This window comes from Rattus norvegicus, chromosome 3 (assembly GCF_021556685.1).
Source record: "Rattus norvegicus strain SHRSP/BbbUtx chromosome 3, alternate assembly SHRSP_T2T, whole genome shotgun sequence".
NCBI lineage: Eukaryota > Metazoa > Chordata > Mammalia > Rodentia > Muridae > Rattus > Rattus norvegicus.
Window position 1 is genome coordinate 58,251,811 of NC_141536.1, and position 144,179 is coordinate 58,395,989.

Below are 144,179 nucleotides of genomic sequence, written 5' to 3' on the forward strand. Positions count from 1 at the left end.
CCCACACACCTCCACACCCCCACACCCCTCCACACCTCTCCACACCCCCCACACCTTTCCACACCCTTCCACACCCCTGCACACCCCCACACCCCTCCACACCCCCACACCCCTCCACACCCCCACACCCCTCCACACCCCCCACACCCCTCCACACCTCTCCACACCCTTCCACACCTTTCCACACCCTTCCACACCTTTCCACACCCTTCCACACCCCTCCACACCCCCCACACCTCTCCACACCCCCCACACCCCTCCACACCCCTCCACACCTCTCCACACCCCCCACACCTTTCCACACCCTTCCACACCCCTGCACACCCCCACACCCCTCCACACCCCCACACCCCTCCACACCCCCACACCCCTCCACACCCCCCACACCCCTCCACACCTCTCCACACCCTTCCACACCTTTCCACACCCTTCCACACCTTTCCACACCCTTCCACACCCCTGCACACCCCCACACCCCTCCACACCCCCACACCCCTCCACACCCCCACACCCCTCCACACCCCCACACCCCTCCACACCCCCCACACCCCCCCACACCTCTCCACACCCCCAACACCTTTCCACACCCTCCCACACCCCCACACCTCTCCACACCCCCCACACCCCTCCACACCTCTCCACACCCCCCACACCTTTCCACACCCCTCCACACCCCCCACACCCTTCCACACCCCCCACACCTCTCCTCACCCCCAACACCCCTCCATACCCCCCACACCCCTCCACACCTCTCCACACCCCCACACCTTTCCACACCTCTCCACACCCCCACACCTCTCCACACCCCCACACCTCTTCACACACCCCACACCCCTCCATACCTCTCCACACCCCCCACACCTTTCCACACCCTTCCATACTCCCCACACCTCTCTACACCCCCACACTTTTCCACATCCCTCCACACCCCACACACCCCTCCACACCCCCCACACCTCTCCACACCCTCCACACCTCTCCATACCTCTCCACACCTCTCCACACCCCCCCACACCTTTCCACACCTCTCCACACCCTCCACACCTCTCCACACCTCTCCACACCCCTCCACACCCCTCCACACCCCTCCACACCTCTCCACACCCTCCACACCTCTCCACACCTCTCCACACCCTCCACACCCCTCCACACCCCTCCACACCCCCCACACCCCTCCACACCCCCCACACCCCTCCACACCCCCCACACCCCTCCACACCCCCCACACCTCTCCACACCCCCCACACCTCTCCACACTCCCACACCTCTCCACACCTCTCCACACCCCTCCACACCCTCCACACCCCTCCACACCTCTCCACACCCCTCCACACCTCCACACCCCTCCACACCCTCCACACCCCTCCACACCTTTCCATACCCCTCCACACCCCCCACACCTCTCCACACACCCCACACCTTTCTATACCCCTTCACACCCCCCACACCCCTCCACACCTCCCACACCCCCACCCCCACCTCTCCACACCCCCCATACCCCCACACCCCTATTCTGCCTATTCTGCACAGGGCTCTGCTCTTGCACACAGGCAGGCTTTTCTGTGAGGACAAGTGTTGCTGCCTGCGATGGTGGGCCGCCTGCTGTCGTGTTTACCTTCACTGGGGCTGCCTGGCTATTGTCGAGCCAGTTGAGATGATTCACGGGTCTGACAGATGTCTCGTACAGCTGGATGTGTCCTTGATTATCCCAAAAGTCTGGACAGCACTGTCATTCACCGTTGCCCAAATTATCTTTGTATTGACTGTGGAACCCTCTTTGACAGTGCTGTAATGGCTAATTACCCAAGATACCTTTGGTACCCACTTCATAATGGCTTAGTGAAAAAGGAAAAGACTGTAAGGAAATGAGGGGAAAAATACTAATAAAAGTAACATCCTGTTCTGTGCAAAGAACACATACTCTGCTGCGGTACAGTGTGTATATTTATTTGACATCATGCAGTTTATGCTAATGAAATCCCGGGCCACAATAGTAGAAGCACGGATTTCTCGTGAAACATGTAAGGAGGGGATAGAAGGTAGAGAACGCTGACAGTGATGAATTATGGACAATAGAAGGAGCTATTAGCTGTGAGACAATTGTATGCATAGCATACTCGAGAAAGGCATGACAAGTGGCAATTTGCCTACCTCCGGTGCTGCAGGGGTTGGAGGTGAAAGCGCACGTTCTGTTTAGCAAATGGTCTCCCCAGAAATGGAGGGAGGGAAAAGAGGAGGTGCTTAGTAAATCTGCTCCAGGGGCAAAGACGAGAGAGCCGAGGATTCATTTCTCCCATAATGCCATAAATTAGCACACTTTGACAAACATAGCTCCCTTAAAGCAGATATGTATTAGGAGGGGGATGGAGACGGGAAGAGAAGGCACAAAATCCCACTTTGACTTTTAGCGGAGATGATGAGGTCCCGGGAGGGCAGAGGAAGCAGGCTGGGGGACAACTTTCCGCACAGAGAATGCAGTGATTTGCCACATCCTGGCCAGGCTGTGTTTGAATGCCACTCCTACCTTAATTACTGGGCTAGCAATGCTAGTCTGTTCCTCTAGAATCTCCGCCTCAGTTCTTACAATGCAGGAGGAGAATCGATGGAAGGTTACTCATGAGTCTTTATGAAGCAAGGAGGTGAGGTCAGCGGCCCTGGGGGTAGAGGAGGATGATGGGTAAAGACCAGAAAGCCTGATGCCCTCTTGTTCTTGATGGACATGGGACCCACCTGAGTTTTATAGCAAATAGCTTGGAGGGATAGCTGTGACAAAGTTGGGGACATGATGCATCCCCTCTGTCCCTTTCTTTGACCCTGTACTTGTGTAGTGGTGTCAGGCCTGGTAATTCCCAAAGCACAGGAACATCAGCAGTGTGACTTGAGCACCGCGGGTACCGCATTCTGACTTACTAAATTATTTGTTTAGCTGAAGAAAAAGAGGAAGATGCTTGCCAGTTCAGTCCATTGCTTTGAACCATCTCAAATAGTTCATTGTATCCTCCCTGAGCTCTCTGGATGGTTCTTGATGGTCCCAGAGGCATTATTCTGCCCACTGATTCTCAGTAAGGACCATAGTGACAGTGCAGGAGAGAGGGGGACAGGAATTTGGGTAGAGTATCTCCTGAGCCCTGTGCTGGTACCCCGTCCCCCAGTCATATGGATGAAACATCTGTGTCCGTCATGCCAAATCTTCCCCTTGAAACTGACTTGGAGTGAAACAAGTTATTCTTCCAGAATTCTGGTTAGTTGGGGTTATTTTGTACTTAAAAAAAAAATGATGATCACATTTCAAAACATGCAGGTAATATGTTTGCATCTCTATGACATTTAGTGTGGTCCACCATCACAATACAGTTAAAGTGGGAGAAGGGTAGAGGCGCCCCAGACCCAGATATGTAGAGGTGGCAGGCCGGAAGGGGATAGAGTGTTGGGGACACTGCAAGCTGGAGCCAGGGCACAGCAAGGAGAGTGGCCACCACTGGTCGCTGTTGTGTACAAGTGAGACGTGGGGACCATATCTCTTTCAGGAAGATTTAAAAATGCAAAGTTTTAAGGATTATGAGTCCCTAAGGTCTTATGAGCTTCAGGCATGGGTATGGTTGCCGAGCGTCTGGGAGGGCGCTGGGTTGGAGGGCAACTGAGTTCTTGTGCACTGTGAACCTGATGTTTTCTAGTTTGTCAATAAATAGCAAGAACCACCCATTCCAGTAGATGCTTCTCGATGGCAGACTTGTGTTTAGTTGCACGCAGCTGTTTACCTCCATATTCTTCAGTTCCAGGTCAGCTAACACCCAATTGGCAGGACCGAGAACCTTCCATGCGGCCATTTACAGGCCTCGGCCTTGTCTTCTCTCGCTCCTTCACCTGGAGGGCTCAGTCCAGAGTTTTAAGCTCAGAGAAGACTCTTCACCTGCTCCTGACTCCTTTTCAGTACTTCCACAATTGGAGACATAGACTCATTATCTGTCTCCCTAACAGACTCTCCGTTCCACAAGGGCAGGGAACTTTCTCGGTAGCATGGGGACCGACCTCAGTATGGAATATGCGTTTGATGAGTGTCGAGTTGCAGAAATAGAGACATTTGAATGAGGTTCTTAATTTTCACTTTTTATTTTTCTGAAATAATGAAAGAATTGAAGCTTCCTTAAACATTTCCATTCAGAACAATACTAAATACTAGGAGTGAGGGACACCACTTGCAGTGGGTTGTAAGAATGGCCACAAACGATTTCCTTCCTCCTTGCACACCTTTGGATGGTCACTGTGCATGGCTTGCCCATCTGGCTTATTTTGGCCAATGTACAAGCAACAGACATGATGCGAACCTGGGAAATATTAGGATGTGTTTTGTTTTGTTGATACTCTTGGAAGCCCTGTAGCTACCATGCTGTGACCAGGCCTAGGTTAGTTACCCTCATTACTTCAGCCAATAGCCAACATCTGCAGATAAACATGGGAATGAGATCAGCCTAGGCTAAGCAGCTCCAGGTGACCTGCCATCTGGCTGCACTTGTTTGGGGGAAGCCCCAGTGAGCTCAGCAAAAGGCCTGCCCAGTTGCATTAGATCTCTTCTGCTGGCCCCTAGGATTGTGAACGAAGCTTTGGACTTTTTATGTAGTGGATACACAGCTTTACTTAGCTTTTTTTTTCAGGGCTCTGGCCCTTTTACAGTAAGGCTAGATCAGAGAAATATAAATGTGGAGCCTCCCTCTTCTCTTACTTGCCTTGTGTTATTGTCACCAGGTTCAGTAAAGAAGAGGCCTTTCAGCATTGCTGAGTACGCTATATAAGCTAGAGCAGTTACCAGAAGGAATAGAACTCTTATCTACCTCGTCCTCCTCCAGTTCCTCTCCAGGTCTCACTGATATTCCTCAGCAGATCTGAGATGGGGAAGGGAGGAGGACAAGAAAGGGGGCAGTGGGCAGACAATGTCTGCAGGTAGACTTACAGAGGGTAAAGATTACGAAGTCAGTGAAAGAGACCACTGTCTTGACCCTCATTATAGTGCCCTTGAGCCCAGGTTTCAAACCTCTGAAGGCTACAAAAGGAAGCCAGGCAATGTTGGGACCACCCAGTGTGTCATTTTAAGCAGAGAAAACACTCACATTAGATGTGTATGTTTACTTTTCCATAAGGCCTTTCTTAGCTTCTTCCTCTTCTCTTCTTCCTCTTCTTCCTTTTCTTTCTTTCTTTCATTCTTTCTTTCCTCCTCCTCCTCCTCTTCCTCCTCCTCCTCCTCCTCCTCCTCCTCCTCCTCCTCCTCCTCTTCTTCTTCTTCTTCTTCTTCTTCTTCTTCTTCTTCTTCTTCTTCTTCTTCTCCTTCTTCTTCTTCTTCTTCTTCCTTCTGCTTTTCTTCTTTAAGCAAAACTTGAGGGTAAACATTCCTTATTCCCCAAAGCTCTGCTCTTAAATTTTTTAGTATGGATGTGGGCCGAGTCTCTCTACAGTAACTGAAAAAGCAAAGGCCACAGGAACTGTGGAGCACTGAGGTAGAACAGGCTAGGCGTTAGCTGGGATGCTCTGTTTGCCAGCTCCTTGTCTCACTCTTCGCAACTGCCCCCACAAAACAGACACTCTGAGAAGTTGCTTGGCCAAGGGCACACAGTAATAGTAAGGCTCTAGGTTATGGATATTGGCTTCAAATCCGAGTTCAATGACGGTGTTGCCTCAGCAAAACTGGGGCACCTTTATTATCAGTAATAATAATTTATACTGAGCCCTCATTATATAACATGCATTTTTTTTTCATTTAAAAACAGGAGCTGACAGTTCTTGAGGGTATGCATGCTAACAATATTGTAGATACACACTCTATATAATAAGTAATTGAATCCTCATGAAACCCTTGAGGCAAGCATATTAATTATCCTCACCTTGAAAATGCCTTTAAGCAAGAAGTTGTTCTTGTTCTTGAGACTGGAAGTTCAAGGTTAAGGTGTCAGCAGAGCCTTCTCTTTCAAACTCTAGGGGAGAATCCTTCTTTGTGTTTCCTTAGCTTCTGGCGCATGTTCTGCGGCTGCCAAACTCCAGTGTGTGCTCTGGAGATCATAGATGCGGGTGTGTCCCATTTCCCTCTTCAGGATATTGCATGTAGGGCCAAGCTATCATGGCCTTACCTTGAGTACATCTGCAAAGACCCTATTTTTTCATAAGGCCTTGTTTATGGCATCCAAGTAGATAGGGGTTTCTGGAACTGGGGAGAGGAAGGGGGCTGTTTAACCCAGAACAGATGTCAAATTTTTAAAGTATGTTGTTCCGAATGGGTCAAACATAAGAGGTAGAAAATCCCTGGCTAACACTAACCCCTCAGTCCTAGAAAACAGAGCCCCAAACTCCTCACCCCACGGGCTTGAGTCATAAGCTCAACCCGGCAGTGAAACACAGAAGAGCCCACCACAGAAGAGTCAGTTTTCCTTCTCTGGGAGCCAAATTGCATGTGGGGTGAAGGAGAAAGCCCCAAAGCGAGAACAAGCCAGGAAATGGTAAGTTGTCGGGAGGCAATGCTAACCAAAGAAATTTTCTCAGTGCAGAAAGCGTGAGTGGATCTACGCAGAGATCAAAGGGGCATCAACATTAGAACCAGGGAGGCTGAGAGGAGAGTGCTTTTCTATCAGATACCGGTAGAGATGGCACAAGAAAAGCAGGTGTCCTTGATTTTGATGAAAGCCTCACTTCAAATGGCTTTAACTTTTAGGACTCAAAGTCCTGGATGCTGAGGGTCACACAAAACTCCAATGAGTCAGTGGCCTTTGGGTTTTTTGTTTGTTTGTTTGTTTTTGGTAAGCTTTATTTTTATTTTAATTTATTGTTTGTATGGTTACGTGCATGTGGGCAGATACAAGAGGCCAGAGATATTGGATCCCCCGCATCTTCACTTGCTTTCTGTTGCCGTGATAGAGACCATGATCGAAAGCAATGAGGACTTTATTTTTCAACCTACAGCTTCACAACGTGGACGATAACTGACAGACCATAACTGAGGGAAGCTAAGGCAGGAGCTAAGGGAGAAATCTGGAGGCAGAAACTGAAGCAGAGACTATGGAGGAATGCTGCTTACTGGCTTGCTCCCCATAATTTGCTCAGCCTGCTTTCTTAAACCCAGGACCACCTGACCATCTATGCCACCACATACAGTGGGCTAAGCCCTGACAGCCACATCAGTCATTAATCAAGAAGATAACCACATGGACTTGCCTGCAGGCTGGTGTGATGGAGGCATTTTCTCAGTGAAAAGTTTTTTCTTTTCATAATACTTTGGCTTATGCAAGTTGACAAAAACTAACCAGGTATGAGTCGCCTGACATGGGTGTTGGCATCCAATTCTGTTCTTTAGTAAGAACCGTGTGTGTTCTTAATCACTGAGTCACCTCTTAAGCCTCATCTCTGGGTTATAATCTAGAAAGCATAAAGGAAAAAATTTCATGGGCCACAGAGGGTAAGTCTAAAAATAAGTTTTACTGTAGATTGCCCACAGACAGACGCTTAAGAGAAAAAAGAGAAGGCAGTTTCTGTATGTCAGGGGAGGGTCCCCAAGAGAGGGATACCACTGAGGGGCATGACTTGAAGTTAATAAGGCTTATTGGATGGAAGCTTGGGGTAGGGGTGAGCTCGTTGGCCCTGTTGGTCTAGTCACAAGGTGCCTGGGATGCTTCAATGTTTCAGTTCTGTCCTTGTGTACAGTTTCTAGAAAAGGGTGCTTATTTAAAGGATAGAAAAGGTGTCAGGCCCTCCTTCCAGCATGATGGCCCTGGCTAGCACAGAGCCAAAGACATTGGGCTTGAATACTCCTGGCATCTCTGGCCTCTGTAAGAATGGAATGGCCCAGAGGGCCAAGGGACATCTGCTTTTTAGCCAAGGAAAAGTAGTTCACTTTGGGGGACCCTGCCTGACACTGCTATTCCAGTTTCTATCCCCTGTTCTCATCAGAGGTGTGTGACTGAAGACCCTGGACAAAGGCTGATATAGAGTCGAGATTCATGGAGATGTATAAAAATGGCAAGGTGTGTACAATGAGTCAGGGAGTGAAGGCAGAAGGAACGGGTCTTCAAAAATACAAGGTTCCATGCCCAAAAGAAAGAGCCTGGCCACCTGGGTGTGTTTGCCTGTCTTTCCACTCTAACACCAGATGCTAATTATCGAGTCTGTTTCAGGAGCATAGCAGATGCTGCTGTGTCAGGGGAGCCAGAAAAGGTTGTAAGGTAGCTTAACATGGAGTTCTCCTATCCGGAGGGAAGATCTCGGGCTTGGCTGCCACCCTCTATTCCCAGTGCCATGGGCAAAATGCTGAGGCCCAGAAAGAAGGCATGGTCTGCTCTTTGCTGAGGGTAGAGAGAGCACCTTTTTGGGGACTGTGGTCCATGTGGATTTCTTTAGATCACCTCTAGAAGATACCAGAGTGGCAGGAGAACAGGAATCAAGAGGCAGGCAACTGTGTGGTCTTGTGGTCAACTTAACACTGTTGGAATTCCCCCTGAAAATATGATTCAAGTATTTGTCTAACAGCACAATCGAGGGCACTGTGGGAGCTGTGCTAATGAATAGTCTGCTTTCCTTGGTGTGTGTGTGTGTGTGTGTGTGTGTTTCTGAGTGTGTGTGCATGTGTGTGTGTGCACACATGCCCATGAGAGTGTGTATGTGTTCATACACATGCCCATGAGTGTGTGTGCATGTGTGTGCAAACACATGCCCATGAGTGTGTGTGTTTATGAGTGTGTGTGCATGTATGTGCACACACATGTCCATGAGTGTGTGTGTTTCTGAGTGTGTGCACACATGCCTTTGAGTGTGTGTTTATGAGTGTGTGCATGTGTGTGCATACACATGCCCATGAGTGTGTGTTTATTAGTGTGTGCATGTATGTGCACACACATGCCCATGAGTGTGTGTGTGTGTGTGTGTGTGTGTGTGTGTGTGTGTGTGTGTTTTCCCAGATAAACTTGTGTTGGCATCTTGGTGAACTTTTTTTTAGCTGAATTCTGAAATGTTCATCTTTATTCTAACTTTGTTTACTTTGCAACAAACTCCCTATTCATCTGGGGCCTAAAGTTTCATTATGATTTTAATTTAAGAACTTAAATTGGGTAGTTGGCAGAGGTAAAGTGAAATATGCATTCTCCAGTGGAGGGGAGGGAATGTCTGCTAAGACTTTAAATTTTGACAAATATATGGCGTTTATGCTCCTTCCAGCTCGATTTTACTCAGCTGTGTAATGTAGAATTTTTTAAAAAGTCATCATTTTAAAGGGCAGTTTCTTTTTTCCTTTTGGAGATTCTGGTGCGTGGGCTGGGGGTAGGGTGATGCACAAAGACTAGACAATCCCCTAGGTACGTTTGCTGATGTTGTTAATGAAGAGTTTAACATACTAACGGCACTCCTTAGTTAATGGGTCTGAAGTTCCCTCTGGATGGCTACACCACCAATGATTAAAAGTCACAGAGGTACTGTAAACTTCTCTGGGTGGTATTTTCCTCCCGATAATGTAAATGCTCTTTCCAGTTCTTGCAACATCATTTAAAAATGGATTTTGATTACTGCTCGGCTTGTAAAAAAAAGAGAATCATAAACGTGTTCATTTCCCACAATGAAGCGGGGCACAGGCAGAGAAGAGCAAAAGAATATATCACATTTTTCAGTAATCAGTCACAAAAGACCTTTAAATAACTCAACTTCCTACCATATTTTATTATCTTCTCTCTCTTTTACAGCATTATCTACCATAGATATGCAGGGAGATTTGTAAAACACTATAGCATTTAAGTCATTACATTTTATAGCTAATTTCTAATGTGGATTTGATTTTTTATGAGCAGAAAAAGAATCTAATTTGCATTAGTGACAGTAACTAGAGAAATTTAACACCTGGCCCTGGTTGTACCAGAAATTGAATATTAGGTACTTGGGTGCTAAAAACCCATTCGGTTCTTCAAGGGGGATTTTTCATTTATTTATGTGCTGCTCTCCTGTTTACCATTACAAAACTGTTCATATTATGATGGAAAGAAACACCCTGCCTGCAAACATCCTGGATCTGCATTTTTCATCCTCTGAGAGAGAAAAGAAACTATTTTGCCCATTAGCAGGGGGAGAAAAAAGGACCGGGGTGGGGGTTGAGGGTGCAGCACCAATCAATCCATAGTCTAAAAACCACCACAGCTGCCTGTGATGGAGACAGGCTTGAATCCTGTCTCCCCTCCCCCAAGCTTCCGTTTATTTTCTCTTTCCCACCTCCAGGCTCCCAAGCCCCTCTGCGCCGTTTCCCTGATAGAAGCTTGGGTGCAGTGTTTCCAAGCAAAATTAAAGCTCCGCTAAGAAGAACACATTGTTGCTACAAGAGCAATCCATATGTTTATAAAGTGTAGAAAATTAGGAACTGCAAAAGAGGCGAAGCTGGTGTTAAATGATATGGGAAGTGACACTTTACATAGCCGGTTACAATTAACACATTGATGGCATTTTGCTGGCTCCTTGCAGTGATAATGCTGTTGTCAAGTGTGTTTAGTGCATCAAATCTCCTGGAGCCTTCAGCCAGGCAGCGAGCTTTTGACAGATTGAAGGTTCCGAGATAGGCTATCATGACAGATGGAAACTGGCACGGATGTTCAGCTTTCGCCGATCACAGGGGACCTGCCCCCCTTATTCTGCAGGGCTCGGCGCTGCAACCTTCCCCCTTCTGATGAGAGCAGGGGATGGCATTGTTAAATAGTGCATCTGTGTGAGTTAGACTCCTCTGACGAAAGCATAAGGCAGGCGCGCTGTGAAGCAAAAGACAGCCTCAGCTCTAACTGCATTTTAGATAGACTAGAGGAAGACCCTGGGGAGCTGGGAGAAAACTTTGGTAAATTTCAGACAAAAAAGGGGGGAGGGGGACCACCCATTAATTTCCTCTCCCCAAAGGATGTAAAGAATACAACTCGGATGACAAGATCTCAATTAACGACTTTCATAATGTTTCCTTGCCAGCACGTTTTATGGAGCCATGCAGATGTATTTTTTTCTTCTCTTTTCATATTATACCCTTGTTATTAATCAATGGTTTCCCAAACAATCCAAGGCTCTCTATAAGGAGGTGCCCAGGGAAGTTGTGTGTATTCTATTGTTGGAAACTAATTCAGTTCCTTTAAGGTGTTCCTTTGAACCCTGGGACAGGTTTTTTTAAATTCTGGTTTTTCAAATCCAGGGCAGAAATAGGACAGATTCTCCACAGCTGGGCATAAACGGGAGAATGATATACTAATTAACCTTTCGCCCTTTCCCCACCAGTCCCCTTTAAAAGAAACACATTAGTCATTTTGTTTCAAAGGTCCAGCTCTTCCGAAGACTCTCACTTGAGCCGTAGCTGTCCTTTCTCTTTTGCTGACAAACAAACGCCTCTTTAATTTCCCTAAACTGGCTGGAGTCCTCTTCCTTTGCAGTCTTAATCTTCAATTCTGCTCTCGCCCATACAGGTTGGGAGCGGCAGCCCATTTGAGGTATGATAATCAGCTGATTAGCTGGTGGAGTCGTTTTCCCTGAGGCTCTTTTGTGTGCAAAATCCTCACACTCAATTGACATGTGGACATCATAAAGCTGATGAAATGCACTTGTAATGAACAAGAGGGAGTAGCATCTGCAGCCGTCTAAATGAAGGACCCTTTCCTCTCACCATGCTAATTCAGAAAATCTGCTCTTAACATGTACTCCCCCTGGATTCCGGAGCCAGGCACATCTCCATGAATGCATATTCAAGGAGTGAATTAGCCTCTGTGGCAAGTGAGTGCCCAGCCTGGCCGGACTGATGCTAATTTCGAGACAGATTATACAGCATCAACCATAGTAATGATCTGACAGTTCATTGGTGACGAGTTTGCAATCGGTTGCTGTCTGGATGGACACAGGTGCGCGGAGAGCCAGCAAGACCTCTCAAACAAGACCAAAGGCTTCTGTCAAACGGCTTTAGCCAAAATAGCCCGTTGAAGGAGAAAGGAGATAATGCATTGAAAAAAAGAAACACTAATGAGTCTTCATATTTAAACCTTGGCTCTGATGGCGGTCAATAGGTGTTTCCCTACTTAGTATAGGTTAGCGTGCACCCAGCAGTTCTTACATTAGGAAGAAAAAAAACCAGCGAGTTTTCCCTTTCATACCTCTTTTCAGAAAGCTTGAGTGAGTAACGCTCCGCATAGAAGTTACGTATTTTCTCCCTTCTTTTTAAAAATGAATTTCCCATGAACCAGTGTGTAGGAAGGAAATGTCCTGTGTTGAATGGGGATGGAGGGATTCATTTCCACCGCCTGCTGTGACAGTCCCTAATAGGAGGAGACAGGCTTGCCCATCTCTATTTTTGGATCACCTCGGCATTGTCTGCATTGCTTTTTCTATTAATAAATGTTAATTAATGACGGTAAGGAAGGCCTGCCATTGTATCCGAAGGCTCAAAGCCCTGCCCAGACAGTGATTTATGTTTGAGGGTTGGAAAGACGGAAGTTATTAGCACCGTTATTTTTATTTTCTTTTTCTTGGCAGAGGTGGATCTAGGAGCACAGTGATAAAGTGACTTGTGCAAGGTCACACTGCACGCCAGTCTCCGATCTCTGCCTCGAACTCATTGTTGCCCCTCTTAAGAGCTCTAGACACAAAAATACTCTGGGGAGAGTTGCTCCGACACCAGCGGTGAGGAGATTCCTTCATAAGCATTGCTAATAAATATAGCACATGCCTCAAAAGCAAATGAACAAGACAAGCTTAATAAGGAGTGTTGTTATTACAGGCAATCCCCTGAGCATCTGCACAGTTCACCCAGCGGTCCTTGTCAAGGAGTCCTGCTCCAGAGCTTCCGAAGCTACTCCTTGGCTTCTGTCTGCTTCTTTTCCACCCTCACACTGACCTTGATCAACTGCCTTTCAAGTAAACTTAATAACCGCACAGTGTGTGCTCATAGTGCGAGCATCCACTACTCTTCCTCCTGTGTGTTTGGAAACAAACTTTGGGGTGGCTGATGAGAGTTAACCAACAGCCTCGAGTGGAGTAGAAGTTTCAGAGAGGTAAGGGGGGGTAAGTTTGTACCCCCAAAGGCAATAAATGCTCTTAACATTCACTTACAGGGAAGACAGATGAACATCGCCAAGCAAACCAAACAGCACATGCCAGTGTGTGTGTGTGTGTGTGTGTGTGTGTGTGTGTGTGTGTGTGTGTGTGTTTGCACAACTCACCAATTGCTTGTCTCTAAAATCTACCTGTGATCTTGATTCAGATGCAAATGCCTTTTACCGTGGAGGGAAGAGCTTTCAAAGGAGTTTCATCTCTCAGGCTAGCTGTCAAAGCTGTATTTAACCCAGAACATCGCTGTGCAGAATGCTAATGGTACACACACTGCACCAAACCTTGTGTTCGGGCTCTGAGATCAGAGGGTTTGTGCACAAACTTCACCTCTTATTGCTTAGCTTTCTGGAACCTCATATAAGCTTTAACCTCAGTTTTCTTATCTGTAAAGAGGGTTAGCAGTATTTGCCTTCAAACATTGTTAGAAGTATTTTTAAACAAGGTAAGTCAGAGAGATAAGTGACCTGACATGCAATAAATGCCTGATAAATACCACATGGTCATGATGGGAGACTTTGCATTGTTTTCATTTTAGCTATTATTCTCATAACATATTTCAGCCCCATCCAAAGGTATGAAGAGGTGTGTGTGTGTGTGTGTGTGTGTGTGTGTGTGTGTGTGTGCATGAATCCTTTTTTTCAGGTGTTTGAAAGAACACATGTTGGCCTAGCAAGTGTGTATAATCTTACAACATTGTGACAAGGTGTTATCATCTACAAAGTTTGCATTGGAAAACTGCCCAATTAGGGTAAGAAAAATTCTCAAAGGTTTCTCATAATCTTTTAAGGAAGATTGGACAGACCAGGCTTAGGGGTTAAGATCCATATTTGAAACCCCCATGAGCTCACATTCTGGCCTTGCCATGTACCAGCCCTGTAACCACGCTACTTAGCGTCAAATGTCATCTGCAGAGTGGATATGGGTTAGTACCTAGCGCACAGGACTGTCCTTAGGGTTAGCGAAAGTTCCAAGCATGTAAACACAACACCCCAGTGATGACAAACATGTGGGACACCAAAGCTCATTTGGAGATTAATGACTGTCCCAGGGTGGCTGTTAGCAAATAATGACCTAAGGTAAGGCTGGGGGCTGGTCTCCTAATCCCTACCTGCATATGCTTCCCTCCCCCACACTCACAAGGCACCCTGCAGTGCTAGCGATGGGTGCATTGCCCTGGGCCCAATCACTGTAGTCTCGTTAAAAAGACATGCTGTGCTCTAGACCAAGGGCCAGCATATTATGGCCACATGCCAGTGGGATAGCAACATGAAAGGTGTTTCCATTCTAAATAGCTAAAAGGTTCTAAAGGATCAGGTACTTTTCAGCACATGAAAATAATACGAAATTAGAATTTTAGGCTTTATAAATAGAGTTTTCGGGGAACACAATCATGCCTGTTTGTTTACCTATCCACTATAGGTGCTTTCCTGTCTCAAGAACCAAGGTGAGTTGTTGTGACAGAGATGGCCCACCACACCTAAAATATTTACTGTCAGCCCAGTAAAGAGAAAACTGTTGGCCCTCTTGTCTAGAACCTAGAACAGTTCTTTCTGGTTTGTTACTGAGTAGAAGGATCAACAATTCAACTCAAGGTATACAAGTAAGCTTCGGAGTGGCTTGGATGAACAGAAGTCCTCTAGCGCCTGTGTTGGTTTTGCTTGCATTCTGGAGTATCTCGGCTGTACAGTCGTTAGTTCATGGATGCAGGAACCAGGCTCCCATGCCCGTCCTCTATTGCTTGTCCTGAGACCTGGGTAAGCGAGCTTTTTTTCCATGTTATTCTTTTCTTTATCGGTAAAATGGTTTGATATAAGTCTTTGCACACAAAGCATTTTGAAAAGCACATTGCACACTCCATGAGGTTCCTACGTGTGGGTCAGCCATGTTTTGGAGTCCCGTGAGTCTTTACAGACAAGGGGAAAGGTGCGTCCCTCAGAGTAAACCAGGTGTTCTCACTTTGCTCAAACATCAGCAGCTGGTAGGACAGAAGAAAGGTCTGTGTGTCTTTCTCGCCCTTGAGTCTGTCCATGTCTCTGAATCTCCACAGAACATTACAGATCCTTTTTTGAATCTGTGATGGTTTGCATATGCTTGGCCCAGGGAGTGGCACTATTAGAAGGTGTGGCCTTGTTGGAGGAAGTGTGTCACTGTGGGGTGGGCTTGGAGACCTCCTCTTAGCTCCTGGCTTCCTTCAGGTGAAGATGTAGAACTCAGCTCCTCCTGCACCAGGCCTGCCTGGATGCTGCCATGTTCCCACCTTGATGATACTGGACTGAACCTCTGAACCTGTAAGCCAGCCCCAATTAAATGCTGTCCTTTATAAAACTTGTATTGATCATGGTATCTGTTCATAGCAATAAGACCCTAACTAAGACAGAAGCCTTTACATTGAATGCAAAATTTTATATGTATGTGTGTGTGTGTGATGTATATGTATATGATGTATATGTATATGTATATATCTCACCCATATTGGGACAGACAACAATTTTTTCACCCTTATTTTTGTGGCTCTTATTATATAGACTACTTGGTTCATGGTGATGTCATAGTATCAGTGATTTAGCAAATGAGTAATGGTCGGGTTGAGAAATTTCTTAGTATTCTTTTCTCAATATATAAAATCTTTTTTTATATGGTAATCAGTTAATCTCTTAAAGGTACAGCTGAGAGAACAATTACATTGGGACTTTTGAGGCTTAGAATAAGCAGACAGATGTTCCCACTTACTAAATGTGAAAATCAAACACGAGAGGAACCTCACTAGGTCACCCATGTTGTGCAAGCATGAGGGCCTGAGTCTGGATTCCCAGCACCCCTGAAAATGCCAAGTATGGCCTGCATCTAATACCCAAGTGCTGAGGAATGCGATGGGTACAGACAGCTGGATCCCAGGGACTTCCTGGTCAGCCAGTCAATTAGTCAGCTCCAGGTTTAGCAAAAGACCCTGTCTAAAACTTAAAACAACAACAACAACAACAACAACAACAACAACAACAACAACAACAACAAGATTAAAGGCGAAGAGTAAAGAGATAGAGGCAGATATTTAATGTTGACCTTTGACATCTACACAAACACACACACACACACACACTCTGGAGCCAGAGAAGTGATAGACACATTAAGCAAGAGAGGCTGTGTGTGAGCATGTTAAGGTGCCTCTAACCCACCAGCCAGCATTTTGATATGGAGCAGGGCTCCTGACTTTAAACTTCAACCTGAAAATAAGGGGTAGCCGTCATGGCTGCTCACTAGACAACCAATAGAATCCTCATTCACTTCCCATCCGGTGATCTCCGCTTTTCCCAGTGTACTAAAAGTCCTGTTCATTGTGAACAGGGGTCTGCAGGATGCTGGTAGCGAGGTAACTGAGGCTTTCTGAATCTGACTTTGGGAAGAGTAAAGTGACTCCTTGAAAGGAACACACTCGGGAAGGGGGGCCAAGGGAGAGGAAGCTACCCGGTTAGATTTTGGACTTTAATGCTATCTAAAATGGAGAACTAGAAAGGCATTTTCTAATAGGTGACCAGGAGAACAATCCTCGGCTTGGCTTTCATTTCTTCTAACGCATTCTTAATTAGGAAGAATTCATGGGTTTATATATGTGTGTAACCACATTGGCACCAGCACTGGGTAGTCGCTAAGAGCTCAGGCCTTGGATTTGAATCTTATTTCTTAATTAAGTCTGAGATCCTGGGGTTGCTTTCAGCCTTCATTTCCTCCACTGTCCCTCCCAAGGTCATGGAGAGAATTTATCAAAATGATGGTTACTAAAGTGCCTATCAGAGGGCCTGGTAACCAGCAAGCAGTAAATTGATGTTGGTTGTTATCCCAGAGTGCTTCGGGTTTATCCGACTCCTTGAGCCTCTGCTATTTTTGCATGCTAAAAAGAGGTACTTGGACGAGTATCTGGACAAACTGGCTTTTTAAAAGGCTAGATAACTGAAAGTTTAAAACCCCTCTTCTAATACAAGTTTAATCCTCTGAAACCCAGAAACAATTTAATGGAGCTATTTGGTTAAATTAAATGCAGGGTTTTTTTTTTTATTTTTATTTTTAATCAGCTTAAATGTGCAGATTGTTACTCGAAGGTTCCTGAGAATGCCCCCTCGCCGGCTCGGGGAGCTGCAAACAAGGTCAGTATTGATGGCTCACGCTTCAGTGAGTGTATCAATTTAAAGCTTCATCAGTGATTCTCACTCATCTGCAGCCTGCATGGCTGTTGTCTGGTAAGACCCGTGACTTACGAACCCATTAAGTAACTTGTTCACTTGCGCTCTAATGAGCCTGTTGTTTCCCTGAGAAGAGCACAAACACCTGAGGACAAGACAGACCCAAGGCATAAATGAGAGCTGGCAGGTTCCAGCCCGCCCGGATTTGATTTGATACTGTGTGGCTTTCCAATCCCTCTGCCAACCCGAGAGCGGTGCCTCCCCCACCTCCGGCCCCCGCCCCCCACCTTCTCTGCTCCTCGTGAAGAGGATGAACGCCTAGAGACCAGTTCGGAAGAGGACCGCTAGGGTTCTCTTCTGGAACTCTCTGCTGGTGGCTGCTGCATCTGTGGGGGTGGGGTGGGGGTGCGGGGCGATTCATGTGTATGACCTTGTAGAAATGTTAGCCCTAGAGTCCTGGCTCTTGTCTTTCTTCCTCTGCAACCAGCAAGCACCTACACAGTGAAGATGCTACTACCCCCGTTTCTAGCTCTGGTGGGATGAATCTGCACGGGGTCCGAGAGGCAAGAGGACCCTTGAAGGAGGGTACCTTGGATATTGCTGGAGTGAGCTGAGCTGAGCTTGAATGGCCAGTTGACCTGAGCTCGCATCAAGGATTCCCTTATCAGGCAAAAGCTTAGGCAGCTCACCTGTGTTTGAACTATTACGTGGGGGAGGACTTAAAAACCTGCAGGGAAGTTTAAAATATTCCAAATGTCAGTAACTATTTCTAAAGAATGTATATTCAGCCCTTCCCTCTGTTTTATGTTAATTCGTCCCTGCCCATGCTGATTGTGTTCTCATTATTTGAGAGGAAGAAGTCCAGAGTTGGACCCTGTCCAAGGCACCCGGATTGCAGGCTGTTCATACGGCGCTGGCTGCATGTGGCGGGCTGGGGGAACCTTTCAGTGCCCACAGCCCTGGCGAGCTATGGGGGGACCTCTGCAGCAGCCTGTTCTTGGGTCGCATGCCAATGCTGGGGGTTTTTGCAGCCACGTTGTGGATGTTTGCAGGAGGCTATGGGGTAGCTGGGGAGGAAAACTGCCAGTAGCAGCCACAGGGTCAGAGGCAAGGGTCTAACTGCCTCTTGGGACTCAGGAGGTATGAGTCAGAGGGCAAGGTGTGACCTCATCGGCAGGTATGAGCTGACATTTTTTATTGGTAATCTCATTCTCAATCTCTCTCTTTTTTTCCCTTTCAAAAGCCATTGCAGATGGGCACGATGCAGAGCCACGGCTTTGCTTACAATAAAACTCAGGTGTGCAGAGAAAATGCACAGCTGAAATTTGGCCCCACAAGTGATTTCTTTTCCTAGGAACACCTGCTCTGGGTGTCAGGGAAAAAAAATTTTTTTAAGGTCTCCAATTTAAAGCTTAGTGTGATACAATAATTTGCAAATAAATTGCTCTTTTTCTGTGTTATGGTTTGGATGTATGAGTCCTCCCAAAAAACCATGTTGGAACTTAACCCCCGGTGTGACAGCGTGGGAATGAACTGGGGCTTTTCTATATTGGAGCCATGAGGGGGAATCGCACAGGGGTGGAGTCAGCAGCCCTAACAAGTGGCCATCGGGAGACTGTAAGCCCACTTACTCTTCTGTCCCTTTAATCACATCAGGACAACCTTCCTGTGGGTACAGCAACAAAGAACAGGTTTTGGAGCAGACACCTAGGACTTGTAAGACATTACACCAACTAGTCAGTAACCATGAGATCTTGGACTTTAAACTCAAAGAACTGGGAAAACAAAGGGACATTTTGTTTGTTTGTAAATAACACAGGCTCAGGTACTTCTGTTGTACCACCCAGATGAACTGCAGGAACCTACATGCCTCCACGTCCTTCCTCTTCCTGCTGAGGTGGCTTCTAGATGGGGTGGATTCAGATGACTTCAGGCCATTTAAAGAGGTAACCGGGAGGTGTCCCTCAGTCATCTACTGGCTCAGCCTTTCTGCACTCAGGACCCACTTACCTTTGCCTGGTCAATAGTCATCTTACCGGCCTTGGCAAGGAAGGTCTGTGATGTTTCCAGTCTGGTGACAGCCTGGGGCACCCTGCCTACTGATCCTGTCTCTTTGTAGTAGTTCTCCTCCAGACGACCCCCCCAAGCTTGATGGCAGCCTTCAGACCCAGGTTGGGGGTCCTTACATTGTACAGGACATCTACTTACATCCAAATTTCAGAGAAACAACAAATAATTACTCTAAGTATATTCAGACATTATATGCAATGTGATATTTTTATTTACACAGAAGTCAAACCTAACTGGATTCCCTCCGTTTTTATCCAGCTACTTTCCTTTTAGACCCAAGGACTTTCTGTAGCGGCCGTGTCTCTGCATGAGGCACAGGCTGACATCTAGGTACCTTCTGTGGTCTCACCAAGTCAACGAGGCCTTGGGAGCGGAACCATTCACCAGCTCTGCCAAGCTGCCATGGCTTCCCTGGTTGGTGCCAGGAGGCTGTAAGGGCTTCCATGGAAGCAGCGGGGGGGGGGGGGTCTTGGGCACCCACCTTCCTTCCCAAGCCCTTTCCAGACTTTTCTGCTTCTTCCTACTTCCTTCTTCTTTAAATTTACAGGCAAGAGACAGTGTCTTTTCTACTCTTCTAGTTTATGTGCTTCTTCACTGAAATCCCAGCTCATGCCTGGCTGCCACATTGAAAAGCCTATTTTCGTCGCACAAGGACGAACTCAGTGACCTGCATTCCCCAGCTTTGGTTCCACTCATGTCAAAGGCAGAAATAAAGAGATGTGGGAAACCCTCTCAAGGCAATAGCTCACACCACCGCTATCTTGTTACAAAGTCCTATTGAATGCCGGTGTTGAACATCTTGCTTCCTTTTTTCCTTACATTTGTCTGTACCAAGCCAGTTGTCCCAACAGAGAGGAGGATGCTGCTGATTAGACAGGCAATCATGAACTCGGAGGAGCAACGGGAAATCACATTAATAAATCCTTTGCAACACCTCATTATAAGATTCTGTTTGGTACTGTCTCCCACAGACACATCTACTGATCTGTGGTCCCTCCTCTTTCCCTGCTCAGAGGTTTCTTACATGGTCATCTGTTATGAAGGACCTTGTGTCCTGTAATCCTCAGGGGCTAAATTAATCTCTAGGCAATTAAAGCATCCCCTTTCCCCCAAATTAGGACATTTTTCAAAAACAGAAAGGTGCAGGAAATAAAGTAGCAGTTTCATTGTTACTTTAAGATAAGTTTCTTCAGATAGAGCCCTATGATACTGATCAACTTAAAAGACAGGGCTATTATTTGTAGCCTTTTTTTTTTTCAGTCAAAACAGCTCCTGTACATTGTCCTAGGGGCTGCATAGAGGACACCCTAAAGTAAAGAGCTAGGTAAAGGGAGAGTTGTGTTCCTTGATGGGCACAATTGAGAGGTGCAAATTGGGGAAGGATGTGAACAGGGTGCAGACCTTTTCAGCATCAGAACGACATGTGTAGAGTGAGCACTGAGGAGGGAGAGGAGGAGGAGGAAGAAGAAGAATAAGGAGAAGAGGAGGAGGAAGAGGAAGAGGAGGAAGAAGAATATGGTACAGTTTGAATGTGAAATTATTTCCCACTTCAGGGCTCTGTTGTCTATGGGAGTGACCTTTGCTCCAGATGTGGAACCCCATGGGTTAAAAGAGCTAAACAAGGCTCAAGATAAAACCTCCAGGGTGCTCTTTTGAGCTTCTAAACTGCTCATGCAACTTTCTTTTAGTTTCCTACTAGGCTTGAGGTGGGAGCTAAATAGGAGGCTGTCCAGTGCAGGGACCTCCTCCTGCAGATTGCCAAAGGCCTCAGTGTTCTCTTCTTCCAGCTGTGGGAGGCAGAGTTAGGATTAGGTACCCTCAGCCCCAGCTGGTTCTCTCCCTGGGGTATCCTGGCCTGCAGGCCTGCCTCCCTTCTGCCGATTAAAAAAAAAGACATCAAAATAAAAAAACAAACAAACCAGGCCACCATACTTCTGGTTCCCATCCATTCTGGAATCAAGAATGCTGTAAGGTTTAAACTAGACTATCTTGTAATTAACTGTATTTTAAAGGTTTGGAGGTGGGCTAAGCTCTCTGATTCAACACATTAACAGCCTCACAAGGAGGAAGAGGAATTTTAATAGAAGACAAAAAGGGAAAATGAGTTCTTTATTTGCTGGGTGAGGAACTTGGTCTCAATGTTATTGGATTATAATGGGGCCAGTTTTAATCTTGAATCCATGATTCTGGAAACACACCCCTAAAAGATAAATCAAACATTACACTTAAAAAAATAGATTACCTTCCGTGCCTGTCTGTGACTGGCTTTATAGGTGCTGGGTTTTTATATGCAGCCTTTTTGAGAGGCTCTTAGGCTCTGGCTCATCGTGCTTTAGTAGAAGATCCAGTCTGATTCATGCTTGAATTTAAGACACTCTATGGCCAAATTACATTTCCATGATGTGTTATGTTCTGCCTCCAGCACTCAAATTGGGCCACAAGGCTCCATCTCCATCTGCACTCTTGCTTGGGGTTCTTTAACGATTGTCAGAGCTTTGTCCATGCTACTTACATCAGATGGCAGGTGAAGGGACCAGCATTCCGCACAAGACACTCCACGACCAAGTTCTTAGCACAAAGGAGATTTACTTGTTCCAAAGGGCCAAAGGACAGGGAATAAGAGACAAAGAACAGGAGGTAGAGGACGAGGGAGAAGGGAGAAGAAACAAGGGAGGGGGGGTGGGGAAAGATATTTGTCCCAGAAGGACAAAGGACTGTCTCTTGATAGAGAAGAGGCAGGCTTGGTCCATAAGAAAATGGTGGTTTATTAAGGTTCAAGGGGAAACCCTGTGTTAGGATGAGGTATTCTATTTGAATTAGGTGTGCTAATTAGATGAGCCAAAGGGGGCTTTTGATTGCTGGACTTTAATTCTTTGGTAGCTGGACCTTGGTAGTCAGCCTCAGGAGGAGGAAGTGGCCAGATAAGGGAATGGATCTTGGTGGCTAGCTTTGGGAATACAATCTAACAGTCCTGAGGAAGGCTATCTTTGGGAATACAGTCTAACAGTCCTGAAGAAGGCTAGCTTTGGGAATACAGTCTAACAGTCCTGAGAAAGGCTAGCTTTGGGAATACAATCTAACAGTCCTGAGGAAGGCTAGCTTTGGGAATACAGTCTAACAGTCCTGAGGAAGGCTAGCTTTGGGAATACAATCTAACAGTCCTGAGGAAGGTAGAAGAGGAAAAGGTCCAGGTCTGCCCGAGTCCTGTTTGCCATGCTCCCACTGATTAAAGTCCCTTCAGTAGGCTTCATGCATTGGCTCCCCTGCAAGCTTCTCTGTCCCTGGGTCAGCCTCTTGGCTCTTCCAGTGGGGTGTAAGAACCTTCACAGGGACCCATTTTTCTGTATGTTGCTCCATGGCTTCCTCTGTTACGACGGCATGTGCTAAGTGTCCCTTCTCATGCCTCCTGGCTCTGAGTTGAAGGAGGGATCCACACTCACAAGCAGGGGCTGTATTTCTAGGTAAGAACGGAGTCTCCTTGCTTTGGATGCAGTGTCTACGAGTGACTTCCACTCTCATAGCACTCCAGCCAGCACTGCTAACTTCAGATTCCACTCCTGACGTCGACGTCTGGCAGTAGCCATAGAACATTAATAAGGGAAGTGTGGACGGTCTGGGTAATAGGACACTGCCGTGGGGTAATCATTTTCGAATGAATCAACGACAGCAGCAATTTGCCTGATCTAATTAGCATCACCTTTTTAGCAGGGGGAAAAGGGGCTGGCACATTCTGTGGGAGGCACCACACAACAAATTATGTAGACAAGGTGACATCCCAGGGTTGGATGCTCGGCTCTGTGGCTAAGGGCTTTCTGAAAGTCTTTTTATCCCCCCCCCCCCATGCTAGCTCCATAAATTACTTGCCTCATTTCAAAAATGAGAATTATAAGGAAGTCTTTAACTTGAAATTTAGCCCAAATGTGTTTACTTTATTTGGGGTGACTTCCTCTGAAAAAGCAAAGATGAAATTTGCTTCAGCCCAGACCGTCCAGGAGGCTACTTAGCCTGAGCGAAAAATGGACCCGCTCATTTATCTGGGGGAAATGTGGAGGACAAACAGCGTTATTCTGTTGTTTTTCCTAATGCCAAGAGGTTTTGGTTTTTGGAAGCTGGATCTATGAGTATTCTGTAAAGGGTTAGCTCGAAGGGATGGTCCAGTCCCATGCACAGGACAAGAAGCTGCATGAGGGTAAGGCAAGAGGGCTTTCAGGTGAGTGCATTGCAGGGCTTCTGGGGACTGAACTTTACAGGCAGCTCCTTCTAACAGTATCCATAGTGAACTGGACATTACTCTTCTCTATAATTTCAGACTCGTGTAAGACCCTAAGACGAGGAAGGTCTGTGATGACTACATCCCCTGGTGACCACGGCTCACTGGGTTGACTTCACACTCATGATCCTCTTGCTAAACTTCTTGAGTGCTGAGAGTACAGATGGGCGTCCCCAAGTCCAGAGTCCTTGTGGTTAGTTTTAGATGGCAAGTTCTCAGAGACCAAGGGCCGTGTCTACTTTTCCTTACTATTGGTTTAGCATTGCCTATGGGTCCTCACAGTGGCAGGTGCTCCTGTGTTAGCCAGTTGTGAGCTTGTATGGCTCTTGGGTGGTTACTTCTGCATCTGCCTGGAGGAGTCAGCTAGGGCTGTGCTCCAGAGGATACCCAAGGCAGAGCAAGAATACAGACTCAATCCTAGAGTAGAGCTCTGAGTAAGAAACAGCTGTTCTGCAGAGCAGAGACCTCTGCCCGGCTGGATTCAGAAACTAGGGCCTCTGAGAACATTTACTTTAACTTGTCTGGTCATAACAGCAGGAAAGCAGGTGGGCAGGGATGTTTTCTTTAGAGATAGTAAGGGTACTTACTGTCTTTGGTGAACTCCATACAGTCAATCAATGGTCTTTTTAACCATTAGGTGCCCATTGCAGATACAGAGATGACAGCCCAAGAGCCATACAAGCTCACAAGTGGCTAACACAGGAGCACCTGATACTATGAGGACCCGTGGGCAATACTAAGCCAATAATAAAGAAATGTAGACATGGCCTTTAGTCTCTGAGAAAACAAAGGCACCTGGAAGACTCACACATCAGGGATGCACTCTGAATGAATATTCTAATGGTAACGACTGCAGCCAATGCTGATTGGACACTAGGGAGATACGCTTCAGCTTGTGCACTGGGTCACTCCGTTCAGTCCCCAGGAGTCTGAGGAAATGCATCTCCTTCATCTCACTGAGAGACGAGGTTGACAGAGATGATTCAAAGGTACTGGTCTGCTGAGCAGGGTCTGACCCCTCATTTTCTCCTCTGAACATTAGTCTACACATGGAGGAATGGGCCAACTTGAGTAGGACTAAATCCAGATGATAGCAGAGGCAAGTAAAAAAAATATACATATACACATACATAGAAATATAAACACATATATACATATATACACACACATATATACATATACATATATACACATATGCATATCTGCATATATACATATACACACATATATACATATATACATACACATACATAAATATACCTATATACACACATATACATACATATACACATATACATTGTGAAATTGTACAAATGTATATGTGTATGTGTATATATGAATATAATATGCATATGTATATATGTGTGTGTATATATATAAATGAATAATGGCCCTGGAAGAAAGAATTCAAAATCATCACTTTATTATTACTATTATTGTTGTTGTTGTTGTTATTGTTGTTGCTATTGTATTTTAAAATTGTAGCATTTTAGAAGTTAGGAAGAATAAAAGACAAAAATTCCAGGCACAAAGTTAGTGGAAGAAAGGACCGTTAAAAACAGGAATGAATAAAAGAGCAAGAAACAGGGTGAGATTGGTGGGCTCAAAGGAGGCCACCATACAGGGTATGAGTATACAGAGAAGCCAAGTGCCCTCCCCCATCCTCCCCTCCTCCCCCAATTATAAATCTATACCATGTGGCAGAAAAAGACAGGGGGAGGGCAGAGGAAGGGGTTATCTTCCTGGGCACATAGAGGAAAGCCAAGACAGAGGAAAACAGCCTGAAGCAGAAGACTTTTCAAAGGAAGGCTTGAGCCTCCAGCAGAGATACAGGGAGTGTTATTTATACCCAGGGGTTGCAGAAGGTGTTAACATGTCCTCCTTCCAACAGGACTTGTTAAAGGCACCAAAGAAACAGCAGCCTTCCCAACTGCTGGCCCTGCTGGGTTAGCAACACTGTCTTACACTCAGTAAGCACATCCGTCTACCTTTAGGATCCAGCCCCACAGCCTGTTCCTGGAGATTTCTTTCTTTATTTGCTTTGTTCCCCTTACCCTTCTTTGGGACTCCTGTAAACACCCTGCACAATTACAAAGTTGCAGCAGCTCCCAACATTGGAACAGAGACACCCTACAATTCACCCCTGACAGCTCTGAGCCTCTTGCATATTCAATTAGGAGACAGACAACTGTAATTGTGGATAGAGCCTTACCACCCAGAGCCCAGGGAGGCCTGGGGCTGAGCTAGGCTGTACCCTGTTGACACCGGAGATACCTGAGAGATAAGGGTGACTAATTCTTCAACTATTGGTGCCCATGCCCTCAAGGACAATCCCCAGAGCAAGTGCTAGGTTCAAGGCCACATCCATACAAGTGCTACTCAGGGCTGAAGGCTGCACTAACAGCTCATTAATACTCCTTCGTTCTTGGTCTCTCCACCCCAACCCCCACCTTCCGTTTCATCTGATTTGAACTTGGCAACCAAGTCCCCCATTCTCAAAGTTAGCAAAGAAAATAACCTGCATTCCTTTCTAGCACTTGGTTAAACATCTAAAAGTTTTTCTGTAGAGGATAGACCTGTGCTCTTCTCTCTGAGCCCAGGAAGACCCATACTGTCTCTGGCACTCCAGGGGCAATTGTTAAGTAACATAAACATTAAAGACAAACATTGCCATGCTGATGATGTGACTGCCAAGGCCAATCTAGTAACGTAGATGGCTACTAAATATCTAACGGTCAGGTAGCATGCACTGTGTGGATATGGTAGACAAAGAAATGATTTATATCCTGGGCTGGTTGGAGCAGCATGATGTGAAATTTCACCGCTTAGAATGGTCCTCAGTTTACAGTTCATGACTTGTATACTTCTGGCAGCGGATTGTGCAGAGGCTTGGCAGCCTTTGAGTTCCTCACTCAGTCCTCGCTCGAGGACCCTGGTGTATCACAAGGTGGTCTGGGGGGCTTCCTCTGCTTGATAGCCAGGGAGGGTTACACTCCTAGGCCATACACATCTGTACCTGTGCTCTTACCTGCTGGATCATCAGTCAGGCTGAGTTCCCAAGAGTCTCAAATTAGACAGTTGACGAGGAGGTTTCCATAGAACGCCTTGCTTCCTTGGTGTCTGTAGCCATCTTCTTTCCTTTCTCTTTAAAAAGATCCATTTATTTTTAACTATGTGTATGGAGGAGGTATAAGTGAGTGTGGATACCAGCAGAGGCGAGGGGTGTTCAATCCTGTGGAGATGGAGGTGGTTATAAGCTGCCCCTTGTGGGTTTTGGGGATCAAACTTGGCTCTTCTGGGAGAGCATCACAGGCTCATAACTGCTGCACCATCTCTCCAGGCTGCAGCCTCCTTTAAAATGTTTGCTTTTAATTATGTGCGTGGGTGTGTGTCTACATATCTAAAAGATTTATTTTATTTTTTAATTATTTAAGACCTATCTAAATTAAATTGCTTCTCATCTCTAGTAGACTAAATTCACTAAATTTCCTGTTTCAAGTTCGTTGTGGGGCTGGAGAGAGTAGATGCTATTCTTGCAGAACTAAGAATCATTCCTAACACCCAAATCAAGCTGATCACAGCCACCTGTCAACTCTAGCTCCAGGTGATCCAATGCCCTCTTCTGGTCCCCAAAGACCCTGCACTCAAGTGCAGATAACCTCCACTCTGCCCCACATAAACGTAATTTAAAAACAAAATAAACCTTGAAGAAAGAAGTCACTTGAAATTCAGGAAAGCTAGCAAATATTTGTTGAACCTCTGCCAAGACCTGGCTTCTTTATTCTCAAGGAGCTTGGAACTTTCTAGATAGAACATTTATTTGTTGTTTGTGGCCGCTTACTTACAGTTTTACTTCCTATGATTTGTCATCTGTGGCCAATCCGGGTCAGAAAACATCACATGGGAGTCTCTAGAAGTCAACAAGGAATAACTTCTGAATTGTGTGCCATTCTGAGTAGCGTGATGAGCTCTCACATCACCCTCCACCCTCTGCCCAGAATCTGACCCATCAGAATCTGAACATTCACACTGTATCTGCTCCCTGTTCATTAACCATCAGCATCTATGTTATCAGACGACCACAGCATCACGACACGGGTTTTAAATATCCCATTTTACCTGTTAATGTCCCCAAAGTACAAGGGTGGGTATGCTGGCAATTGAAATATACAAGAGAAGGAAAACCAAAATCATACGCTAAGCTCGCTGGGTCTGTAGGAAGAATGAATCTCCTATTTGTAAAACTGTGAGGAAGGAAAGGGAAGTCTGTGCCCGCTCTGCTGTGGCGCTTTTCATTGCAAAGCGATGGCCGTAGTGCGCACGTGCCTAGTTTAAATGGGAAAGGCGTTCCTCGAGGGTTCCGTTGGATCTAGTTTCAGCCACCCGCCTGAGGCCTCAAGACACGTCCTCTGTGGATGAAGGGGAGCTATGGTGTCTCCCCTCCCAGATTACACATTCAGAAGTGCTCGAAAGGCGTTCCACATCCTCACCCCACACTAATTTAGCCATATCCAGAGTCTCATACAGAGAACTGCCTGTGATTGCTACATTTGCTTCGAAACCCTGGCCACCCGTATATTCAGTCCCTCGGGAGCTCCGGAAAGTCACATTTCACAGATTAGGACTCTCATAAAGAAGTCCCACTAATTAGCCCAGCTCCCGAACGTCAGACCTAAAAGAATTAGATCTGAGAGCAATCAAAATGTACATGAAATGGTTTTCAAAAATCTCGCCCTTTCTGGTGTTCTTGGAGCTGCTCGATGCCAGCAGACGGCTGCAATAAAGGAGAGAGTCAGGATGGCGTGTTGCTGAGCCAGGCTGGCAGAGAGCGAGTGCCTCATTTGTCACACTCAGGTTCTTCTCTTACTAAATGCGTGCTTAGGACAATGCAATATGAGTGTGTGCACCTGTGTGCATCAGGCAGCTGCACTGTTTCAGAATTGCTCCTCTGAAGCCCTTTGTGGTCTCAGAAGGTTGCAGGCACCCCAGACATTACTTTGGACTAGTTAAAAAATCTGCTTGTTTAGGACTCATCTTTGTGTAAGAAAGCATCACATTAGGCATCCATCCTTAGTTTGCTGCAGTCTTTCCATCAGTGTTTTGCTGATGAGGCCCCGCCTTTTTTTTTTCTCCAGTGTTGGGGATGGAAGTTAAGGGCCTTGCACACTTTAGGCAAGCAGTTTACTATTGGTCTACATCATTAGCCTTTTGTTTAAAGAAGTATTTAGGGAATAGAGTTCTATTAAAAAGTAAAAACCCAAACCACATTCTTTTCTGTATATCACCAAGGCTCGTCTTCCCATGTGTATGATGCTGAGGTTTGTGACATGTTCTGGGAGCAAACATTGGAAATTTGAGTTGAGTGTGGTAGCACACACCAGTAATCACGGCCCTCGGGAGGCAGGAGGATTGCTTCAGTTTGGAGTTCTAACATTCAAAAATTTGAAATTTGAATTTGGTAAAGATGGGCAGAGAAAGGTCATTTTCAGCAATAACCAGGAGCTCTCTCTGTGTAGACAGTTACTGGTGCCATAGACACGCCCACAATTCTTATATTTGGCAAGCATCAGGGTTTGGGGATTTTCTTAGAAACAAAGTCTAACCTGAACCTGCAAGGCGCTACTTGTGTCTCTCCGCCTTGTACTTTATGTGAAGACTCAGGATTCCTTTAGAGATGCTCGTGTGTTGATTGTGGATAGGCATCCTGTCCAGGGAACCGTCTAAGGTCACCCATCACACTGCCTTCATAAACACTAAATAAACTCAGATTCCACCACACGTCCAGTCAAAGGTGCAGGCGAGGATTTTAGATACCAGAGCAGTCATCACTACACTTGCTTTAGATCACTGGTTCGCAACCTGTGGGTTGTAACCCCTTTAGGGGTCACCTATTAGATATTTACATTGTGATTCATAACAGTAGAAAGATTACGATTATGAAATAGCAATGATGTGATTTTATGGTTGGGGTCACCATAGCCTGAGGGACTGTATTGAGGGGTCACAGCGCTAGGAGGGTTAGAAACCACTGTTCTAGATTCTCTCAGTGTTTCCCCCTCATTTATTTGTGCAAAATGCACAGCTGTTTGCTTTGAGGTTGAGTGTGTTCTGTGAAACTTCCTTACTCGTCTCCTCAGGCCCTCTCTGTTGCAGCTACTGGGTGTCTTATTCACAGCCTCCGTTCAGTTCAGAGTGTGCTGCTTGCTGAGTCTGCCCAGGAATGGTGACGGGAGGCTTGGGGAGCCCAGAAGGAAGCAAGGCATCCAGAGCCACTCAGCGCAGCCTGGTGCGGTTGCATATGCAACGAAAGGCGGGTACCATGAAAGGCAGAGTCACAAACAGCATGCTGAGGGGTCAAAGATAAAGAATTATCCGTGATCGGGAAGACGTCATGGAGGAAAGGGTATCCATGCCTCGGCAGCTAAAAGATGGATGAATTTTCCTGCTGGTTAGAGAAGCCCCAACTTTTGGTTCAGTGTAAGGAGGGCTGGAGCAATGGCTTCTCTTATAGAGAACCTGGGTTCTGTCAACAGTACCTACACAGAAACTGTAACCCCAGCTTTGGAGTATCCAATGCCCTCTTTCTGGCCTCAGAGGGCACTTTACTCAGGTAGTACACAGATAGTATAGTATAGTACATAGATAGTATAGTGTAGTATACAGGCACAATGCATACACATAAAATGATGATAATGAATTAAATTCCCTTATACTTTATATATTTCTTAATAAGAAAAATTCAAAGACAGTTGTCTTAATTAGGGTTTCTATTGCTATGACAAAATACCATGACCAAAAAGCAAGTTGGGGAGTAAAGGGTTTATTCAGCTTGCATTTCCATATTGCTGTTCATTATTGAAGGAAGTCAGGACAGGAATTCCTGGACACAGGAGCTGATGCTGAAGCCACAGAGAAGTGCTGTCTTAGGATTTCATTACTATGGAGAGATACCATGACCAGGGCAACTCTTACAAAGGAAAACATTTAAGTGGGGCTGACTTACAATTTCAGAGTTTCGGTGTATTATTATCATAGTGGGAAACATGGCATTGTATAGACAGACATGGTGCTGGAGGAGCTGAGAGTTCTACATCTTGATCCACAGGTAGCAAAAGGAGACTATGTGTCACAATGAGTGTAGCTCGACCATATATTAGACCTCAAAGCCCACCTTGACAGTGACATAGTTCCTCCAACACGGCCACATCTCCTAATAGTACCACTTCCTATGGACCAAGCATTCAAACACATGAGTCTACGTGGGCCGACCCTATTCAAACCACCACCGTGCTGCTCACTGGCTTGGTCTTTATGGCTTATTCAGCCCACTTTTACAGAACCCAGGGCCACCAGCCCAGAGTTGACACCACCCACAATGGGCTGAGCCCTCCTCCACGGACCACCAACTGAGAAAATGCCCTACAGATGCTTCTCATGGAACCATTTCCCCCACTGCAGCTCCTTCCTCTCCGATGACTCTAGCTTGTGCCAAGTTGACACACAAAACCAGCCAGTAAAGAAGGGTTTCAAAATGGAGATATATGTCAATGTTCATTTTCAGTAGTTTTGCATAGGCAATGGAATTTTAAATTGCAATCGTAAGGTAATTACTGATTGGGAAGAGAAAAAGTCTTTATGTCTATCCTTCTTTAGGAAGTGTGATATGATTAAATCTCAGAAGTAAGCACCGTGTCTCTATGTATCGACTCACTTGATGTCAAGGTCCAAGTCTAAGAGTAAAACCATGGGAGGAAAACCTTGAATACTCCGGCACCTGGCACCAGCGCCTTTCTTGGTTAACCCTTTTACAGAGGAGGAAAAACGTGAGCAGTGGCATAGGGTGTGGGACACTGTGGTGAGGAAAGATGTGGGCAGTGGCATGGGGTGTGGGACACTGCAGGATTGCACCACTGCAGGGGCTTGTGTTTGTGGATAGGCTGGTTCTCTACCTCTTTTGTGTCCTGTCAGATGTGGAACGTCGTGCACACAATTTTCTATTCCACATCTGATGTCATCCCCAGGAGGAAAACATGGCTTTTCTCACTCTTATTACACCTTTTATTTCAGCTTAACTATAGCAATTTTCACGCTATGTTGTAATAATTTCAATGCGTGTGTATCTCCCTAGTGAGGGTATCTCTTACTTTTGTAAACCAGGAGCCGTCGTTAAACTCCCTGTGAATGTGCAAAAGTTTAGGTCAACTGGGTGGGGTGTCTCCGACATCCTGTGGCTGAAGCCTGGATTTTTCTCTTGTTGTTTAGGTTAAATTACATTATGCTACATTGACAAGGAATCCCCAGGCTCCAGTGACTTAATTCGACTCCCAATTTATCACCACCCACCTCAGGATTCAGAGGAGGTCGCAGGAAGGGCCATCCCTTGTTGTCACTCAGCCTTCCTGGCTAGGGAGACTTTGTCTTATTGTCCTGGTGTGTGGTAAATTGTATGCTGTTACCGAAGACTCAGCCCTTTCGCATGACCACAGCTAGTTTTGAAGCTGGTGGGGAGCAGCAGTTTTATTCTGGAAGGAGAGTCAGAATTATCAGGCCACCAGTACTAATGGCAACTGCACCAGGCAGGAACAGAATCATACAAGGCTCTTTTTAAAAATATAAAACCAGGAGCATATGGCTGAGAATACAGATAGTGTGTGAAGGAGTGCACAGTTTATTTAAAATTGGGTGCCTGGGGAAAGCCAGCTGGGAGGCACTTCGGACTAACAGAGAGCTAAAGTTTAGGGATCTCTTAGCAGTCCTTGCATTGAACTGTGCATTCACATTAAGCAAGATACTTATTCTGGCTTCGCTTCAGTACCTCCAAGGGGAAGAGAGATCCAGGATGGTAATGTATACCGTCTTCCCTACTCTGAGGGTTAATGGAAGTTGGGGGATGAGGGACTTAACTCCTTGTTTTCTATTCAGTTCTGGAGAGAGCTTCCTGTTTAAACAAAACACCAGTCTTTTTCTCTGAGTCCACGTTTTTTACAGTGATGAATTTTGCCAAGCTCACCAAAATTTGAGCTAAGCCTGAATAATAAGTTGACCATTTATTTTATGAATTGGATGCACATCCTGCCGGGCTTCCACACGGTTATGACAACAGAATCCCTCATCTATAATATCCACCCCCAGCCCTCATCTACAGCTCCCTTGTTTGTCCTGAAGATAATGTATTGATTGAGCCCTTTTCAACGGCGTTCTTGCCATGCTTCTCACATGAGAAAGAGTTACTGTTGTTTCCCCCAGGAGATGGAGGCCGACTGCATTTTTATACATGTTATTTACTGTAGACTTCTCATATCAAAATGGTCAATTCATTTATAATCCTTTTAATGTGCCTTTGAGAATAAAGGGTCTGTAATGTTATGTCTGTAGGGGAAGTTCTTTCCCTTGTCTTAGCATGTAGGTTTCACTTTACAACTCACTAATCGATCTTGTGTCCATGAATAGTTAACATTAATTATGCACAATTAGCATATGATAATGAATGACACACATTCTAAGCACATACTAGACAGTATAATTATTCTGAATAATATTTCGTTCAGCTGCATAGGTTCACAAAATATGATGGATGGCGTGTTCATCTCTCTTGAATCCATTTACCTGGCCTAGAGTGATGGGTTAGAAATGAACACAGTTGGAAAAAAAAGGCGCAGAGGCCAAAGACTGTTAAGCGCCAAAGAATATTTTGAAGAAACAGAAGCCCGAGGTCATCTGACCAGCTCTTTCGTTTTTAGCTAGAAGATTATTTTCAATGCCCTTTGTAGGATTTTTTAGTTCTTTTTTTTTTTTTTTTTTTTTTTTTTGCAAATCCTTTCAGACTGCAAGGGCTGTTTTATGTAAAGTATTCTGACAGGCAAAATAATTCCTTTTTAAACAAGATTCACTCTGCTCGGCAGGCTTACTGTGGTGAACAAAGGCGCGTCTGCATGGAAACAACCACTCTTCTAGGCTTCTGCAGCGGTGAGATGGCTGAGGCTCTGGGAAGCCTCACAGCCTCCTACCGATGGCCTAAACATTCTGAGTGACGTGGACTGAGAGAGAGGCTTTCCCCCTTCCTCCCACCTGCTGCAATTATTAACCATTAGTTTCCTGCCTTGACACATGTGCTTCCATTATCACATTTAATTTTTTCATTCAAGCAAAACACGAAGAAGGCTTAGGCTGGAGTTGAACTTGGGCTTTCTAGCCGCAGGCTCACTAGTGGGGGAAGTCCATTAGCCTCAGAGATCCATAGGAATGAAAACCTCCCCTCCCCTAGGTGGTGAGGGTAGGAGAGTGCCGCCATCTGAGGTGTTACAGGTGAGTTGTGTCCCTGCACTGAGGACGACTCCAGCTGTTCTGAGGCAGAGGCAGGCTTTCTTCACTCCTGCCCTCCCTCCTCCTGCCCTTTCCCTGTGTCCTCAAGTTAACTTTGGGAATCCATCTTGAGAGCTCTCGGCTGGCTTCTATTTTAAGAACCAAGTTCAGCCATTATAATTAGTCCCCAGTTTGTCTGAAATCCTCCCAGGCTTTCAAGACTCCTAAGCTCCTAATTCAAGTTTCTAAGCAAACAGGTCTCAAAAATTTCCACAGAAATAAACCCAGGAGCAGAAGCGAGTCAGCTGACTCAAACTTAGGGATGCCTTTTCAAGTCTTTGATTCTGTCATGAAGTTCATAGTACAGGCATATACTTTGTATTTCTCCACAATAATTTGATTTATTTTTTTAAAAAATGTGTTAATATTTTAATACCTTGTTATTGAATAAAATAGATGGGCCAGGAAGACAAAACAAGCCTTGAACTTCACCCAGCAGTTTATTCAGGACTCCCTACAGTAAGTCTTTAGAATGGAGGCCTCTCACTCTTCTAAAGTCTTTTCTTAAAATAGATGGGACCAATCACTGAACATTTGCACTTACTGACAGTACAGTACAGCCAGTGCCTGTAATTATTATCTGCAGAATTATCTGCAGCTGTATCAAGAGTGGTCACAATCTCTGTTTTTTTTTGGAATAGAATCTGTTTTTTCTTCCTGTGTTGTCATGCAAAGATACTTATGGTGCAAAGCCAAGGGGGAAAGGTCACAGGCAGGTATAAGAGTCTGCTTGTAGAAAACATTTAAAATTACCTTTTAAAAATGTATTGTTGGTGAATGTGTATACCCGGGTGTGGCAGGAGGGTACATATGGAGAAGACAAGGATGGCGTTCGGGAGTTAGACCTTTTCTTCCACTACGAAGGTCTTGGGGATTGAACTTAGGTTATCAGCCTTGGCAGCAAGCACCCTGATCTCCTGAACCATTTTGCTAACCCCAAGAAAAAGCATTTCAAAATTCTTGTATGAAGTTAGGTCCAGGGAATTTTCACAAAGAATTGTGTATCAAATAGATTATTGCAAGCCTAAAACATGTAATATAATCAATCTCAGTGTGAAAAAAGAAACAAAGCTATATACACATTAATTACTCTGTAATAAGCCGACCTGAAGCGAGCCCTGTTCATTCAATGCTTCCCTTGAAGAATTGTGTGACTTAGCACTAGGATAAAAGGCAGGTTTTACTTTTTTTTGTACAAATGGGACTTTTTTTGGGGCAGTACAGCTGATGAGTAATTATATGGACTGATTCTTAATAATTCCATGTATGCCTTGGAGTGTGAGGATGGAAGTCTACACCCCTACAAGCCAGAGATAACCCGGAAGTTCCTCCTCCCTGGAGCCCTGATTCTTTTCAATATGAATGCATTTTAACCACCATCTGGCTTATCGTTACAGAGAGACAGTTCTCTGAGCCAGGGAATGGAGCTTCCGATCGACTTTAGTCTTCTCTATATTAAACAGAACCGTGGCCTTTAAATGTTCCTCAAACCCTGTAGTTGCTTTCAAAGGCTTGGGTGTTCAACTGCTCATTTAAAAGCTTGCTCCAAATATGGCCTAATTCAAAATGGGAATGGGGGGCGGGGAGTGTTTTATTTTACTACAGATAATTTTTTGCACTTTACATGTGTTGCTATAGTTAGATTTTTGTATTAAAGCAATATTTTAAATCATTTATCAAGCAATGCAGATAAACCAGAAAGCCACACTGTTCCCTGGCCATGAACATTCCCCCAACAATGTCACAGTGTCATCCAAAGTTGAGAGTGAAGTTAGAGGGGAGACTGGAACTGAGAAAGCTCCTAAAGCTTCTGGAGAAACTCAGTGATACGTTTATAGTTTTTCTGAAGTCAGCAGAACACACATCAGCATGTAAACCAAATTCCAGATGGGAGGTGGCCGTCAAGGCTAGAGGCCAGGAGGCCGGCCTCAGACATGGTGTATTTGTATTTTCTAAGCTTCAATATGCTTGTTTTTTGAAATAATAACAGGTGCATAGATCTTGAGGACCATAGGGGGATTTGAATGGACATAGGAAATAAAAATCTGGATCAGTGTTGGGCTTGGGCTAGAGGCCCAGTGTCATCTCCTGGTCTCTGGGGCACCTACCGTTTATATTTTTATTGGTATCTGATTTGTGATAACATGATGATAATTGGATTGATTATGAATCACTGAATGATTCATTAACTACCTCAAGACACTTGTGGCCTTTCGACGACTGGCCATGTCTATGAATAGGAGGACAATCAATGTTCTTAAGGAAGATACTGGAATGATGGACCTCACAGTAAGTCATGAGGGTTGACGAGAACATTGGACATTTTTCTTGGAGTATTTTGTCTCTAATCTAAGCAATTGTGTTACTATGTCAAATTTAATATTCTCTTTGGATTTCATTTGTCTTTTTATAGTTATTTCATTGCTGCAAATATAACGAACTGTATGCTTAAGAGATGAGAGAGGACTTCATAGGGAACGGCACAGTTGAGGAATGGCTCATGATTTGTGCTCGCACAATGTAAGATATGACTTCCCTTCAGACTGCGTAAGAACTTCTCTATTAAAAATAAAACGTGACACAGAACACTAACCCATTGATAGCTGAAATGTTATTAATGATCTGCATATCTGAAACATGCACTCTAAACAAAACCATCTCTTTGGGACTGTGACAAACAGAATGGACAAATAGATTTATATTTTTCCTATTAATTAATTCGTTTTACCAAGTTTGCCTAGCAAATTCATGTAACAGGAACCGCACGGTTCTTAAGTATGACTTTAAAAATGGTCTGGAATTGTTAACGAAGTCTGAAATCAGATAGAGAAATGCCGTGAGAAGCCTGGGCTTCCTGTGAGGGTCACTGAGGACTCTGAAGAGTTCTGTCAAGATGGGGAGGCAGAATGAATTCCATCCAGGACCACTGAAGATTAGAGAGGCAATGGAAATAACACCCTTAGGTCTCTTTCCGAGCAGTAGTCAAGACAGTCACCAAGGCTGGAGAGTGAGCATAGACCTCTGGCCCTTCAAAAGCCTGTGTGGTCGCATCTCCAGAGCAGCTAAGAGGCCGGCGATTGTGAGACCACACTGGACATTTCTTCTGTTTCCCAGTCCACGGGGTGAATTACTACTCTATGGCTCCCGATGATTACGAGGTTAAAAAGAAATCACATTCTGCTAAATTTCTGCTTTTGACATGTAAAGCAGACCAGAATGCTTCTCTGTATTTTACTCACCCCTCCCTCTTTTGTCTTTTCCTCTTCTGGTCACGCTTACCATGCAGGATTAGTCACCCAGAAGCCATTTGGTAATAAATATTTTTGGTGATAAATATTACATACCTGTGTAAGAGTCAGGCTTGGGGATGTCAGTGGAAAGCCCAGGGTCTTCATGGAAGAGGTGTCTTTGTAAAGAGTCAGCCACTTTCCCCTCATACTCCCCAAACTCAGCTAAGGAAAGTTAAGCATCCTGGGTCCTTTGACTTCAGCTTTTCCTCACCTCTTGATTAAAAGGTAACATTTCTACTTAATGGTGCCCCAAATATCCCTTCTATATATAACATTGCAAGTTACTCCGTTGAGATTTATTTCTTTTGTTGAAGGCTAAGCACTGATTAAATCCCCCAAAGACTGTATTAGTGTTTAGTCTTCTTGCACCACACTGGATGCCGAGTCCTGGGTTAGCAACTGCACAAGGAGAGCGATCTGACTTTAAATGTGGCAGAGCAAGGAGACTGTAGCCTCCCATACCTATTGGCTGCTACCCAGGGGTTCTGCTAAGCTCAAGTGAGATTGTTCCAGAGAGGGTGCTTGCCGTTGTTAGGGTTTCATTGCTGTGATGAGACCCTGTGACCACAGCAATTCTTACAAAGAAAACATGTAATTGGGCCTGGCTTACAGTTTCAGAGGTTTAATTCGTCGTTTGTCTGGCAGGAAGCATGGCAGCAAGTAGACATGTCGATAGAGGAGCGGAGAGTTCTACATCTTGATCTGAAGGCAGCAGAAGACTGTGTGTCATACAGGGCATAGCTTGAACATAGGAGACCTCAAAGCCTGCCCCCATGGTGACATACTTCCTCTGATAAGGCCACATTTGTTCCAATAAGGCCACACCTTCTAATAGTGCCACTTCCTATGGGCCAAACAATCAAACACATGAGTCTATGGGGGCCATATCCAAACCACCACAATGGTCAATTCTCTTTATGTCTATGGTGTGACCACTGAGGGGCTACCTTTCTAAAGGATCTGCATTTGGGTCCTGGAAAGTGTTGCAAGCAGCAGTCAGTGCGAAAGCTTTTTCTGGCTGGCTCAAAATTGACTTCGAAGGTGTGGGGCATTTCAGAAAACTCACCGTGCAATTCCTCTTTTGGATGGATTTATAGAGAAGCAGCAAATAAGTCTAGTCATGGTGGGAGACAGGGCGATGATTGAATTTGTAGTTGAGTCATATTATCTGTGATTTAAAAGTTAATATTTTCATGAGTAGTTTAGTACCTGAAAACAAAAGATTAAGTGACTAAGAGATGAGAGAGAGAGAGAGAGAGAGAGAGGTGTCTGTGTTCGTGCATGCGTGTGCGTATGTGCAGACAGGTGGGTACATGCTCCTGTTGCAGTCAGAAGACAACTTTTGGGAGCTGAGTCTCTCCTTCCACTTAGAGCATCCTGGGAATCCATCCCACATCCTCCCACATGCTTTACCTACTGAGCCATCCCATCAGCCTGTGATAAATTAACCGTCAAGGAAGAATGTCTACTATTTCTTATTGTTATTCTTAGTTTTGGTCTCAAGTTGTTCAACATATTCCTCAGTACAGGCCTGAGGCAGAGATCTTTCAGCTCAAGGGATCTGGTAGACAGAGAAAGGAGCAGGAAGAGACCAAGAGCTCAAGTATACCCTTTAGGGCACCCCATACTTCTATCCAGTAAGCTTTTCCTTGTAGATGTCCACCATTGTGCCACAGCATGGATCTAAGACCAAGCCTTCAACATGGGCTACGGGGGAATATTCCAGAACTGAACCACAACAAGCACTGCACCACCGAGTCTACTTTCATAAGCGTCCTCATTTTATCTAGAGGACACCAAGGATTAAAATTAGGTATTCCACCCCAAATTTCAGATTGTATCAATTGTAATTACTGGCTTTATCAGTGAGCCACAGCGGGGAAGGGGAGGTGTCTTAAACATCAGAAGCTGATATTCTCTGAGGGTAGAGGCTCCAAATTCAAGGTCAAGGCATCAGAATGGCCAGTCTGTCCTAATGGCCAACTGCTTATCCCAAAGTCAGCTGTCATCGTCTGGGTCTTTCTGCAGTTTTGCAGTCTTTGTGTGTGTGTGTGTGTGTGTGTGTGTGTGTGTGTGTGTGTGTGTAGAGAGAGAGAGAGAGAGTGTGTTTATTATAGTCTCCTTTTCTTTAAAGTGGAATTATGGTCCCTTCTAATAACCTCATTTTTGCATAATTATCATTTTAAAGACCTAAATTCTGGGGTTAGGACTTTATCATGTGAATGTGGGGAAATATGCATATGTGTTTCATCCCAGCACATAAATTCTTTTGTGTTTGCTAATAGGGGAATTAATAAATATGGTTAAGTTATGAAGACCACTCTAATACCTCAAAGTAAGAAATTCATCCCCTTGGTCCTGCCAAGGGGCAATGCCTCAGTGTAGAGGAATGTCAGGCGGGAAGGGGTGGGTGGGGGAACACCCTCATAGAAGCAGGGAAAGGGGAATGGGATGGGGTTGTCTATGGACAGGAAAGGGGATAACATTCGAAATGTAAATTAAAAAATCCAATTAAAAAAGTAAGAAATTCATCCCAAGGAAATAGTTCATTCACTATGGAAGAATCGAGAAACTCAACAGAAAAAACCCAGAGATGAATAAGTACAGGAGGGGGCAAGAGACAGCTTAGGGTTTGCAGCCAGCCAGTGGGTCAGAGTTACTGTGGTCCACGTGGCAAGGGCTAAGGAAAGAAAGCAGGGCTATTGTATAAGAAGAGCCATTCAGGGGAAGAGGGGTAAAGTCCCACCTGAAACAGCTCAAGTCTGGATCTCTCTGTACTGCCTGCCTTCCTACTGGCTGAACTGTGCCCTAAAAGGCTGAGGGCAGAGGACCTCACAGAGGTGGTCCCCATTTTTTTCCTCTCACAAGGAATCAAGCAGGAAAGAGGCTCAGAACTAACAGGCAAAGACCAACACACCGGCTACTTAAGGAGCGTTTATTTCACGACTTGCACATAGTATTTTTGAATAGTTGTTCCATAGGCCTTGTTCCCTCAGCAGTTAAATCCCTTTAAGAACTGTGGACTAGCAACATCTAAATTGTTTACAGCTGGTTTAAGGCCAGGACATGGGTGCTCGTGTGTGTAAATCCAGCTATCCTAATCACAACACACACTGTGCTGCTGGACTTGATTTCCTTTGCAGCATTGTTTGGATGTGCCTAGCCCATGAGATTGTTCTCCAAACGAGCCAAGGCTCGTAAGCAGCTCTGAGGCCGCGAAACTATGACTTCCCTGACAGTTGCTTGCTTCACTTGTTACCTGCCTTTTGCATATTTTCTCCTATCTGCTGCTCCTTGAGAGAGGAACAGATCTTTGCAGAAATCAGTGCCTCCCAGCAGCATCGGGACTGCTCGCAGAGCGTACGTGGTGCCCTTCGCGCAGGGGGGCAGAGGGAAAATGGGAGTACAGACTTCACATGGTTCAAGTCCTCTGCAGCAAAGAGCAGAGGAGAGCCATGGGATGTCAGCTACGCTAACAGAATCGTTTAGAGTGACTTGTTTTCTATGCAGAGTGTTTGCAGGACCTGGCTGGTTTTGCCTGCTTAATGTGCTCTGCATCTTCTGCAGTCAGACCCCACTGCATGGTTAATGACACAAGTTCCAGGAAGCTTGGGGATTTTGCTAGAAGACACCAGAGACGCTAACCTTGTCAAAGCCGAAAAAGACGACATACTTAAAGTACAGCGAGACTCTCAGTTCCTAAGCCCCTAAAGCAACTGGGAAGTGGAAGACTTAATGTGGACACACTAATCACACAGCCAGATTTCTCTCAGGGCAGTGTCTCCCGATCCTCTACTAAAAACTCAGATCACAGAGGACTAATTCCAAGTAATTGAATAAACAACAGGTAATAGTGGCAATTACCCTATGAGGCGAGGAAGCGGCTGTGTGCACAGACGGGTGGGCAGTCAGTCAGCCTTCCTACAGGTACTTCTGAGTACACCAGGCATGTCCAAGGGATGGCTAGCTGATAAAAGCCCTTCGGGGTATGTTAATTAGTAAACACAATTCAGCTGCCACACCCTCAGAGCAATGTTCTTCCTATGGGCTCAACATTTGTGACTCTAAAACATGATGCTTTTAAACAAGCAACCCAGTCTTCCTGTGTGTAGCTTTTGCTGATCAGTAGCCCAGGCTGGCTAGGAGCTCAGTGTGCACGCTGCCCGGTCTCTGGTAGATCCTGCTGTCGTGGCTCACTGCTAAGGGTGAGATCTATGGCTGTGCATGTTTTTACTTCAACATTCTACACGGTGCCTGGCACAGAGCAGACAGCATTAATCTCTAAGATGACCTTTGGAGTTGTAAGTAAAAATGTTTGGGGATATTTTGTCATCCATTTTAATGAATACCATCGTTGAGGGTATTTTTTTTTTAATTTCCCATCTCGCCTAATAAAATCATAATGTAAATAATGATCTTCGCTCCAATCTATTTACTAATTCTAACCCAGACTCTTTGGGGAAGGAGGAATTTAATCATAAATAGGAAGACAGAACACAGGGCCTTCTGTTTGGAATGCTCCCGGGCTCCCTGGAGGTGGTACCACCTTCTTTTCAGTTTAGGAAACCTGCAAATGGTTGGTGTTGAACATGGATTTCCAACTGGTTACTCTCTGGAATCAACTGCATGGCTTAGTATTTTTTTCCAGTGACCTTCGTGTGAGGTGCAGCTTCAGTCCTGGAATTTTTTTTTTTTTTTTAATTCTTCTAAATGATTCTAGCATGCAATCGAGGCTAAGAGGGAAGACGGCAAAGATAGACTCTTCGCTTCTACAGATGTGCCAGTGCATATTTGCCCGTGAGAGCTCTCGGGTGACCTGATGTTATGTCTGTTTTCATGTTCACGGTCCTAATAAAGGGAACAAATTCCATCCTTCCTGAGAGGGCCAGGATTCACACAGGGACGTTTACTTCCCTTTCCTGCTCACAGAGACGAATTTCCCACTTGCACCTCTGGTTCTCCCCCCTTCTCCTTTATCCCAACTCCTCTACCAGCCTTTGAGTGAAATGCATCCCCCCTTTGCCCATTCCTTGTGGGCTCTAAGGAGAAATCGGTTTACAGACTATCCCTTACAATCAGTATGAGTGCACAAATATAAACAAATGCAAATACTGGGAAGTTCCAGAAGTTTCTGATGATCTTGTTGGAGACTGTGTCTGCTCCGTAGCTCCCTCGCTTCTATTTAAGCTGGACCTGAGTTTAGATCCCCGACCCCATCGAGAAAAGCTGATGCAGGAGGGTGCACGGCTGTCATCAGAGCTGGGGAGACAGATGAAAGGGAGCTGGGGCTTGCTAGCTGGATTAGTAAGCTCTAGATTCAGGGAGAAGCCTGGCCACCAAAATGAAGGTCGAGACAGTTGGAGATAGCTACCCAATACTGACTTCAGGCCCTCACATGCACATACATACACAGGCATGTGTATCCGTACACATTTGCACACACATGAGCACATACATTCAACACGCAGAGAGACAAGTTGTTTCCTTTTAGCAGAGTCGTCAGTGGCCCCTGGTGGCTGAACCATTGAGCTGAGCACTTCCCACTTAGGGCATGGATTCTCACTTCCGGTGTGTGTCTACCAGGGCACCTAACTTCTTTTAAAACTTAATCACTACTGACAAATATATTTAAGATTGTAAATAATTTAAAAATTAAATGAACTTTTGGGGACCCAGCCTGTGTGATGATTTGAAAAAAGCTGATACCGTGCAGTGAAACTTATCAGGAGAAAGAACCCATAATGTAGATCAATTTACCATTTAAAACCTGAACAAAAACAATTAATGTAATCAATAAAACCAAGGTACGAGAGAGCACCACTATGCATGGAATATGTCATGTCCAGCTGGGCACAGGCTGTTGCTATTCTGTAGAGGTCCCAAGTCTGAGAAGCACACATGTGGGTTTAGAATAATGCCAGTTTGCAAGACTATGGCAGAAACACGAAATGAAGTGTAGTCTTTTCAACAACTGCAGGAGTTCCAATGCAGATGGGTAAACTGAGTCAAAGAACAGTGAACTTTTCTACAGCGTAGGGGGATGGAGGAGAAGGGTGAGGCCTGACAGAACAATGCTCGCCCTGCTTGGGCAACGTTCCTTCAGCATTGAGCCTACAAACAACTAAACTGTGGTTTTCTTTGGGCACGGGGGCCTTTTATGCCAGGCACAAGACACAAGGAGTAAGCAGAGGCTGTCGAGTCACATGTTACATCTGACGGTTTAGAAAATGGAAGCATTGGCCTTGACACAGAAATCCCTTGTGATCCCTCAGAAGGAGAAAAGTCGTGTGTGTGTGTGTGTGTGTGTGTGCGTGCGTGCGTGCGTGTGTGTGTGTGTGTGTGTGTGTGTGTGTGTGTATGCACATGTATAAAGTCTTTGGCCACCAGACACATTTAAAAATGAAGCACCAGTGGAGTTTGAATGTTGCTCCTGTCTGATTTTCCCATTGCTAGCTTTGTTTAACGAGGGTCATGTTAGACATATCTGTAGGACCATGGTCTTGTAAACAACCAATTTCCCCAATTTTCATCTTCATGACATGCTATGAGATTTGCTGTTGATGGATTTCAAAACTCAACTTTAAAACTTAATTCTCTATCTGAGAAGAACCTCCCCTTTAGAAACAGATGACCAGATCCCTACTGTGAATAAAAAAATAAGTTTTAAAAAAAGAAATGGATTAGCAATTTGATCCAAGTGAGTTACAAATAAGTGTTTTAAGTGTACTGAATCATAAATCCCCATTCTTACCTTTTCGAATACAGTAATCTGTGTTATTTTCGGAGGGTAAGTGATGGATCTTCTAAGGGTGGTTTGTGCATCTCTGGGGCCCCAGCATAAGGTGAAAATTCCTGATCTATTAAAACCAGTCCTATCAGCTAGTACTGTTCTTCCTGGAGATCAAGAAAAGCTCAGTTAGATTCATCACAGGGCGAATGAAAGAAACCAGACACCAAGAGCCACGGATTCAAATTTCTGTCCTTAAAAAATTATAGCTCTACAATTTTCACCCACAGTTCTATGATCTAGAAATCTCTGAGAACCATAAATGTTCCCATAACTCTCCGGTAACCCTGATCTGAAGCCACATGTGTTATTTGTGGCCCTTGAAAACATCCTTAAATGGGCACATGCATTATGTGGCCAGGCTGTAACATGTTTGATTCTGGGATACTGCTCAGATCGTGTTGTCGACGTCCGAGAAAATCCAGTCTGTATGGAGCAGTATCAATAACTCCTTAAAAATGAAAAAAAAAATCTAAATTCCTAAAATCTGAAACCAGGCTTCAAGTATTTCAGTAAAAAAGATTGCAGTTTTAGGAAGAAGCATCAAATGATACACGATTTTAGTGAAACCTGACACTAGATATGCCCTTAAAACTCAATCACGGTTTCATTTACCCAGCAGTATTTACTGGGGATAAAGTCCAGGGATACAACTCTGATTAAAAAAAGAAAGAGTCTTTTAGAGGAGATGAAACATTAAATTGAACACACACAGAAAACTGCCTGCTTTGTAAGTCTTTCCGATACTCCTCAGACTACAACATGTACATTTAAAAAGCCATTCAAACTGTGTGGTGACATCAAGTCACTGTGTTAATAGAAAAAAAGGACACTGTGTCTGTCCTGGGAATTGAAACCACATCCTGTGCATGCTAGGCAAGGGCTCTACCACTAAGCTATGTTCCAAGCCCTCTGTTAACTTTTTCTTTTGAGACAGATTCTCACTGAATTCCCCAAGCCAGCCTTGATGCTCCCTGTTTGAACTGAGGAGTGGCTGCTTACCAGGGGGTCTCAAAGATGCTCTTATCACCTCATATGAAGCAAGGAAGTGTTTGGGAGCTCAGCATAATAAAGTGTGGATAGCTGCTGAAAATACCATTTGCTTGAAAGAAAAGAGGGGATTGGGGTAAATAAAATTTACTGAGGTCTGCTTGGCGTGGTTGGAATTTGGCTTGTGTATTAAATTAAATTTCTCTCTCAGGCTAACTTAAATTTTCTCTTTCTCTTTTCTCTCTCTCTCTCCCCCTCTCCCTCTCTCTCATCCTATAAGATGGGTGCTATAATTATTGACATTTTATAGGCACATGAAGCACAGAGAGGTCATATAATCTGCCTGATGTGCATGTTTTTTTGTAAAAGATTTATTCATTTATTATATATAAGTACACTGTAACTATCTTCAGACACACCAGAAGAGGGCATCAGATCCCATTACAGATGGTTGTGAGCCACCATGTGGTTGCTGGGAATTGAACTCAGGACCTCTGGAAGAGTAGTCAGGTGCTCTTAACCGCTGAGCCATCTCTCCAGCCCAGATGTGCATGGTTAATAAGTGACTGAATCCCAGACTGCACAGCCTTCTGTTCTCCACTCATTTGTCCTTAAAAATGTACCCTGGGTCACTGGGGACAGAAATGGGTATTGGGGGGAGACAGTGTGGTTCAGCGACAAGAACTCTAGGTTTCAATGCCGCAGAAGTGAGTGGAATTTTGACTTTACTTGTGGTCTTCATCTTGAGTTTCAATTGTAAACTAAGCTTCTCAGTGTGGTAATTAAGCTCCAGTGAATGCTTCCACTAGGTCTGAAGAAAAGAATGTTGATAAGGAAGCAGAACAGTGGACACACTACCAGAGACACTACCAATATCCTACTGGTGGAGTATAACTTGGTTCAACCTAGAACACAGCCCGGCATTATCTTGTGCAGCAGAAGACACATCTACTCTATGACACAGACATTGGACACCAGGAGAAATCTGTGCACCCGTGTCTATGTCTAAGGATGTGTTTTGCAAAATCATTTGTAGTTGTTCCAAACTGAAAATAAACAGAATGTAGTACATATTTGATTGTGGAATAATCATACCATGGAGATAAATCAAATAAAGTGAATTCATTTCAGACACACAGGGAAAAAAAAAACACTTAAATTTTAGACTAGCACTTGGGTTGGGGGAAGCATGTCTTGGGAGAATATAAACGGCATAGTATTTTTTCGTTCAGCATGTGTATGTATATGTGGTATGCCTTCTTGTGCATACATGTGTATGGGTGCATGTGTGTTTGCATGGAGGACCGAGGTGGATGTTGGGAATCTCCCTGATTTTCTCTGCCTTATCCTTTGAGGCAGAGTCTCTCAGCTGAAAGCCGAGCTGACCTATACGGCTTGTCTGCTAGCCAGCTCACTTCAGGGATCTGTTCTCTGCCTTCAGACCACCAAGGTTACAGGCAGGCAGAAATGTACACCTTGCATTTCTGTGAGATCCGGGGAATCTAAAACCAGGACCTCAGACTTGCATCCATCTCCTCACTGATCCATCTCCTCAGCCCCAAGACACCATTTAACTTTTTTAAAAAACAGATTTATTTTATGTGTATGAGTGTTTTGCTTCATGTATATGTGTGTACCACGTGCATGTCTGATGTACACTGGGGTCGGAAGAGGGTGCCGGATCCCTTGGCCCTGGAATCACAAATGGTTATTAGCTACCATGTGGGTGCTGGAGACTGAACCTGGTTCCTCTGAAAGAGCAGCCTGGGCTGTCAAGGATTAAACCATCTCTCTAGCTCCAAAAGACACATTTTTAATAAAAAAATACAACAAGCACATTAAAATCATTTTGCTTATAAATATAGCCATATGAAACTAAATTATTCTTTAATAAGTAAAAAGAGAAGTTAGGATTTAGGGTAATTATTCATGCTCGGACACAGAAAGACGAGGTGGGGCACTTTAACATTTTATTTTGTTAATGGACTGCTTTATATGACAGGTCACAGATAAAATGTTTTTAAAATGATGTTCTATCTAATCTTTTTGTAACCATCGAACATTACATAATGTGTAAGTACCCTATTGAAAACAACTAAATTCTCTGAGCAATTCCTTCTATGCTTATCCTGTTTCCGGAATCTTGCAAAAGGAAGCACCTGATTTATCAAAAAATTAACAATAGTTAGCTAAAAATAGTTAGCTAGAGCGTAAAGATCCAAAATTCATGATCTACTAATAGGTAAGAAATTCTTTGCAAACAAGAGGTATTATTTATTGATGGAAGAGAAGCTTTCACATAAGGCTATTGGTTGTCACCCCCTCAAGGCTGAATGGTTTTACCTGTGGTGGAGTGAGGAAGTGCCCGCACGGGGTCTGTTGATTCTCTGGGCCCTCACATCTGCCCCAACTGGCTTCTGCCTACCAGGCTCCCTCTTCAGGTGTTAAGAGAACCAGTTTTCTCTGGTAATATCTGGGGATGCTCATAAAGTAAGGAGTTCTTGTCAATCTGAAAACACTGAAATTGATGAGAAGAAAAAAAAAAGAAAAGAAAAGAAAAAAGAAAGAAACAGGCGCTCTTAAGACACCTTTTTCTATACTCCTCTGGGAAGCACCCAAGGTGGCTGTTAACACTTCCAGGTCTCTAGAGATGGGGAGGGGAAGTAGAACTGCAAAGGCAAACAACACGTGTTTGTTTACGGTTATGGTGTGTGCCTGAGCTTAGTCTCTCACCCACTACTGCAGAGGGCCTCAAGGCCATGGCCCTGAGCTTCTCATGTGGCCTGCTCTGACAGTCACTGCTGTGGCTTTACTTAAGGGTCCGATCGAATTTCCCGTCAAATTTCTGTATCTTTTACAATCTCTTCCTATGCATCCAGGCATCGTATTTGTCTCAGGGATAAAAAAGGACAAGGCGTGATAGAAATGTTTTTGCGTAATTATCAAATAACAATTAGGATTTAGTGTGATGTGTGTGTGTGTGTGTGTGTGTGTGTGTGTGTGTGTGTGTGTGTGTGTGTCTTTTACAACTCTTCTCTCTTTTTCTTTCTCCAAACAGAGGCAGTTCTGAAGTGTGGTCTGTTTACACCACCCAGATATCAAATTGACTTGCTAATGGTAACTCTTCCTTGGTATCCATGGGTTACTGTGTCATGTGATTTGACATCGAGTACAGACAGCGCTGATTAGGAGCATCCAGCTCTGTCCGACTCCGTGCATCACTGAACCATCTGGTCATTTATTCACTAATAAGCCCCTAATGGCCCAAATATTCACCGGCCTGTCATTGTGACATGGCATAAAATGCCTACATCTTTCAACTCGCTCTGACAGGTTTCTTGTTTCACATCAAAACCCGTCATTTACAGGAAAAGAGCTCAGAGGGGTAAAAACTTGACCTAATCTACAGTGTTAACACAAAGACAGAGGCTTGGTTATCTAGTAGCCTGACTGAAAGCATGTAAATGGGCAGGAATTCATTTTGTACACTTTTTTCCATTCTCATTTTACAACATTCTTTAAGTTTGGTATCATCCCTAATATGGGGTTTTATGTGGGCTCTGCCTTGAAATCTCTAACCTGTATCTGTTTAAATAGGAATTCGTGCTTTAAAAGGAAAGGCTTCTTGGAGGCACCCGGCTTGCCTGTTTACATTTAAATGTGTGGGTGTGGGTGGGGGGTATATCACGGACAGGAGAGCAGCCCTGCTGTTTTCAGAAGACTCAGTGCTATTTTACTTACTCTCCCCTCTTTTTCAGACAAATGTGCCTTTTCTTTTCTTTTCTTTTCTTTTTTTGGTTCTTTTTTTCGGAGCTGGGGACCGAACCCAGGGCCTTGCCCTTCCTAGGTAAGCGCTCTACCACTGAGCTAAATCCCCAGCCCCATGTGCCTTTTCTTACTTATTGTCCTGGTAGGTTTAAAAAATTAGTGATTATTCATGTTTGGGCCATTTGACATTGTCACCATAGCAATAGTGAGAAGTGGGGGTCCCTGCTTCCAGTTAATAACAAAGCAGGGCCAAGTTCTGTGAGCTGTCTTGCATTTTGCCGGGACAAGCAGAACCCCAGTGAAAATACAGGAAGTGGGGAGAATGGAGCGACCTATCACATGTATCACGGCAGGAATCTTGGTCCTGACTGGGATTAAAACATAGCCTAACTGAGAGTCACTAATTGGTTTTAAACTATAGACATTACTAAACAGAGCTTTTTTTCTTTTTAAACAATACAATCTCTCTGCTCCATTTTTCCCTTTTGTCTTAAAAAACAAGTTTTAAAAACTACGTTGGCATAATAGAGGTTTAAAATATCACTTTCCTCTGAATTCCTCTATCGTTTACCCCACTTCCCACAGTCTATCTGTGAGAACTGAAGAGATGGTGTGGTGTGGCGGGCGGTTACAGGGCTTGCCAATTAGGAATGAAAGATGGCGGAGAGCTAGGCGTGGTAGTTCACCTCTATGGTCCCAGTAATTGGAAGAGTAGAGCAGGAAGATTGCCTTGCATTTGAGGGCAGCCTGGGCTATAGTGTTTACTGCCTAAAACAAAACCGAAAAACACCCTAGAGCTGGCTGATTTCTTGGTGGGAGTGGAGGCTGGACCTGTGCTGTCGTTCTGGGGAGGATCACTTACTGAAGATGGTGGACTCCATAGTCACCCCTGACAAGGACAGCTCACCGAGAGAAAGCCGAACTTAAAGTAGAACCCTGGCCTTCTTCGCTACAGACGGACGAGCTAGAACCGGAGCGTCCACTGGGGGTAGGACGGAGGTTCGCCGCTGGTGCGGTGTCTTCTCCGGTACCCTCTCCCTCTGCTTTCCTGACTTACGGGTGCTTCGCTTGCCTTTCAGCTTTTCATGGTTGTCTTCATTTGTCCTTTTCATGGTTGGTTCCCTCTGCCCTGCCTCTTAAAGATAGGACGTGCCTTGTTTTTCTTGTTACATTTAAATTTAGCGTGGTGGTGGGAGTTGGGGGTGCGTGAATTTGTGTCATGTCATATGTGTGGAGGTCAGAGGTCAAGTTGTAGGAATCAGGTTCAGAGGTGGAATGCAGGTCCTCAGGCATGGTGACAGGCGCAGTGTGCAATCTTGCCAGCCCTCGGAGCTGGTCCTTATCTCCTCTCTGAGATGGGGTGTAGTGAGCATGCGCAGTAGTGGTTTTGGACTCAGTTCTGTTCTTGGAGCCTGGTGAAAGGGTGGAGGAGCCATTGGTTAATGTGAGCCTCAGACACTGGAGAGACTCTAGCGGGCTATTTGTTTTTCTTGGGGTGTTGGAGAATGTGTAACTTAGGGCCAGTGTTCTGTATAATCAAGTGTATGTGTGAGGTCATTGTTTCCTACACTGACCTATCTGAGTGCTTGAAGAACAATTAATAAAATATTAATATGATGCCTATGGTTTATGAGATTATCTAAATAAACTCCAAACCCGGTTCCTTTGTTTTTATTTTACTGTAGTATGTACAACGTAAAACTTGTCCTTTAGCCATCGTAGGCATGTAATTCAGTGATTTGTTCAACATTACCGAATTATTACCATTATCAATTCATGAAATTTTCTCATTACCCCAAAGAGAAACTCTATACTGCTAATTACTAAATGAGAAGCCTGAGCCCTTTCTTCCTTCCTTCCAACTTTCTGTAGCTCCCGGGGCCATGTGACCAGTCATTTCCAGTGCAATGAAGCCAATATGGGGCTGGGGCTGAGGGAACATGGAAGAGACCAAGAGCCAAAGCCTGTCAGGATAGCGCAGTGGTAGATTGGATTGCAGTGAGAATAGTGTGAACGGAAATCCATAGGATGTTCGAACATAGCATCTTTCCAAGCCTCGTTAGATTCAAAAGACGCCACCATGGAGAGCAGGGTGGGAAACAACAAGGTTGGTGTTAGCAGTCATTTTGTTGGCATTGCAGCTTTAAGTGTACAACTGTCTGTAGGGAGACGAGACCAAGGCACACCAAGATGCGCTTTTTTGCTATCACAACCAGAAACTCTTGATGTTTGCTCAAATGGAGCAAAATCCAGTAGAGACTCATGTTACAGCCTTACCTGGCTGGAGGCGGCTCTCCCCAGCCTTGTTGCCAATGGCAGCCTGATAAAGACCAGGGACCACTACAGCAAAAGGGAGGGATGGAGGAGGGAGATCAAGCCAGTCCCATCCTCTGTGGAACGTTTCTGAGGAATAATTTAAAGGTGGGCAGATGGTGATATGGTAAAGGTAGACTTGGTTAAGATAGATTATATTGAGTATGAATTTCTCATACGCAGACTGTTATCACTGCTATGGGTTTGGTTAGAGAAGCAAGCTCAGTATGAGAGGCATTCAAGACTTCACTCTGCCTTCCAATACCACCCGAGAGTCAGCGCCAGAGCAGAAACCACGGAACCTTAGAGAATTAGTGTGGCTTGACAGCAGCTGTGGAAACTCACTATGATTGTTCTCTATACCCCATGTTGGGACTAAGAAAAGTCAAGTTTATTAAAATAGATCTGCCTAGGTTAATGGTTCTTGAATCTTCATAGGTAAAGGCTTAAAACAGATTTCTGAGGGTTTCTGATGAGGTATGGGGTATGGCCCAATAATTTACATTTTTAACAAGTTTGTGGGGGCAGCTGCTGGTGGTCCAGGGATGTCACCGTGGGTGGGCCTTTGCTTTCTTGTCATCTTGAAGGAGTGAATGCAGTCAAGAGACAAAGACAGTTTGAACAGTTTGTTTATTTGAGGAAGCATCAACTAATCTACATTCAATTTCTCTAAGAAGAGTCACACACACACTGTGGTCTTTCATCGAAGAGCTATAAACCAAAAGGCATCATCGTTAAATCTCCTTATAGTCTGCCTTGCATGAAAAGCCTAGATGGGGTAGGGGGAGGAGACAGAAGCAGGAAACACGTTAGGGAGCTGTGGAAGAAGGCAGGTGGAAGGACTCGGCAGTGCCAAAGAGATATTTAAGAGGTAGTTTCAGATGATTTGGTGACACAGCAATACACAGATGTGATACAGAAGGGGGATGGGCTGAGAAGGATGGCTCCTGTGTCCCCCTTAGCTATGGGCATCTGGTAGTGCCTGTCACTCAGTTGGGATCTTCAATGGGAAGATTATGTCCGTGATGAGTTAGAGACGATGTGGAATCAGTACTGTGGTGCTAAAAAATGACTGGGTTGACTCAGCATGCCCCAATCATGGTGATGTGGACCTTAGAAAAAGAGGAAACTTTATTATTTTTCTAGTCTTTCTAAAGATCTCAAGATGACTGAAGGGACATGAACACAGATTTCATTCTGATTCAATAAAAAGTTTATTTAAATTTTAGTGAAAGTACATTGACACCAGAGAGGGAATTTAACTGTGTTGCCTTGAATAATTTTACTGTTTAAACAATCTGTTGGTTTTTTTTTCTTTTAGTTGTAAACAAAAGTCCTTTAGGCCACATGGGCTTTCATAAGGCCATAGAGTACATTTCCCTGCCCCTGCTGAGAAGTGCACCTGAATTAAATCAAAGAAATCGGGATTGATTACAGAGTCAATTTTCAATTACTTATACTAATAGAGCAGTGGTGTGGGTAATCCCAAACTGTGGTTAAACTAAATCGCTTACATTTGCTTTTGGATTACATTATTTAAGCCATTTATAACACTTTAATTTCTAGCTACATTTTTCTTTTGTGATCTTAGCATTAATTTATACCCTCTGGGCCAGTGATATTTATCAGTGAATGAAGGTGTTTACCACCAAACCTGATAACCCAAATTTGAACCTGGAAACTCTCATGATAGAAGGAGAGACCCAATTCCTACACATTGTCTTCTGATCTCCACAGTGCACCATGGCACATCATAACACACACACACACACACACACACACACACACACACACACACACACCAAATCACACATATGCACTAAATCACACACATACACACTGAATTAAATATAATAACCTGTACCCCTCCCTGACTTCACACTAAGTTTTGGGAAAGAAAGTGGCCCAAATATGCAAAGAGTGAAACACACAGCACTTGTGGGGTTTATATAGTTTACACATCATGTGCAAACTTGATAATTCAGACACATAGGCTTCTACGAGGTCAAGGATACAGATCTCAAGTCTCCCTCAGTAACTTATTTGGTTAAGTGTTAACCCCTGGGGAATGGTCAATCCTTCTGTTGAAGTAAGAGTATTGGTTCTTGCTTTCCTCACTGGGAAAAATAAATAAGAGTATGCTCTTCCATAGACTTCAACTCAGAACGCTGGAGTCTCCTCTTGTTTTCAGGTGAGCCCTGTGCCTTCCTGTGGGAAAGGAAACAAAATGTACTGCCGTTTCTACTAAAGGGTTATCTAAGACAAGACTGTTAAAAAATTGTGAAGAAGTCACTTGGCAAAAGTTTAAATTCCTTTAGGGTTAGCCCTTCTTGAAATCAAAATATGTGCTCAAGTTTCGTTTCCCCCTAGACCTTGGCCACTCACTCTGTTGTCAGATAAACAAACATAAGGACGCCAGGCCAAGCTCTGACCACTCAGAGTGAGGCACAAATTCCTGTTGTATCAGAGATAAAAGAAAACAGAATTACACACTATTCCTTCAAAACTTAGATCTTACCATCGAGTTTATGTTCAGCTCTTTTACTTGACACTTTTGGTCTTTTCTCAGGTTGGCAATATGTCTACGAAACGTGTCTAATGGCAGCGTTGTTTTTAGCGCATGGACTGCAAGTCTCTTGCAGCTGGACATTCAGGTGGTCTCAGGTGGTCTCACTTTTGTTTGCTCTCGCTTGTGAAGAACACCTCAGTGAACGCCCTTTACGGACAGTTCATTTCCATGCATCCATCTTGTTATTCTTCTTTTCAGGGTAAATTTCATTTGAGGGCCAGTGAAATGGCTCCGTGGGGAAACAGCTTGTGTTGTGCCTCAGCGCCTGAGTTTGATTCCTAGTAACCTGATGGAGAGAGAGATCTGACTCCCCTAAGTTGACCTCTGCCTTCTACATACATGCTGGGGTTTGCATGTGCACACACATACATGGTACATATGCGCTTATATACAAATAAAAAATAGATTTTAAAAATGAAAAATTAGTTTGATAACAAAATTAAAGAAACTCACCTTGGATTGAAATATCTTTGTCTAGTATTCAAGAAAGCACACTGAAGGAATTGAAAGCCTTTTTAAAATCAAGCAGGTTCTACAAGACTGACTCTTTTGCAGCTACCAAAAATTTTAGCCATAGAGGATTGCAGTAGAAATGCCTGAATTCGACAGTAAGAATAGATTTACTTGGGGGCACTTCAGGATTGAGACATGTTGCAATATGGTAATTTCCTCTTAGCTTAAGAGAAAAGCATCATGTTCATTATTTTAGCCTAGGACATTGCCTTATTTACAATTTTATTGCTATGGTAAGACGCTATCACCAAGTCAATTAATAGAAGAGTTTACTGAGGCTTACAGTTTCAGAGTATTTGTCTGTGACTGTTGTGGTGGGGAGCGCGTTGGCAGGCAGGCAGGCCTAGTGTTGAAGCAGGAGCTAAGAATTCACATCCTGAGACACAACCTTGAGGACGAGAGAGCTAACTGGGAATGCTATGGGCTTTTGAAATCCCCAAACCCACCTCAGGGACACACCTCCTCCAACAAGGTCACACTGTCTAATGTTTCCCAAATAGTTCCACTAGTTGGCGACAGTGGTCAATCCAAACCACCACAGGACGTGGTTCGAAGTTTCTATGTGTTCTAAAATTGTTATTTGAAAGCCTACATAGAAATCAAGTGATTAGGTTGTCACTCAGTAATCCTCATTTGCACAAAGCCATTATCAGTCACTACAGTGGCCATTATTTATAGAGAATGTTCTGTGGTGAGCACTTTATAACCCACGTTTGCTCTCTATAGCCATGCAACCAAGTGACCCCAAATTTAGCAGCATGAAATTAAACATTTATTAGCTCACAGTTTCTGTGATAGGCATCTGGGTCTGGTTAGCAGAATCCTTTCACTGGCTGCTCTCCTAAAGATAAAACCAAGACCTCCATCACTGCTATCTCAAAGCTCAATGGGGAAAAGAGACATCCAAACTCAGTCACACGGTCTTGGTGAGATTGTTTCTTCCTGGACCGATCACCAAGGGCCTCGGTTTCTTGTTGCTGGCTAGAGGACTCTGTCACTTCTTTGGCCTCTGAGTCTGTCCACAGGGCTCATAATACACAAGATGGCTTTCAACAAAGCAAGCAATTAGAGTAAGAAAGACAGAGTCAGATTTTTTTTTTTTAAACGTAATCTTGGAAGTGACACCAATCGTCTTTGTCATTGTTTACCCATGAGAAGTGAATCGCTATGTTCAGTCCCATATCAAGAGGGCAGCATGGAGATACTAAGAGGAGAGGTTATTAGGAACCAAGTTAGAGGCTGCCTACTATGCACCCAATTACTCCAAATGATACCCTTTGGAATTAGATACAGCCAATCCCCATTGACAGGTAAGGGCACAATGCTCTCTGTCAGACTCAGCAAAATTAGGGTCCGGCTTCTTTCTCTGACTTCATCATATATGTGATTGATCATTATCACCCCATGCTATTATCAGGATATGGTACCTGTAATGTCTAGTGGTGCTGGAAATGCCATATTAGAGATCTGAGTCAACTCAGTCTGTGGCTTACGTTACTAACGCTAAGATGCGACTTTCTCCCTCAAAGCTTCTGTGTTTAAGTGAGATTTCTCAGCCTGTACTAACAAGAGAAGGTGACATGACCTGAAGGTGTTCAGTTAGAAGTAGGAGATTCTGGACTATTTAGGTGCCTATATTTTTGGTTCTTATGAATGCTAACAAGCTCCTAAATCTCTATCCAGAATTCTTGTATGACTTTCCTATTTTTGGCTCACATTGCATATTAGCATTGAAAATAATTTGTAAGATAAATATCTTGGGGCAGAGAACCCCCATGGTCAATGATTACACACACACACGAGAGAGAGAGAGAGAGAGAGAGAGAGAGAGAGAGAGAGAGAGAGAGAGAGAGAGAGTTCTTGACATGTACTCTAAGAGGTAGTCATTCATTTTCCCTAACCAACAGAGCTATAAATCTGGTCTGTGCTTGGTGCACTGTATGTGTTTTGCTTTATGAAGGCATAAATCACCAAGATACAATTTGTGTTTGATTTTTTTGGACACTTAATTTGCTTAAATGTTCAGCAGTTCATAGACATAAATTGTGCTGGGCATAGCTCCAAGTGGAATAAGCCGGGAGTAAGAAAGCTATACATATTAGGATGTAATTCAGAAGAAAAATCATCCCGGGCAGTCAAGTAAGTCCGCTGTAGAAGTTACTTATAAATAACTTTGCTCCACGGGCAGTATAAATACTTAGTAAATACTTCTAGAACAGGGAGTTTTATAGTAAATTTAAAGAAGCCGCCTATAAGTATGCTTCTGTATGTGGGTGAGGTGTATGTATGTGGGGTGTATGTATGATACATGTTTGAAAATGTAACCACACACAGATTCTTATTTAATTTAATTTAAACATTATTTATTTTATATGAATGGATGTTTTGTCTGCATGTGTGTACCATGTATCTAGTGAGTGAGGGGGCCAGAAGAGGGTATTATAGCCTCTGAAACTGGAGCTCTAGGGTTGTAAGCCACCATGCAGGTGCTGGGAATTGAATGCAGGTCCTCCGGAAGGGCAGCCAGTGCTCTTAGCCACTGAGCCATCCCTCCAATAGTGCCTCATTGAAAATCAAGACCTGGATTTTCATTCTGTCTGTTCCTACATGTATACATTGGACAAATCTCTTAGCTTATCTGAATCTCAGATTTTTAATTTAAAAGGAGTAGTAGGATTAATTACTCTCCTAATTCTTCCTCTTTCTAAAATATTCTCATCCTAAATACTGGATAACTCTGTCATGCCATCTCAATGGAAAAGACAAGAGAAGACACAGGGAAAATTGGGGATAAAATTTTGAAATTACATCAGTAGAGGAATTATTTAAAAGTCTGTGGGTGGGGAAGAAATAAGTCTTAAGTCAATGTGTGCTGTTGGCATGGTCATGGTGAGGTCAGGGGGTCCATGTTCAGTTCTCCTGGTCCAAGTACGAATGTTGAAAGTGTTCAGAAAGTATGAAATGATAGCTTCCTCCTCCCAGATAACTTTAACCCTGAGACAGTTCCCCTGTAGAGATCTACTTGTATTGGCCAAACCTGCCTCGTTGTTCAGCTGTATACCAGGAACCTACCTCCGTCATTCAGATCTGTAAAATAACCTGCTGACTTCCTGGGTGCTGTTGATGCATCTCCATCAAAGTGCTCACAGATCCTGGTTTCTGTCTGTGTCTGTCTGTCTGTCTGTCTGCCTGCCTGCCTGCCTGTCTGTCTTTCTGTTGCCCATTTTTTCATTCCTTCATCACTTCAGTCATTTCAACACCAAAGCTGTGCAGATTGTGGCAGTCTGGACATATCACCTCAGGAAAATCCATGAAGATGCCCAAAGGCTGGAGTTTCCTGAAGCATTCCAGAATCATGCTTCTGGCATATCCCACTGAGCAGAGTTCGTGAATGTGGCTGTGGAGGGAGCGAGCTAATGAGCTGGCTGGGAATGGATAGTCCTCCTTCCTCTCTTTTCTCTGTGAATGCTACTGTACTGGAATTTCTTAGGATCCCATAACAATGGTGTCTCCTTCTCAAAGCAGGAGTAGATACATGCTGGCAGCTGGTTTCTCTAGATAACTTATGACAGTGACTAGCATCCAAAACCACGTTGCATTGTGTCTGTATTGACCATTTCACTCAAGCTTGCCTTTTAAGAGGGAGGAAAACAGAAGGGCCTTCCACTGTGGAGCAGTAGCCCCTGGCTCCAGGTTTGTCTCTGTGAGAAGGTAAGAGTGTGAGGAACTAATGGGTCCTTCGTATGTCATCTAAGCTTTATGAATTTCTCTCATACAGTTCATCCCTTAACTCAGCTGTTCTCACATTTTGCATGCATGATAATTGTCTGAGGGACTTGATGACCCATAACTATTGGGCCCCCTCCATTGAGTTTCTGATCCAACTTGGAGTGGGCCTGAGAACCGGCCTTTTTAACAAATTCCCGTGGGAGGACATGCCCCTGGCCCAAGGCCCGTGCTTTCAGGGCTCATATCATATTACGGCATCATGAAATTCATATTACAGGGGCAAGAGAGGCAGACCAATGGCTGAGAGGGCTTCCTGCACTATCATGAGGACCTGAATTCAGTTTCTAGCATCCACACTGGGTGGCTCACATTGCCTATAACTCCAGCTCCAAGGGACCTGACACCCTATTCTGGCTCCTATGGGCACCTGCATACCTGTGGCACAAACTCACATAGACACAAGCACATACACATACATGAAAAGTAAAATCTTTGTAAGAGAATGAATATTACTTCTTACATTACTATAGACTTTTCTCTTAGTGCTATGACCAGGCTACGATATAAAGAAGGGTAAATTTAAAGTACCTTGCAGAGGAAGTATTTTCGCCCTGGTAATACATTTGTTTTTAATACATATTAAACGTGGGCTTACAATCTTTTAGCAAGTTCTGGCTTTCTCTATATAGTATCAACATCAAGTTACCTTAGGAAACACATAAAGAAATGTTCCAAGTATTCAGCAAAACTGTAGCACCAGAACATGTCAGGACCATGTTTGTAAAGGTGTTTGTAAAGTCCAGTGTCATCATGGCAGGGAGAATGGTGCAGGAGGAGCCAAGAGTTCTACATCTTGATCCTCAGGCAGCTGAAGACTAAGTGCCACATGAGTTGTAACTTGAGCATAGGAGACCTCAAAGCTTTCCTTTACAGTGACACTTCCTCCAACAAGACCACACCTACTCCAACAAGGCCACACCTACTCCAACAAGGCCACACCTCCTAATAGTACCATTCCCTGTGGGCCAAGCATCCACACACATGAGTCTATGGGGGCTGTTACTATTCAAACCATTTTAATTCTTAAAATGTGGTTATTGGATCATGTCATCTAGTAGGAGTGTTCTTTTAATGTTGGGACCTTGGGATGTAGACAACTAGAGTCTGGTAAGAATCATGGAGAACTGTGTCTGTGTATACATACACATACGTACACCATAACCATCCTCAATAACCAACCTTGTATTTAAGAGGCTAGGGTTTTATCAACATTTTGCTCCCCCTCCCCCGTTTTCCCTCTGTCATTCGTTCATCTTTCTTGGCCACCTACAAAGGTAGAGCTGTTTGTTTGTTTTTTACTGTCATTGTTTACACATTGGGTCATCCTTCAGGGCCCACATCCCAACAACTGAAGGTGCTCAAATGGATTCCTCTGCACAGCCAGAGTTGAAAACCACCAGACTCTGCATAGATCTTGTAGAAATAAATCTACTCTTCTGTCTTCAATTAGCTGAGCTCACACATTTAAAAATTGCTCCTAGAAGATGCTTCTATGAGGAAGTGACCACACAGCCCATTTCATTTTGCTGCACAGTAATTTAATCTTTAGAAATAATCAGTTGTTGTTATCGCTGAATATAAACTAAAAGTATCATCTGCCATTTTCCACAAACTTGTCATATAAAGAGCAATAAAACCATTCGACCATTTATGCAACTTACAAATTCATTCTCTTCCATAATGGCTCACAATCAGATAGTATTTTCAGGTCTCATGCAGGTCACAAGGGGAGGACTGAAAATCATTTATTCTGCTATAATTTATAAATGTTGCCGAATTGCTACCTTCAGAAACAAGCACAGAAGAGTAAAAATCTAGTTAGAACATTTCTGAAATTGTCTTTATGAAAATCCCTACCCCCTGAAAATCTACAATGATTTTCTCTAATGAGGTAGCGTTATCAAGAGAAACACTGTAGAGTCTTCCGGCGTGTTTGGTCTGGCCTTCCAGCAAGGGCTCATCCAAACACCCAGTGGTAGGCCCATCTTGAAGCTTCCGGATCAGTGGACCTGGATTGGGATCAAGTGTTTGAATTTCTCTTATGTTCTAGAAGCTCATACTGCAGGTCTTCTGGCCACACTGGAATCCACCACTCTTTTTTGGCTACTCTTTTTGGTTTCTCCCTTCCTCCTCCCCACTCCAAATCATCTCTACCACCTGTGCCACATATTTTCGGCCATGGTTATCTGTTGTTCCTGACTGCCTTTATTAATGTTAGTTTCCTGTTTCTGCAACAACATACCTGAGAAAATTGATGTAAAGGGGGAAGGTTTATTTCAGTCAGCTCGCAGTTTCAGTGTGTGGTCTTATGGTCCTGTTGCTTTCGGGCCTATGACAGCACAGTAGATCTTGGCAGATATATGTGTCTGAGGAAGACGCTAACCTTGTGGTGGTTTGTAAGCCATAGAGAGAAAGATAGGGCTGACTAAAGAACATGATCCCAGTGAGCTAACTTCCTTCTATGAAGGTCCTTTTTCCTGGAAATCCCACCACTTCCTGACAACTCCAGTCTATTTACAGAGTCACATGGCTGGGGACCCTCTCCTGACCTCCTATTAGAATGAAGCACCTTCCTGTGTCCCATGGTGGGTCTACTGAACTGTTTCAATTATTTCCTTAAAGCTGTAGGCTTTTTCTTAGAGTGTGTGAGTTTCCGGAAGACTCTTATCTTAATCTTTAAAACACCAATTCCTGAGAAATAGTAGACACTCAGCAACAGTTTCCCAAACAAATGAATAAATACAGAACCTTTAACAGTAGGTCATAACTGCTGCTAATCCAGGTGCCATGAGTTCGACACCACTCTTCATACGTGGGCTTTTGGGATAAGGCAGATCTAGGCAGGGAAAAGAACCTAGGACACAGATTACTTCACTGGTAGAAATTATGATGGCCTCATCTATTAAACGAAATTGAGGACAAGTTGCACGTTTATTGTGAGAATTCAGTGAGATGATACAGGTGCAAGAACTGCAATGCCAAAAATAGCATCAATAATTTCAGTGATTAGTATATATAAATTTAATTTGCATGTTAAACTCAAAGGAAACCTGTACTATTGTTACTATTTTATCTAACAATATACCTAGTATGTATAGGGGTTTTGAGTGCTTTTTCTAGTAACTTAAGTAACTGGAGAGCCATTCTTATGTGAGCTTGCATACTAATCTCATTCTGGCCAAATTGTCATCTTAGCGCTTACAGTGTGGCCAGACATAGACAACACCAAGTCCCTGCCCCCACAAAGTGCATGGCTCCATAGGGAGTCTAGCATTAAGCACAGCATCAGGGTGTGTGCTCCCCCATGAGTACTGCAATCCCTCTTATCTGTGCACTTGAAGCTTCTCTACAGCAGCCCACAAAGCTGGGAGATTTATTACAGGAACTTCCCAGTTGGTGGGGGAAGCCCTTCCACAATGCAGGCTGGTGTGTTTGACTCAGTCCCTGACCGAAGACTAGCACAGCTCTTCCCCTACCACTGCAAATCCCTTCCAGTCTGGCTCTTTTCTCCCTAGGAGTCCCCTGAGAATCCACTGAACCAGGGGTGCCAGCACATTAAGAATGTCAGCACAGTTTTATCCATGTTCTGTTCTGGGACACTCACGCCTAAGGAAATTCGCCTTCAACATTTCTATGTATTATATCCCTTTTCTATCTTCTGTGGGTTAACAGTTGTCCTCTGTACTACCCATGATTCTATATTACAAATAGGAATTGGATAAGCCATATTGGTATTAATGAATTTTCTGATAATATCTTAGAAATGTTATTATCTTAAAATGTGTGTGTGTCCGTGCGTGTGTGAGTGCACGCGCGTGTGTTTTACCTGCTCACAGGTGGCAGAGGTGTCAGATTTCCTGCAACTGGAGTTACAGGTGATTGTGGGTCACCTCAACTGAGTGCTGGGAATCAAACTCATGTCTTTTGGAGGAGCAGTGCATTCTTAACATCTTAACAACGGAGCCATTTTTTTCACACCTGATAACATTCTTTAAGGTCTATTCTTTTTTTTTTCTTTTTTTTTCTTTTTTCCGGAGCTGGGGACCGAACCCAGGGCCTTGTGCTTCCTAGGCAAGTGCTCTACCACTGAGCTAAATCCCCAACCCCCTCTGATAACATTCTTATCACAATCTCTTATAATTATGGACACAGAAAGTTAAAACTCTAAAAACTATCTCCTATCCATCTTCTAGGTCTAACCATTAAACTTAGTTCAGTTTTTTTAAAAAATTCATTTAGCTTTTTTTTTTGCATAGACTTTCTATAACACTGTGAATATAATGTGTTTACATTTGTGTGAGTTCAGTATTTTCTTTGTTCTTTATCTTCTTTTCTAAAAAGATCTAATTTTAAATGGCTGAAAGTATTCCACTGTTTGAGAAGATGTGTAGGCAGCAGCGAACGAGCTGCAGGTATGATTCACCATGGAATGCTGGACTCATGGAGTAGGACAGGTCTCCAAGGTCATGAATTAACATGAGGAGACTCGGAGGAACTTGTGAATTTCGTTTTAGGTTTCTTGGCAGTATAACCATTATCGAAATCAACTTCATTTGGGAACTAAAGGGAATTAAGCCTGGCTTTCGCTATAGCTCTTTTTGTAAGTTTGGATGATGGGCAGCTGATTTTTAACAAATGTACATTTATCCCAGAGAGAAACCTAATTTTAAACTCTTCCATAAGAAGCTCATGTTTGTGAGCATTTTACAGGGGAGCAATTACTATCAAACAGTAAAAGAGAGGCCAGGGGTTATTTCTCCTCGGACCTTCCCTTCAAAGTTAGACATATTTGATTTCATGTTAAAATTCAAGTATGAAAGTACATGACAACATCAGCAGTTTCTTCTTCTATCCCAACAGGAATAGTCTGAAACTTGATTTGTCACAAATACGATGATGATTTTCTATCATCCCATAAACTTCGGATGGTAGCTATGCACTCATTGTGACCAAGTACTTGGCAAATGGCTACTTCAGGGAGCATTTATTTTGGCTCGCAGTTTGAGGAGCTACGGTCCAGCATTGCAGCAAAGGCATGGTGGCGGCGAGCTGCTTGTTGCATGACGCCAACCAGGAAGAAGACAGACTCAGTTGGACCCCAGTCAGGCTCTAACCTATAAGCCCTGGCTCTAAGGCCCTGTGGTCTTACACCTGCTATCTAGGCTTCATGTCCAAAATTATCTACAACTTCCCTAAATGGTGCCACCAGCTAGGGACTAAATGCTCAAACACAGAAGCCTGTGGGGGAACATCCCCCATTCAAGTCAAGGCATGTCATATTTTGCACATATTCTATGGTGTGCTAAGAGACAGAAAAAGAACAAGCAATTTCTATACAATACCCAGAATCAAGATTGTTTTACCTCCGTAAAATCGAACTGCTGTAGAAGGTTATATGGGCCAGGAAGAATTTTAAACCTATGTTGGGTCTATGTGCGTGTCAGTGGTGTGCCATTGGCATTGGTGGTACTAGCAGGGTCAGTATCATGTTTCTTAATTAGAACTTTAACAAGTAATGAGCTGACACAAATGTCACTAGATAAAAATCTGTACAATAATATTATTTCTTGATCATTCTAAAAGTTATTACATTTACTGTTACACAAGCTAGCAGGGTCAGGAATTCTATGTTGGCTTTCCTTCCTCCCTCCCTCCCTCCCTCCTTCCCTCCCTCCCTCCCTTCTTCCCTCCCTCCCTCCTTCCCTCCCTTCCTCCCTTCCTCCCTTCCTTCCTTCTTTCTTCTCTTCTTTCTTTATGAGTTCTGCCAACATCACTCAGAGATTAATGATCCCCCAATTTAGGTGATACAAAATTAACTGCTAAGCCACCTCTTCATCTCTCCAGCCCCCAAATCTGTTTGGGAACTTTCTGGGGTGGGTGGGCAGGGTTTCACTATGTATCCCTGGCTGACCTAGAACTTACAGAGCTCTGCCTTCCCATGCCCCTGAATGCTGGGATTATAGCTCTGTACCATCATATCTGGCTAAAATCGTATTCATTCCCAATGTTTAGCTGGAGCATAGAGCACTTCCAGTCCCGATTTCTGAAACTAAACTTTACTTTCTTAGGCATGTGTATCCTTCTGACATCTCTGTCTTTGAATGGCAGTGTCGTTCTCTGGCCGTCTACCTCAAAGGAGACAACCCTCCCTCTGCCCTTTCCATTGCTTCTTGTGTCCTGTCAGCAGGCACACACACCCCTCCCATGGGTCAGTTTCTCCCAGTCTGCCCTTCTGTACTTCGCTGCCTTCTCAGGACTAAGGGTACACAATAGTGGTGACATGCTAACGATATGGTGAGCTCAAAAACCAAGCAAACACAACCAAACCCATTTAAGGTCACCCTTCCAGACCAACTGAACCAGCAACTTAAGGGAGAAATCAAGTCTCTAAAATTTTATAAACCTCCCCAAGGGAATAGAACACATTGCCAACCTTTAAGATCCTTTTACCTCTAGCAAGAGTCCTGCAAGGTCTCTCCCCCTTTGTATTTCTATAGTCCAAGCTTTCAGATTTATCTCTGCCCTTCTACTGACTCTTTTCTGTGGTGCTCTTAATAAGGGCCGCACCATGGTCAAATGCCGTCACGGTTTCCCCACAGTGCTTTCCATGATAAAGCCGAGTTTTTTATTCTAGGTCACGAATCTTCTAGAAGTAGGCTCCACATTTCCCGCCTTGTTTCAGTTAGTTGTCTATGTATGTTACAGGCATTGGTTAAATTATGAGCATGCTCTGTTTGATCTTGCCTTGTTGCTTTTCTTCTTTTATCCTCATCTAGATTAGACTTCCTGCATTTTTGTATATGACTCAGGATGCATTTGTCTGCAGGTCACAATGGGGAGGGCATCTGGGGCAGAGATGCTTTCTCTGTGGTTCTCTTATCTTTCTCCCAGATGTCAAAATGGCAGCCATGACTCAAAGTGCAGTACCCTTGGGTGACCATGTAGAAGGCAGGAAAAGGCTTGGTATATAGACATAAATCCGGCGGTGGTAGCACACACCTTTAACACCAGCACTCAGGAGGCAGAGGCGGGTGGATCTCTGTGAGTTTGAGGCCAGCCTGGTCTACAGAGTGGGTTCCAGAACAGTTAGAGCTATTACACAGAAAAATCTTGTCTTAAAAAAAAAATCGTAAATCCCAAGAGTGTCCTGGCAGAGCTCCCTTCAGTAAATTAACCATCACTCAATCAGGGCACCAAACCTTCCCTGAAGTATGTCTGTCACAGGGCAGCTCAACACTGGCAGGTTCTAGACTGGGAGGCAGGCTGTATCAGGAAAGCTTGTATCAGGGATGTGGAAGAGCAGGTATTGCCAGGAGGAACCCACGGAGGTCCCAGATTTTTGCCTTTAGAAACACAGTACTTTCCCTCACAAATATGTTTTAAGGGCCTTCATTTTAGGAACAATTGCCTGAACGGCAGCAGGCAGAAGTGAAACCTGCCCGAGGTTTCTGTTCGCATCTCTTGTCTCTCAAGGCCTGGTGTGAACTTCTGCCATTTGTGCTGTTGCCTGTGCGTGTGACTTCTTCTCTATTGACTTAGGTTAAGAGCAGGGCGTCGCGCTCAGCCATCTTTGTATATCCCGTCCCATCAAACCGACTTAAAAAAAAATTCTGTTGTAAGGATGATATCCTGGCATTTATTACTCTCATAACATTTGTTTGCCTGGTGCCGTTTCTAGCTTGCTCTCAATGTTTGTTTTAAGTGGCTATTAGCCAACAAAGGCTGCTTCACCATGAAGGTAAGGATTGGGTTTCTCAGGCTCCCTGGCGACTGCTCTCAAGCCAGTCATCTGTGGGAAGCGGATCCGCCCCTCCCACTCCTGCCTGCATCAGACGCATATCCCTGCGATAATAAACTACTTGTCACATCTGACCGCCTTTAATATATCTCGCAAAATATTTGGGGTTCTCTGGTTAGATTGGTAAGGCTGGCCTGGTTGGAAAGCTGGCTGCCCGCAGGGCTAATGAGAAAAGTCCCACCAGGGGTAGCTCTCTCCTACCGGGCCCCTCCAGGGAGGGTCAGCCAGGCAGAGAAGGTGCTACATCTTCTCTCTGCTCAGGGAAACATGGTTTCAAAAATCGGGCCCCCACAGGAAAACAAATGGGAACAGGTGGGAGGGGGCAGCGCCGAGGCTCAGCAGACTTATTAAAAAACCAGTAATAACAATAATTTTCAAAGCATTATTTATTTGTGAGTGAAAGGACGGGGTTTTTTATTGGCCTGAAGTGCCAGAGGGTGGCTGCTTTCCACTGTGCTTGTGTTGTGGAGCACAGCCCGCCTGGAGTGTTATTTGGTACCAGCCTTCAGGCAGAGAACAGAGAGAGAGAGAGAGAGAGAGAGAGAGAGAGAGAGAGAGAGAGAGAGAGAGAGAGAGAGAGAGAGAGAGAGAATGAACAGGGAAACCACAGTTCTCGAGGGCTATGTCTGGCAAGCCAGCACTCACTAGGCTGTTCATTCTCTCTCTCTCTCTCTCTCTCTCTCTCTCTCTCTCTCTGCATGTGTGTATTTGCAGGTGGGTGTATGTAGCTGTCTGGTGAGATGAAATAAAAGCAAATAGGGCAGGGGTGGTTCCTATATCCTTTTAGAATAGATGTGGCTTTTGGACAAATTCTGAGATCTTGTAACTCAGTTAAGAGGAAATCAATTGGAAAACTTTAAATGTCTGAATTGGCTGTTTGAACGTGAGCACTCAGAAACAAGTGATTTCCTTTACAGCTCTGTTAGAGCCTTCTGAAGGCACCGTCCTTTGAGGAGCTTTCCTTCTGAGGTAGGTAGACTCTATAACACATAGCTGTCTACAGTCCACACAATGATTGTTCTCTGTCACCCCCAGGCCCTCTGTGTCAGGGGAAGGATGGGTCCTCGTAGGAGAGTGGGGATTTGACTAGAACCTGATTTTGTCTCACTTACTGGGATACAATAGGGTCTCTGGGTAGACTCTGGGAACTTCCATGAACCAAAGGAAACTAAGTAACTCAAATGTTCCATGGGATGAAGCCAGTATTGAAAATGCCCCAAATAGAGCGTTCACAGACTGATGAATATGTCTGAGCTCTGATGTAAACTACACTTGTGTCATCCGAGGGCAGACTTCGACCAGCCCTCTGAGACTGTGGTGACTTAGTTTGCAGGTGAGGTTGAGAAGATTAATTTATGATTTTTGAACATTTTTGTAGGCTGTTTAGGGAGGGTAGCTGGCTGAGCTCTGATTAACTAACTTTGAACTCCTGCTTTTCTTGCCTTCACTTCCACGTGCTAGGACTGCAAGCATGAGACACCACACCCAGCAATTACTGGACTTTAATTGGACCTCAGAACCACCAGGAAGTTTTGTTAAAATACACGTTGTTGACGTTCCTTCCAGTTTACCATTCAGCTGGGGCATTGTGTGTTCTGTGTGAGCTAATATATCAGCTCTTCCTGAGTCTCCAGCCTGCCATCCTCTACCCTGAGGAGACACTGTCACCTTCCTGAGTCTCCAGTTTGCCCACTCTCCCTATGGGGCAGGTTCTCACCAAGCGATACTAACGAGGCCGTTCAGTAACCATGTTTGTGAGCTATCATGTCAGACTACGGACATTCAAAAGGACTTCCTCACCAAGTTCTCCAAACAAGATCCTGCCACACGAAAGTCAGAGCTGAAGGGGTTTGCAACTCCATAAGAACAACAATACCAACCAACCAGATCTCCGAGGGACTAAACCACTACCTAAAGAGTACACATGGACAGACCCATGGCTCTAGCTGCATATGTAGCAGAGGATGGCCTTGTTGGGCACCAATGGGAGGAGAAGCCCTTCATCCTGCCAAGGCTGGATCCCCTAGTGTAGAGGAATGTGAGGAGTTGGGGAGGCGGGAAGGGGTAGGTGGTTGAGTGGGGGAAAGGGGATAATATTTGAAATGCAAATAAAAATATCCAATTAAAAAAACTTACAAAAAAAAGAGAGATAGGAGAATGTGGACTAACAACTGTAAAAGAAGAAATAAATAAAGAAAGTAAGTAAGTTTCATGTTTCTTGAAGCATGCATCTAATTTGATGTGGACAGGAGATGAATAAGATGGGGCTTGTGTTTTTTTAAGAATGGAAAAGAATCCAACATGAAAATAAATAATGGCACTAGAGAGCAATAAGTATTCATAGAAAGTTCAAAGAAAACCGAAAGAGAAAGCGACCAGGCTTTCCATGATGCGGAGTACATGACACAGAGCATCTGGAGCCTCCGTTGTAAGAAGACATGGTCAGAAGAAGAGCTCACTTAAGGGACAGAAGCTCTGAGAGAGTGCCCTGCCCTTCCTCACTCGCTAGCGCACCTTTGCTTTTGTTTGGGCCTGGTTTCTAGCTCTCCTTCTGGCTTGATCACTCTGGTTGGTGCTTGTTCTTATCCCCGCCCTTTAATAACTGGCTCCTTTTCTGCAGGCTTGATCCCCCTCACCTGGCACATTCGGGCCAGTCCTTGAGGCAGCGGGAGGAATGCTTACTGGACCCTTTCCTCCTCAATTGTTCTGGAGATTGAAAGAGGCTCCTGAACTTTACAACCAGTGAAAACTGTCGCCAGCTTCACAATTCTGGCCAACATGTCTATGCTTTGAAGTCTGGTCCCTGCCTTTTACAATTCTATTTTTAAAATGTATTAAAGATGTTTAAACGTGGCAGAGACTTCCAATAAAAGCTGTGCGGCTTGAGAATCAGGATGCTGGTCTCAATTTAAAGTGCCTGTTAAATAATAGGATACCCATGTAAAACGGGCTCTGAAGCACTGACTACACAGCTCTCATGGAAAGCAAGCTCCCTCACCAAGGTCTCCGACAGGATTTCAGAGCCAGCCTGCCCCATATTCTTCCCTGTTTATGCCTCGATAGTGCCTTTTCATATAAAGTGATGGAATGTTTTGTTTGACCTGATACCAGCCAAAAGCATGAGACTAAAACAGGAAAAAGTCTCAAATAAAATATTTTGACACATTTTCTGAGGGAGAATCATGCCAGGGCTCACAGTGAGCTCTTATTCTTACCAGTCTTGGCTTCCTGCAAAAAGGTCTAAGGTCATTTGACAGGCCCACAGATTCACAACTCCAAGCATTATTTGGGGACTCGTCATTTGTGACAGTCGGTCTATTTTGTGTTGAGAAGTTTATTAGCCCTTTTAGGAGGCTACTAAAAGGATACGTTGTGGTGCCTGACCTGTGCCCCCACGCCCCGTCTCTGCCCTCCCTCAAAGAGCCTGCTCGATTGTACGTTTGCTTTTGCTGCCTTTTATCCTCCTCGGCATTGCCTTTGTCCCGCTTTTTACCTGTCCGCAACAGTCGGCCTCAGCCAGTGCTCATCTCTGCAGCTTTTGCTGGCATCTCTCTGGAATTTAAAATCTATTTTTCTACACGCTTCAGAATCCCGGGCTCTCCCGAGGTTAGACGTTGCCATGTGGTACAACTCTAACCCATGGACTACAGACTAACCCCAGCCAAGGGTGTCTGGGGTCCTATACTTCCCTCCACCTACCATGTTCTTCTTTTAGTTGCCTGAAAGGTGATATAGTAACTGGATACGCAAATAATACCCGCGACGAGGGAAAAATGCCAAGAGACGCTTGGATTGGCCACTTGATTGTATTTTTGTATGCATGCATGTATGCATGTATGTATGTATGTATAGATGTATGTATGTATAGATGTATGTATGTATAGATGTATGTATGCATGCATGTATGCATGCATGTATGTATGTGGGAGAGTGGGGTGTGTGTGCATGCTATAGCTCTATGTGAAGGTCAGAGAACAACAGCGGGGGTAGGTTCTCTCCTACTACGTGGGCCCAGAGATGTAACTCAATTTGCCAGGCTTAGCAGCAGATGCCTCTACCCACCAAGCCATTTCCCTATCCCTGGTTTGCCATTTTGACCAATTAAGCCAATATCTGCAGTTGTCAACTCTTAGACTTGTCATTACTGAAGAAAACAAAAAATTTAAAGCTATTTTCCCACTTATTTATTATATGAGGCTATAGATACTTTCTGAGCTATTTCAGGGCTCGACGTGGTTAAGTTATGTGCTGGGGCACAGACCCAGGATTCATCTGGCAGACGTGAGACCAACACTAAACCTTATCTCCTATGAGTTTTTGCTGTGAATCCTTCTGTGCCAGCTATTTTATGCCAACTTAACAGAAGATTTTGGAAAAGGACACCTCAATGGAAAACATTTCTCTACCAGCTTGGCCTGTGGTGCATTTTTTGATTGATGCTTGATGTGAGAGGACTGTCTTCCTATAGGCGGTGTCATCCCTGGGCTAATCATCACCCCAGGTCCGATAAGAAAGCAGTCTGAGCATCCATGAGAAACAAGTCAGTGAACTGGAATCTTCAACGGCCTTAGCATCAGCTCCTCTCTCCAGGTCCCCACCCTGTTTGAGTTCTTGCTCTAACTTCCATCAGTGTTATCAGACTATTCGTCTGTAAGCTGAAATAAATCCTTTCCTCCCCAGGTTGCTTTTGGCCACAGTGGTTTTTTTCCTCAGCAGTAGACTGACACAACGCAGTGTCTAGTTGGATCCTGCTCGCTCTTCCCTTCAGAAGAAGGTACCTTCTAAAATCTGCTGCTGCATGTATGTCTTGGCGGACAGGTGGATTTTTCACAGCCTTATGTTTTGGGAGACTCCCTGGCAAGACTCCTTATCACTAAGGTACTTGTCACACCACTGGCTCATTGCTGCACTGGAAAAGGAGATTATGGCCTTTGTGCGGTTTGACGAATAAACTCGGTGTCTGGATCTGAACATGGTGAGGAAAATTAAGAGTTTTTTTTTTTTTTTTTTCTCCATAGGCATGAAAACAGCATCTAGGAAAAAACAATGGTACTTCAATCTTATCACCTCCACTCCTACCCCCCTTTAAAACTCAGAATCTTTAGATGCCTCTGCCAGACTCTCAGTCTCAACTGCAGTCTAACTTCAGGAGAAGACAAGGAGGGAATTCTCCACGAAGAAAAGTGGCCTGAGTGGGTCCTCTGTTTAATAACACGTAGGCCAACTCAAAGAACTGCTAGATTTGGCACAGAGTGGACCAGCTTTGAGAATGAAACCTGAACAGGTCAATGTGACACAGCGACATTGTTGTTTAGCACTGGTAAGATCTGTCCACAAAGCCAAGCCAGCAAGAGAGCCTGAGTACATTCAAGAACACAGCAGCCTGCACGGCACCTACAACAATGGAGTAGCTTGTGGCCAGTCATTTTCTGGCTTGTTCTCTGAGAGCCATCTAGAAACAGGCCTGAGCCGCTCCAGAATCAGAGACCGATGAGGGTTTTAGATAATGCAGAAGGACACCCTCGGAAGCATCCTGGAGTCTTGCCATCCTGGTGAATGGGAAATCAGGAGATTTTAATTTGAAGGGTGTTTGTCTCCCAAACTTGCGAAGTAGATTGGGACAGTTATGCAGAAGGGATATGGACCAAAAACCAGGGACAAAATTGTAACTGAAATGATCAAAATAGAGGCAGGAGGGATTGACCTTGAAATTCAATAGTGTATTTCGAATATATGTAGCCACTCATATTTCACAGGTTCCTTTTATGTTGGATTTTCTCCCTAAAATTACAGTCTCTGGGATAGAAAATTATACCAGAGATAGTGTGGGACACTGGGATGATCTGGATTATCTTTAGTTCTATGTCATTCAGTCTGACTTTATGTGCCAATTAATATTCATAGTGGCTAGAAGCAAAGATAGTTTTAACCTCCTGGCATTGTGAGGAAGAGAAGCTCCCACCATAAAATGCTAATGAATCTTGAAGTATTTTCAAGGGTAGACCTTGGATCACTCTGAATCCAGTATTGGAAAGTCAACATCATTTTATTGAAAGTCTAAATTGCATATAGAAGATGGTAAAAAAAAATGAACACAGTGAAAAGATTTGATGGCCTAATTGACATTTAATTTAATTGGCACTGCTGGTAAATATTAAGTTTCTAGAGTTCTAGTAACAGTGCAGTATTTAGAGTTACTCTAATCTAAATCTACTCCATATCTGTAAAGGAAAAAGGCCCACCAGATTATAACTATCTAAACCTTTCCATTAGACATTAAGGTTTTCTTTTTTTAGTATAAGTAAAAGTCCTTAGAAAATATTTAATTCATCAGAATACCTCCAGAATTAATTGGGTGAGGAGGGACTAATGGATTTGAGCAGTTATGAAGCCATTCCAGGCACTTCATATTCCTTCTTTTAATCTCCATAGTAATTACACGAAGTAGGTATTATTATCACCATTAAAATTATTATTCATATTTTAATCAATGAATCAGAACTGTACACATTTATGAGGTACAATGTGATGTTCTGATACGTTTCTAATATCTAATGTGGAATAATTAAGTCAAGCCAGCGAACAAATCCATCACCCCGCTTTCTTGTGGGCCCTTTTAGTGGCAAGGCACTTGAAAATTATCCCCTTAGTTATTCTGAGACACACAACAGACTATTATTAAGTATTTCATTCTCCTCTGCAATACATTTCGAGCCCTGCTCTTTTGAAACTTTGGATCTTTGGCCAACAATGGCTGCCTCACCCAGTCTCTGGCAACCATCATTCTAGCTCTTGCTTCTGTGAGCTCAGCCTTATTAGAGTCCACACGCTAGTAAGATCATGTGGTGTTTTCCTTTCTGGGCCTCGTTATTTTATGCGGCGCAGTGCCCTCCAGATTTATCCATGTTGCCACACGTGACAGGATGCCTTTTCCTTTAAAGGCTGAATAATATTCCTTTAAGTGTGTAAACAACATTTCCTCATTTATCACTATCAGAGGATGCAGCTGGGTTCTGTGGCTATCGTGAATAATGCCGTATTCAGTGAGGGAGCTAGCTCTTGGGTGCACTAAATTCCTGCTTCTCTCTTCTTTGTAGATGCTTTTCAGCTGGGATTAAAGAATCACCTGGAATCCACACCTTTGAAGCTCAGTAAGAAAGAACCATAAGACAGAATAATTTCCAGGCACACATGGTTCTCATGACATTCCTATTATAGAATTTCAGCGGAAATATCTTGAAACTTTAATGGTTGCCCTTTATCACGAGAGAAAAAAATTCACATCTATTTCACTTACTGTTGTAAGCCCTCAGAGTTTGATCCTCTAGGACCTGACAAAAATCTTCTAGGCCTTTCTGGAAGACATTTGACAGATGCGTTTGAATGGCTGGTAGAAGGTATAGGCAAAGTGGAAAATTAAACTCATTTGCTGATGGCCAGGCCCTTTCTCAGACTGAGGCTTGCAGCTGAGGTACGCAGGCCTTGGCTTCTGAGAGACACGTTGATGGCCACTGCCGAGCTCTCACCATAGGCCTTGCCTTTATCTTGGCTTGTATTGTGTGTAAATAAGATTTTGAAAAGATCTAAAGAGAATGTGTACTACTTCTTCAAAGTGTTTCTCAATCATGATAATACACCGAGCTTTAAATTATTGAATAAGGTAACATTCTGGCTTAGTTGAGTTATTATTAACCTTAAAGTTGTTTTTTTTTTTTTTATAAAAATAGAAACATGGTATTTACCCACTTATTTACTTAGCATTCCGAGTTCCATTCATGTTTTGGTCGTCCACTTTCATGGCTGTTCTGTGGATAGACAACATTTTTTCCACTTGGGCTGCTGCATTTACTAGTGTGAGGAATAATGTTAGTTTGGACAGTCCTGCAGGTATTTTTATGTGAACACATGATCCTCTTGGAAATGGATTTGATGGGTCCAACAGTAACTGTGTTTAACTATTTGAGGAATTGCCAGATACTTTCTACAGCAGTCACACCATTTTCTCTTCAGTACCAGCATGTGAAGGTGACAATCTTGTACATCCTCGTCAAAACCAACTTCTCTAACATTTCCATAGGACTTTCAGGATCAGCATTTCGCCTTCTGTAAGCAAGAATCTTAACAGAGATCACATTGAACTTGTAGATGAATGGGGAAGCATTGCTTCTTAACAGTACTGAGTTCTTTGATTCATGAACATGGGATGCCTTTCTATGTATTTAGGTCTTCTTTAGTTTTATTCAATAACACTTTTAAGTATATAAATCTCAAATCTTGAAAAACCATTTTGTTTGATAGTATTCACACTAGATTGTTTTCTTAATTTCATGTTTCAGATTATTCATTATTGATGCACAGAAATACAACTAACTTTACATTGTTACATTGTATTCTATAAGCCCCTTGTCGAGCTCATTAGTAAGCCATAATAGTTTCTTACTCATAGTTTTTTATATACAAATCAATATTTCTCTAAACAGGCATGATGTCTCTCCTTTTCAAATCTGGATGTCGTGTAACTCATTGCTTGCCTGCCTGCTCTAGCTAGTACAACGTGCATGGCATTATCGGAAGTGTCAAGAGTGGACATTCCTTTCTTGTTCCTAATATTAGGGAGAAAAATACCCAGTCTATCATTCTAATTAAACTGATAATTATACTAACTGATGTATTTTATTAGCTTGGTGAATGTTCCTATATCCCTAGTTTTCTGGCTGTTCTCATTGATCAAATGCCTTTTCTGTGTCCGTGGAGATGATCACATGACTGAAGACACTAATATCTCATTGTAGTATATTATGTTGAATGACTTTTAAACACTGAGTAGGTCTTGAATTCCTGGAATAAATCACTACTTGACTTCGGCCTGTAGTCCTCTTCATGTGGTATTGGACCTGTCTGGTAGAATTTGATTGAGAATTTTGTATCTGCATTCATAACAGCTATTGATGTTCAGCTGTTTTTGTTTGTTTGTTTGCTTATGTGTTTGGTCTCAGAGTGAGCCTAGAAGCGTTTTTCTGCCCCTATGTTTTGTTATTGTTGTTAAAAAGAGTTTATGAAGAATTTGTGCTAATTCTTTAGTGTATGGTATTGCATCTCCAGGGAAGCCATCTAGTTTGGGCAATTTTTTTTATGGTAACTTTTGGATTATTGATTAAATTTCTTTTCCAGCTATCAGTGTATTCAAATTTTCTTGTTAGGTTTTATCACTCTAATAATATGTCTACTTCATCAATGTTACCTGCTCTGTCAGTATAGTTGTTCATTGTGTTGCAGTTTGTATCTCTGGCATTGATAGTAACAGTTTCTCCTTTAATTCTGCCTTGTTGACTTGTGTCCCCTCTGTTTTCTTCATCAGTCTAGATAGTGACTTGTCAGTTTTGACTGTTTCAAAGAACCAACCTGTGATGTACTTGATGCTTGTTTCCCAGATGGCTTGGACTATGGTGTATGCTACCATGTCCAGGTACATCTACTGTGTTCATTTTTCCTCCCCGTAGTACTTGGCCCTTATTTTTAAGAATGTCTTAGTGGTCGTGAATTCTTGATCAACAGCATTTTTCTTCAGTGTTGCTTCTGCCCCCTCCCATCATCTTTTAGATTTTTTCCATAAGCAATTAATCGTGAGTTACAGTAATAACCCATGGCACCTGAGCTCTTTATGCTTTCTCTTGCTGCTTTGTTTCTTCTTTTTGACAAATGTATTGATGAATTAAAGTTTGAATTACTTCATTCTATCTTACTTGGAGCTCACTGGACTTCTTAGATACGCAGATTGACGTAATTCATAACATTTGGAATTTTGCCATTAGTTCCTCGTGCATCTAAAACTATCCCCCCTCCCCGATTTGTGAGTGCACACTGAAGTTTGTGTGTGGTCAGACACCTTGAGTTGATTCCCTCTTTGCACCATGTTGGTCCCAGGATTGGACTCAGGATTGTTATTAGGTTTGACAGCAAATAGTTACCTGCTGAGCCACATCTCCAGCCCCTCAGATAGTCTTTCTACCCTCTTTTTCCTCCTGTTTGGAAACTCTCCTTATTGCGTATGTTTCAGTGCTTGATGTTGTCTCACAGATCTCTGAGACTGTGCTCATCTTTCTTAATTTCTCTATTTTTTTTTCAGAATGAATAGTTCTTTACTAAGTTGATTTTAAATCTACTGATTCTTCTTTTCATTGGCAACTGATCTTAAACCTTTCTGGTGAGTTTTAAATTTCAGTTAGTGTGTTTTTTTTTTCGGTATTTTATTGGCTTCATGCATTCTACACTGTGTGTGTATGTGTGTATGTGTTGATCAGTATTCTGTATCTGGTGAGACCTTATTCTGTATCTGGTGAGACCTTTGTTCTCATATTTTCCTTTAGCTTTTTAAATCATGTATCTATTAGTTTGTTTAACATATTTAAGCCATGCAGTTTAGAGTCTGAATTACTTCTATAAAATCAATGTTACTTGAGAAGTGGTCATCGAAATCTCTGTCTGGTTAACACAGTGGTCAGCTATTACTGAACAGATTTTCTTAACTCCTAAAACAGAAAGTCCCTTGGTGTTTGCCAAGGAGCTCTGTATTTCTGAGCAAGTTTCCAATCGACTTAATTTTTACCAGTGGTTTATATAAACCCTCAAGGGAAGACAGGGTAGCATGGCCCTATATGAGGGTTTCAGATTCCAAGAAGTGTATGGGAACATTAAAAATTCTTACCAATATTTGATACTCCAGTATTTTTCCTTTTAACTTTTGGTTGACCTATTGTTTGGTTAGCTCCTTAAGCATTTATGAATAAATAGATTGCCTATCACTATTTCAGTAATCATTTAACAGGGAAAAATTGGATAGTAGGTAGATTGTGAGTCAAGTCAAACAAAGTTGGTCTTGCAAATGTGGTCTTCCAGGACCACCAGAAATGTCAAGTTTGACTATGCTGTAGGAGTGGTGCTTTGAAGAGCCTAAGGCCAATGGCTGTGGAACTAATGGGTTTTTGCCATGGTTATGAGCTGTACATTTTTATAGCTACCATTAAGATGGAAATGGGAAATTGTGATGTTCTTTCTCTTAACTAGTTTGCTGGTCTTGATGTGTCTTGTATTCTGAGTGTGTTTTTTCTTCACCTCACCACCGGTTGCCTCTGCCTTCCCATCTCTACTGCTCATTAACATACGTTCCTGCTACTGTGGTTCTCTGGGTCTTGAGGTCCACAGTTCTGTTTCCTCTTACTCTCTGGTTTGATCATTCTTTTATGGTTTGCCATTCTATCCTCAGTCCAGGAGTGTTTGCAGTGAGTCAATTCCTGTTCACCAGAGATGTAAGCTCTCCAGTCTTCTCGACTTCAGGTCTAGCACTTGTATCTTCGTTACCTATGACTGCGTAGTGTTTTGTCTGGAGCTTTGTCTCTGCACATGGTCACTATCGTGACAATCATATGTCTTATGCAATTGCAAATACTTATCTGTTACTGCTGTTTGGGATACTAATAGAGAATAAGAGGAGAAAAAAGATGATCAATGTCCTACTGAGACAGAGAGGTTTGAGTTTTTCAAGCTTGTCTCTTACACCAGTGGTTTAATGCCCTGCAGCCTGTTTTACTAGTGCCCTAAAAAGGGGATTTAATTTGGGTACTGATATTTTTATTTTCACTATGCCCATTCTTATTTTGTTTTCTTCCTTTTGCATGTCATTCCTATCTTAGAGAATCCACTCTTCCCTTTCCTCGTCTCCTCTTCATCTTTCTTTCCTTCTTGTTCCTCATCATTTTTCCATTAAAAAAAAGACAAAAGGAGTTTGCTTTGACTCTCAAAGTAAATAGCCTCCAGGGGCCTGTTCTTTATCTGTGCTGTCCAGATAAAATGCTTCGCTTCTGTTATTTCTCAGTGGCCCGTGATTCACTTGTTTCTCTGCTCTGGTGATCATGAACAAGATGTTTTCCATATTTGGTGTTTGTCAAGAGTTTGGTTATTTTGACTCTTCTTGACCCCACTCCAAGGCCTCGTGAAACTGAATGTTTACAACTCCTAGATCATTTTTAACATCAATGAGGTTTTGTCTCCTCTGGCAGTGCTAGGAAAGAGAGGAGCTCCTCTCTGCACTCCTCAATGCTTTGGGGCTCTTTTAAGTAATTTAACACATTTCTTCAAACTTTTATGTACTTTTCTTTTATGTGTATGGCTATTTTGTCTGCATGTGTGCCAGTGCATGGGATGTGCGAAGTGCTTGAGGAGGTCAGGAGAAGAAGTCAGATCCCCTGAGACAAGTTACAGATGGTTTTGAGCAGCCATCTATCTGAGTGCAGGGAATTGAACCCAGGTCCTCTGAAAGAACTACAAGTGCTTCTAACTATTGAGCCATCTCTCCAGCCCCAGCACATTAATTTATTTAACTCTCCCTATATATTTCCCAAGTGTTCTTTTTGTTCTTGCTTCAGTTTATACACTTTTAATTTTCCCTCAGTTTTTGTTGTTATTATTTTGTTTTATTTGTTGTTTTGGTACAGTGCCTTTAAGCATTCAGAGCTCCACCTTTGTTCTTTCTGGAATAGCTGCTAGGTGTTTTAATGGGTAGATTTGTTGTTTTTCTTGACTGTTTCCCTTTTGATGGTGGGCAGCATTGCTGTTGGATGCTCAGCACTGATGGAGTTTTGGTTTTGTTTTTCACTGTATTTCTATGGTGGTGATACAGTTTTGGATCTGTGATCCCAACATTATAGAAATAGTTTTTTTCCCAATATTTGAAATGTATAGTTATCTTAGTCCTTTTTGTCTCCAGGGATATTCTGAAGCCATTTTTACTAGCAGAAATATAAAAGATACTAAATTTCTAAGAACAAATTTTAGCTAATTGCTACCAGTTCTTGGTTTTTATATTTTTCTCAAATATTAAGGATTATGGTTACCTGTGCACATTCAGAGTTCAGCTTCCTTTGTGTGTCAAAGAAGCTCTATATGGGGAAACTCTAGAGAGTTTCTGTTTGAAGAGGATTTTGAGAAGAGTAAAGTTGAAATTCCAAAAGAGAGTTGACTTTTTTTTTCATTTTAAATTTTAAAGCTATGGGTCCCACTAGGTGGGTTAGATTTGAACGTCAGAGTGGCCATTCAGAATAGATGGGACACAATGCTGAGAGAGGAAGCTATGCTGGGGACTCATGTTCTGTTGCTGAATGATGGGGAGCTTAGAGCCATAGACAGCAGAGAGGGGCCAGAGAAGCAGGTAAGGGAGGAGTAGGGTTCCTGTGGCACTGGGGAGGGAGAAGTGAAGCTCTGCCAGTGTATATGCAGGATGCTGTAAAAGTAGTTGGCGTGCTGGCAGCAGAACGTCAGCCTCAGGCCCTGGATTCTAATCAGTGCATACATAGGCACTTGGTCAGCTCTATATTCCCAAAACTTACGTAAGCTCCTATTTGGAATTAATGTGAATTAATGGGCAAGAAATAAACACATACTTAAAAGCAGGCTGAACCCACATGGCAGTATATAATGACACCAGAAGATGTTTTCTTTTAATCAAACGAGACTGTGCTAATTGTCTTTTCCTATTGCACAGAAAGACACAAAGACACTTTGGAAAGGCATTTTTGCTTTTGTTATGGAAAAAAATTACTAAGTAAGTTTGGGTGTTGTTGGAAGCCGGTGCTGTCAGGAGTGGGGTGACCACAGCAGCCACCCTATAGATGTAGTCACTTACTCACTTAGCTTGGAAATTATTTCCTGGTGGACCAATATTTGCAGTGCCTTGTAATGGACTGAAATATAAAGGAGAAAAAAAGTGAATATTTCTTATAGGGGCACCTAGCTAATACCCAGTTTTCTATCTGTCCTTCCAGCCCTTATGCAAACTATGCAGTTAATATGCAGCTGTATGCAACACCCCAGAGCCCAAAGGAGCAGACAGAAATTCCTTGAATGCTTGCTTGCTTGCACACTGGCCTTAGAGAGTCAGCCCTGGCACTCTTCTTGTTGCCTTTCTCCACTGCCTACAGTCTTACCAGCCTGGAGGGGCCATCATCACCCTTCATTGTCCGGGACCATCATTACAATATTGTTATCATCTGAGCTGGAGTCTGACACTTTCTCTAAGACCTTTCAAATAACCCCTTTACTAGGCTTCAGTACCAAACCATTCAGGGCAAATCTCTGCTTTGTGCTTGTCAGCCTTAATAGACTGGATGTCACTTGAGCCTGTAAAAAGTGCCTGCTTCTCAGCTGTCAGTCAGCCCTGGTGGTGTCAGCTGAGAGCATGGCTGGAGCTGGCTGGATTAGAGGGTAGTTACCATAGCTGTCAGACTACTGACAGCCTGACACCCACACTCCCAACTTCCTCCTACTGTACGTAGTTTCTACTGCGCTCTCTGGACCTTTCTTAAGGTGGATTTCTCTGTTGGAAGCAGATCATGATGTGGCCAGCATCTTTAGAAGTTGGGCTCTTTTGTTTCTTGTTCTGAGTTTTTTTTTTTAAATTATTCTTTAGAAAGTCCTTTCCTTTGAGAACATTTACATTTCAGTGAATATTTTAAATCTGATTTCAACAACAGTGTCACCCCCTTACACTTTCCAAGTCTATCAAGACTCTGTATTTTTGAGCTTTCGTTATCCCAATTATTTGAAGTTGCAGGACTCTCCTCCTCTGCAGTATTTCCTCTATTCCTTTCAGTTGTCTCCTTACTAAAGCCTTCAGTGTTAAATGCAAAGCTAAGTTTGAGTGTGCTTGTATGTGTACACATGGACATTATAGAACAATGGACTAAACATTGTATTCTATCTATGAATAGTATGGTCACACACACACACACACACACACACACACACACACACACACACACACACACAGAGTCATCTAATGGCTAAAACCAGGAGAACAATTTGGCAACTCTTCAAACCCCGCCCTCTTTAACACTTACCTCCAGTGTAGCAGCCAATTAGCGAAGAGAACCTTGTCCCTTTTCCTGTATGCCTTCTTTCAGGTTTTATTCCCTTCTGTTCGTTCTCCTTTCTCCTTTTAACATGAGAGTTTTACCGTCTTACAGTGGCCAGCCTGAGCACCAGGCAAACAGACGACTGTGACTCCACCCTTGAACACACATTCACAGTTGCCTGCCCACATTCCTCAGGTATGTCTGAGATTTATAGGCTTTTATGCCCGGCCAGGGAGCTGAGCTTAATTAACACTTTCATTTACTTAGCTAATAGTCAAGGCTGATTTGCTTTTATTAAATCAGGCGTTGGGACCAGAAATGAAGCTTGGGGACAGTCTTAAATTTGACTGCTCGTCTAACCTGTTATGTAAGGAGCACATGCCGAGTGTGTGCTTAGTGCCTTGTGGCTTAAGGGAACCTATGTAACTCATAAAAAATTCATTTCATCTTGCTGAATTTGAGTTATCTTTTTATCAGGTTGGAATAGCACTTATCTGTCAACCTTATATGTATGATCTATAACCCAAATGTGACTATATATATGAATATATGCTTATATATCGCACATACATGTATATATCTGCATACACTGTCTGTCTGTCTACCCATGGGAAAGTAGTTTCCAGATTACAAGGTTAACAGATGGACATTGTGATCGTGTGATATTCTGTCACATGAAGCAGCGCTTGATAATGTAGATTGTTTTTCTATTATTATCTTCTTTCTTGTTCTTGCTCTCCCCACCTGAAGATTAAACGCAGGAAGCCATTGTCATCACTCACACAGGACAGATGATCTGCCACTGAACTTTACCTGGTCTCACAACTCTCATGCTTTTGTTCTTCTAACCCGTGCTACAATTTTTTTTTAAAAACCAGCTCCCTTGTAAAAATAACAGATTACACTTTCACTAAACTTGCGAACCCACATTCAAATCAAGAGCCTTTAAAATAAATATATTAAAAGCAGCCTTTAGTGGTCTACCTTGGCCCTCATTTTGGTTGTAAGAATGTAGGCCTAAGAGCCTCGTTCTTGATGAGCCCAGCAAGATGGGTCAAATTAAAGCCAGTCAGTGTCTGTCACCTTGCTAGGTAATTTTGTATTCTTTGTAATTCCAGAAAATTGACCATGTAAATTTCAAACAAGAGCCTGAAACATTTAGTCAACACCCTGGGCAAGGTGGAGGGAGGGGGAGACAGACCAGACCTTTATGTTTTCAGTGCTGAAGCCGGAGACATGTATTTTCCACTGTATTTCCTCCTTATTCCAAAAAAAAAAGTTTTAAAAATAAAAGACCCTTATATTTCACCTAATTAAATGCTGGAAAACAGCCTTCAATATTATTTACAAGCATTCAGAAGTTTTAATTCAACCAACTCCCACATCCTCACTGACTCCAGTACACACTCTTTATTGTGTGTTGCTACGGCTGCTACTCAGAACCACAATGACCCGAGGTGCAATTGCTCAACTCGTTTGGTGGAAAACATCACATTCACAAATAAGTGGGTTGTGAAAATGTTTATTTGCAAACCAAGTTTTCTGGCCACATCCCCCCCCCCCCGAACTTCTCAGGCAAGAATTCCCTCTGCTCCAGCAGTCTAGATGCCATCACAAACTCAACCTCCCTGTGAGTGCAGGCCTCCACTCGCTCGTGCCTGCAGCCCAGCGGCTGAGGAGTATGAAGAAGCAAACATCCCAGCAGAGTCGGGCACCATAGTTATCCAAGGTGACAACCTAATCAAGGTTTGGAGAACACCTTAATTTGATCTTCACCATAAAGTGGTAGGGTCATCATTCTCCTCCCCAAGTCTACTTTGATCTAAAAAGGCACTATGAAGTTAACGTGGCTCTGATGTACAACAGGGATCCTTAGGCTTCTATGCTGGTCCTCGAGCCCTTTTTCTTCCTTCCATGTGTAAGACATATGAAACTATAAGATTTATATGGGACAATTCTTGTAAATTTAACATAGTGCCCCTGGCCCAAACTAAGTCCTTGCTAAAGGGGATTATTATTATTATTATTATTATTATTATTATTGCCATTTTCTACCTCAGTCCTGACCTAGGGTCTAAGCTTATGAAAACTAAAAAAAATCTCTCATGTTAATCTTCCTACCCGACTTTGTTCAATGGTTTCTACTCAACTATTCATCCCTGAATTTGTTTATTAATTTACATGAGAGGGACTTTCAGGTCTATGGCATACAACACACTCAGCCAAATGAGAAGTTGCAAAGATGAACATTATAGACAGATATGTTCACATTCATGGCTCTATAATTGGATCTACTACAGAAATATAAAATGATGCCGGGTTGGGGGCTGGAGTAAGGCTCAGCCATTAAGAGCACACTGACTGCTCTTCCAGAGGACCAGGGCACAATTCCCATCACCTACATAATGGCTCATGACCATCTGGAATTCCATTTCCAGGGGATCTGGCACTGTCTTCTAGTTCCCAAAAGTACCCGGAATGCACCTAGTATGCAGACATAGCTGCAGGCAAAACACACAGACATAAAAAAAAAATTTTAAATGTGATTCTGGGAGCACACAGGAAGTAGCTTTTCTTTCTTCCTGTTTAAAATGTCAGGAATGTTGTCCTAGAAAAGGGGAGCTCGATCTGAGTCTGGAAAAACAAGGAAGAACATTCTATGTGTGTGTACAGACTCATGTGTGATAAGGTGTGGGGGTGATATGGAGAAGCTGGGACTAGTGGTGCAGTGGACGAGGCTCCAGGCAGGTCCAGGGAAGGAGGCTGGCACCCAGTACCAGAGAGCTGCATAAGCTGGACCTTCCCTAGGATCTGGTGATATCTTTTGCTTAGTTTTGTTTGCAACAGATTCTTATTATGTAGCCTAATCTGGCGGAAATTGCTGTGTAGTTCAGGCAAGCCTCCTGCCTCAGCCTCTGGAATGCTGGGATTATAGGCTCGTAACATCTCAGCCAGCTCCTTTCTGCAAACTTTGAAAAGAAGAACATCATGGTTAGCGTGCTGTGGAGAGAGCTGTCTGACTAAAATAGGAAGGGCGATTCTGAGAGAAGAATTAGCTCAGAGAAGAAAACCTTCAGGAAGGCAGTGATGGAGAGACACGTGGAAGAGACAAAGCCAGAGCAGTGGTTGGGGGATAAGGAGAAGGACAGTTTCTAGTTTCTGATTTGATGAGGAAAGTAAAGTCCCTGGTGGCAATCACAGGAGCAGCGTATGGACAGGAAGCATCTTAAGTTAGAGAGGCTGGGGCACAGGGTGGGGCGGGGTTCATAGACTGGAGAAAGTTAGGTAGATCTTGCCCATGAATGTTTTATGAAAAGGTTAAGTAAACACGGAGCTCACGGGTAAGCTCTGGAGACCTGTTAAGGTGGGCTTGGTGGACGGAGCTATGGTGTAGGTTGGGGTTGCATAGTATGCAGAGGCTGAGGACTAGGCACAATTAACAAGGGAGTCCTTTGAGGCTTCATTGTTCCTGACAACACAAAAGTGGAGGACTCAGAGTACAGGACAGAACAACTGGGGAAGCAGAAGGACGGTGGACCTGTGGATGGAAGTGAGCATTCTCACACAGCGGGGGCTGGGAGATGGTGATGGTGATGGTGGTGGTGGTGATTGTGATGATGATGATGACGACGACGACAACGGCTGCTATGACGGTGGCTATGCAACGACGGCGACTGCGACAGCAATGACAATGACGATGATGACAACGGTGATTTTGAGAGGAAAGCCAAGTTCCTCACAGAGCAGAAGCCTTCCAGTAACCTCAGTGAGAGGAATTCTGTTTCTGAGGACAAGATGCTGGCGTGTGAGTTGAGGAGTAGGCCAGGGGGAGTTGGAGATAGGGAGGGTTTGAAAGGGGTGTGTGTGTGTGTGTGCGCGCGCGCGAGTGGCAGGCAGGGAGTGGAGGAGGACTTCAAGTTGATGGGGTGAAGTGAGGGTGCAGCTGGCAGGGAAGGGGTTGAAGATTACAGGGTTATCAGGTTCCCACTTTAGGGCTCAGTCACACTTCTTGGTAGGCAGCTTTATTTTCCTTACCACATCCTTGATTACAGCTTGTAAATCTTTAGGCCTGTTCCTTTACCCTCTCAGACATCCAGTTCAAACATGTGTAACGAATTGGAAGAACGGACATCTGTCACCCTCAAGAACTCCAGGTGAGGAAAAGGAAAGCCCCCACGCCCCCCAAGTAGCCTCAGTTACAGGTTTTCATTTTGAAACCTCTCCCTTCAAACTGATTGCACCACTGCCCGGAATACTCGACAGGTAGGATCCCCTCTTGCCTAACCCTCTTTCTTCCTTTCCACAGGCAGGACTGACGAGCTGCCTGCAACCAGCAGCTGAGGCACCCCGAGACCCAGGGCTCTGCACAGTGTCTAGAGCTTCCTTCTCTACGCTGATCGGCACCTGCCTGGCTGAGCCACGAGAGAGGCATCTGTGATACCTGATGACAATCATCTCTGATTAGAGTTCCGCCGCACAGCCCAGGCGAGCTGGGCCACAGCTAATTAGCATGTGAGGCCAGCGTGCTGTTTACTGGAACTGTACTAACAAGTTGTAGCTTTTTCCATCACAGGAGAGCCGTTGTCAGCCAGAAACCCTTCACTCGATCAGTTTAGGGACAGGGCGGATACTCCTTATGCACCACCCCCATGACACATTAATGCGTTTGTGCTGAGAGTCACTTTCAGCCCGTGTTCCCACCTCTGTAAGCTGTCACTTCTAGACATGGTAGTAAAACCTGGTGTTGTTCTAAGTGGTCTTGCGCTTTTAAATGAGCGTCTTAAAAAAAATATTCTTGGCGTATCAGGAAACGTTTCCAATCTAAGAAATGGAGCTAAGATTGGCTCCGGCTTTTGAAGTAAAGAAAGACGCAGATGACAAGATTAAAAAGTTAATAAAAATCAAGAACACGAACTCTGCCTATTACTCTAACGTTTGATGTATTGTTCATAAACATAACGAGCTTACAGATATAGCTCCGATTTCTACTGTAGAACGACCTGGTTTGAAATCAGTTTCAAAATATGTTTTCTAAGGTTTCATTCAACCACGTGGGCTCTCATTGACCCATGGGGTGGCTGTCTGATGGCTTTAAGAAGCTATTGTAGCTTCGTAGAGTCTTTTATAGGCAAGTATGTTCTATCTCGGGACCTGTGGACCGAGGACGCTGGGCGATGTAAGGCAAATGTATCCATGTTTCTCGGCCATCATTGCCGCGTGATTTTAAAATAGTCTTAGATTTTTGTTACTGGGAACACTCTGGGCCATTGTATAAAGTCAGTGGATATAGTCAATATCATTCTGGGTATACCAGAAAACCAAACCTTTGCAATAGCTCAGTTAAAAAGAAATAATCAACCCAACCACCGATTCTCCAAAGTCCCCATTCAAGTGCTGCCAAGTTCTAATTCTTACTCTTCCCCGAATCAATATATATATATATATATATATATATATATATATATATATATATATATGTATGTCAATGTCTTTTCACAAGCTTTAATATTCAACATTTATGAGCATTTTAATTTATTTCCCAATGAAAATCATGCATTATTCATCCTGAAAATATGCAGTGTTCTTAGCACAACCGCATACCATGGCTTCTTTAAGGGATATGACAATTTTCAACAAAGCCTGTTATGCGTATAGCATTTAATTTCGATGTTGCTTAACACTCATTTATTTCTATTTAATCATCAGAATCATATCTCATGGCGAGTTTCAATAATTCTTTGCTTTAGAAACTCAATAACGACTTTAGCGTGCTCATTGATTTTTTTTGTCTACATTCCTAGTTTAAACTAACCCAACATTTTTTTTTCTTAATAAAAGTGGCGTTTTGTTTTTTTGTTTTGTTTTGTTTTACTTTAAACAAAAATTCCCTTTCCAGGTAAAAGTTGATTGCTAGTCTTTGGTCTGGAGGTAAATTTTACAGCTCTTTTTAAGTCCGTGGACGTGGGTTTCATATTAGAAGTGCTGACACAGCATTGCCCACTATGTGTCGGCATGAACTATCCCGCTGTAATAAGCAGTTATTATGTATGTGTAAAAATAATGAGAGGCCATGTCTGAGGAGAGTTAATGTAAAATGCTAAGCAATTATAGTTGGTTACACAGTACAGGTTAATATCCCTTCATATAGCAGACCTGTTTTTTTTCCCTTTTGTCCTCTAAAACTAATGAAATATCTGCGACCTGACAGCTATGATAAGCAGAGATCCACACGTCCTCTGTGTCAAGGCTGTTGCATTAATGCTTTGCCTTCATATAACATTTTGCATAGCCTAAAGCATCCATTAAAATCCTTTGTAAAATTCATGAAACAAAAGTGGTGGGTTGAGTCTAGGGGGAGAGGAAGTAAGCTGCTTATTAGCAAAAAGTCAAAAACACAGGGCCAATTACAGATCTGCACAAGAAGGGCTCAGGAGCAGCACAGGGAGTAATTCTTTCCTCAGCCCAATGGGCTCAAGCGAGGGGCAGGTTGGATGGAAATAGAGCAACAGTGTGAGCGGTAATTAAAGAGAAATGTTTGGAGTTAGGAAACATCTCTGTCACAACAGAAGAAAATACTCAACTGAAAACGGTCTGGTCTCACCAAGATGCTAAATTGGAAGGATTTAGGGGTTGTTCCCTAAAGGAGAGACTGGGAGTAGCGAAGAGGAGTGGGGGGCTCAGGAGATATGTAAAGAATCCGTTTGGTATTTCAAATGCTCTAAATTAGCTTTTTAAAAAGAGAGAGAGAGAGAGAGAGAGAGAGAGAGAGAGAGAGAGAGAGAGAGAGAGCAGGAGAGACACAGCGAGACTTCCTCCCGAAGCAGCAGCAGAAAACTGAATAAAACCACAATAAGATTGTCCTTTTGCTGTTATAACCTGGCATTAAGCCTGTCATGTTCAATGACAGCCTAGCGGGCCTCACGCTTTACCCTTTGGAATTTGAGAGATTGGCAGGTGTCATGATTTCCTTAACATAAAAGACCTCGCAGATAGTGTGCACTGTGCACACTTATTCTCTGTAACGCCTCTTGCTCCGTCTGGGTCTCATCGGGTGAGCTTGCCATTCACCACTTGCAGGCTCTGGTGCTGCCAGGAAATGGATCTGGCCTGAGGACAGTGTTTGCTGCTAGAAGAGCTTGCGATAGAGGCTGTACTTTTATGATTCTCCTTAGCAGTCCAGACATGTCCCACATTTACAATAATGAGCTGCATCGTAGAGAGGGGCCTCTCTGAGAGCATTGTTACTTCTCTTTGAAACGTTGAATGCAAACAGAATGGCTCTCCTCTGACTTAAGGCTACAAACCGAGTCCCGTTTAAACAATAATCCCCAATCTTTGCAGTCTCCTACCCTAGCCAGATCCTTCCAGTAACTCCAAAGGGGAAAACATTATTAACGATAAGAGAGAGAAACAACCTCTCACGGAAAGCTGATGGCTCCATGTCAGCTGGCACCCCCAATGGCATGGCACCTGTGTGCCACCACCCAACCTCACTTGAAAATAAACTTATGAGTCTCTTCAGGGGGCTCTGTTGTCAGAAGAGAAATCTGATACCCGCCCCCCAAACAGTTGTGCACTGGGTACTAACCACTCATAAAATGTTTGAAAATAGAATTTCAGTAAAACCAATCTCAACAGATTTTATTTTTTTGTGACAGAAAATTAAACAAGAGGTTATTATGATAATTCCACATACTTATAATCATCATCTGTCTTGAAGAAACACCATGCTCCTAGCCCATCTGGAGTCAAGTGATCTGCTGCTCAGATGTGCAGGTGGAAAGCAAACCCTTGCTGTCGGTTAGGTCATCACCCATGGAAACAGTGGCTAGCTCCAAACCATAATACTTTGGCTGGTTTTTTGTTGTTTGTTTGTTTGTTTGTTTGATAGCTCAAGGAAAGATTTTGAACCTCAGAACTTTGGTGGCTTCTCCCTATGAGCTGCATTCTGCGAAGCAACACCATTAGAAAAGTAGCAGGATTGCCTCAAAGGGAGCATTTTCTCACATGTCACAGAGACTTGGGAAACCGGGATTTCCTCCTCAGAGTCACATTCATGTTAGTTATAAGTCTATACTTTGGGCATTTAGATTAATGATATACTTTAGTAGGCTTACAAAAGTACGTTTACACACCCACTATATACCCTAATCACTAGACCGGCATAGGAGACTAAGAAAGGAAAGAAAGGCAGAGAAAATGAAGCCCCTCTCCCTCTGGCCCCCACCCTTCCGTCGGACACTTCACAGAGATGACATTGTTCAGCTTTCTTTTAGATTGGCGCTACATAGTACATATGCAGCAACTTTTCCTTCTTCAGTTCTGATATCAACACTGTCTATTTAAGTGCCCTTAAATATTTGCTATTTAGATATAAACTAGGAAGTGCCCCAAACTCATTGGTCAAAAAAACCAAACAAAATACAACAAAAAACCAAACCAAACTAAACAAACAAACAAAAACCTAGACTTTGCAAAGAAATAGCGAGACCCCATTTTTTTTTAAATTTTTGTTTGTTTTGTTTTGTTGAGGTAGAGTCTCCCTGTGTAACAGTCATGGCTGTGCTAGAGCTGACTCTGTGGACAAGCTGGCCTGAACTCACGGAGATCCTCCTGCCTCTGTCTCTGGGGTGCTGCCAGTCTCCATTTTTATAAGTAAGCTATAGACAAACAAGGAATTCTTTACAAAAAGTACTACACAGATCTAATTTTTGAAGTAAAGAAATTCCTTTCTTTTCCTTCCTTTCTTCCTTCCTTTCTTTTTTTTGGGTGTTTTTATATTGGCATTGTCATTAATGAACCAAAGAAAAGTATCACTACTTTTAAATGGCACTATTTTTCTCTCCAGTGATTCAGCAGACTTTCTAATTTGACTGGATAAGACAATGCCATTTTTAGAGAGGTAGAAGATAATGATTCTATAAAAAAAAATTGTGTGTGCACGAAAGAACATGCAATATAAACTTTAATTGCAAATCACAATATTAAGATACCCATTGAAAGTCCCACCCAACTTAAACCACAATTTCTCAGATGTCTCCTTTCTACCTCCCCGAGGTACCTGCTACCTTGAACTTTCAATTTATATGTTTTATGAGTCCCTTTAAGGTAATGTTTCTATGTATGTGCAGACCACTATAGCCATTTGGTTTTGCTTGGGCCTTTATAAAATGCTACCTTGTTGTATGTGGTGTTTAAATTGAGTTTTCTCGATTAGTACTAAGGTTCACCTGTCATGTGTGCCTGTGTGGTGTGTCCCTCCCCTCTCCCCTACAGTATAATAGTCCATCGTGTGACAATAACACAGTCACATAGCCACCATTTGCTCAGTGGATATTGGCCAATTCAAGCATTTCTGTTTGTCATTCTTATAAACACTGAACCATCTTATCTTTGTTTCTGGTGCACTTAGGAAAGAATTTCCCTAATGCTGATAGGTTTTTCTTTTTTCCTCCTAAGAATCCCACAAATAGCAGAGGAATTTATTATTATTATTATTATTCTCTTTCCTAATAGCAAGGCCACTGAGTTCCTTGGACTAAATTAATCTCGTGGTCTAAACTAAAAAAAAAGTAAAAAAAAAAACATTAGCTTTTATGGAGTAGGACAGTGAGGTTGTAGAGCAACAGCAGGGAGTGATTTTACATCTGGGAAGTGCAAAGCCCTTGAATCAAGAGAGGCCCTCCAATCGAGAGGGCTACCACACGTTTTTTGAGTGGAAGGACCCAACATCCTGCTAATGGCAGGTCAGTCCCATTGACTAGGACCAGGTTGGTTAACCAACAAACAGCATAAACAGAAATGATGTCATTTCAAGCCAAATGCTTATGCAAACTTATTTAAAGCTGCCTTTTCCCTCCAACAGAATGTCCTGGTGAAAATCACACAAAACAAAACAAAACAGGAAGAGAGGAAAAACCCCGTGTGACATCTACTTTGGTAAAGAAATGGAAATACATGTTTGGCAGAACCCTTCGGAATTTTCTGAACTGTTGCGTCCTCCCAGTCTCACCAACATGCTAACCTACTAACCTACTTACAGCAATTAGTGCCTCATTAGTAAGGCTAACTAGCTGTTGCCGGGCCCTGTAATGACTTGCCAGTCCTTCCAGATACAAGTGCATAATCAATGTTTTCCAATTACTTCCATAGTGCAGCCACTATTTCAAATAAACTAGATAATAATACAAACCCATTACTGGAGCTGAAGTAGCAGAGGCATTTAATTGCAAGGCAGTTCTTCTCAGCTTTTAAAATTTTTCACACTAATGAAGTGTCATACAAAAAAGTTGTATTGATTTTTCCACCACATGGCTTCAACCACAAATATGTAATTATCCCTTTTATATCTAGCTGGGGGATTAAAATAATCTATAGTATATAGCCTTTACTTATCCCTGATGGGTTTAGTAGTGCTTTTACCCTTTTCAAAATATGCGGCCCTTTGATGAATGAACTTTAGGCAAAATGTTGCTTTATCTGTTTCAAACCTTTGCTTTTTAAAGTCAGTTTGTGTGCAGGCATTAAGGTCTGAAATCAGGAGCTTCCAACCCAGAAGAGTACATTCTAGTACATCCTCACAGAATTCCACTCGCTGAGGGCATCATAGATATTTTTTTCTCCTCTACAGAAGTCAACATGGGCGAGCGTAATCGCTCGGTATTTGCGCCTGCATTTGCATTTAACTACACTCACATTTTTATTCCCGGCTAACACTTTATTAACCGCGCTACATTTTAACAGGAATAAAGTGGCCTCCGCATTAATTGGAGCCAATTCTTTCCCAGGTTTTTCGGGGGGTGGGGGGGTAACAATAACCCACTTCTTATTTTCTCATTACAGTTTGGTCAATAAAGGAGAGGGGGAAAGTATTTTCTTTATAAAAAGAGAAGGTCATTATAAGAATAAAATGAAATTTTCAGAGGCCAGGAATTAATGTCAAGAGCACAAGGCTTTTAAAAAAATATTACCTCATCTTTCTTGATCTTTTTACACATAAATTGGTCTCTTTAAACTTTTTTCTTTTTTTTTCCTGAGAATTCTTTTGCTACATTTTAACACGATTACAGTTTTGCTTAGTAGGTTCAAAAAAAGAGGATCATAGCTTAAATGCTGTCAAGACAAACTGTCTCCCATAGCCTCAGTGGCGTGGGGGCCGGCTTTGCCTTTGTGTGTTGTGTGGCTAAGGAAACATCGAAGGTCAGATTAATACACTTTATTTCCCACTCCGAAAATTCGGTCAAGCAAAATGAGGATACCAAACATGTTAGATGTCAACACCAGAAGACCCCAAAGCAAAACTTCAGTAGTATAGAGATGCAAAATTAATGCTTGTATGGACATTTTCAAGCCAGATCATTGACATTTAGAATGGTTTCAGCAGAACTCTTGCAGCAAATGCACTAACTAAAAAGGTGCTCTATCCCACAAAGAAGACCAAGTATCATACATATGTCGATTTCAATCTCGACTGTGACCATAATCTTGTTTTTAAAGAGCTGAAGGGGCTTGCAACCCCATTAAGAACAACAATAACAACCAACCAGAGCTCCCAGGGACTAAACCACCATCCAAAGAGTACACATGGACAGACCCATGGCTCCAGCTGCGTATGTAGCAGAGGCTGGCCTTGTTGGGCACCAGTGGGATGAGAAGCCCTTGGTCCTGCCAAGGCTGGACCCTCCCCACCCAGTGTAGGGGAATGTCAAGGGGGAGGGAGGAAGGGGGTGTTTCGGGAGGGGGAACACTCTTATAGAAGAAGAGGGAGGGGAATGAGATAGGGAGTTTATAGACAGGAAACAGGGAAAGGGAATAACATTTGAAATGTAAATAAAAATATCCCCCCACCAAAAAGCAGCCACAAAGCTTTGCATCAGGTAGATATTCCATAAACTTGAGTTTTCCATGTCAAAAGCAAAACTTGCACAAAAATACCTTTTAAAGTACAAATTGTCATATATACAAATGTGCTTTGCCATACATATTGTAAGAGACATTAAACACAAACACATGTTTAAAACAAATAAAATAATGGATTTCTAAAGCTGTTACATATATCATTTGGATCCATTCACACAAAATATTCATTTGTACAAAATAATTTCAGAGTAGAGTCGGGGCATGCAGACGAGGGATGAAAGGAAGGTGAAGAAATGGGTACATCAGAGCAGTCTGGATACCAGGAGGGATGCCATTTCTTTTCAAACCAATTTGCACACAAAATGTTTGAATGTTGACTCTTTTTTAAAGCACCCTTAATCATTTTTCCTGCTATTCATTCTACCTGATGAATTGGTGTCTCTGGTTTTGTGTTGCTTATTTCTCTTACATTTTAAATCGTCTAGATTCTTGCCATTAGGGATGCAGAGAGGCAGTGGCTATGGCCGTGTTTGAACGCTTCAGATATGTACGTACAAGGATATAGCAACCCTCATTTCCACGTGCTCTGTACAGAAGACTCACATCCCTATGCCAGGGTAAAATGCCAGCCAGAAACATGACTGTCTCACAGCCAGATTATTATCAAGAGTTGTCAGGTACGTAACACTGGGATTTCTGCCAGGAGGGAAGAAACAAATGTGCCCTACAGTGTGGATTTCGGCCCTCAAGTCCGAGTGTGGTTGGAAGAGGTGTGCATTTCTAAGATCATAAACGTCATTACCTTGACCATCAACATGAAGCGATTAGAGTCATATTTATTGATGAAACTTTCAGCTCCCAGCCTCCCACACTGAGTGTGTATCATACAGCTGTCAGCAGAGCTCGGGCACCACAAAGGTGAGTGCTTGTGACATTTCCCTTTCATAATGTATGAAAACAAAAGATCTTGAATTTTGTAGCATACCAGAATAATTCTAAAATAGTTCCAAACTAAATTGTGTACAAATCTGTGCAAAAAAAGGGGATACTTTTCTGGTTTCTGGTTTTTAGGAGACTCAATTGCAAACCAAATCAGAACCATAAATACAGTTATTATTCACAGCATTCAATTTTGACATGAGGGTTACAACTATGGCGGACTGTGGCAGAGACTACCATCACACTGGAGTATACTTCTCTTAGTTCTCTTACAGTGGAATAGTTACACCAACATGTGACTTCTCATGGGTTTTATAAGGCCAGTAAAGGTCATTAAGTTATCTACTTCAAGGTAATGTTTTGCATCTGTGGCTTGTTTGGTCGCTAGAAGACTCGAAAAGGAAATATCAGAGCAAAAAGATTTGTGCCTCTGTGTCAGTTCTCATATTAGCCTTGATTGGGAAAGTCAGCAATGACCTTGAACTGTAACTTAAGGGAAGGATATGACCAGAAAAGACTGCCACAAAAATGAAAGTGAGATCCCTCGTCATGGGGGACTTTTCATCTACCCATGTATATATTTTTAGAAGTGGGCCTCAATATGTGATACACACGGATGCAAGCTTTTTGTCATGGGGTGAGCTCTGTACTCAAGTTGTTCAGGTACCAACTTAACCAAGGAAAGATTCTATAGAGATGTTAACCAACTGCTTCTCTTCTGGTTTTTGTTTTGTAATAGATGGAGGGAAAGAGGGATGCAGAGAGGAGGAAGAGATAACAGAGCACCAGGAGAATGAAGTGAAGGTTTTCCATCATCCCATTTGGTCTAGCTAGGATGCTGTAGACACTGAGAGCTCATGACACAATGACATCAAACTGGAGGAATATGCTGCCTGTGTTCACTCAAACCATTTCTTCACTAAAATCGATGTATCTTAATATTTTCTTGCATCTTCAAATTCTAAACAGGAAGCAACTTATGTTTCTATTTTACTCACAAGGTAACTGTCGCTAAGGCAGAAATGCAATGGACTCAAAAACTGATAGAACAACTCTCCAAATGGGTGGCTCACTCAAGCCGCTTTCCCTGGATGAATGTAGCCGTCATCTCTCGTCAAAGAAGCCTCTCTTTACAGCAAATGGAGACCACTGCATAGAACTCCAACTGCACAATGCAGAGGTCAATACATCATGGCGAGCCCAGCCAGTGGATGCATCTGCATCTGCACTCCTGCGACTCTGGCTCAAGGAACCTCACAGAAGAGCGGAGGGAAATATTATGAGTCAGAATACTATGTCTGCCATGACAGGCAAAAAGTGGGCACGTAAACAAGATCAGAACAATGGAAAAGGTAACATGGGAGAAGGGAAATTCCTTGGGATCCCAGTCCTAGATGAGATAATTGTAGGCAGCTAGTGATACCAGGAGCAGGAGAATTGGCTTCCTGATTGACTTACCAGTGCAGAGTAGCCAGCCCCGAGAGCACATACACAAATGTCAAAAATGACCCAGCCTGTGTTCATGCATATATGTGTGTGTTCATGCATATATATATGTTTGTATATATATTTGTACATATATATATACGTAACAATAGTCAAAGAAAAGGTGGCAAATTGGGTGTATGGCAAGGGATTGACAAAGGGAGCAGGGAGGGGCTAGGGAAAGAATAGGAGCAGGGAAAGTCATATATAATTCTATGTCAATCAAAAACACATTTTTAAAATTCCACAAATGGTCTCCAGGTAATTAAAAGCATGTGCATTTATACATTTAAAGCTAAAATAGCTTGTCCAGGATATGCCCCAGCCCTATCCATGGGGTGATACAAGGAACAAAGGTGGTCTTGCACTGACCACATGGGCACGTGCACAGTCTCAGGATCAGCCACCCTTCCTACATCATCTAACAGTTGGTAGGACAAGCTAGGGTGACACCTCAGCACCCACACCCATGCCTGTCTCCAAAGAGGGTCTTGTGCTCCACAGTCAAACCAAGGTCACAGCATTTCTCCCTGTAACTAGCCCCTCCCCTCACGGGTAAGGGAAGGCTCCATTCTAACCCCTGGTGTGAACAGTTTAGGTCCTCACACCTGAGACACAGTACCGACTCGACTCGGCCCCTCCTAAACTCAGCTGTTCCAAGTTCATGTTTAAGAGTGTGATTTGTAGATACAGTTGGAAGACTGCGATTTAAAGCAGGGACATGTGACCTGGAGGGGCTGTGTGTGTGTGTGTGTGTGTGTGTGTGTGTCTTTCTCATCCACACATGTGGTTTCTATCAGTTTCCTGACATGTAAAACGAGAGCCGCAGGTGTGATTCGAAGACCCACTGGACTCCAGTGACTGGAGCTTTGGAAAACAAAGAAAACCGGGGGCTGGCATCTCGGAAGCCCTCAGTGTGTGACAGTTCTGATAATTATTCAGTGTGTGATAGTTCTGATAATTATTCATTGCATAAGATGTCCCTGTGTACATGCAGACATACACCTATCCACGCACCTCCTGACCCATAGTCTCTGTGCCAAACAGGACGAGAAAAGGGGGGTAGATAAGAACATGAGAGAGGTAGAGGAGACAGTGGGCTGTGTGGAGGTAAGAAAGAAGAAAAAAAATACAAAGTGTCTTAGCATGTGGGTTTCTTCCATAAAGAGAGCATTTCTCGCACGCTTGCCCCTAAGACCCCTCCAAACTGGGGTGCCCATCCTTCTAGTGGGTAAGAATCCACCCAGCTACCATTGCCAGCTCGCTCTCAGACCTCTTTCCCTCCTGTTCCGGTCTCACAGGGATAAAGCCAGAGGAGCCATGCTGCACAGGGTTTGAGATGAAGCCTGTCAGCCAGCATCAGGGCTGAAAATTACAGCTGATTAAAGGAATAAAAAACCTCCAGGATCATCCGCTCTTCTTGAAATTGACAAGCGAAGGTTCTACCCCTTTAAACGCCTGGTGGGCTCTCAGCTCTGAGAGGAGCTTTTTCCGGAACCCTGTTTATAACCCCGAGAAGGAGAAAGGAATGAACTCGCAACCTTTTAGGAGGCTTTAAATGCTTTGTTTTCACTCCGCAGCTATTTTTTTTTATCTTAAAAACAAACAACACCAGGGAACTTTGGTTGGAGAATAAACAGCATATCTTCCTAACAGAGACAAAGCTTCCAAAGCCAAGGAAGCAGGTAGCTGTGAGTCCCCATGTCTGCCGCTTGTTTTAGGGGGAAGGTTTGCAGGTTTAAAAGGCTGCAAAGCCCTGCTTCCCTTTCTGAAGGAGCCCAGGAAATAATCTCCTGCAAATAAAAGGGAGCTTCACACTATCTGACGGTCACACTAATATAATACCCTCTAAAACGCTTTGCGAGAACCACGTTCTCAGCCATTAAGTTCAGGGATGCGAAGGAGGCACCGTAATGCCAGCCTTATGGAGCCCGGTGTTGCTGGGACTCAAATCTTCCTACCATTTGCTGCATTTTCTGTTTGCTGCTTTTTATGGGAACACACATTTTTATTCTTTTATGGATGTTAAAACATTTATAACTGTACAAGGTCAGTGCAGAAAGCTTTTGCATTGAAACTGGAATTGTACAAGTAGCCACGGGGGATGGATTAAACATAGGAGAAGCCAAAGTGAGCATTGTAAATGTGTGGTCACCATTTTAGGATGCTTCTAGACGAACAGCGGTCCAGAAGAGCCAGGCCAATAATACAGAGCAGTGTCACAGGGTCATATTTGGTAATGAATAAAAATTGTTGTTAAAAGATGAGGCCCCCTCTTGGCAATACTTTTCTCCAAATATCAAAGGATCAACTTACCAGCCATCCGTAAAAGTTATCTCTGGCTAGTCTTTCCTACTGTTCTACAAGATATCAGGCCGGGGTATTTGCAAATATCTGAGAAAAATCAATAGACTCAGAGTTGGCTATCAGGGTTGTTTGGGACCAGGAGAATACAGTGAGCAGAAGCAGAGAGTGGAGAGCAGTCTGGTCTAAAAACGCCAGCTTTCTGTAGCCAAGACACAGGAAGAGGACTCTTGAATGAGTGGGCACTTCCATTTTTGAATTCCCCCACTTCCTAGCTCGTGTGACTGACCAATCAGAATCCGTCCCACCCTTAGTCTTTGGCTCCGTAGTGTGGGGTTCCGCAGGTCTGCCCTGTTGCCTACTTACAGTACATAGTACCATCCAGATGATAAAGTTTATTCCGTCCATCCAACAGAAAACAAGTAAACTCCTATGGTGAGTGCTGACTCAAGTGACAAAAGCCCAGCGTTAGAATAGCTGTGCGTTCACCAGAGGAGTTAACACAACCTCTTTCTGTCTCCTCATTCAAAACATTCGAAAACTGGGAGTTTTATGCTAGCCCTGTTTCTTTACCGATTAGAAAAAGGAACTGCTCATGAAAAGCCTTGAGAAATATGAAATGCTGGGCCAGATGTTTAATAAGTATTACAGTTTCCAGGATGTAATAGAAATGCTTCCAAATATGATATCTCTATAGTCTTTAAAACTCAGTATCCGTCAAATACACAGAGGAGCAGTTCCTCCTTTCCCATGACCTATATGGCGTCTCGTGGTGTTCTGACTCCTTCACAGACTTCTCCTTTAAAACTGGCACATTCTCTGTCATTCTTCTCTGTGTGATTCGTCACTGACATCCAGGAAATGCCTAGACCACGTCAACCATTCCCCTAAAAAAGGTTGAAGTTCTGATTTGCATTGGAATGAGCTCGACAGTTTCCGGGTACTAGTGTAGTCGGTTCTGTGAGTGGGCCCGCTTGGTGCCTGCTTCTTCTATTGGAAATCAAGACCCAGAGTCTCTTGGATCACTAGCAAGTTCATGCCCTTAGGAGGACACAGGGACCCAGGTGAAAGAAAAATAAGCATCTCTACCATGGGTAAAAGAGTGGATATTTTTTTGCTTTTTATTACAGAGCATGCTCAGAAGGATCAATTTATTTCAGCGCCCAGGATAATCACTGGCCCATCCCTAAGCCTTCCAGCAACCATACCTGTTGCATGGCACATACCCAAGGGCTTGAGGATCATAATTTATGCCCAGCAGTTTTCCTCTTTTGACTTTAGTTTTGATATCACATCATGATTCAAAGCTTGGAGCACCATAAATTTTCTCCAAATGTGTAGTAATTCCTGGGTGCCGTCCAAAGTTATGATTCATTTATACTGGAGTGACAGCATAATACCTAGGTGTCAGAATCCATTAAAACTGTTCAATGTCTTCTGTTTATTTTTAGAACCAATTGAGACTTAACTGATGGTGAAAAATATACAGTCAAGTGTGTTTACTTCACCTTTACAAAGAATCCGTTATAGTCCCAATTAATTTGTTATTCCTGTCACAACAGGTACGAGAAACTTCAAAACTGTCATTATTGTTTCTGCCTTTGTATTTATTTTTAACCCATTCAGAGGTACCAGTCTATTATGAGCTAAGGATCTCTCTCTCTCTCTCTCTCTCTCTCTCTCTCTCTCTCTCAACCTGTGTGTGTGTGTATGTGTGTGTGTGTGTGTGTGTGAGAGAGAGAGAGAGAGAGAGAGAGAGAGAGAATAGGATTTAAAATATAGGACAGACTTCTGTTTTCATTTGGTTAAGACAATAGTACCTATACTCAAGACAGCATAACCTCATATAGATTCTGTACTTAAACCACATTCTTCTTGCTTCCAATGTAGCATATTCTCCTTTATATTACCATAAAATATTTCTTTCAGAATATATGGGGCTTGGTCCTGGTGGGGTAGACCAGATAGACAACAGTGAAATGTGAAATGTTCTAAACATGGCCATTACCACCAAGTTATTTATCTACGAGATAGACATGTCTTTTTCTTATTGCTTCTGAGCCTAAATATGTGTATCTTTTAGTGGAAAAGTCTGCCGTGCACTGAAAGGAGTGAGTGTCAGCTCTTTCAGCAAAAATCACCTGACTCTCTGAAGGCATGGAATATTGTTTTTAGGGAAGTATTTTTCTGTAATCATAAAATATAAACCACACACAATGGAGTTTAAGGATAAGCACGGTCACTATCAGAAGAAGGGCGCCTGAGATGACTTTTATCTCTGAAAATCCTATTTATACACCATAAGAAGAATTAAAAACAATTCAGACACCGGCAAGACACCTCTTTCCAGTTACTATGTGGAGTGGGAGATTCGTCCTAACGGTGCCAACTGTGGTAGGATTAGCTGTGCACGCTTCTGACATGGCCCACACCTCAGGGTGCAGGAAGCCGTGAGGTCCCAGGGTGAGCCTCATGTGGAATTGTGCTGGGCTTTGTGGCCTTGAACAGGCATTAGAATCTCTCTGCATCTCAGACTTCCCTTAAGAGAGTCGGGAGCAGTGATGCTATTCCCCAACCCTATCAGTGGGGTGAGAGCAAAATGACACAGTGCATGAGAAGCACCCAGCATAGTTCCAGGCACATGAGAAGTCTGTATGTTGGTCACTAGTGTAATAGTTGTCAAGAATACGGACAGTAGGAAGGGGAGGTGGAACAATAGGTCTGCCACACTGAAGGGTCCCTTGGGTTTAGAGGAAGCCAATACTTCAGCTCTAGCACAAGCTAAACACTAGAGGAATCATTTAGGATGGAAACATGATGGGAGAGTGCTGGGGGCTTAGAGTATGGAACGGAGGTGCAGTCTACTGACCAGGACAGCAGCTGAGGCTGTGCCAGTGAGGAAAGGCTGCCAGCTCAAGAACCCATGGGAATAGTATGTGTCTATCCCCAAACATACTTCAGTTATGAAGTTCAGTATGAGTTGTAGACAAACTATACTCAATACGAAAAGCAAGAATCAGATACCGGATTAATTGTCCCAGATAATTCAACAGGTGCCTCAAATTCATCTGAGAAGCGTTTATTGATGAGAAGTTGCTTATGATTTACAATTTTTTCCTTGAAAGAATTTGTGATGTCATACACTTAGGAAAGGGGACTGAAGGAAGAATGGGTGTGGACTCTAGCACGTGTCTCAGGTAAGTGGACCGTTTTACTTGAGTGCCTTGACAACCACAACAAGAAGAGAAGCCTAAGGAAGAAGACAATGTAGGAAGCCCCAAGGAGCCAAAGTACTTCCTCAGAGAGTTCAGAAAGTTGGGCCTTACCTAAGAAAATCGATAGATCTTCTTACTTCTAGAACAAGAACCGTGTCTTCTATATAGTTTCTCTTGAAAATTTCTCACCTTACGCAGCAATCTAGACACATCACTAACCAGAGGCACAGGAAAGGAGAGACCGCCTGTGGGTGTATCAGAGAGGTACACAGGAGGCAAGGGATGCTGGTGACCAGAGATTCAGGGAGTTGAGAGAGATGAGAACCATGGTTGTGGGCTCCTCCCATCTACCCTGTTCTCCACAACAGCAATGGAGCTAAGGGAAGCCTGAAGAAATACAAGTGAGTTTCAAATATAAGAAAATGTAAGCCACACACAACCATGTAGTAATTGTGGTTTGCTCACACTGCAGCTGGAGAGCTCTGGGTGTGATTTCTAATAGTGTAATTTTTGACAGTTGAAAATATATCAAGAATAACCTGTTATAAGTTAGTATGGAAAAGATTTGTTCAGAGTCTCCCAAGAATATTCACATGTGACTGGATAACAGGAGCAAGATGTCATTTTTGCTTTCTGACACTGAGGACCAGTGGATTTACTTCCTAGGTTAAGATCAGAAATATCAAGACATACGCCTGATCTAGCTCTGTGCTTGACTTGACCTCAGGCTTTAAGTATATTTGCAGAAATCTACACCAATAGATCCCGGTCTTCAACTTGTTGATTCAAAATCTGTCTTTCCTGTAATTATCCTTCAGAAGCACGAATCTTGTCTTGTTGTTCTGGGCATAAGACTCCACACTTCCCAGCAATAACAACACCAACACCCCTCAGAATAGCACAGAAAAGTGATCCTGATCTGGGATTGGCCCCTTCCCTATATTAGATGCTAGGTCCTCCCATGCTATGGTTTCCAGTCTGCCTCCCCCCCAGCCTTTGTGGCACCCCATGTACAGAGTAGTTTCTAGTATCACCATGCCTCCACTGCAAGTCTGTGCAGCCATTCTTGTAGGAATTCCTAGCCAAATAGCTTCTATTGCTCAAGACTACTCATGCTGGCTGCAGTATCTTCTCTGATGGTCTCTAGGACCTGCAAACAAGACCCCCTTGTCACTCTCCAAGCTCCCAAAAGAGCCATAGCATCTATTACTTTGCATTGCGATTGTTTGTACATACTTGATTCATATTCTCTCTCTCTCTCTCTCTCTCTCTCTCTCTCTCTCTCTCTCTCTCTCTGTCTCTCTCTCTCTCTCTCTCTGTCTCTCTGTCTCTCTCTCTCTCTCTGTCTCTCTCAACAGAGACATGTTGGAATGCCTGATGGAAGCTCAGTCCCTCCAAACACTGCTCTAACATATTAAACACTGCTATAACATATTAAACACTGCTTTAACATATTAAACACTGCTTTAACATATTAAACACTGCTCTAACATATTAAACACTGCTCTAACATATTAAACACTGCTTTAACATATTAAACACTGCTCTAACATATTAAACACTGCTCTAACATATTAAACACTGCTTTAACATATTAAACACTGCTTTAACATATTAAACACTGCTTTAACATATTAAAGGAGCAAAGCTGGCTGCACGGTGTTAAGAACAAATGAGTCTGTGCATTCGATTGGAGCCTTCAGTTGTGAAGAGAGAGGGTGGAAGCACCAAATATTTCCAATATAGTTCCCCTAATCATGGGTGTCAAGGCTCATTAGTTGTGTAGAGTCCCTGGAGGGACTTGACATAGCCAAGACTTACTCTACAGGGATCAGGGAAAGTATCAGCTTTCAGTACAGCACACTCTTCATGCACACAAATTCAGTCATTACTTAAGCTGAGAAGCCTTGGAAAGGATGGTAACATTCTGAGCCTTAGTTTCCTCTCCTATGATATGGGAATAATTGGAGTATCTTTTTTCATTGGATTGAAAAGGGTTGTGTGTGTGTGTGTGTGTGTGTGTGTGTGTGTGTGTGTGTGTGTGTATGATGGTATCATATTGTAAGTGCTGAAGCCTAACTGTGTCTCACCACAATTTCAAAGCCCTAGCCCCCAGCGTTGGCTGAAATGGGAGATAAGGCCAATTGCAATGTAAGTAAGGTTAAGTTAGGTCATGACGGTGAGGCCCAGATCAGACTGAATTGGTGGCCTTCTAAAGAGAGACACCAATAAAAGTGTCTTGCCACGTAAACCCAAGGACCTGAGTTCAACCCCCAGCAGCCACATAAAATGTATTGAGCATGGCCACACACTCTTGAAAGCAGTGCGTTGGGGAGGCACACAGCTGGATCCCTCGTGCCTGAGTGTCCAGAGCAGTGAGGGGACCTGGCTCAAAAATCAGGGTGAAGTCGGGTGTGGTGGCACACATCTTTAGTTCCAGAACTTGAGAAGCAGATGCGGGAATGTCTCTGAGTTCTAGGCCAACCTGGTCTACAGATCAAGTTACAGTACAGCCAGGGCTACACAGACAAATCTTGTCTTAAAAAAAAAATCAAGGTAAGTGACATCCAAAGAACAACAACTGAGGTTGTCCTCCACAAACACCTGGACACACATGGACCTGCACCTGAACAACTGTGTGTATGTTTGCACATGCACACACTCATGCATGTACACACATGCACATACTCATGCATGTACACATGCACACATTCACGCATGTATACACATGAACATACGTGTGCATTTGAGCACACATCCATCCATATATGAATGGAAACACTATCAAGTTTACTTTCTCTCCTTTTCCTCCCTCCCTCCCTCCCCCCTCCCTCTCTTCCTCTCCTCTCCCTTCCTTCCTTCCTTCCTTCCTCCTCACTTCTTTGTGAGGAGACAGTGAGACCATCCCTTATAAGCCAGAAAAAGTTCCTCACCAGAAACCAAATTAGTTGGGACTTTGATCACAGACTTCTCAGCCTCCAGCACCATGAGAAAGACATTTCTGCTATTTAAGTCACTCAGTTTATGGCATCTACTTCTGGTAGTCTGAGCAGACCAAGATGAACTCAGAGTGAGTTTGGCCACCATCGTTATTATTGTCATTATTTCACAGCTTGTATTTCCCACCAAAGCTCTCACCATATTCTACTGGCCTCTGGGCTTTTTGTTTTGATTGAAAAACTGCTAAAGCAAACAAGTCTCTCCCACAATTTTTACTGCTGCCCTTTCAAAGCAAAATTAACGTCAAGACTTCTGTTGGAGGCAATGACCGTATGTAAAGGAAGCCAGTGCTATGCCCACTTTCTGAGGTTTCCTGCTTGTAGGCATCAGGGGGTGATGAAGGCTTTGGGTTTTCTATGCAGAACAGAATGCCCCAGCTGACAGCAGACCATCCTTTCAATTTTGAATAAAATGAGTGGAAGATAGCTGGGAAATGCTGCTCTTTCTGCTTGAGTGAATACCTGTCAGGCTTCTTACATCTACCGCAGCAATTAACACACACAAAGCTAGATTTGCTAAGCCCATGCTCCCCAATGGGGGTGTTAGCTTATACAGCGAATAGCAAAGACCTCTCGGAATTTTTTTAGTAAGCCCGCTTGTCCCTGAGCCCCTGTCCACACAACGATGGAGCAACTTCTGCATATGCACGCAGAGCCCTCTCTTCCCATCCCACCCATTTGCTTTTGTCTCAACAGGGCTTCCCTGACACTCACCTATGGACCTAGTTAGACCAGTTCTGCTCTGGAAAGTGTCCTTCCTACAGACACATTGCTGGCCATGTTAGTGGGCAACTGCATCTTGGCAAATTTTAAAGAGCAGTCACCTTAGGACTGCTTTTCATGCTTTTGCCTTTTGTTTTCTTTCTCCTTCCTGAACAAAAACCAGATCTCCAGACTTGAAACCCACTGAGCAAAATGATTTCAGTTTATCTCCACTCTATCTATGTGGTAACTCACTCACCGGGCAGGTCTTAATTCAAGATTCTGGGTTTCTCTTCTCTCTGCCTCCCAACATCTGTGTACCTTTTCTGACACACTTACGACCTCGTTTCAACTCTCAAATCTCCCTTCCCTGAATCACAGCCCTTGCCATACATTGTCTTGGGGCAAGTTCTCATTTTGGCGTGTAATCTATGATCAAAAATTATCAGTGCTAGAATTGCTAATAAGGCAGATAATAATACACCAAAGTGCCAGAGGGTTTTTCATTAATGGGCATCCATGTCAGGGAACACCAAGTCTGAGGATTTGGGGGTTCAAAAGTCACAAACAAACTGCCCTTGAAGATGCCTTTCCAGTTGCCCACATTTTGCGTTTTGCCTTAATGCATCTGTGACATACTCTTGGCATTTTTTTTCTACAAGGGAGAGCATCAGAGAACCCCCATTCACATCAGAGCACCCCCATTCACATCAGAGCCTCCCATTCACATCAGAGCCTCCCATTCACATCAGAGCCTCCCATTCACATCAGAGCCTCCCATTCACATCAGAGCCTCCCATTCACATCAGAGCCTCTCATTCACATCAGAACACCCCCGTTCACATCAGAGCACCCCCATCCACAGATTCTCTCAGGGATTTCCTCTTCATCAGACTGCTTTGTCTAGAAATAATAGGTGGACAACTTCAGCAATAATTCACGTTTTCAAGGATATATATCATAGTCCATGCTTGTAATTCTCTTATTTTACTATCACTATCTTATTGTGCTTAATTAGTAAATAAAACTTTATTGAAGATACAGACGAGAGGCATAGACATCTCGACATTATTTGTAGTTTCCAACAGTTACTTAGGCCCTCGGAAGGCATCCCTGCTAATGGGGGACCACTGCATGACGAGAAGAGTGAGGACAGGCACACTTTGAGCTTATAGAAGTCTTTGCAAGCCATTCGGTTTAGTGCTATTTCCATAGCACTAATCTACACGTATTTTTCAGAGGTCAGTGTATACCAGTGAACCCTCGGTCATGAGCTAGCATAAGATCCCAGGCAGGTGGGAGATAACATAATATCCAACTCTTACATTGTGCTAGGGAGGGTACATTCTTTTTCCCAGATCACCCATCCGGAGCGACCTTCTGACCTCCCAGGTCTCTTACATGCACTCTATCTTATATACACTTTGATTGCCAAGTGTGAAGGTTTTCACTGACCCCATCTTAGGTCTCTTCCCTGCTTCCTTTACTGAGTGTAGACTCCTATTGGACTATCTCATGCTAGTGATTGGGGGTGTCTCACTCTTTGGGTCCCTGTTGCTGTAGGTCAGTGTGTAGACAGGAGTAAGAAGTGAAGGGATAGCTTTTTCTTTCATTCATTAAGCAACTTGTTAGCATGAGTCAGGTGCTAAATAATTAATTTTCTAAATGTTGATTTTTGATTCAAGGATGAGCTCACAGGTTCTGTGGAGTCTCAGGTCTCCAGGAGAGGAAGCAGGCACCGAGGGTCACTCTTCCCAAGCTGTATAGTGGTCAGTGTCAGGCCTCCGGTGTTGAGCCAGCCCCATTCTAAGCCCCAGTCACTGTCACCATTTCTCTTTGGAAGTTGGAATGGTAGCCTTGACTCAAGGTGGACACACCAGATGCTCAGCTCTCGACCCAGAACCATGGGTGCCTTTCTAGATGTCAACTTCTCTCCTTATTAACATGGAGTATCCAGCACCCATTCCATAGTCTCCCATAGCATCCTAAAGGCATCCCAAGGATTCACCAGATCCAACCATATCCTTACAGCTCACCATTTAAATGCATGAGTGAAAGATGTAACTGAGGGGCCGAGGCTGCGTTCAAAGTTAAGGATAGGAATCTCTGACGGTTTCCACAGGCATCAAACCATTGCTGTAATCTGTGTGTATCTGCATGTGTGTTCATTCATTAGTACTTGTTATCCACCCCAGCCCAGTCAACGTGCCCCCATCACTGCACAATGATTGCTAGCACGGGCTTTAATTCCCAGGTTATCTTACTATCCAGAGATATTTGTCCTCGTTATTGTTATTTTGGGGAGTCAGTGTCAGAAAGTAGGGAAGAATTGGACAACCCTGGGAGGAGAGATTGAAAATGGGCTTGGCATAAAAAACATTGCAACTTCTTAGTTCAAATTTGTATGGAAATTGTTCTTCTGGATTGCAACAGAGGCATAAACAGAGTTCTTTCTAGGCCACCAGTTTCAGAGTACGTCAAAAAGCACATCTCTGACTGCTTTCACAAACAGGCATGGCTCACAATCTCCTGGAGGGAAAGGATTGTAACTTATTTATCTCTGCCTCCAGGTGCACCTAGTACATGCTCAACGAATGTTTGCTGAATTAAATAGGATTTTTCTGAGGAAGCAGAGGTGGCACTGGGAGTTAATTGAAAAATAACTCACACAAACCAGGCAGAACAGATCTTTAGGGAGCGCATAAGCTAAGGGTTTTGGTTGGGAAAACCAGTGTGGCACCGCTCCATGCATTATTTCCATGAGGTAGAACTACAGATGACTGACCATAAGCTGAGTGACTAGTACGAAAATAATTATAGTCTTGTACAGTGCCATACTCTACTCAGAATCTCTAGAGACTCCATTCTCTTTTCTGTCTGTTTTGCGTGGTACTGTTTGTCGTTTCTTGGCTGATGTGGTCGGTTGTTGAGATCCTGACCTTTATCTTTGTCATATGTTTCTCGGCTCACCTGGAAAACCCACAAAGACCACATCTCGGGGTTCTTAGCAGCAAAGGTCCTTGTACTTGTTACTTTCCTGTTGCTTTGGTAATAACACTATAAACAAAAACATATCTGGCCCAGCAGTTCCAGAGGGCTACAGTCCATCGTAGCAGGGGTGGCGTTGCGGCTGGTGAAAGGAGAATAGTTTGGCGAGTATAGGTATTAAGTCTTCTATGAAGGTCTGATAGAATTCTGCACTAAACCCCTCTGGTCCTGGGCTTTTTGTGGTTGGGAGACTTTTGATGACAGCTTCTATTTCTTTAGGAGTTATGGGGTTGTTTAGATGGTTTATTTTATCCTGATTTAAATTTGGTACCTGGTATCTGTGTAGAAATTCTCCATTTCCTCCAGATTTTCCAGTTTTGTTGAGTATAGGCTTTTGTAGTAGGATCTGGTGATTTTTTTGAATTTCTTCAGTTTTTGTTGTTATGTCTCCATTTTCATTTCTGGTTTTGTTAATTTTAAAACTGTCTCTGTGACCTCTGGTTAGTCTGGCTAAGGGTTTATCTATCTTGTTGATTTTCTCAAAGAACCAGCTCCTGGTTTTGTTGATTCTTTCTATAGTTCTTCTTGTTTCTACTTGGTTGATTTTAGTCCTAAGTTTGATTATTTCCTGCTGTCTACTCCTCTTGGGTGAATCTGCTCATTGTTCTAGAGCTTTCAGGTGTGCTGTCAAGCTGTTAGTGTATGCTCTCTCCAGTTTCCTTTTGGAGGCACTCAGAGCTATGAGTTTTCTCTTAGCACTGCTCTCATTGTACTCCATAAGTTTGTGTATGCTGTGACTTCATTTTCAGTAAATTCTAAAAGGTCTTTAATTCTTTATTTCTTCCTTGACCAAGTTGTCATTGAGTAGAGCATTGTTCCATATATATATATATATATATATATATATATATATATATATATATATATATATATGGGCTTTCTGTTCTTTTTGTTGTTATTGAAGACCAGTCTTAGTCCTTGGTGATCTGATAGGATGCATAGGATTATTTCTATCTTTTTGTATCTGTTGAAGCCCATTTTGTTACTGATTATATGGTCTATTTTGGAGAAGGTACTGTGAGGTGCTGAGAAGGTATATTCTTGTTTTAGGATGAAAAGTTCTATAGATATCTGTTAAATCCATTTGGTTCATAACTTCTGTTAGTTTCACTGTCTCTGTTCAGTTTCTGTTTCCATGATTTGTCCATAATGAGAGTGGGGTGTTGAAGTCTCCCACTATTATTGTGTGAGGGGCAATGTGTGCTTTCAGCTTTAGTAAAGCTTGTTTTATGAATGTGGGTGCCCTTGCATTTGGAGTATAGATACTCAGAATTGAGAGTTCATCTTGGTGGATTTTTCCTTTGATGAGTATGAAGTATCCTTCCTTATCTTTTTTTAAAATAACTTTTAGTTGAAAGTCTATTTCATTCCATATTAGAATGGTCACTCCAGCTTGTTTCTTGGGACCATTTGCTTAGAAAAATTTTCCCAGCCTTTTACTCTGAGGAGGTGTCTGTATTTGTCACTGAGTATTTTTGTTGTTAGAGGTAAAATTATGTTTGTGTGGCTATCTTCCTATGGGTTTGTTAAAAGAAGATTAATATTTTGCTTTTTCTAGGGTGTAGTTTCCCTTCTTGTGTTGGATTTTTCCATCTATTATCCTTTGTTGGGCTGGATTTGTGAAAATATATTGTGTAAATTTGGTTTTATTATGGAATATCTTGATTTCTCCGTCTATGATAATTGAGAGTTTTGCTGGATATAGTAGCCTGGGCTGGCATTTGTGTTCTCTTAGGGTCTGTATGACATTTGCCCAGAATCTTCTGACTTTCATAGTCTGTTGAAAAGTCTGATGTAATTCTGATAGTTCTGCCTTTATATGTTACTTGACCTTTTCCCCTTACTGCTTTTAATATTCTGTTTTGTTCATTTGGTGTTTTGACTATTATGTGACAGGAGGAATTTTTTTCTGGCCCAATCTATTTGGAGTTCCGTAGGTTTCTTGTACATTTAAGGGCACCACTTTCTTTAAGGTAGGGAAGTTTTCTTCTATAATTTTGTTGAAGATATCTACTGGCCCTTTGAATTAGGAATCTTTGCTCTCTTCAATACCTATTATCCTTAGGTTTGGTCTTCTAGGGACTTTTTGCATTTTACATTTCCTTTGACTGTTGTGTCAATGTTTTCTATGGTATCTTCTGCCCCTGAGATCCTCTCTTCTATCTCTTGTATTCTGTTGGTGATGCTTGCATCTATGACTCCTGATCTGTTCTAGGTTTTAAGTAAGTCTTTTTTTTTCCGGAACTGGGAACCAAACCCAGGGCCTTGCACTTGCTAGGCAAGCACTCTACTACTGAGCTAAATCCCCAACCCTAATTTTTAAGTAAATCTTTTTTTTCCCCGGATGTTCTAGGTTTTGCATCTCCAGGGTTTTCTCCCTTTGTGATTTCTTTGTTGTTTCTATTTTCATTTTTAGATTCTGGAAGATTTTGTTCTCTGTTTGGTTGTGTTTTCCTGTAATTATTTAAGGGATTTTTATGTTTCCTCTTTAAGGACTTCTACCTGTTTACCTGTGTTGTTCTACATTTCTTTAAGGTTTTTTTTTTTAATGTCCTTCTTAAAGTCCTCTAACATCATCATGAGATGTGATTTTAAATCAGAATCTTTCTTTTCCAGTGTGTTGGGTAATCCAGGACTTGCTGTGGTGGGAGAACTGTGTTCTGATGATGCCACGTGGCCTTGGTTCCTGTTGCTTAGGTTCTTGTATTTGCCTCTGGCCATCTGATTATTTCTGCTGGTTAGTTGGTCTTGCTGTCCCTGACAGTGGCTAGACTCTCCTGTAAGCCTATGTCAGCACTCCTGGGAGACTAGCTCTCTCCCATGGGGACTTGGGTACTGAGAGCTGTGGTACAGGGTCAGCTCAGAGCACAGATGGGAAGTGGAAGGTACACTAGACTACTTTTCAGTTCCTGTGTCTTGACGTCTCCGGGAAGGTCCCTCTGAGAAGTGGTGGCCTCACCTGGGCTCTCAGGTGTGACAGCACTCCTGGGAGACCAGCTCTCTCCTGTTGGGATCTGGGCACAGAGAGCTGTGGCACAGGGTCAGCTCTTGGAGTAGATGGAAACCGGAAGGATCCTGTCCCAGAGTGCTACTCGGTTCCTGTGTCCTGAGGGCTCTGGGAGGATTCCTTGAAGCAAAAGTGGTGGTCCTACCTGTGCTCTCTCATGGGTCAGCACTCGGGGAGACTAGCTCTATCCTAGCAGGATGCAGATAAAGAGAGCTGTGGCATAGGGTCAGCTCTGGGTGCAGATGGAAACCAGAAGTCTCCAGTTTCTTTACTATAATGGTAGGGAGGAGAGAGAAAAGATACTACCAGGGACAGGAGAAAAAACTATAACAAAGACAAATTTTCATGCGGGTAAAAAAGCAACAAAGAGCTCTTCTCTTTAAGGCCTTGGGGCCTTATTAAGGAAATATAGAAGCAAAAGATTAAGAAATGTACCTCCTGTCCCCTGATTGTGCTGAAATCCTGGAGGAAAGGGCCAAGCTAAGCAGGGGTAGGGAAGGGTGTGAGGACAGCTTCTTGTGTATATCCTGGAAAGAGATATCTTTGCAGGACATACAACCACCACCGAGAGCAGCCATAAGACCAAGCAAAGACATGAGCTGTATCAGTATGGCGCAGTGTGGGAAAGTCCACTGGAGCTCTTCCGAACCACGGTTAGCATGCCCCATTTTTAGTAATCCCACCTAAAGCATCCCCATACTGGAAACAGAAGAAGCCTGAGCGCGTGATCTAATAACATATGGCTGGAAAACATAGGAACCCAAGTCATACCTCTAAGAACTCAGGCAGAATCAAGGGAACAGACCACAGGTTTATCATAACCAAAATCAGTACCTGCTGTCACACCAGGAAACTATAGAATGTAGGCTGTCCATTTCTCAGGAATTAGAGGAAAGGACAATGACCGGAATCTCCCATTCATCCCAGGACAGCTTCCTCCCCCTATTAGAAGGCTGGGTAAAACCACGGGACAAGAGTAGAAAATCAAAGTCTGCCATTCCTAAATCATCTATTGAAATTGATTATCCAGACTGGATTTAACAATGTAGACTTAATGGGTTGTCCTTGATTCTCATCCTGCCCTGCCTATTACTAGGGCTTTGGAGTGCATACAGATGGCTTCAGTCATTGAGAATGGAAACACTATTTTCCTTGCAAGTGTGTGAGGGTTGAATGCCATGCAAGCATGTATGGTTAAAAGGTTAGGTAAGGGAATAGGGAGATAATTCAACTGGAGCAATACATGTCTTTCAAGCATGGAGACCCAAGTTCGTCCCTACTACCTTGTTTAAAGCTGGGAACAGTTGTGTGCACTTGTAGTCTCAGCACCAGAGAGGCAGAGATAGGCAGAGGTAGGCAGATCTCTATGCTTGCTTCCCAGGCTATCCTAATCGGAGAGTTCTAACTTCTAGCAAGAGAAACTGTCTCAAGAAACAGGATTGATGGTTCCTGAGTAATTAAACCCAACGTTTACTTCTGGCCTGTATACACATGTGCATATATACCTATATGCACACATGCCCCCACAAATATATATGTGCATACACACATACACACAAACACACACACACAAACACACACACAAACACACACACACAAACACACACACACACATACAGGAGTTGACTTCTAACTTAAATATTTAAAAAAATTATCTTACAGCATTCAGACTAGACAGCAGTAGTCTAACACCACTACTATAACCTAATGTCTACTGTGACAACACAGGACAATACAGCCCTGTAAAGTGCCAACTGTCTCAGTCCCATAGGATGTGTCCTTAAACATCAACTTCACAACAGGTTCTGGGATCAAAAGATTAAAGTCTGGGGGTTCTGTTTGAAGACTACAACTGCCTACAGTCCTTCTTCAACACACAGCTGACCACGCCCTTGGGAAATTCTTCACCTCCTCCTTGGGGCCTTTTTTTATGTGATTAAATGTTTAACAAAGCCTTCTGATTTTGTGTAGACTCTGCCTGAAGCTAACACTTACACCATGATTGCTTTCTTGACAGCACCGTGGTCTATTTACTTATGGAGAGCCACGCTTTCATTTATAACAGACAGAATATTTAGGTCATGCCAAGCATTTTTAGTTTTCTTTGTCTGATTACTAAAAAAAGGATTGTACCGAGCAGGAAGTAGCTAGATAAATAACACACTGACACTTCTTGCACGATATCAATTTTTAAAAGAACCATCCAGGTTTTGTGGTGCTGGATTCTTAACAGGGCTGGAGGCTGTCCCATTGTTATCTTCAGCAGTTATGTGCATATGAATTTCTCCTTCACATTAGTGGGTATTGCTTTGCTAAGTCCATGTTCAACGTTCTGAGTAATTGCTCCTTCAATGATGAAAGCACTGATGGTCCAGCCTAATACAATTCAAGTAATTTCCAATTTATCTTTTCCCTACCTACTGGAAGTCTTGCTCAAGAAAAAGAGGGGAGGAAATGGACACAGTGAAGTTTTGGAACAGGAGTCTAGAGAGTCACCTTCTCTGACAAAGAAAAGCTAATGGCACCCTAACACCTTGAAAGCTTCTCCCCTATCACAGTGCTAATCCCTTTACACCTCCAGCCCAGAGGCCTCATAAACAAGCGACACAGATTTTTGTGCAAGCGCAGTTGTAGTCTATCATGAATGTCTCTGGGTGGGCGGGAGAGGCGCTTCACCACCAACAGCCATTCATCAGCCCTTGCCGAACTGCTCACATCTGACCCCGGCAGCAATAATGCCACATCAAGTAGGCCAACTACCCAGTTTAGCGGCAGAGCAGAGAGCACAGGCTGGCTCCAAGATTAAGTACGCTGCTGCAGCTCTCTAGTCCCTGGAGCTCGGTGGGCTGATGCTGTATTGATTGAGAAACTTTACCAGTAAGTATCACAAACAGCCATAGCCAGGTCAACGACCCGTGATGCCTGAGAAGGAAATCCTCCGAGGCTTGCACTCGGGGCTGAGGCGCGCTATCATGATGTCTGAGCACAGGTTGGATAAGGTTCCCCAGGAAGGCAAGAGTGAGAAGTTGCTGCTTCCAGTGACATTTAAGCAAGTCCACATAGGAACAGAGGAAGAGACAATGGTGTTATTATTCCCAGCTTCCAACTGCTACAAAAACACCTGTCATCTCTCCCTGTTTATGTGTTCTCTAAGCCTCCTGTTTCTTACTTTTCATGCTTTTGGGGTGTCTATGATGCCTAAGCCCAATATGTAAATACAGGTAGTATTTGGAGAAAATAAAGAAATGTTACCATAGACCAATAGCTTCCATTTTAATTTGTAAAATTAAAAGAGGATTTTAATTTGACCTTTCACTTAAACACTTATTAGATGAGCCCCAAATGTATGTGTGTGTGTGTGTGTGTGTGTGTGTGTGTGTGTGTGTGTGTGTATGCATGCACATGTGTGTCTCAAGTGTATTTCTGGATACAGTGATGTTTTTTTGAGAATTAGATGTTAATGTTCCTTTGTTTGGGAGTTCTTGGGTCAAGGTATTTAGTTATAATATCAAACCATATGTATAGATTCCAGGGGCAAATATTATAGCAGTGCCCCAGTTCTGATACATGAATGTAAACACACACACACACACACACACACACACACACACTCATGCACACACGCATACACACACACACACACACACCCCTCTGGCATGACCATTGTCATATTATATTTCGTGAATACAGGATATAGTGCCTCTCTGCTCCAAATCCAATTCTCTTCCTGGGAGAAAGATGAGATGATTTTTCTTCAGGGTTTGGACTGACACATCTGCTTTCTCACCACCCCCAACACTGAGCCATCCATTCCTTGCTAGGAATGCTCTTATACATACTTCTACCACCATGGCCATGATAGTTATGTATGCTAAATTATCTGTCCTTCTATGACTCAAGTTCCTCAAGGCAAATGATCCCTATTGTCTACCTCCATCTTCCTTTCCTTCCCAGAGCTCACTGAAATGCCCTGTATAGAATAAGTGTCCAAAAAACCGGTGTGGTGCCATGCCCCAGAGAGGCCGACACAGGACAACTGAGTTCCAAGCCAGTCTGCCTACATAGTGAGCCAGCCAGCCTATACCCTGTCTCAAACAAAACAAAATACACCCATTTTGGATTCAATTACTGAACTAGACGTGATTAATACATTCATGTCCATCCAGAACCTAAGCAATCATCCTCTGCCACTACAGGACTTCAGCTTTCTGTCCACAGACACATGCCTACCTAAAGATGGGTTTCTTTCTTTAGGCAGGTTAAGCCTAGATATCTGGAAGGCTCTAAGCTTCTAGCCTTTTACATCTGATTCTTTAAGTATAAGTTGAAATTTTGATGCAAGGCATGGAGAAATGTCACTGTTGGTATCTAGAAGAGGAATGTTGAGTGAGATTAAGGTTTAACAGATATTAGAATCTTTGGCATGGGGTAAAGTCTCACTGTGAAGTCCAGGTTTGCCAGGAATTGGTGATCATATATATGCACACACACACACACACACACACACACACACACACACACACACACACACATATGGCTCACAATTTTTTGAAAGTAAAAATGAAAGATCTTTGCATCTGAAGTTGCTTTTGACATACCCTTTGGTGTTGTGATAATTCTCCATGAGTACCTTGACAACATTATTTTGTAGAAGTTGCTCATCGGATTAACAAGAGACCTTTCCCCTCTCAGTCTGGCAGGTATATCACTCAAGTTATATTACTGAGTAACGTACACCCGATTTGGGGCAAATGACAAAAAGACAAATCTCAAAAGATCCTCAGTCTAGGAGATAAGCTTCATCATCACTTCAATTCAAATCCATAGTGCAGTAGTAGAGCCGACTGCCCCTCATATGCATACCTGGTTTTGTGAATAGAATTCCCTTGAGTTAGGGATAAGTGCACACCAGTCTACCTAGGAACTATGTCCCTCATATTCACTTGCCACAAACTAAGACTGTGTTAGTCAATAGAATGTGAGAGGAAGTGACGTAAGTAACCTGAGTCTTCCTTAGGTGATTGACATTTGCTTCCCCTTTCTCCATTTCTTAGGGAAGGAGATGGATTGGATCAAAATAATTTGACCTTGCAGATCAGAGCCTCCCCTTGCAACAAGGGATCCATCAGTGATGCTCCATGGGTCAAATGTAGTCCATCCCTGATTTTCATAGGGCTTGTCAGGCTAAGTTTTTAAATACTTAAACTTCAAAAGAATACTTTGGGACTAATGAAAATTATGTGAATTTCAAATTTCAGTGTTAATAAAGCTTTATTGGAACATAGCCACACCACACACATTCATTTTTGCAATGCATTATGGCTACTTTTAGGTTCTAGCATTAGAATAGAATAGTTGAAACACAAATCATGAATACAAAGCCCTAAGATATTTCTATTTCAACCTTTAGAAAGAAAAACAATGCTGTCCTCGATTTAGAAAATGTTGTAGCCACAGGCTGAGTGGTGCCTGGGCCCCCACTTCATGAAATACAACTGCTTGGCCTCCTGAGGTGGTGGTGGTGGTGGTGGTGTGGGTGATCCATTTGTTTTCTGTAGTTCTGGGTTTTGAACTGAGGGCCTCTCAAATTGAAGTTTTTCCTCTTTTCTTTTCTTTTTCTTTTTCTTTTTGAGACAAAGCCATCTTCTGCTGCCAAGTCTGCTTTGGTTCATTCTGTAGCTGAAGCAAACCTTGAACTTCTGATCCCCTTCCTCCTGGGTGACTGGGACTACAGGCCAGTACCACTAGGTAGGACTAGATGCTTGCTTTTGAGACAGACAGAAGTAACACAGTTATTTGGTCTTTGTTAATGTAGCTGAGCCAGAGAGCCCTGCTTAATACAATTACCTTGAAACATGCAAATATCACCACAGACGAGCTACAGCTAAATGTGGGGGGAAAAGGGGAAAATTCCCTCAGGTGCTCCTGGATTGTAAGATGACTATGAACACAGCCACCGTGAGGAAGGACAGTGGGACAGGCTAGCTGGAGGACTCATGTGCTGGATAGTTGATACAAACTAAAGTCATCTGAGATAAAGGAACCTCCATCAGCTGTGGCTGTAGGGATGCATGTAGAACATTTTCTTATTTCATGATTATGGGGGAGAGCCAGTCCACTGTGGGTGGTGCCATCCCTCAGCTGGTGGTCCTGGGTTTGCTAAGAAAGCAGGTCCAACAAGCCCTGGGGAGTAAGCCAGTAAGCAGGACTTCTCCTTAGCCTCTGCATCAGTTCCTGCCTCCAGGTTCCTGGCTGTTTGAGTTGCTGTCCTGGCTTCTTTCAATGATGAATGGTGGTAAGGAAGTACAAGCCAAACAAACCCTTTCTTCCCCAAGTTGCTTTGACCATGGTGCTTCATCATAGCAATAGAAACCCTAAAACAATTAACAATTTTTTACTTCTAAAAACAGTACTTAAATAAATTAAATTGATGATGTGAAGACTGTCTAACCAAGTTATGAAGTGCCCCCAGGCATACATGATGTGATGGACAGCACTTTGGATCCTCAACTCCCCTTTCACAGATAAGAAAACCTAGGCCTAGGGTTCATACAGTAAGTTGGTAAAGAGGTCAGAACAGACACTAAGTCTTGGGACTTCAGGGTCAGTGCTCTTTCTTTTATTGTAAAACACAGATGTTTTCAAGTAAGAGACCCTGAGAAGCCTAAAACCTGGCAAACAAAGTAGAGGTTACCTGGTTTGATGGCTACTGGGTTGGCATGAGATACTCAAATGGTTTACTCAAAAGAGGCAAGAAGCAGGACTCTGAGTCCAGATGTGCTACCTGTTTAAGGGACCTTCCTCCATATGACACTGGCCTTCCTTTAAGTAACTTCCTTAGTGACTTTTATATATGGCACATTTCAAAACACTCTAAACCTTTCTTTCCTTCTCTCTTTCTTTCTTTCCTTCCTTCTCTCTTTCTTTCTTTCTCTCTCTCTTTCTTTCTTTCTTTCTTTCTTTCTTTCTTTCTTTCTTTCTTTCTTTCTTTCAACTTACACTGACCAAATCCTGAAGCAAGGACTTTGTTCTCTATTTAACCAAAAAAATTTTTAATTCTTATATGTGAATTTGTAGACAAAACAAGAGATTTAAAAAGTTCGGCACAATGTCCTTTTCCAGAATGTAGCTGAAATCCTGGTCCTCTCCTCCCCAAGCCCTCTCCAAATCCCAAAATCTAACTCAGGTTGGAAATCTAGTGCCCTAGTCTTGTCACCCCTGCCTGCACTGCTGGTAACCCCTATCAGGAGCCCCTCTGCCTACCTTGAACCTATAGGCTCCTTCTATGTCACGTCCAACCTGTTCACTGAGTTTTCTCTCACCAGGGACTAACTGGGTAAGTCCACCTGGTCTTCCCCTCCACTGCCCTCTCTAAGCTCCAGATCTATTCTAGATATGACTTCCGGTGCCTTGGTCTGGTCTGCTCAGTCCTGTCTGCTCTGTCTCTGACCAGGCAAGAGAGGGAAACCATGCCCGATCATGGATCTTGATGAAGACCCTACAACCACCACCTCCTAACTACACTGTAATTATGTGCCCTTTAACCTACAACTAAGAACTACAAGCGTAGTTCTTAATTCTCATTAAAGAGACTTCTCTTTGCAATAGATGAAGGATATTACAGAAAACTGCAAACACAATGCAGGGATCCTGTGATGTTCAGCCCTCAGTACTCCATGTTTAAGGCAATTCCTGCACCTGAGCCCCAGGGACCATAGGAGAGGGGGCAGCGAGGCTGTAAGAACGAGATGGGGGGCCGTGGTTGCTGTAAGGCTTTGTCTTCTAGAAGTGTCAAAGGAGTTACATCCATGAAGTTCATCAACATGGCTGTCTAAACAAGACCTGGACAAGGATGACACCAGTGGGCGTGATAACATAGACGGTCTCAACCCTAAAGAATGACGTGCAGCTAATACGTGCTGAAAGGGAGAGAAATAGTCTTCCCCAGGGAAGAACCCCAACTGGTCATTCCTAAAATCATATACATAGAAGTAACATTAAATGGACTGATATGTTGTGTTTACATATTTAGGAGTGTATATACACATATGTGTATGTGTATATGTATGTATATGCACATGCACATATATATGCACATGTATATATATGCATATATTATACATATATATGAAAAAGAGTTCATGTATGTGAGGCAGTGCAAGGGGTTACATAGGAGGGGTTGAGAGGAGAAAAGGCAATGTGGGAAATGATGTAATTGTATTATAATTTCAAATATAAAAAATTATAAAAATTAGGCTAACAAACGGTCCTCTAATTACTTATCTTTACACCTATAGGCTAATGCAACTGTCAGTCTTCGTCAGAGAAGCCCTGCTTTGCAGTGGGCAGTGGTGAATACAGAGACTCACAGCTGGCCAAAGCATAGAGAATGAGTGACTTTGGTATGCTTGGCCCTAAACAGGACAACTGTATCAACCCACTTCCCCGAAGGCTCAGGAACAGTCTCGCCAACTCACTGCAGCTGTAGTTATCAACCAGGAGGGTCAACCCACCCCTATTTCATCATGCATGGGGGAGAAACTTATAACAGTGTCTGGGTCAAGAGGGAGGGAGGGAGAAAGACAGAGACAGAGACAGACGGAGATAGAGAGAGACAGATAGAGACAGAGAGACAGAGACAGAAAGACAGAGACACAGACAGACACACAAACACTGAGGTTGGGGAATTATGTATGAGGGTGACTGTTGGCAAACAGGGGTTTCAGCAGGAGAGAGTAAGGGTGAGGGAGAGTGAGAGAGAGAGAGAGAGAGAGAGAGAGAGAGAGAGAGAGAGATACACACTGAGGTTGGGAAATAAAGTATGAGGGTGACTGTTGGCAAAAGGAGTTTCAGCAGGAGAGCATGAAGGAGAGAGAGACAGAGAGACAGAGAGAGACAGAGAGACAGAGAGAGACAGAGAGAGACAGAAAGATAGAGGGAGAGAGAGAGAAAGAGAGAGACAGATTAATAAGGGATAAAAAGACCCCCAAACACTATTATGCACATAATAAATTGTCAAAGAAGAAAAATAAGCATTTTAAAAGAATGAGACAAATTTAACAAGATGTTTTCAACACTTAACAAAGCCCACCGCCTATAGTAGACATTAACTCAAGGGTCAAATATTTAGTCTTTTGAGATTTATTTACTTGTATTTTATGTGTATATGGGTATTTTGCCTACAGGTATATCTGTGCACCCCATGTATACAGTATTTGCAGGGGCCAGAAGAAGACTTGGAATCCCCTGGAACTGAAGTTACAGATGGTTGTGAAGCACAATGTGGGTTCTGGAAATCAAACCCAGGTCCTCTGGAAGAGCAGCCAGTGCTCTGGACCATTGAGCCAGCTGTCTAGTCCCAGGATCATGATTTTAAAGCATAACTTCTTACACTTCTCAAGTTCTGTTTTGTTCTCAGTAGATTATTAGCCTTTGGGAAATGGTTACCATAATTCTCTTTTGCTTAGCCATGGAAATTTAAGCAAGGAAAATGGAGGATTCATTTAAGGTTAAAATATAAATATAAGGACTGGGCGTGGGTGGCTCCTGTCTGTGATCTCAGTACTTGGGAGGAAGAGGCAAGAGGATCAGAAGTTCAAAGTCATACTTTGCTATTTCTAGGATAGCCTGGGCTACATGAGACCTTCTCAAAAAGACAGATATGTGTGGTTTAACAGGGTACCTGAACTCTATATCCTCCCTTGCTGATGCTGCCATTTCCTGCTTTCATGCCTGCTACTTACTTTATGATATTGGAAAAACAGTTTTGTAGCAATTCCTTGGTGATTTTACAAATCATCACCTCAAAAAGTATATAAAAAAGATGCGTTTCTTTGCTAAATCTTGAATTTTTCTAAGGTTTTCCCCATGTACAAAGATGTCAAAAATTTCACATAGGTATAAAAATATAAAGTTATGGGTGATTTTTTTTTAAATTGTTACTTAGTGGAGATTGAACCTCCCCAAAAAGTTTTCTTTATTGTTTCTCCTACTCTAGAAAGTGGAGTTGGTTATCCCAATGCTAAATCACGCATATAGTCTATGGAGTTAAGAGAAAAAGAAGACAAGACTAAGTTTTTTTCTTATTTTCTCTACGGTGCAGTTGGCTTCCTCATAGCAGGGGAAGCTGGGAGTACAACGTTGTACTTGGTAGCCCTTCAAGATTTCAAAGAACACGTGTTGCTAATGGCTTCTCTACGCATCTGCCTTCACTCACACAGGCCTATGGACAGAGCACATATTGGAGCTGAGTACCCAACACCACTGCGAATTTATAGCAAGTGACAAGGACACAGTCTTACAGCTAGAAGCAGTTCATTTTTCAGTGCCAAGGGGAAAGTGTTTAGTAGGTATTTTATAGGCTATATATCTCATACACCACAAGACATCTGTAGTTGCTCAAACTAAAAAGTCCTCCACTAGAGATGAGCCAACACCCCGAGTTCTGTGAGTGTGTGTATATGTGTGCCTGCATACGCCTATGTGCACTAGAGTCCCTGGACAGCCTTCTTTAAGAGTTTTATAGGGAAACAGCTTGGGTGATTGGGTCTGCTCCCTTCCCAAGGAGACATCCAGGTGAGCACCAGATGAGGTGGGCTGGGTGGTGAGTTCCAGGCTGGAACACACTCCTCCTGGTGGTCTGAACTTGTCCTGGATCCCACCCATCTGGCCTCAAGTTCCTTTCTGCTTTAAGCTAAACTGGGGTGTTCGGTGATAAGAATGAAGGTGAGTAAGTCTTCTAACACCCCGATAACACTGGCGAGTCAAAGGTGACCAGGTCACTCCCTTGCCAAAGGACAGAGGTAGAGAGAGAGAGACCCTGGCCCTTGCTTGACAATATCACTGTCTGCACATTTCACAGTTGTTTTTTAATCAGAGAAGATGAATCATCTGCAAAACATCTCCGTGAAGTCATGCTTAGGAAAACGAAGAAAGCTTATCATTCTACGGCCTCTGTATATGCTGGAGACGATGTGTCTACAGACGGCAAGGGAAGGACCTTGGCTGCGGCAAGCCATTCTGTCACCATCTCCAGCAGGCTTTAGGAACTACCACAGACCCAAAGAGGAATGCGTCAGCTCTCTCCCTAGCCCACTTAGTGAGCTATCACATTGTAAAGTGGTCAACAGCTTCTGCATTAATAAAATAAAAATTAAGTTTCCTGGGTGTATATGGTTTATCACAGTCACTCTGCATTAATATTTCCTAATCATAGTGACCTCAGCCTGCCAGAATGCACAGGCCCCTAATCCTCACTGTAATGTTCTCTCATTAGCTACGCAGCTTTGCCACACCAGTGGCGGCAACCACACACCGCCCCAGGCACCACTGGAATTAATTACTTAGAAGAAACACTGCTGTTTCAAATTGTCATCTTGAATTTATCACTTGCCACTTAATGCAACTCATCTGACCTAATACCTTCACCGTGTCACCAGGGGCCTTGGCACAGGTTTCACCAGGGTAATAGCAGGGGTTCTGTAAGCCTAATGTGGCCGAGTAGCCAAACACACAGCTGCCGGCAACCTGCTTAAAATCCTACCCTGGAGGAAAAGCATGCTAACAACGCCCCTAGCAAATTGCAGATTACCCAGATGTCATGTTCTATCTGAAACTGGAAGTGGCTCAAAGGTGGGCCAGATCCATCTTGTTTCTGGAGCTTGAAAAAGATAATCTTTCATTTCTTTGGATGGGACAGACCTCACCCTTTGCTCTGTCTGGGCTATGGTTTTGAACGTAATGAAACTGGCTATTCAAATATGGAAGGCAAAGTGGGTCAGGGGGGACCTATAGTGTTAGGTCTGGTGCTTTTTTCCCCCTATATATTTTTCCTCTATATATTTTATGATATATAAAAATAATATATATCATATATATATAAATAATGAGCAAGAAATTGCTCATAAATTACCTGCATAAAGAAACACAATTTTGCCATTTGTTATGTTCCCCAGGAATCAGAGCAGGAGTTTAGCCCAAGTTAAACTCTGCACTGTACTTTTTGGTGCTCCAAGTTGATATGTACTTGTGAGAAAAATTCTTTACAAGTTACCAAAAAACAAACATTCAATACTATTACTGATGATCTAGTTACTTTCACTGAGTTAGAGAAATTACTTAATATGAAAAAAAAGCTTTGCTATGACTCTGAACAATATCCCCTCCATCAAACTATTCATTTGTGAAAATGAATATGGCATATATGTATTATAAATGCTTAATAGTATAAATTCCACACTGTAATGACAAGGCATGACCACCCTACTGTCGAACTAATGAATGAGGTAGATTCACTTTAACAGTGGCAGCTCCTGGCATATTTTATAGACAAAAACATTTCCTTTGGTTACCATGCTCTTCACTATGCATAGTAAAGTTGGGAAGATGTATAATGCAATATAAACATTAATAGTTACGCTATCCTGTTGTTTTAGAAAGACTATTTATAGAGAAAATACAAAATGCTTCCCCAAAGTATACTTAGACCTAAGCCACCATAATCTTCCAGGTCATACAGCAGGAAATCTAATACACCAGCTCAATAAACCTGTAGGAAACAAAGGTTTTATGTAGCATTAAGTGTCACTAATATTAAAATGCCCATATTACTCTCAATGGCTCTTATACTCTTCTTTTTAACAATCCAGAAAGTCGAGAGCCATTATGAGCAGGTTAGTGTGCTGTGTAGTAAAGGAAGGTGAGGGCGAAAGACAGGCCCAGAGCCCTAACCTCAGAGTCTCCTGGCTTAATGCTGCTTTCATGCCTTTACTTAAGGGTGTTCCCTTTAACCTCTCCCTCTTTCTTCCTTCTAGTGTTGTCTGGGGTACGTTCTGCCAAGACGACACAACACTGAAGAGTATCAGAAGGCTGGGCTGCGATGACTAATCAGTGAGAACCCCTTTCATGTGCCTGTGATGCTGTGTTCAGGATGGGCTACGGCTCTAAAAAGAGGTTAGGGTCTTTCTACACAGCAGGCTCACCATCCCACCATGCTCATTCTAACACCCCCAGAAGTATAAGGGACCAAACACCAGACAGTCGCTTTTGTGAGTTTCACAGAGTAGCCAACACTCTACGGCTGGCTCATGGATGCCTAATGACAGGGAAAAGGGATGTCCACCTAACTATGTGAGGTCTCAGCGTCTCAGACAGTTCCAACTTTGTGGCCACTAGTCACAGTGCCTTCCATATCTTTCATACCTACTGTCTAACTCGCCAAACCTTCTCAAGCACAAACTCACTAACTGAAGCTCTTTGATGGAGTATTAAATGGCGCACAAGTATGTTTCGAGGACTTACTAGGTATTGATAAAAATGATAGCCCGGAACGACTGGGCTGCCAATTGCACTCATGAGTGCGAAGGGGGGCTGAAGGTATTTTAATAAACATGCAGCTTCTGAGGCTCTGTGGGCTCCCAGACCACAGATGCTTCGTGATGCTCACACTTGACGTGATGCATTTGGAAAGGACTGGGTGGTTTTCTTTCATCCGTGGTAGAATGTCTTCCCTAGCTGGGCAGAGACCTAAAGACAGCTGCAGTTGTCTAGCACTTCTGTAGCCTGCAGTAAGTTCTCGTGAGCTAGGTGTCTCTCTCTTTCTCTCCCTCCTGTTCTCACCCAGCCCCTTTCTTGCCTCCTCCTCCTCCTCCCCCCTCCTCCCCCTTCTTTGAGACAGACCTGAAATTATGTATCTCAAGCTAACAAGGAGCTTCTGACAGTCCGACAATCCTCCTGCCTTCGTATCTCTGAGCTGGGACTGCGGGCCTCTGCCACCCACACACCAGACCACATCTGCCAATACCATTATGATGAACCCATTTAGAATTTGGATTTTTCACAAGGCAGCAGCACTAAATGCGTGGATTGCCAGCGTGTACTAAAGTTCCTTTCATCTCCTTTCTACCTAACATCCAGGTTCCAACACCATCATGAGACCCCTTCAAGAAGTCCTCAATGCAGAAATGTTTTTAAAAAAATCATTTGCTGGTCTTCTGATAGTTTTGAAATGACTTAAAGTAATATATTTTGAAATCCTGACTGTTGGCACTAAACACTTCCCAATGCATTCTGGGAATCCATGGTGTTCAGTGCTGCTGCCTCGTGAAAGATCCAAATTCTAGATGGTTCATCATCATGTAGCTGGCAGGTGTGGTTTCATACTTTTATATTCCTTGGACTTGCTGGAAAGAGTGGGGGAGATAAAGAAAACACATAGACGTGCTTATAGAGATGAAAGGATCTAAAGCATCACAAAATCCAGTTACCTGGTGGTAAAGTGGGGGAGCTCTCTATGGCTGAATTGTGTGTGTGTGTGTGTGTGTGTGTGTGTGTGTGTGTGTGTGTGTGTGTGAGAGAGAGAGAGAGAGAGAGAGAGAGAGAGAACAAAGAAGAACATGTGTCATTTGCAGTTGAGTGTTTATGATTGCATTTATCATCCCCGGGGATTCTCCCCTGCAACATATATGTAGTGATTGCTTTTTTACATTCTAAATGAAAGCAGCGAGCATGCACTGTTTGCTCTGCAAATAGAGACTTCATTGTATTTTACTACTCTGCTACAACAAGGCACGATCTATGCATAATCACCAAAGTGATTATTTTTTTTTTCTACCAAGGCATTCCCTTCCACCTTAATATCCGCCTTCATCATAATTAACTGGAGGAAGCCAGTGTACGCCTAGGTAACTGGTCACATTGAAATTCAATATCAAATAGAGCCGGTTGCCTTCTGGTTTAGAAATATGATTACGGAAGACATATATTCTCTCTCTCTTTTTTTCTAAAAGCAATTTTAAGGAAAATATTATACTCCCTAGGTTAAGAACCAAGGACAAAGAGGATAAGTCATCTAATAAAAACTGTGGCCCCAATGTAAACAACTGTAATGTGAATAACAGCGCCAACAACACAGGAATGAAGCTCCGGACAGACACAGAGCTCCTCTGTTGAGCACGGGCCGTGTGGCTGTGGTCAGATGTTGCCCAGGCCAGGCTTCCAGCTCATCTCCATGCTGCGTCTTTGAGTCGTTCAGAACGCCTTATCTGGCGACCAGAAGAGGAGCATTGCAAGCAAAAATCGCTTTTATTAACACCTGGAAAACAATCTACCTAAAAGCCACTTCCTAGTGCTCATTACTGAGGAGCGAGCTCATCTCAGCAGCTATTGTCATGCAAGCACAGTTGTAAGTAATAATGTGGCCTTTAATGACAGAATGATGGACCTGCCAAGCACTTGCTCCTGCCATGGACGGCTTGCGTTTCCCTGCTGGAGAGCACAGAGAGGCCCATCTGGGAGTTATTAACATATCCTCGTCAACTCAGAACCGACTTTAACATAATCCATATTTGTTGGAGAAAGTCCAACATCAGCTTGAGAAGAGCGGTCACGTGGCTCAATGACACATTTCAAACAGCACACACGGAGCATGCTTGGGCAGCTAAGCAATTCAGAAATGCAAATCTCTGAAGCACTCTTCTGCCTAGATAAAATAAAAGAAATCCCTTTTGGCAACAGACTGGATGTCCTCTTAATGTCGCAGGAAAACAACCGAACCAGGGAAGGAACAAATTTCAGAGGCAGTGATTTGGGATTGGTGGGTCACCAGAATAAAAAAAAAAAAACAAAAAAAATGTTTCTTTTTTATTTTCTTTTCTTCTTTTTTTTTTTTACTCTATTAGCGCTGGTGAAATCAATCTCCAACTCAACCTTGGGCTTTAGTGGTTGTCAGGTAGAGTTGTTTGCCCAGGGTGCAAGGACACTGACAATCTTACACGAACAACGCTGCACACTGTTCGCTCGCTTGTTGATATATGCATAAACACACATCTCTTCTTTTAAAACACAACAGAGCTCTCAGCCCCATTGTGACATCATCTTGTTCATGCTGTGAGTAGATTGGCTGATAATGCTTTCCTGGAAGAAGTAAGGCTGATTAGGATCCTAAACACGAGTCCTCACAAAAGTAATGTGTGTGTGTGTGTGTGTTTGTATATATATATATATATATGTGTGTGTGTGTATGTATATATTTATGTTTACATTTCTGTAAGCTATTTGCAAATGGGCACCCCCAGCAGAAAATACAGTTCACTGGCCAGATTCCTTTGGTTGGTAGATAGAGTTCGTATTTTCTATGCTTTATGGATGACACAAATTTGAAGAATTAAAGAAAGCATAGTAATAAGTCACTATATGCCTATCGATGTACATCTTGGTGAAGCTGTAATGAAAACTTAGTTTTAGGTGATGTTCATGAAGTCCGGCTACTTCCTCCAAACACTAAGGTAGCTCTCAAGGCTGCGTCCCCAGACGGCAGGATGACGCCACTCTTTGGGTTTCCGCGTGTGATTGATGTATTGTGGTTATGGGAGGGAATATTTTTGTTCTTAAGAGATAGGCTGAGTATTTAGGGCTGAGAGCTTATAATATCTATAATTCTGTCTTAAGTAACTCAGCAATCAAAAAGTAATGAATGTATAACGAAAAGGCAAACGCAGAGAGCTGCTCATAGTTGACGCACGAAGGGGAACACTCACTGTATTTCTTTCTTATATCATTTTTGCAACTTCTCAGTAGATTTGAAATCTTTCAGAAAAAAAAACATAGGAAACAAACTAGACTCTATAGATAGTAATGCAGGATTTCTTTAAAAAAAAAAAATTACTGCCTGGAAGCTTTCTTCGGATTACCGTACTTTGTTTAAAAAGAACATATGCCTAATTTTGAATAAAAGAAACAATTGAAAATAGAAGATCACCTAGAATTTAAAATGATCATACCGAGGGGTGACAGCTACTCACACACAGGGACAATGCAGGAGAAACAAAGACAACCAGAGGTCTGTGATAGAAGAGAGAAGGAAATGGCTGACTGGAGGAGACAGCCACACACCTCATGTAGCCTGAGACAAGGCATCCTTGGGAACAGCAAGGGCCATGCACAAAGGTAGGGAGACGATGGGGCAGGGGCCTCCCAGGAGACCGATAATGGTAGGCATCGCCTCTTCCTACAGCAGAAGCACTGTAGAAATGGCAGCATACGTTTTCTTTAACAGAAGCCCTTGGTTGGGACACAGCACCACTGTGAAGGAGTGCTGTCCATAACCAGTTCAGGGCCAGGAGAGGGTTGAATCAGATTCTATTAGAATGTGATTGGATAGTGGTTTGTGGAGCTGGGGTGGTATATGTGTGTGTTGGGGGGGGTGCCTTTTGACATGATTATATCATTGTGGCTTTGGGGTGTTTTAAATTTTTTAACCATGAGCATAAAAAAATCATAAAATAGAAAATGATTTGTCTACTTTTGTGAAAATCTGTCAACAATGTTTTAATTAATTCTTGTAAAATGCAGAAAATAATGTCAGTTGAAGAGGCAGCCACAGTTACCTGGGCTTGGCTATGAGTCTAGAGTGTACTGTGAGTAACCCACCATCCACAATGGAGGGCTAGGTCTAGAAACCAGGGAATGAGAGGCACAAGAGCAGGGCTGGGGATTTAGCTCAGTGGTAGAGCACTTGTCTAGCAAGCGCAAGGCCCTGGGTTCGGTCCCCAGCTCCGGGAAAAAAAAAAAGAAAAGAAAAAAAAAAGATAGGCACAAGAACAGAGGAACATCTGGGAACAAAATGGGCCAGATGTGTGTATCTCCAGTCCTCAGCTGGGTAGGTAACAGCCTCTCCAGTGAAAGAAGCTACAGGAATTGCTCACCTTTGAATCCTGTGAGTCACTTTCTAAGCACTGGAGCTCAGAAATGTCCATGAATAGATCCCAACACAGCCACATGAGGGGTGCTTTCCTTGTCTCAAAGTAGACTGAGGTAGGAAAGAATCTAAGGAGGCTGCTTGCCTTTGTTTTGACTTAATTCTCTCCACATTTTATGAACAGGTTAAAGACACTCTTCTGGGAAAGAAGGAGCCTCAAAAAGGCTTCCACACTTAGCCAAAAAGGTCAAGAATTCAATGTTCGAGAGAAGACACAGGGAGTCTCTGCCTGCCCCTCTCTCCTCCCCAACGTTGTGATGGTTGCAACATCTGGGGTTTTCTTCCCTTCATTATGGCCCTCAGCATTCATCTAAATCTGATTACATTTATGGAAAATGTTGAGGAGGATAACTTGTCCTGGACCCTGTGAGTGTCCTGATAGAACCCTGGGCTTGGAGGTTGAGCTGTCTGCTCACCGGTCAGATCTAGAGCTCTGCTCTCTGCTCTTTTCTCCTATGGAGCTCAGGACAATGGCTTCTTTGATGTGGTGATGTTTCTCATGGTGAATTCAGTATGAAGGAGACAGTGGGGTTTCCTCGTGGGCTCTGAGGAAAAGGCCAAATGACTAATAGGAAAGCTTAGCCTGAGAACTGACCATACATGCTAAAAGTTATGTCCTAGGGAAATCATGTTTGTTCTTTTAAATATGGCAACTATTCAACCCAAGACAGCAAATGAGGGGGCCTGCTCCCTCACACAAGGGGAGCATTGCTCGGTTCACACTGTGAGGTGAATGCATGGAGAATATTTCCGATTCGAGCTAAATAGCTGCCTCATTAGGGTTATTTGGTATTTACTTGAGACCTGGATTTCTCAGAAAAGCATAGCAGAGGGAGCCGCACAGTCAGTTGCCTGGACTAAGGAGGTGCCGCCTCTCCCATGTTCCCTGGTTTGAGCTGTTTTCACTTACAGTGCCATTTAAAACATCTTCCTATAAATATCTAATGCCGTGGCCAAGTATATTCACACCTTTAGGGTTTCAATGTTGAGTTAAATCTACATGCGTGTGAAAACACCCAGAACGTGTTTTTATTCTAATGAATATAATCATCTGAACTAGAATCACGACACAGAGGAACCTAAGGTTGAAGGAGAAAGCAGGTGTGGCCACGGATAGCTATGATGGCAGCCCAAAACAAAAATCCCAAGGTCACTTAAAAAAATGATGTTTCTTTGTGATTCTTTCTGAACTCAACTTGACCATGAACTTTGGAGTTGTGATGTCATGAGCTGGCCCCAATGGCATCAGTGCAGGAGAGTTGACCCTGCCTCACACCTGCTGTGTGCAGTGGCCTGGGAGAAATGCCCCCCTCCCCTCACCCCTTGCCACCTGTGGCAGGCAGGAGGGCTGGCCCTGTGGTCATAAGAGCAGGAGAGCTGTCCTTTCCCCTTGCTGACTGAGGTATTGGGTGAGCTAGCTGGGGCAGTGCTGGAGAGTTCCCCGTGGTGGTGTGGATTCAGGGGAGCAGGTGGGCTGACCAACTCAGCTACCCCCAGGCCCAGATCCAAGGCTCTGAGTTGGCCCACACTAACATCTACCCCATCTATGAACTGCTGGAACATGTGAAGGGGCTGGCCCTGCAGACCAAAGCGACAGGATCTCCATGACACAGGGCAACAACTGGCTATCTGAGAGGTGTCCCAGTGAGGATCCAGTATTGATAGAGTAGAAGAAGCCAGAGGCCTCGTACCAGACCAATGACTGATGACAATGAACACTTGCAAGTAAAGATGTGTGACACACTGCAGCTCCCATGACAAGACTTTTGTGGTTGATTTTTGTTTTTGTTGTTTTATTTTATTGGGGGGAGTGTGTGCAAGGGCAGAGGGAGGATAGGAAGGGAATAGGGAGATGAGTGGGATTGGGGTGCAGCATGTAAAATTCACAAAGAATCAATACAAAGTAAAAAGCAAGCAAACAAACAAAATCTCAAAACAAAGCAAACAAAACCCTCTCAGTCAAGTGATGGTGGTGTACACCTTTAATCCCAGCACTCTGTGAGGTGGATGCCAGCCTGGTCTACAGATTGAGATTTTGGACAGCCAAACCCATACAGGGAAACTTGGTCTTGAAAAACCAAAGATCAAATGAAACAAAACAAAACAAACTAAAACAAACAAACAAAAATAATACCAAAACAAACAAACAAACAACAACAACAACAACAACAAAACAGCAAAAACAAATCCCCTCTCAGTAAGTTAGATACAGAGGAATGGCTTGCTACTACTAGAGGACATGCATGGCAAATCCACAGCTAATATCAGACCAAATGAAGAAGTGTGGAAAACTGTCCCCTACTACCGGGTTAAGATGAGACATCCACTGTCATCAATTCATGGTCCTAGGGATACAATCCAGAACATTTATGCAAGAAAATGAAAGACTTTCAAAACTAGGGAAGAGGGAACCAAATTGTCTGTTTGATTATATAGCTCTACAAAATCTATAGACTTGACTCCCCCAAACCATTAGGATTAATGAATTCAGTTAATGTTTCAGGATACAGATCCAGGACACAGATGCCAGTAGCATTTTCATATGACAGTAATGGACTGTCTGAACAAGACATTAAGGAAGCAATCCCTTTTTGCAGTAGCACAAAAATATTATAAACCACCTCAGGAGAAGCTAATTCCATTCTTTTGTCACTTAATGAGTCTTCTGTCTCTATTCCCATAGAAACTAAGGGCAGCAGTCCTATGCTCAGTATCTACCAGCACGCAGCAGACACTTCAGCCTTTGCATAGAAATGGTTAGCCTGAAGCAAGGGCAATGGCTCTCCTGCTTTTAGAATCCCTTTCAGGAAGCAGGACCCTGTTGGCCTGTTGACTTCAGTTGGTCTCGGGTAGGGCAGAGCATCCGTCTGTCTCACAAGATCCCAGGTGAGCTGATGCCCTGAGCTTAGGTACTGTACTGGTGAGCCACCGAAGGAGGTCATGCTGCTATAACAAAAGATCCCTAAATCTCGAGGGCTCACAATCTCAAGCTTTATTTGCCATCTGTATCTCATGTCTGCTAGCTGGTCAACTGCAGTTCTGCTCCATCTCATTTCTTGACAGACCCCGGCATCACTGATAAGCCTGCAAATGAAACATCGCCTATCTCATGGCAGAGGAGACAGGAAATATGGGGAATTGCTGTTTGGCTGTTAAGACTCTGACTTGCATTTCATTGGCTACAGCAAATCACATGGCCAGACTTAATGTTGGTATCAAACGAAAAGTCAGTGATTTTTGTGATTGATTGAATAGCCCTTCCCCCATCCCATCCCCATTCGTCTTCTCCTTTGGGGGTAAACAGTCCTCAGGTTTTGACTGAGCATCTTGATATACAGAATAAAGACTCACTTTCCAAACTATCCTGCAGCTAGGCATGGCCACGTAAATACATTCTGGAAATGAAATGAAAGAGACGCACGGGTGCGCCATTTCTCACTGAATAAAACCCAAACAACAACAACAAAACCCCTTTTTCTCCATCCTGTTGCCTAGCATGCAGATGCCAACACTTCAAAGGGTGAGGCGGCAGAAGGAAGACCTCTCAGAAACTAGAGAAGGCAGGTAGAGCACTCTACCCACCTCAGACCACCTACCGTCTTACTTTCACACACGAGAGGAAGAACATTCCATTTTGACTAATCTGTTACAGTTGTTCACTGTCACATAGGAATGGAATATTAACATGCCAACAGAAAGGCTCCCTTTCGAAGTCCACCCATTCCTGTGCACAGATTCTTGTACTCCATTCATCTTTCAGCTATTTTCTAAGCTTCTGAACCATTTCTTCCCCCTCGCTGCCCTTTTCTCCATCCTAACAACCACAGAAAGGTCAAATCCCACTGCCTTATTCTTTCCAGTTGTGTAAGCTCCGATGGTAGACACCCAGTCTGATGGTGGAGGGTGGGACAAAGTAAAAACTTGCTTGGCTGGAACTTTCCTTAGCAGCTTCTGAAATGGGATCATTGTTCCTGCTCGCCAGCAATGCTCCTTGTTGCCAAACCCTCCTCTGAGACATAGGGGCAGTCTCGACGTCTTGCTTTAAAGTGGTTTGCATGCCACATGCGTCTCATCCAACCACATGGATAAAAATGCTGTCATAAAGATGCCCAAGGTCTTGCTTTGCTCCTCCATCTTCACTTCTCATCTTTCTTCCGCAGTCTGTTTCCATTTAGCCTGCTTTTGCCTTCTGTGGCTATGTGTGTTCGGACCCTTCCACAGACAGAGGGAGCAGGTGGAGAATAGGAGAGGGGAACTAACAAAAGACCAAGGTTGAAAGGGGGAAGCAGGAGCCAAGCCCCAGGGTGGCTCTTCCTCTGTGAGACTTAGGAGATAGAAAGGCTTGGGTAGGTCTCAGGATACAGTTAATGGGCCACTCTACCACCACACAGGGATAAGTAACCTGTCAGTTACACGGGTGTGGTTAGGAATCCAGCATATACTGATTTTCAAGATTATTTTCAAGAGTGGTTTCCTTGTCTGACGAAGAACTAAGCTGGAGCCTTGCACATTGTATTGGCTAGTTTTATATCAGACACAAGCCGACATCATCAGAGAAAAAGGAGCCTTAATTGAGAACATGTCTCCATAGGATTAGGCTGTAGGCAAGTCTGTAAGAACATTTTTTTTCAATTAGTGATTCTAGGGGGAGGGGAACAGCTCAGTCCGCTGTGGGTAGGTCCGCCCCTAGGATGGTGGCCTCCATTCTCTTCTGCTTTCATAGTCAAACAGGTGTGACAATCACTACATCCAAAGATCTACAGAGTCACAAAGTGTTGGCATACTAAAGCCTCCAAGGATTTCTTAAATAAAGAAACTTGATTATTAATATATCTCCTGATTATACAACACCGTGTGAACTTGGTCTTGGAGCATAATTTGGGAAACTGTTTCAAAAGATGAAAAACTATTATTTAAAAGTTTTTTTTAACAAGAGTTTAATGTATTTCATTATCTATCTATCTGTCTATCTCTTGGTCTGTTATTATCTATCTCTCTATCTCTACTATCTATCTATCATCTATCCGTTTATCTGTCTGTCTATATCTATCTGTCTATCATCTATCTATCTATCTATCTATCTATCTATCTATCTATCTATCTATCTATCATCTATCAGTTATCTATCTATCTATCATCTGTCTACTTATCTATCATCTATCTGTTTATCTATTCTGTCTGTTTATATCTATCTGTCTATCATCTATCTATCTGTCTATCATCTGTTTATCTGTCTATATCTATCTGTCTATCATCTATCTATCTATCATCTCTTTATCTGTCTATATCTATCTGTCTATCATCTATCTATCTATCTATCTATCATCTATCAGTTATCTATCTACCTATCTATCATCTGTCTATTTATCTATCATCTATCTGTTTGTCTGTCTATATCTATGTCTATCATCTATCTATCTATCTATCTATCTATCTATCTATCTATCCGGCACAGCAAGATGAATAAAGATGAATAATGACTTGGTACATGTCTGCATTGCAAAATGATGATCACGAATTAATTTGTTCATTCTCATTCACTCTGTATTTCAGTCCCCTAGAACTTGTCTTACAATTGTAAGTTTGCAGCTTTGATCCACATGTCCCCATTCCCTTTCCCCTCTCCTACTGTTGTGATGAGTGTCCTTTTCAGATCCTATGATCAAATGAGATGGTACCATGCTATTTCACTTAGCGTTATCACATTATTTTGGGCAAGGGAAGTTACTGTAACCTGTATTTCTGCACATATTCATAGACCATCGGTATCTCAGTGGATCCACACAAGAAGGAAAGCAAAACACAGCTTAGACTCGCAGCCAGTGATTCAAAACATAACTTTTGGGTTACAGCAGCTGTCAGAAGCCCACAGTGTATTGTTAGAGTATTTACTTTAGAAGCAAAATAAATCAATGAAAACAGTTATCCTAACCAATGATTAGTAGTAAAATAGCGAGGGAATGGCCTCTAAAATATTTGGACTTAGAAGAGGCAATGAGTGACAAGGATGATGAGGCAGACCAAATTATGCAGAAGGATGAAACCGAGTTCGTTTGGAAGTCTACAGTTCTCCTTAAGCATGACATTAGCCCAGGGCTTTAGAAGCTCAGCCTTCCTCTCTGCCCAGAGGCATTGAGAACTAGAGAAAGCTTGGGCTTTAGCCTCTGCTCATCCCCTTAAAGCCCTGTGCTTATTACAAGCATGTTTCCCACAGTGTATTGTAATAATTAGGTTGGGCAGTTCTCCTGATTTTACTACAAGTTCTATCTTACTGATGACTACTACTCTACCCTAGGTGTTCAGTGGTAGGCACATAGCAAACATTTGATGATGCCTGATGGTGACCATCTTGGAAATGTTCAGGTGTGTGTCATACAACCACAGCATGGCCAAACCTCAATGAGGTAAAGCCATCTGAGAGGACTTACAATGAAACCAATGATGTGATCATTTAAATGTCATATGTGACCATTTAATGTGATGGTGCAACCATTTAAATGTGATGATCTAAATGTGGTAGCAGGAAAAAAAGGCAGACAAGAATTTTCTAGGGGAGGAACAAAGCTCTGGATGTGGTGGGTTGGGTTATCTGTTCAAATGCAGAGTCTAGGTGTGGTTTGGGTGATCTTCCTGGAGCGGACGAGTGCCTATTTAACAAGTGCCCCAGGTCACTCTGCACAGTGGGTATCTTGGACTGTGAGTTTAGAAACACAGGTCCCAAACCTGGCTTCCTAGTCCCCAGTCTACACATTAGGATACCCAGGATGAGGTTTTTAAAATACCTGATAGAGCCAGACTGCCCATCACGAGATTTTAATTTAGCTTTTCTCAGATTGGTCTTTAAAAACTAAGACTTTACAATTCCTTCTCTGGTACCTGACTCCAACCATGAGTCCAGGATTGAGAATATCTATTCCCACTGTCCCCGGGACACTGAAATCTATCTACTAAATGGTATTGGGACACAACTAAATGGGTTTCCAATGAAAAACATATGCAAAAATAAAAACTAAATATCTGGCTTCCAGATGATCTTAAAAGTTGTAAAAGATCAGTTTTAATCCAAGTTCCAATAGTAACAAGCTTGTTAGGCAAATATTGGTTGGAACACTGCAGCAGCTGTGAGCACCCCTAACTGTCAAGGACAGCTGACCAACCATCAGTGTCATCTGCTGTTTGATTATTTCCTGAAGCCCGTGCTGCGTCACTACTATAAAAGCCCTGGTTTGTATTTGCATATTTAAGAATAAAAATTCCTATATTTTAATGCAAAGAAGCATGCAGATAAATTCCATATAAGTACAAATATCTGCATACATTTGTAAACAAACATCCAAGGAATGTTGTTTAGTTTGTATTATCCAAGAGCCTCATCCAAAGTAGACGAAACTAGGGCATAAATGAATGGTCAGAGTTAAGTGGTAAAATTGTTAAGGAAGAATTTTCTTTAAAGACTGCAGTAAACACATGGTTTCTAGAGCAGGTGAATTGGCTCTGTAGGTTAAGGTGCTTGCCATGAGGCCTAAGGACCTGAGTTTGATCCCTGGAATCCACCAGCTCCCACAAGCTGCCCTTTGACCTCCACGTGGTGGGTCATGGCACATGCCCACATATGTGTATGTGCATGCAGGCACACTCACATAAATAAGCAAATATACACATAAATAAATCACAAAATAATAATGGTAAAATTTTTGAAAAATAAAAATACTTTATTTCTAAAATATGTAAGATTCATTAGCAATATACGAAGTGATCGATATTGGTCATCGAAATCCACCATTGCGGGTGCCCAATAGCTGAGGGAACTGTGAATGTACTCTGTCTAAGGAACAACCATTTATAGAGATTTGTCAGGAAACACACACACAACTATGCGGATGACATTGTTTCCCAATGCGAGTTTTTTTGTGGGTTTCCTTGAGAATTTGAGCTTTAAGTGAAATGCAAAACTGTCACCAACCTCCTGAATCGAGTATAGTAATGTCCACTTCCTGAAATCTTGACGAGTAATTTCTAAACTTTAAGCCAAGCATGTTTTACAATCACTTAGTTTTCCATTCATTGTGGCTATGTCCTGAAGCCAATGGGAGGTGTTACGGGGCCATTTTGTTAAAGGCTCACATGGTCATTTTCTAGGTTTTCTTTTCCCTTCCTTTCCCCTCCTTCTCTCTTTTCCTCCTTCTTTCCCCCTTTTATTGTTATACTTATTGGGTACACTGTGAGGTTGGAAATATGTATTGATTATAGGATGATTAAATGAAGTTCATTAATATGTCTGTTACCTGACCGAACATACATAAATCTTGTGCATGCACACACATACTTGGATGTGTTAAGAAAATTTAAAGTTGGTTCTCTTGTACGGGAGATGTAGCACAATGGTAATATGTTTGTTCACCTATATGTAAGGCCTCTGTTCAATCCCCAGCACGGTGTTTCCACCCCATTTCAGAAATTGTCAAGTATATAAGATAGCATTACCAACTATAGTCATCATGGTATACAAAAGTTACTACTCTGAATTAACTGAGACACTGTACCAATGTCTCTTCTATCTCTTGATAGGCAGTTGTACTCTCAACTTCTGAGTGCAACAGTTTTAGATTCCACATATAAAAGTAAGCATGTACTATTTTTCTTTCTGTGTCTAGTTTCTTTCACTTAGCATAATGACCTCCAGTTAGATCCATGTTATTGCTACTGGCAAGATTTCCTTGTTCTTGGCCATTATCCCATTGTGTATACACACTATCACTTCTCTACATGGTCCTTAGATTGCTTTGGATCTTGGCTATCGTGCAAATGCTGCCATAATGTGGGAGTAGCAGTTTCTCCTCAACACACTGGCTTCATTTCTTTTTGATGTGTGCCAGAAGTAGAAATTGAATTATATGGTAATTCTATTTTTAATTTTTGGTAGACTCCCCAGGCTGTTGCCCGTAATAACCATACAAATTTGCATTCACAGCAACGGTGTATCAAGGTTTTCTCGTTCTCACGTGCTTGCTACGGTTTGTCTTTCATCTTTTTGACAGAAGCCATTCTAACAAGGAGGAGGTGATATTTATTGTGCTTTTAATTTGCATTTCCCTGATGCTTGGAATGCTGAGCGATTTTTCACATGTCTAGTGTTCATTCGTATGTAAGTCGTCCTTCAGAAATGTCTGTTCAGGTCCTTTGTCCATTCTTAAAAGATTTGAGATATGATTTGCTTTTTGCTTTTGAGTTGTTTGGTGTGTGTACATGTATGTGTGTGTGTGTGTGTGTGTGTGTGTGTGCATGTGTGTGTATGTGTGCACACTATTAACCCCTTATCAGATGCATGCTGTACATATTTTTCTCACTTCCCATAGGTTGCCAATTCATTCTGCCAATTGTTTTCTCTGCTTCACGAAGCTGAAGGGTTTTAGTTTGATGTAACCAGGTTAGTTTTAGTTTATTTTTGCTTCTGTTAACTGTGTTTTAGAGATTCTCTTTAAAAAAAAAAAAACCTGTGGCCAGACCAATATGATAGAGATCCCCTTTGTGTTTTCTTCTAAGTTTTAAAATTTCAGGTCTTGTATCCAAGTCGTTAATTTATTTAGAGTTGAGTGTGTACGCTTAATGCTATAAAGACCCGATTTCATACTTTTGCCTGTAGTCTGACAGGTTTTTTTCTTTTCAGTATGTATTGAAAAAGAGTGTCTTTTCCCCGCTGGCTGTGTGCTTTGGACACCTTGCTTGCCAGTTGACAGCAGCTCTGTGGATTTTTTTCTGTGCTTTTTTCTGGCCCTTTGCTTGATATGTCTGTCTGTACAGTGTCTTGCTGTTCAAGTTATCATAGCTTCTGAAGGTGAGATGAGGTATTTAAATAGCTCCATTCAGAGTGAGCGTCTACTCAAGACTGTTTTGATTGCTGTGGGTATTTTTCTGATTCTTCATATGTGTAAGGGTCTTGTTTTTTTTAATTCTGGGTAGATATTATTGGGATTTCGATATGATTTCATTGAATTTGAAGATCACTTCAGGCAGTTGACCTTTTCCGTTAGGTTTTTTCTTTAGCGTTTTACTTTCTCAGTGCTACTCAATGCTATTGCTAGAATCCTGTGCTCTTACATGCAGGCTTCTTGTGAACAATGTGATATGTGGCACTCAAGCATGTCACCACCAAATCTCACCAAACTCTTGTTGTTCTAATCTCAATGCCTCATGAAGTTTGCTGACCTCAGAGACCCAGTAATATTTTTTTTAAAACTTTTTGCACGTTTAATTAATTTTCTTTTCATATGCTATTGCCTTAACCCCTATGTTACGAAAAAGATTATATCCTATTGCAACTTTCAATGTTCAAACCGCTGCAACTGATGGCCCGAGAAGCCTCAAGGAAAGACTTGAGTAAGTGTACATGTGGCCATAGCCATCACCACAGATTTCAATGGCGGCCCGACAGCCTCAAAGGGCAAGTGTAAACAAAAGCTTCCAATTAAACCTGAGTTTAGCATTAGTAAGATCGTCCAAAGATTACATTTAAAGATAACTGAAGTGTTACTATATTCCTTTCTGCAGCCCAGCCATGACCCTAATTAATGTGTCTAGGAAGGACATGCATTTCTTCAAGTAATGGGTGGTTTTGTTTGGACAATTAGACCAAGCTGACAAGGAAATTTTCCATCAAACCAAGTCATAAAAAGTACATTATTCAGAATTATTATGAGTTAAGCAGTATTTATTACCTGAACTTTACAATACTCTATTATCAATCATTACCTGCCATTAAGGTATGTTAACATGAGATCAAAGACGGAAGCCAGGCTAAACAAACAGTCGTGTCTACCAGTCACTTCAGTGCCGGCGCTTTAAAGAGAGGCAAATGTCGCTGAACTCTAGGATAGACAATTTGCATTTCGCTAGAAGATGCAAATCCACTCTGCTGTGACAAGGCTGTGATTATAAAAACCCCATGCTTGTTATGCAGTTGACAAGACAAAGCTGGTTTCCAGGGAATCTCAGGAAGAGACGAAAAATAATCAAAGTGAAATGTGAGATACAAAAAGTCCAGTTTTGATGGGCACCAGTAAAGATTCATGGCTGCTCAATTCGACAACAATGTCTCGGAAGTCACTAAAAATGATATCAGCCAAGCAGATCTAAAGAGGAGACCAAATGTTTTTAGCAAAGCTGTAAAATCCTGAAAACTACCTCCTGAACAAACACTCTGAAAGCTCAGAAGTCAAGACAAGCTTACAACGCCCTGGCTTTAAAGTAGACTGTTGTCATCACCACCTCTCTTACTCTAGAGCCAAGAGCACAAAGGATTCTGCAAGGTTCTGCTTTACAGAGGACAGTCCTCCTCTCATCTATCTAGAAGTACCTGATCCTTCCTGAACCAATGCTCTTTCCTTAGTGGACTCTGGCTTTCTTCCTGTGTCTTTAGGCTGTTCAAAAAATGACTAGGACTCAGTCTCAGCAAAAGGCCATCTGCAAACAACTTCTTACAAAAATACAGGAAAGGAAACCAAATACACTTATGGTTCTGTCTTTTGCCTGATGGGTTTAAGGAGGAGAACAAAACAAGGCTATGACAGAGGGAAATGTGTGTTCTTATTTAACATTGAGCATTGAGGACTCCTGCAGAGAAACAGACACACACAGACACACACAGACACACACAGACACACACAGACACACACACATACAAACTGAGAGAGAGAGGAGAGAGAGAGAGAGAGAGAGAGAGAGAGAGAGAGAGAAGAGAGAAGAGAGAAGAGAGGAGAGAGGAGAGAGGAGAGAGAAGAGAGAAGAGAGAAGAGAGAAGAGAGAAGAGAGAAGAGAGAAGAGAGAAGAGAGAAGAGAGAAGAGAGACTGGGGCCTTTCTAATCCTCCCCAAACATTTCCACCAACTGGAACCAAGTATTCAAATGTTTGAGCCTATGGGAGCCGTTCTCATTCAAACCATTACACGTACACACTCCTGTGGGGTTCAGAACTGTTGATACCATGAGAAGCCATATCTAGTCATGTTCTTTTTATTTCATAAGAACAATAGGCCCTATATAACTCACTATTATTTTAGGATCTTAGCTGTAAAGAGATAATCTATTTAAGTCAACACATGTAGACTTAGATGAAAAAATTTTAAATTTTTGTCTATTTTATAACTTTGTGAATGTCACATATGTGTATGTGCATGTCCACATGTGAGCGTAGACATGCATGTATGTATATGTACATGTGATTGTAGGTGCACATATGTTTATGTGTGTGCATATATGTGTTTGCATGTATACATACCTGTGTATGTGTGCATGCCCATGTGGAGGCCATAGGTCAACATCAACTTTATTGTCCCTGACTTGATTATTTTGAGACAGGACCTCTTACTGAAGCTAGAATTCACCGATTTGGCTAGACTGGTCAGCCGTCAAGTCTCATGGATCCCGCTAGCTTCACCTCTTCAGCACTAAGATTAGAGGCACGCACGGCCACACCCAGCCTTTCATGAGCACAACAGATCTGAACTCAGGTTCTTGTGCTTGTGCTGTAAGGTTGGACAAAGCATCAGTCAAGCCCCAGAAAAGCCTTTAGGCTTCTGAGTCACATTATACTTTAATTTGTTCCCAAAGCTCAGCTATTAGAGGTGATAGAAGAATGCTCAAAATACCCAGGATGCAGTTCTGCTACTCCGTTTATAACTGTTCTTGGCTTTATCAGAGTCACTTTGCTTGCACAGAGAGTCTTATTCCTGTGCCCCTTCACTCCCAGGACCCCAAGGCTGCACACTGACATGTTTCCTATACCCTCTCAGTTTGTTCTTCCACATTAAAATGGGATTCAATGAGATCACCGTGACTTACCCAAGTTGTTACCCATTGATAAGAATGGCTATCCTTGAGTTGCTGGGAAAATTATGCTCCCACAAAGGTGGAAAAAAGGGACCCTTGAGTGGTAATGGGGCATATAAGGGAGTATCATGTTGTGGACCCCCAACCATAAAAGTATTTTTGTTGCTACTTCATAACTGTAATTCTGCTACTGCTGTGAATCGTAATGGAAATATTTGATATGCAGATGATCTTGGGCCACTCCAGCGAAAGGATCACTCAACCGCAAGAGAGGTTGCAACCCACTGATTAAGAGCCATTGATCAGGCTGATGGACGAAGATGTGGGTCTGAAGCTGGGTGAGAAAGCAGAGCTTTGTGATAGGTGTCTTTACCTGTTCTGTCAAATCACGAATGGACAAATCCACTCTTCTACAAATGGATGTCATGTGTTTCTCTATGAAACAGCCCGAGTTACATTCAGCTGACCATCTCATTTCCATCACCATTTTAATATCTCTCATCCCTCTATACATAGTTGCTAATGGACTACCCTGTCCACCATTTTAGAATCAATCAAGCATCTTTAAGTTGTTTGGTTGCTTGGTTTTGTTTTTTCATTCCCACATCCTGGTTGCACTAGTCTGCTAAACATTTGCTGATGTGGTCTCGTGATGAATTTCGGACACTCCTAGGACAATTAGAGCCCTTTAGGATTTCTTGGATGATTCTGAGAGAAAATACCTTTCTGCCCTTTGTGAGATTGTTGAACTGATGGCATAATCCCAAAGTTGTCTCCAAGAAAGAAGGAAATCTTTGGGTGCAAAAAAAAAGTGATGAGGCTAAAAATCAGAGAGAAGGGGAGTATGTTGCCCTTGCCTGCCGGAGATGGCTTTCTATTATTCACTAACAAGAGTCCTTGCTGATGATACATTGGGATGCTGTCAACCTCAACCCATCAGCTGTATTCATGAGCATCTTTGAGGGTCCACGTAGATTCTTCTAAATCTTCTCCCTATTTTTGCTTCACTGAATGTGAGGACACTTGCTAATATATCAGATCATCTGCAAACGTTTTCATTGTCTCTCTCCTATCAATTATCATTATGACACTTCGTTTCATCAAATGACTCTTCAGAACACCTATTACTGCCCTATTTAGAATTATACCGCCTAGAACTGCACCATTCCTCAACTGCCAAGTATGAGGGATTTCTGGCTTGCTGCTCTATTAAAAAAAACAGCCATGCTCTAGTTACAATCGTCTCAGGGGCCAGCAGAGAGTTTTCAGTAAATAAGGTGGCTGCCTCTTACCACAGAGAAGCATTCATCCCCAAAGCTTGAACATCGTAACAGGCAAGCCAACTTTTGTTCATGCTGCCAAGGTTTCACAGGTGTTCTGCTTACAAATTCAACATTCCACCCTGCAAATTCTAAAGGAGGTCAGGTCGTGCACTCCGTACACTTGTTAAAATGAAGCTGAGAAAGAGTTCTCACCACCTGGCACCATGACAGTATCATCTAGAAACTGCATCATAATTTTAGGTCAAGGAAAATAAAAGAGTCTCTATCTAACTAGAAAATAGAACCATCCAAAATATAACTGTAAGTCAATGGCTCTAAATGGATATCCTTAAATGGACAAAACACTTTTTAAACAATAGCTTTTTTCACACATTCCTTTTGTTCCCAAGGATTGGAGCTCTTCAAGTTTATGAGAGTCACACGGTTGAAGACTTCCTCTGGGAGAAACCTCATGTTGCTCATGCCAGGGACAGTGCGTGAAGAGTGTCTGGGAATAAATGGATCATCGTTAAGAATCAAAGCCTAAGTGAGCCATTCACATCTTGAGAAAGAGCCTCTCACCTGGAAACCACTGCATAATTTCCCAAGCACTTGCTTCGACAGGTAAAGAGCATCAGTATTTTGTCATACATTTTCATCGACAAATCATTTAAACCTTTAAGAGAAAAGTAAGAGGGCATGGAAGAGCTGGGGGGAGGAGACGGAGAACTATATACACACATTATTCATATGTAAAAGTATGAAGTTCTCAAAAATATTCTAAGAAGAGTATGGTTTGTGGACGCAGAAGGCCTCTGCTTGCATATTTTAAAACTTCCCAGTGGCAGAAGCGAGATCTCCAAAAGGGATGGTTATGGGTCACACCCTTGTCCACAACTGCAGCTCAGATGTCTATTGCCTGCCTGAACTGGACATGAAAAGAAAACTGAATATGGTTTTCGGATCCAGTGGTGCCCAGACCACAGGATGTCTCCATTGCCCTAGGATTAGACTGGCACAATTCTTGACTAATCCAATCAAGCAATAAATGGCAGAAGGGTCCTGTCTGCTCAAAATGGAGAAGCTTTTCCAAGATGCAAATGTATGAGGCATTTGGCAATTCAATAACTCCCCCACAGTCTGCTATCACTTCTAAAGGAGTGACTTAGGAAGAGTTTGATCTGGAATCTGACATCCAGAGTTCTGTTGGTCATGAGGAGAGAGTGAAGAGAAAGACAGGGAAAGAAAAAAGTAATCAAAACAAAATCCTACCTCTGGCGACCCAAATTACATTTTAAAATTCTTTTGTAATTTGATTCTTATCTTGTTGTAGCAATGATATTAGTTTTATTATGGAGTTTTTGTTTTGAGACAGGCTTTCTCTGTATAGTCCTGGCTACTCTGGAATTCACTCTGTAGACCAGGCTGGCCTTGAACTCAGAGATCCACCTGCCTCTGCCTCCTGAGTGCTGAGATTAAAGATGTGCACCACCACTGCCAAGCTTTATTGTGGATATTTTTAATGCAGAAACACTTTTCAAAGGGGATTTTTTGAGGCATCAGGGGTTTTTTGTTTTGTTTTTGTTGTTTTTTGGTTTTGTTTTGTTTTAGGCCTATCTTTTTAAACTTCAGGACTTTTCAGATCCTTTAATGCCTGTTGAATTAGCAATGCTCTTTTTCCCTCAATCATGGCTGGCTTCATAGTGTCTATAAATACAGCTTGGGAATTCTGTTAAAGGGAGAAGCAACATTTTGTATATAATTTTATACTCAGTTTCTAATTAATGTTTGTAAATCCTTTGTTGAATTTTGGGGGGAGGCAGTGAGAGAGACAGACAGTTGAAATTCACTCCACCAAGTAAAGAGCCCATCAAGGGTGAGAAATGATGTACAGACAGAAGTCAGAAGTGGTTTGATAGATTGTAAACATTACTTCTTCCATAATTGACCCACACACACAACATCTTTGCAGATAGATATCTCATGTTGCACTGGTAAATTCTATGTGCTACCCTGTTGGAGCAAGAGTACCAGAGAGCTGGTTTAGTGTCATTGGGAATATATTTATGTGGGCGCTCCTGGAAGAGATCAGCTTTTGAAGCA

At 43.0% G+C, this 144,179-nt stretch overlaps 1 protein-coding gene and 2 long non-coding RNA genes across 6 annotated transcripts; 2 read left to right on the top strand and 1 right to left on the bottom strand.

Moving 5' to 3' along the window:
• The first annotated feature begins 48,696 nt into the window (after window positions 1-48,696).
• Window positions 48,697-67,991, top strand: LOC147995526 (uncharacterized). Of its 2 annotated transcripts, none has more exons than XR_015683594.1 (3): window positions 48,697-48,868; window positions 66,689-66,740; window positions 67,233-67,991. It is a non-coding gene; the product is annotated as an uncharacterized LOC147995526 (long non-coding RNA). The 2 variants fall into 2 exon arrangements; XR_015683595.1 differs by lacking the exon at window positions 48,697-48,868 and adding an exon at window positions 65,511-65,711.
• LOC147995527 (uncharacterized) lies at window positions 52,296-81,034 on the bottom strand. 3 transcript variants are annotated; one of them, XR_015683593.1, is made up of 4 exons: window positions 80,663-81,034; window positions 79,446-79,507; window positions 59,635-59,753; window positions 52,296-53,310 (listed from the first exon to the last, which is right to left on the bottom strand). It is a non-coding gene; the product is annotated as an uncharacterized LOC147995527 (long non-coding RNA). The 3 variants fall into 3 exon arrangements; XR_015683591.1 differs by lacking the exon at window positions 59,635-59,753 and having other exon boundaries at window positions 79,454-79,507; XR_015683592.1 differs by lacking the exon at window positions 59,635-59,753 and having other exon boundaries at window positions 52,300-53,310; window positions 79,450-79,507.
• Window positions 81,035-84,115: 3,081 nt separating this feature from the next.
• Window positions 84,116-85,430, top strand: LOC134478830 (uncharacterized). Its single transcript, XM_087654929.1, has 3 exons — window positions 84,116-84,482; window positions 84,767-84,831; window positions 84,984-85,430. Exons 1-3 carry the CDS (start codon window positions 84,222-84,224, stop codon window positions 84,991-84,993), a joined length of 336 nt encoding a protein of 111 aa, XP_087511055.1. The 5' UTR covers window positions 84,116-84,221; the 3' UTR covers window positions 84,994-85,430.
• Window positions 85,431-144,179: the final 58,749 nt, after the last annotated feature.

Coding starts and splice junctions, on each gene's coding strand:
- LOC134478830 (XM_087654929.1), top strand. CDS start 84,222: ATGGAAGTGAGCATTCTCACACAGCGGGGGCTGGGAGATGGTGATGGT. Junction 84,483..84,766: donor TGAGGACAAGATGCTGGCGT/GTGAGTTGAGGA, acceptor TTACCCTCTCAG/ACATCCAGTTCAAACATGTG.